Source organism: Pinus tabuliformis, chromosome 1_1, assembly GCF_031772625.1.
Source record: "Pinus tabuliformis cultivar Carrire ecotype Pingquan chromosome 1_1, CPIR1, whole genome shotgun sequence".
NCBI classification, from domain to species: Eukaryota; Viridiplantae; Streptophyta; class Pinopsida; order Pinales; family Pinaceae; genus Pinus; species Pinus tabuliformis.
In genome coordinates, this window is record NC_142297.1 from 997,575,173 (window position 1) to 997,719,351 (window position 144,179).

The following is a 144,179-nucleotide window of genomic DNA, read 5'->3' on the forward strand; positions in this document are numbered from 1 at the left end:
CATCTAGCTTGATCAAAGATGCTTTCTTATTATGCATAGGGCTATTAGGAGGTGTGAGAAAGCTTTCCTCTTTCCCTTTTCCTTTGGAGTGGTCATGGAAGTGAGACTCATCTTCTTCTTTATCTTGTTTAGAACCTGAGGAGTCCTCAACCTTATGCTTTCTAAAGTCCCTATATATTTCTTCTACCATAGACTTTATAGCTAGGAAACTTTCTATGAATTGAGGGTTTGGCCCCACAAAACCTTCCTCTGACATTGTGTTCCGAGGGTAGACTCTCCCAATTTCAGGATTAGTTTCCACCAACTCTCCTTCTCCTAATTTGATCTTTTATCTAGTGAGCATTCACAGCTAAACCAACACAAGCTTGTCTAACCTTACAGCCTAGAGCTCTGATACCACTTGATCTGATAATCACCCTATGAGTGACATCAGTTAAAAATTTATTGAATAAAGGTATTACAGACTCATGTGTTGGTATGTGTCTATGTTATTCAAGCAACGGATCGATTCGTTGCATAAATAACATAGACACACACACTAGCACATGAGTCTTTAATACCTTTAATCAATAAATCATTAACTGATGTCACTCATAGGGTGATTATCAAATCACAAGAGAATGTCCCATGCCGGCTATGTGCCCCACCCAAACACTTAAGGTTCACAAGTTGTCACCGACAAAAATGTCGAAAGAAGGAAACAAGGACTCCACTACTACTGTCATGACAAATACTCCATGGGACAGAAATGCAAGGAACTGAAATTATTTCAAATTGATGCTACTGAAAATAGCTTTGTCGATGAAAATCCATCTACTGAAGTGCTTGAGGAGGAAGAGGGTGAACCCCAACCAACCACAGACAATCATACGATAGCTTCGCTAGATGAGTCGGTTATCTCTCTCCATGCTTTGGTTGACATTTCTTCTCCCTAGACTCTCAAAATCAGAGGCTTTATTAAACATCGACCAATAGTGGTGTTGATTGATAGTGGTAGCACACATAACTTTATCAATAAGAGAGTAGTAGAAGTCTTTCATTGTTTTGTCAAAGTGGTATCTAATTTCCAAGTCATCATTGTTGATGGGGGGACCATGAAATGTGAAGGAAGTTGTGAAAATATTAAGCTTCAGATGAGGGATTATCATCTCAAAACCCACATGTTTTCCATTTAAATGTGCAGTTGTGACATTATCCCTGGTGTTGAATGGCTCCACACACTGGGCCCTATCACGATGGACTTCCAGGAGTTATATATGAGCTTTAAGAAGAACTGCCACACTGATATACTACAGGGACTCCAGAAAATTTCTCCTACTATCATCAACTCTCATTGAATGGAGAAGCTTTTAAAAAAGGGTCATCATGCGATAGTAGCACAATTTAATGTCATCCATGCCATTGAATCCACCCCTACTAGCATTCATCCTAATATGCAACATGTATTAGATCGCCACCAACGGGTCTTTGACAAACCTAAGGAGCTCCCACCCTCTAGGGGTGAACATGATCATTGCATCCCTTTTCTTCTGGGTACCCAACCTCCAAATGTCTGCCCCTATCACTATCCTTTTGCACACAAGAATGAAATTGAAAGAATCATTAAGGAACTCCTCGAAGTTGGTGTTACTCATCGCAGTACCAACCCTTATTCATCTACAGTGGCCATGGTTTTAAAGAAAGACGTTGAATGGTGCATATGTACAAACTTTAGGGCCCTTAACAAGCTCACTATCAACGAAAAATTTCCTATTCCAATAGTTGATGATCTACATGATGAACTGCATGGTGCCAATTTTTTTACTAAGCTAGACCTTCGCTCAGGTTATCACCAAATAAGGATGAAGGAATTTGACATTCCCAAGACAACCTTCCAAACTCATGAAGGCCATTATGAATTATTGGTCATCCCATTTGGTCTCTGTAATGCCCCATCCACTTTTCAGAGCCTCATGAAACACCTTCTGAAACGATATGTCAGAAAATTTGTCCTCATTTTTTTTATGACATTCTCATCTACATAATTACATGGGACACACACCTTCAACATGTTTACCATGTATTGTGATTGCTCCAAGATCACAAACTATTTGTGAAATTATCCAAGTGTTCCTTTGGCATGGAATAATAGTAATATTTGGGACAGGTCATGAAGGAGTGAGGGTTGATCTGAAAAAGATTCAGACAATGCAAGATTGGCCCCAACCAAAAAATTTGAATAGTTTGAGGGGATTCTTAGGTCTCACAGGTTACTATCGCAAATTTGTTAGCAATTATGGATGCATTGCTTGGCTCCTCACTAATATTATCAAGAAAAAATCATTTATCTAGACTAAATCATCTCAGCAAGCCTTCTTGGCTCTCAAGCAAGCCATGTGCTCCACTCTAGTATTGGCCCTACCAGAGTTAAAAAAACCTTTTATGATTGAATGTGATGCTTCAGGTACGGGCATTGGCGCAGTATTAATGCAGGAAGGTAGACCATTGGATTTCACCAGTCAACAACTCAGTGGCAACATTTGGGTCGATCTACATATGAGAAAGAAATGGTGTCCATCTTACATGCAGTAGACACTTGGCGATCGTACTTATTTGGTTTTCATTTCCAAATCTGCATTGACTATCATAACCTAAAAGACTTCCAGGAGCAGTGTCTATCATCGCCACAACAAAATAAATGGCTCACAAAAATTTTGGGATATGATTATGAGATAGTTACAAGAAGGGGCGTGACAATGTAGTGGTTGATTCCTTATCACACCAATTTGAGGAAGAGGGTGCCCTTTTATCCCTTTCTCTACCTATACCAGGTTGGATTGAAGAAGCCTGTCATGAATGGTTCTCCCACCCCTCTCTATCCATGACTCATTAATAGGCTACAAGCATATCCTAATTCCTCAAAGGGTTACTCTTGGAAGGGTGAGGTTCTTCGCTATAAGGATCGGGTAGTGTTATCCCCAACCTCCACCCTCAAAACCCGCATCTTGGATGAACTGCACTCCTCTCTTGTTGCAAGACATTCAGGATTTCAAAGACTTATGCATGAGCATACCGCTCTTTCTTTTGGACAGGCATGAAGCATGACATTCTTACTTTTTAGCTGCATGTGAATTATTCCAGTGCAAAAAAGGGGAAACAAGCAAGTTATCACGAACCTTACAACCCTTGCCACTCCAAGATTTTGTCTGGACAAACATTTCCATGGATTTCATTACAGGTCTCCCAAAGTCTGATAACAAATCAGTCATCATGGTGGTTGTTGACAGACTTTCCAAATATGCTCATCTTTGTGCTTTACCGCACCCATTTACCCCAACTTTGGTGGCTCAAGTTTTCATGGACCAAAGATTCAAATTGCATGGCATGTCGACTTCCATTGTGTTTGATCAAGACCCCAATTTTACCAACAAATTTTGACAGAACTTTTCAAGCTACAGGGCACGCAATTCCAACTAAGTACAACTTATCATCCCCAAACAAATGGTCAAACAGAAGCAGTCAACAAATGTTTGGAGACCTATCTACGGTGCTTCACTTTTGACAAGCAGCGTCAATGGGTACAGTGGATGTCATTAGTTGAATGGTGGTATAATACTAACTACCATGAAGCCACCAAGATGATGCCATATGAAGCAGTGTATGACCAACTCCCACCTTCACCGGCTTCTTATCTCCCAGGCTCTTCCAAAGTACAGGAAGTTGATCAGCTCCTATAGAACCTTGCCGCCATGATAGCTCATCTCAAAGCTAATCTACATCAAGCTCATAAAGGAATGAAGCAACAGGCCGATCAACACCATTCAAAGAGGTTATTTCAATTAAGTCACTGAGTGTTCCTACAAATTCAACCTTAGAAGCAAACCTCTCTTAAAGATAAGGCCTGCTAGAAACTAGCCCCAAAATTCTATGAGCCTTATCAAGTACTTCAGCATATAGGAGCAGTCGCTTACAAATTGGCCCTGCTTGCTACTTCAAAAATCCACCCTGTCTTCCATATATCATGCCTCAAGAAAGTTGTGGAGAATAATTCCAAGGTTTAAACAAGTTTGCCATAATTGGATGAGGAAGGTTCATTTTGGCTCCAACCCGAACATGTCATCAATACTCGTGAAAGGCATCTTTGTGGCTGCATGATCAAGGAAGTCCTAATCAAGTGGAAAGACACCTTTCCAAAAGTTGTGACCTGGGAACCAACCACTATTCTTCAGCAATTTATGCAACTTCATCCTTGAGGACAAGACTACTATTAATGGGGGAGGGCATGTTAGGGTACAACCCTAACCCCTTTATTTATGTAGTAAGCCAAAGGGGCCTCGTCAAAGTCATAGTTAGTTAGTTGAGTCAATAAATCTCGTAAGTGGTTATCCACATTAATAATAATTGAAAGTGGTTGACCCACATTATAGAAAAGGGACCACCATTAGTTGTAAATGGACCATAGTAATAAATAAAGTGGTTAACTTGTATTAAGCAATTTACCACTAGTAGTTATGGTTTTGGATGTCATAAAGCTATAAATAGTCTAAGATAGCAAGGGAAGTATCATTTATTTTTATTGTAATCAAGATCTTCTCTATTGGAGGTTGCCCCCTCGAAGAGGCAAATGAAAATTGTATTATGCTTCTGAATAATAAAATATCTTTGCGGTTTGTCTCAATTCATGTGATATTTCTATGTTTCGAGCTATATTGTTTCGTATTTCTGGCATTTTAGTTCTCTTGCTGGTCAAGTGTATAACAAAAGTCAAATATGAAAATGTAATAATGTCTAGGGATCATTTATGGGGCCTATCTCAAGTGGCAATTTCTCTTAAGGATACTAATGAGTGATTGAGCAACATGATTGATAAGGGTCATAGTGATGACCTACATAATTTAAAAGTGTAAAGATAGAAAGTTGTTAACACTCATAACTGAGGAATGACAAGTGATAAACTAGGAAAATGTTCAAAGGCTTGGATGATCAAGGATGATAGTTGCCCACCATTTTTCAAAGGAAATAGACTATGAATATTAATGAGAGAAATCCTAGCATGAAGTGTAACAAGGAAATTCGATGGAAATTCTAGAAAAAGGTTGTGAGAAGGATTACGCACAAATTGACAAAAAGAAATGTATTAACTAATAGTGGGTGAATTTGGGGGAGGCAAGAGCGAGAGGGGTACTTTATGGCCCCAGTGGAAAAATAAAGAGGAAATTTGCTTTGGGGTAGGGAAGAACATCAAATAACCAAGCAAAGGTTTTATCCCTTTGGCAAGGACTGAACATAGCAATCTGAGAGGAATTCGACAGTTATGTGTAGTATGAGACTCAATGATCACAATCCAAAACTGCCACAATCTCTCCAAAAACCCAAAAGGAAATAAGCCATAAATCTTCCATTGAATTTGCATGTTATCCAAGAAATTTGATGTCCTCGAAATTTATCATGTAAAGGGGAAGAATAATCAAGCAACATATGAGCAAGCCAACAAGCGTGTAAACCTTGGGCAAGGTATCATAATAAATGACCAAGGTGAAACCTCCATTTCTCATATCCCATGAATATGCAAGGTGCGTGGATCACGCTTCTCTCATTAAATCAACAAAGATAATTATGGGTTGGTGGGCCATTAATGATTTCCCCAAAGCCCAAGGCATTGTAAGATCTCGAAGGGCAAAACAATTATTTGTAGGACAACAAGGTTAAATGCTCTAGTTGGAAGCAACAACATGAAAACATTATGCCAAAGGACATGTTGATTCCATTTCGAGTAGTATTAAAATTTCGCTCCAGCTCAAGCATGGTAGGTACTCCTTATGCATTAGATAAGTTAATTTTGTAAGAAAGTGCGAGTAGAATGGCGATAGTAGGGACGACACTTAGAAAAAATTTGGCTTAGAAAATGAATGACAACATTCAATGCATAGAGATCAAATATGGAGGTTGTTTGGATCACAACATGTATTATAAAGGGAGCTTACAAGAAGTTAGAATGTTTTTGGTTCAAGTTAGAGCCAAAGCAGTTGGCGCCATGGCATCTTCAGTTAGCAATGGTGATGGGAATGTAACAGAGGAACAGTTGGAGGAGGTTAAGATTTAATTGTTGGCTCTTGTTGTTAAGGTCAGTGATCAAATTATAATGGAGGATCATTCTCATTATGTTTTGGTCTCTCATCAGTTGGAGGATATATGTGGGGATGTAGAGCTTCTTCAACTCTAAGTGGAAAATTTGGCCACTAAGTTTGAAAATCAGAGGAATAAGGTGGATAACATTGAGGTTTTAGTGGAAGCTACTACCATTGGTGTCCTCAAAGATGTCTTTGGAATCAATGAAGCTCCTTCTCACAATGAATGGGTTTCTCGACAGATCAATGAAGGCCCTGGAACGACACCTGCGTTCCCTCTACAAATGGAAATTGACAAGGAGGAAACAACAGAAAGAATCGGTGTTGAAAAGGCAGGAAGCAGGTAGATATTTTTGTTTGATATATAAATTTTTTGAATGTTATGTATGTAGTAATCTGTGGAGTCTTTTGGAGACTCTATAAGGTGACTATAGTTAAAACTAGGCAAGGGAGATGCATATTTTTTTGTGAACAAGATTGGAACATTGATGATGAAGAACTTTCTTTGATTGTAAAGGAGATGGCATGTTTTCCAATTAGATCAATATAAATCTACCCATTTCTTCAAAAAAAAAAACTAAAAATGAGTAAATTTGACTAATCTGCAGTCATTAATTACTTCATGAGTGGATTGATGATATATCGATACTTCATATAAACAACTTATTGATTTTGTGACATTAGTATTAAAAGAAGTTATTGCTAAGCACACCAAGCATATAAAACCTTTTAGTGCATGAAAATGGTAGTAGTGGTTCAAGTGCTTCGAATTCTAAACCAAAGATAGTGTTCACAAGCCAAAGTGAAAGGGAATAATCTCTATCCCAACTTAAAGAAGGGTGAATCTACGATAAAAGAGATCAAATGATATTGAGATGGGAACTTAATGAGATAAGCAAACAATTTTTAGGATGAACAATGATAATTACCTCTAACAGCCTTAGGTTGATTTTTCATGTAAATAAAATAAGACCAAGGTCATGGGACACAAATTCCAAGTTGAATGTTGGGAAAAATATTTTAGTGGGCATCACTTGTGATTAATTAATGGCTATGGAAATTGGAAAAGGCAAAGAGCCAATAATTGGCATTTATTTATTAAAATAAAGGAAAATGGGAGAAAAGGAAGGTGAAGAGAAACATATTTGCATGCTAAGGAAATTAGAGGAAAAATGAAGAAAATAGCGGCTTCAATGATAAAAAGGCTTTTGAGTATCAGATCACTACTTTTTGTCAAATCATTTTTGGAGCTCTCACTTCATTCTCTTGTTCTATCACACCCTTGCACACTTAGAGCATTCGTGGAGCATGCTTGGAGCACTCTAGTATTCACTGGAATTTGGAGAAAGAAGGCAAAGGACAACAGGGAGCACAAGGAAACAATTGGATCAACAACTACTACTGGATTGCTTTGCAGGTAACAGGTTGCATGTGTGAGTTCCTTGATGATTTTTGGATGCATGGTATATGCATGAGATTCTCTGGTTATGTTTTGTCATTGACATGGAGATTTGCATGGATTGACAATGGTTTTGGCCTTACCTTGCCATTTCTTAGATAGCCATGGTGTTTTGGGTTTCCCACTTGTTCTTCTTCTGATTGGTTCCCATGTTCCTTATGGTTGTGGGTTGAAACAAATGATCTAGAATCCCTCAAATAAATTGGGTTGAGTTACTAGTTCCTAGAGCCATTGGTTGGGACAAATGCTTTGGAGCCCTTGGTGGGTTAAGTTACTAGTCATTGGAGCCACAATTAGAACAAATGCTCTAGAGTCATAGAAGGATATTGGTTGAGATATTAGTTCCTGGAGCCCTAGACAACTTGGGTAGAGACTAATATGGTTAATGTTAGTGATTTATGAACCGTAGAGGTGGAATCATTATGGTTGAGGGTTGAGGTGGTTTGGCCTTTGGAAGCCCTGGTTGGTTTTGTCTTTGTTTACTCCATGAGATCCCACATTCATGATTAGAATATGGTGTAGGGGTTCAACCTAATTTATGGTCGGGTGGTATGTGGAAGTCCCTGACTTGGTTGGTATTTTCATATATTAATAAGAGTTATTTCCTACTATGGTTTATGAATACTTGTACTGGTTATCATGTTGACATTATGGATGAGTTGACATGGTTTCTATGTTGGTTATGTTATGTAATCTATTTATGGATCTTGACATGTTTTAATAACTTATTGAATGGTTGATGGATGTATGGACTAACAAGTGCTATTGCAGCTAGCTAGAGAGGGCTCAAAGCCTTCTTGGTGATTCTTGAATGGAGATTATCAGTTTATGATCAAATATGCATTCATGACCTTTAGCTTACGTGTTTGTCATATGTTTAATGAAATGTTTGTCTTGTATTAGGCATTCTAGGTCAAGTTCTTGCTTCAAGTTTGAATGTTTAGCATTGTCGTCATGTAGATTATGACTCTAGAAAGTTATAGGAAATTCTGGGTAGTGATCTGGAGGCTGGTCTAAAAAGGTGGCACTAATCGTGGGATTGCATGCTTAGATCTGAAGACTTTAGGCCATAACATCATGGATGGAGGCTTTTTAATGTGGTTGGAGGCCTATAATCACACCCTTGCCTTGTTATGCATGTGATTGGGGTGTTAGGTCAGAGAAACATGGTTCCAGCTTAGGGATTGATCACCTGGGTTGGTTATTCTACTCTTAAGTGATCGGTAGTCCCTGTAGGATGTCAGTATGTGTTCAGTTTGTAGGCCCCACTTCACTAATTGGAACTTGGAGGTCGGGTCATGTCATAGTGACACTCGTCTCATGTTTACCTTGACGATCTTGTGAAATTGGGTAAATGTGGGAGGAGGCGTTACAGGGTAGAAATAGAGAGGGTTTCGTTCTCTTTGGGTGATATTTGATACGAATGGGTGGTATCAGAGCTTCTAGGTTTAAACACTTGTACTGGATGGGCTAGATGTGATTGTTATGCATGCATGTTAGTTGTCGATATGTTTGCTATGCATATATTGTGATGGTCATTGTTGCAGTTTTGTGTCGTCCTAATGATGTTGGTATGTTATGATGTTATATTAATGGTTGATCTGTTAGTGTCATTATGTATATATTGTGCTAATATGGATTTATTTGTGCAGACGAGATAACCTCCCCTAAAACACACTAAGATATGTTTGATGTGTTTCTATATGGTTTATCTAACATGGTATGTTTGCAGTAAGTATAAGATCAGAGATGACGAGCAAAATGGTGGATTACAGTGCACGTGACTCCCCTTATAGATCAATTGAGCAACAAGGAGATGAGTACTCTCCTAATATAGTAGACATATTGAGGAGTTTAAAAGCAGAAATCAGAATTTGTAAGGTGCATAATGATAGGATCATTCAGTCATAAGAAAGACTTGCTAGAGCTTAGGAAAAGCAAGCAAAAGTTAATATTATGATGATCCTTTAGAGTTTATAAAATTTGCAGAGATAGGGACAACCAAGAATCAACCATGGATAGGAGGAAAAGACTAATGGGGCATATGATAGCTGGTCTCATGGAGGGCACAAGTCAGATAGGGATGATACAGTCAGAGGTGGCAGATGGTTGGATACACCTGACAAGAGAGGTAGTGGTTATGGGTTCTATTCTAGTTTTGGATCAGAGAGACATCATGGTCATCACCGTTATCATCCTTATAGGAGGAGTGAGAAGAATTACTTGCCATATGAGTTTAAGAAAGCCAAGCCCCCTACATTTGATTGAGAGCTGAAGAAACTGGAAGATACAGAAGCATGGATACTTAGGATGAAGAAGTTATTCGAGTTGCATGATTATACAGAGAATATGAAAGCTAGGATAGTTATTTTCAGTCTCAAAGGGAAAGAAAATATTTTGTGGGAAGATATGAAGCATGTCATAGGTATCAAGACAAAGGAGTTGAGTTGGCATGAGTTTAAGAGACTTTTCAGAAAGAAGTACTTGTCCAAGAGATATTATGTTGGAAAGGCCAAGGAGTTCTATGAGTTGAATATGGTTTCTATGATAGATGAAGAGTATACGACTACGTTTATGGAGTTGTTGAGGTATGTACCATATCTCAAGGATGAGAAGACAAAGATTTAAATATTAATCAATGGGTTGTCTTTAGCATTTAGGGATCAAATTGAGTATGATGAGACTCGGTCATTGGAGGAAGTTATTGGGAAGTTGAAGCATTGTTATGAACAGTCTAAGTGTATATTTGAGCCTAAGCGGGATTGGAAAGGTAATGATAAGACTAAAGGAAAGTGGTATAAGAAGCAAGGAAGACCTCAGGATGTAGGTAACAAGGAGAATGCAACATCATACAAGAAGTTAAATGTAGTTTACAAAGGACGTGGGTATCAACCTAAGGAGTAGAATAAGGGTGATGGCAGGAACCCTTTTCAATGTTGGAATTATGGAGGAGAGCATCACAAGAGAGATTTCCACATCATCAGGCTCAGATTTATAGTGCTTAGGAAGCATAAACAATTGAAGATGCTGGGTAGAGTATTCCTTGGATTTATGCAGTAGTGGATAATAGGAATACTGATCATCAGGCATCCATTATTGAGATTGAATGTAAGCTTTGTGATCAATTTATTTCCATTTTGATTGACCCTAGATCTAATTATAGTTATATCAATCTTGACCTAGTGGATAAGTGTTTCTTGAATAAATAAGTGCATGCAGAGTCTTGGTTGGCGCAGTTGGCAATAGGGACCAAGAAAAGAGTTCAACATTGGGTGAGATCTTGTGCATTTGAGTTGAATGTTATGCCTACTTCAACACATCTAAATGTGCTTCCTCTGGGTTCGTACAATATGCTTTTGGGAATGGATTGGTTTTACATTCACAGGACTAAGGTAGATTTCTATGATAAGGCTATTGATTGCCTGGATGATCATGGAGAGAGGAGAATTTTATAGGTCAAGAAGATGCCTACATCAGTGAGAATGGTTACAACTATGCAGGCAAAACACAGTAGTCAGAAGGGATGTGTATTGTTTGCAGTTCATATTTCTAGTGACAAAGGGAAGGATGTTGAGGGTGTTGAAGTCTTGAAGAGGTATCATGCTTTACAATAGTTTCAGGATGTGTTTCCAGCAAATATTTCAGAGTTACCATCTCATGGGGAAGTGGACTTTTCTATTGAGTTGATGTCGAGAGCAGTGCCACCATCAAAGGTACCTTACATGATGAGCACTCCAAAGTTGGTGGAATTGAAGTTGCAACTTAAGAAAATGCTTGATAAGGGATACATTAGACCAACTTTGTCACCTTGGGGTGCATCAATGTTGTTTGTAAAGAAGGATGATCCTCTCAGGTTCCATTTGGTCTTACTAATGCTCCAACTACTTTCATGTGTTTGATGAACAATGTGTTGCGTCCTTATCTGGATAAGTTTGTGATAATATTCATTGATGATATATTGATAAATTCTAAGAATGAGAAAGAGCATGCAGAGCACCTAGCAACAGTGTTAAGATTGTTGAGAGAGAAGAAGTTGTATGCCAAGCTTAGTAAGCACAGTTTCTTTCACATTGAAGTTCACTACTTGGGACATGTTGTTTCCAAGGAAGGTATAACAATAGACCCGAAAAAGATTAAAGCTGCCATGGAGTGGCCAACTCCTAGGAATGTGGATGAGGTCAGATCATTCATGGGACTAGCAAGTTATTACAGGAGGTTCATCGATAACTTCTCACATATTTTCTGTCCTATTACATCTATGCAGTGTAAAGGAAATAAGTTTGAATGGACTAAGGAGTGTGCAACTAGTTTTGAGAAATTGAAGCATTTGCCTACAAATTCTCCGATCTTGAATATTTCAGATCCTGACGAGGAGTTTGTGGCATGTACAAATGCTTACAAGAGAGGACTTGGTGGAGTCTTGATGCAGGAAGGGTAGGTGGTATGCTATGATTCAAGGAAGTTGAATGAGCACGAGCAGAATTATGTGACTCACGATCTTGAGTTGGAAACTATCATTAATGCCTTGAAGATGTGGAGACATTACCTTCTTGGCAACAGGTTTATTATGATGAGTGATCACAATGGGCTGAGGTATTTGTTTGACCAATCCAATCTAAATGCTAAGAAAGTTATATGGTTGGCTACCCTCAGTGAGTTTGACTTTGAAATCAAGTACATTAAGGGCAAAGAGAATCGGGTTACATATGCTCTCAGTAGGAGAGTGCAGGTGAATCATATTGCAACAGTGAGTTCTTATGGGACAAACTTGTAGAAGTGAATCTTGCGAGCAGGACAACATGATGATAGGTATCAACAATTGAGGCATAGGTTACAACAGCAGGGTGAAGGTGATAGGGATGAGGAGTATCATATCACAGTAGATGGCTTGGTTAGATTCAAGAACAGGGTTTATATGTTGGATAACAATGAACTCAAGAAACTTATCTTGAGGGAGTTTCATGTCAAGTCGTATTCAGGTGACCCAGAATATCAGAAGACATTGAAAACAACTAAGAAGTTCTATCATTGGCCAAACTTGAAGAAAGAGGTGGTTGATTTTTTTGTGAGATGTTTGCACTGTCAAAAGGTAAAAGCAAAGCGTAAGCATCCAGCTAGTTTGTTGTAGTTGATTCTGATTCCAGAGTGGAAGTGGGAGGTAATTTCCATGGACTTCATTACAGGTTTTCCGAGGACATCGAGAAAACATGATTCCATCATAGTTGTGATTGAAAGGTTAATTAAGGTAGCTCACTTCATTGCAATTAAGTCTATTAATTCAACTAGTGAGGTAACTCAGATCTTTATGAGGGAGATAGTGAGATTGCATGGTGTTCCTGAGAATATCATATAAGATAGAGATGCCAAGTTCACTTCTAGATTTTGGAAGGAGCTATTTGTAGGTTTGGGGACATAGTTGAATTTCAGTACAACTTATCATCTACAAACGGATGGACAGAGAGAGAAGGTTAACAAGATTCTTGAGGACATGTTGAGGATGTATGTCATGCATCACCAGAGGAAGTGGGAAGAGTATCTTCCACCAGTAGAGTTTGAATATAATAATAGGTATCAGGAGTCCTTAAAGATGAGTCCATTTGATGTTCTTTATAGGCGAACTTGTAATACTCCCATTAGCTGGAGTGATCCAGTGAACAGGGTGCTAATTAGACCGGATATGTTGGTAGAGATGGAATAGGAAATGTAGGTTATCGAGAGGAATTTGAAGGTAGCATAGGATAAGCAAAAGAGTTATGCAGATCAACACATGGAATTCAAGGAGTTTCAGGTTGGGGAGCATGTGTACTTGCGCATCAAGCCTAAGAATGGCTCATTTAGGATTGGATCATGTGCCAAACTAGAACCTCATTATTGCAGGCCTTTTGAGATTCTTGAGAGGATTGGACCAGTGGCCTACAGACTTGCACTACCTGCGATAATGAAATTCCATGATGTTTTCCATGTTTCATTACTTAAGAGATATGTGCAGGATGTTGATCATGTGATTGGTTGGTTTATATTGCAGGTGGAACCATAGGGAGAATTCCAGCTAAAACCACAATGCATATTGCAGCGAAAACAACTCATGCTCCGAAACAAAGAAATCGAGTAGGTTAAAGTGTAGTGGAAGCACTTTAGGCCCGATGATGCTACATGGGAGATGATTGATTAGATGTGGGCTTTATATCCTTCATTATTGGTTGGTTCAAGCAAATGAGTTTTTGGTATATGTATATGTATATGGATGTTGTTGTAAATATCACAATGAGTTGTGTTATAAAGCTTCAATAAGTGATATGTTCGTTTTGTTTTCAATAGGATGTCATAGTAAACACTGCATTGAGTTGTGTTATAAAGCTCAATGGTCAATATGTTTTGTTTTAGTGGTTTTATGGTCATAGGTGTCACAGACAACCAAGGATAGTGTTCCCCTAAGGTGGAGGGGTTTGTAATAGCTCGTGGTTGATTTTCCATGTAAATAAAATAAAACCAAGGTCATGGGACACGTATTCCAAGCTAAATGTTGGGAAAAATACTTTAGTGGCCATCACTTGTGATTAATTAATGGCTATGGAAATTAGCAAAGGCATTGGTAAAGGCAAAGAGGCAATAATTGGAATTTATAAATGAAACTAAAGGAAAATGGGAGAAAAGGAAGGTGAAGAGACATAGGTTTGCATGCAATGGAAATTAGAGGGAAAATGAAGAAAATAGAGGCCTTAATGATACAAAGGCTTCTGAGGATTAGATCACAACTTTTTGTCAGTTCATTTTTGGAGCTCTCATTTCATTCTCTCATTCTCTCATACTCTTGCACACTTAGAGCATTCGTGGAGCACTCTAATATTCACTAGGATTTGGAGAAAGAAGGTGAAGGAAAGCAGGGAGTGCAAGGAAACATTTGGATCAACAACTACAACTGGATTGCTTTATAGGTAATGGGTTGCATGTGTGAATTCCCTGCTAATTTTTTTATGCATGGTATATGCATGTGATTCTCTGGTTATGTGTTGTAATTAGCATGGATATTTTCCTGGATTGACAATGGTTTTAGCCTTGGCTTGCCATTTCCTGGATGGCCATGGTGTTGTGAGTTTCCCACTCTTTTTACCTCATTGGTGGTCATGTTCCTTATCATTATGGGTTGGAACAAACACTCTGGAATCCCTAGAACAACTTGGTTTGAGTTACTAGTTCCTAGAGCCGTTGGTTGGGACAAACGCTTTGGAGCCCTTCGTGGGTTGAATTACTAGTCCTTGGAGCCGCAGTTGGAACAAATTCTCTTGAGCCCTAGAAGGTTGTGGGTTGAGTTATTAGTTCTTGGACCCCTTGACACCTTGGGTAGAGACCGATCTAGTTGATTTTGGTGATTTTCAGATCGTAGAGGTGGAATCCTGTGGTTGAGGGTTGAGGTGGTTTGGCCTCTAAAACCCCTGGTTGGTTTTGTCTTGGTTTATTCCATGAGATCCCACATTCATGCTTGGAATATTGAATGAGGGTGATTGGCTGAAAGAGAGATTTGGTTCAACCCAATCTATGGTTAGGTGGTATGTGGAAGTCCTTGACCTGGTTGGTATTTTCATATATTAATAAGAGTTACTTCCTACTATGATTTATGAATACTTTTACTAGTTAGCAAGTTGACATTATGGCTAAGTTGTCATGGTTTCTACGTTGGTTATTTCTTGGTCATATGTTGGTTATGTGATGTATTCTATCTATGGCTCTTGACATGTTTTAAAAGTTATTGAATGGTTGATGGATGTATGGACTAACAAGTGTTATTGCAGCTAGCTAGAGAGGGCTTGGAGCCTTCTTGGTGATTCTCATATGGAGACTATTAGTTTATGATTAGTTATGCATTCAATACATGTAGCTTACATGTTTTTTGTGTGTTTAACTAAATGCTTTTCTTGGATTAGACAATCTAGGTCAAATTCTTGCTTCAAGTTTGAATGTTTGCCATTGTAGTCATGTATATTATAATTATGGAAAGTTATAGGAAATTTTGGGTAGTGGTTTGGAGGCTGGCATGAAAAGGTGGCACATATCTTGGTACTACATGCTCATATATGAATAATTTAGGCCATAACCACATGGATGGAGGCTTGTGGGTGTGGTTGGATGCATATAACCGCACCCTTGCCTTGTTATGCATGCAGTTGGGGTGCTAGGTCAGAGAAACAGGGTTCCATCTCAGAGATTGATCACCTGGGCTGCTTATTCAACTCCTGAGTGATATGTAGACCTGTAGGATGTTAGTATGTGTTCAGTTTGTAGGCCCCACTTCCTTAATTGGAACTTGGAGGTCAGGTCATGTCATAGTGACACTCATCTCAAGTTTAGCCTAGTGAGCTTGTAAGATTGGGTAAGTGTGGGAGGAGGCGTTACATTACCGAGTGATGGATAATTCACCATGGATCAACACAAGCCCCTTGTGCAAGTGAATTAAGCATGATATAAAACTTCAACCATGGTGACCTAGTGTTAATGTGCTATTGCATATAACGGTCTTGGAATGGGTGAGCAAAATATGTAAATTGATGTAAAAATCGATGGATTTAAATAATTTAAGGAAAGATGGTAATGCCAGTAATAGCCTAGTGATGAATTGTACTAAATTTCCCTAGGTAAGAAAGAATGCATGACTAAATATTAAGGGTCAAAATGATGAGGGTTACTTGAAAGTTTGATAATGTACTTAATTGAGGAAAATATGTGAATACTTGAGCATACTGATGAGATGACTATCCCTACCAAGTAAATTTTCAACTTACTTATTGGAAGAATAAGAAGTGATGATCTAGCCCTAATTGATGTACATAACCAAAATAGATCCTAGATGGATGTTTAATGATATTGTTTCATTAAATGAAATAGATGATATTCATTGTTTATGCATGTTAATGAATTTGTTTGATGAAACATGATAAGAACAATTACGGTTTTGTTTCTCTCCATGTGATATGGGTTGAGATGATTACCATCTTTATGATGTTAAGCTATGTCGTTATATTAACAAGTGGTTCTATTTATTATGTTAATGTAATGCTATATCTTTGATAAAGATATGTTAATGTGTCATATTATGAGTAATTTTCATGATTTTATGGCATATGGTAATTGAATGTAGTTTTAATGATAAGATATATAATGATGGCATGCATGAGCATACAATTCCTTACTATTCATGATGTTGTGATAATGGTGATGATGTATTCTCATGATGACATGCAATAATTAACACGTGGAATATTTTCTATGATAATACGATATTATAACTAATGCATTGGTTGTATGTTGAGAGGTGGTGATTGGAAAGAGAACCACCAATGGGCCAAGAGGGTCAGTTTATTTGATGATCTTGTGGGAGCCCATACCCATGAGAGAGAATATGTAACACCTCATGCGCTAGGGACAAACTCAATCAAGTATTATTATCAATGTTTCTTTTTCCTTGTATAACTCTCGATGGATTATGGGACCATCTTGAGAAGGCCGAGTGCCTGATATTGGAGTTGTGAAGTCGAAGTCCAGAAGTAGGTGTGGGACTTCGATGCCTGGGGTTGTGCTTGATAGGATTTGTCGAGGGAGTTTAGGCCAACCTTTCAAGATGCTTGGGTACGTGAGTACAAAATTGGATGCCTGCCTTGGGGAAAATGAAGTTTGAGCCTTCAGACTCTAGTATAGACTAATGGGGCTTTAAGTTTAGTTCCCAATGTTGGAAAAGAAGAGCTTGTGTAACAACATTGGGTTAAACATTCATGTAATAAAGTTAATAAAGGGAAAATAAAACCAAGGTCATGGGACATGTATTCCAAGTTGAATTTTGGGAAAAACATAGCGATGGGGATCACTGGTGATTAATTAATGGATATGGAAATTGGCAAAGGCATTAGAAAAGGAAAAGTGGCATTAATTTGCATTTTATTTATGAAATAATGAAAAATAGGAGAAAAGGAAGGTGAAAGGTCACAAAACTGCACGAGGAGGAAATTGAAGGAAAAATGAAGGAAAATGAATAAAATAGAGGTCGTAATGATAAAAAGGCTTATGAGTATCATTTCATAAACTTTTTCAGTTTTAGCTTGGAGCTTTCTCTCTATTCTCTCTCTCTCTCTCATACTCTTACACACTTAGTGTTTTCTTGCAGCATTCTTGGAGCACTTTGGCACACATTGGATTTGGAGGAAGAAGGCAAAGGAAGCGAGAAAACGTAAGGGAATAGGTGGATCAACAACTACAACTGGATTGTTTTGCAGCTAACAGGTTGAACGTGTGATTTCCTTGCTAATTTATGGATGCATGTTATATGCATGTGATTATCTAGTTATATTTTGTCATTAGAATGGATGATTTCCTAGATTGACAGTGGTTTTAGCCTTGCCTTGCCATTTCCTGGATAACCATGGTGTTGTGGGTTTTTCCACTTGTTTGTTTTCTGGTTGGTGCTCATAATTTCTTATGGTTGTGGGTTGGAACAAATGCTCTGGAAGCCCTGGAACAACTTGGGTTGAGTTACTAGTCCTGGAGCCTAGGTTGGACAAATGCTCCCCTTGGTGGGTTGAATTCCTAGTCCTAGAGCGGGATTGGACAAATTCTCTGGAGCCCTAGAAAGATGTGGGTTGAGTTGCTAGTTCTTAGAGCCCTAGACAACTTGGGTAGAGACTGGTCTAGTTGGTGTTGGTGATGTTTGACCGTGAGGTGGAATCACTAGTTGAGGGTTGAGGTGGTTTGGCCTCTGGAAGCCCTGGTTTGGTTTGTCTTAGTTTATTCCATAAGATCCCACATTCACACTTGGAATATGGTGCGGGGGTGATTAGCTAAAAGAGAGATTTGGTTCAACCCAATCTATGGTTGGGTGGTACGTGGAAGTCCCTTACTTGGTTGGATTTTGCATGTGTTAATAAGAGCTCTTTTAATATTGTATTTTATGATTACTTGTACTTGATATTATGTGGCTTTGATGGTTGTTTTGTCATGGTTTATATGTTTTTCATTTGTTGGTTATATGTTGGTCATATGATGTATATTGTCTATGACTCTTGATATGTTTTGATTACTTAATGAATGGTTAATGAATGCATGAGCTAACAGATGTTATTGAAGTTATTATGAGATTGCATTAGAGCTTCTTGGTGATTCTTATATAAGTTTTAGACCCCTATGTTCAAATATGAATTCATGACCTGTAGATTGAATGTTCACCATATGTTTGACGAAATGAATGTCGTGGTTAGGCCTGGATAGGTCAAGTATTTGATCAAGTTTTGTATGAATGGATTTTTTTTTATGTCATTGTTGATTTTGGAAAGTCTCACTGAGTTCTGTGAAGTGGTCTAGAGGCTAGCTTGAAATGGTGTCTTAGAATCTGGGACCGCACCCTTTGTGCTAGAGAAATTAGGCTACAAATGCATGGATGCAGTGTTATGCATGTAGTTGGAGGCTTCCAACCACATGAATGCCTTGTTGTGGGAGTGATTGTGGACCCAACGCTGAGAAAAAAGAGGTTTAGCTTAGGGTTTTTCCACCTGGGGTAGTTGTTCATCCCCTGAGTGACCTGTAGCCATGTGGGATGTGGTGAGTTGTCAGTTTGTCGTCAGTAGTCGACCCCACTTTCTTAATTGGATCTAGGAATTTAGGTCAAGCCATAGTAGCTCTCCCTCTCATGTTTACCCCGACAGGCCAGTGAAATTGGGTAAATGTGGGAAGGGTGGTTACAGATTGGTATCAAAGCTCTCATGTTCAACACTTGGACCAGATCAACGTAATGTGTTTGTCATGCACACATGTTCATTGTTTATGTTTTTGTTATGCATGCATCATGATGGTCATTGTTGCAGTTGTGTCATCATGTAGAGGTTGATGATGTTGATGTTAATATGATCGATATGTTGATTTCATTATATATACATATATCATGCTAATATAGATTGATCTTATAGATGAGATATCCTCCCCTGAACTTCATTGAGGTATGTTGATTATGTTTGTATTTGGTTTATCTGACATGGTGTGTTTGCAAGAAGTAGAGGATCAAAGATGACAAGCAAAATGGTGGACTACAGTTCACGTTATTCTACCGACAAATCAAATGAACAACATAGTGATGAGTACTCCCGTGACATAGCAGATACATTGAGAAGTTTGAAAGCAGAGATCATAAGTTGTAAGATAGATAATGACAGGATCATTCAGTCATGAGAAAGACTTGCTAGAGCATAGGAGAAGCAAGCAGAAGTTAATGCAATGATACTTCATAGTTTATTATATTTGCAGAGACGGGACTGCTTAGGGTCAGTCATGGATAGGAGGAAATAACAAATGGGGCATATGGAAACAAGTCTCGATCAGGACACAGGTTGGATAGAGAAGATACAATCAATGATGGCAGATTTCTAGATACACCTGATCGGAGGGGTAGTGATCATGGGTTCTATTCTAGTTCTGGTTCAGAGAGACGACATGGTCATCACTGTTACCATTCATATAGGAGGAGTGAGAAGTAGTACTTGCCAGAGGAGTTCAAGAAAGCAAAGCCTCCTACATTTGATGGAGAAATGAAGAAGTCACAAGATGCAAAAGCTTGGTTGCTTGGGATGAATATGTTTTTTAGATTAGATACTTTCAGTCTTAAGGGAAAAGCAAACATTTAGTGGGAAGATGTGAAGAATCTCAGAGGCATTCAAGAAGAGGAGCTGACTTGGAGTGATTTTGAGAGACTTTTCAGGAAGAAGTATCTATATGAAAGATACTATGATGATAGGGCAAAGGAATTCTATGAGTTGAAGATGGGATCTATGACCGATGAGGAGTATACTAGTAGATTCTTGGAGTTATTGAGATATGTGCCTTATCTTAAGGAGGTGAAAGCAAATATTCAAAGGTTCATCAATGGGTTGTCAGTGTCATTCAAAGACGTGATTGAGTTTGACGAGCCTAGATCGTTGGAGGAAGCCATCAGAAAGTTGAAGCATTGTTATGAGCTATCGAAGCGCAAGACTGAATCTAAACAGGGTTATAAGGGTAATGACAAGACTAAGGGAAAGTGGGATAAGAAGCGAGGAAGACTACAAGATACAGGTAACAAAGAGAATGCGGCGCTGCACAAGAAGTTTAATACAACTAACAGAGGACAAGGATTTTAGTCTGAGGAGAAGAACAAGGGTGAGGGCAAGAAGCCTTTGCAGTGTTGGACTTGTGGTTGAGAGCATCATAGGAGAGATTGTCCACAACATCAAGTTGGCAGACCACATATTTACAGTGCTCAAGAGGCACAAACAGTTGGGGATGTTGGACAGAGTATTCCTCGGATTTATGTAGCATTAGATAATAGGTAGATTGATCATCAAACATCTATTATCAAGATGGAAGGTAAGATTTGTGATCAATTTGTTTATATTTTGATTGATCCTAGATCTAACTATAGTTATACTAGTCTTGACTTGGTGGATAAGTGTGGTTTGAATAAAGAAGTGCATGCAGAGTCTTGGTTGGTGCAATTGGCTACAAGTACCAAGAAAAGAGTTCATTATTGGGTAAGCTCTTGTGCATTTGAGTTGAATGGCATGTCTACATCAGCACATCTAAATATACTTCCATTGGGATCGTATAGTATGTTGTTGGGTATGGATTAGTTGTACATTCACAGGACTAAGTTGGATTGCTATGATAAGGCTATCGAGTGCTTGGATGATGATGGAGAGAAGAGAATATTGCAGGGTAAGAAGAAGCCTACATCAATGAGAATGGTCACAGTTATGCAGGCAAATCGTAGTAGTAGGAAAGGGTGTGTATTATTTGCAGTTCATATTTCTAGTAACAAATGTAAGGATGTTCAGGATGTAGATGTCTTGAAGAGGTATCTGATTTTGCAGCAGTTTTAGGATGTATTTTCAGCAGAGATCTCAGATTTACTGCCTCATTGGGAAGTGGACTTTTTTATTAAGTTGATGTCGAGAGCAACACCAACATCGAAGGCACCATACAGGATGAGCACTCTAGAGTCAATGGAACTAAAGTTGCAGTTGAATGAAATGCTTTACAAGGGATACATTAGGCCAAGTGTGTCACGTTGGGGTGCACCCATGTTGTTTGTGAAGAAGAAGGATGGTACTCTTAAGTTGTGTATTGATAGGCAATTGAATAAGGTGAAGATTAAGAACAAGTACCCTTTGTCAAGGATTGATTACTTTTTTTATCAGTTGAAGGGAGTAACATTTTTCTTGAAGATTAATTTGAGATCATGATATCATCAAGTCTGCATCAAAGAAGAGGACATCTACAAGACTGCTTTTCGAACCAAGTATGGGAATTATGAGTTTGTTGTGGTTCCTTTTGGTTTGACTAATGCTCCAACTACTTTCTTGGGTTTCATGAATAATGTGTTGTGTCCTTATCTAAATGAGTTTGTGATAGTATTCATTGATGACATCTTGATATATTCTAAGAATGACGAAGAGCATGCAAAACACTTAGCTACAATGTGGAGATTGCTATATGCCAAACTTAGTAAATGCAGTTTCTTTCAGAAAGAAGTTCATTATTTGGGGCACGTGGTTTCCAAGGAAGGTATAGGAGTGGACCTGGAAAATATCAAAGCTATCATGGAGTGGGCAACTCCTAGGAATGTGGACGAGGTCAGATCATTCATGGGATTAGCAGGTTATTACAGGCGATTCATCAGAAACTTCTCACATATTGTCTACCCTATTACATCTTTGCAGAGGAAAGGAAAGAAATTTGAATGGACAGAGGAATTTGCAGCAAGTTTTGAGTAGTTGCTTACAAATGCTCCATTTCTAAATATTGCAGATCCAAACAAAGAGTTTGTGGTGTGTAAAGATGCTTACAAAAGAAGACTTGGTGGAGTCCTTACACAGGAAGGATAGGTAGTATGTTATGAGTCAAGGATATTGAATGAGCACAAACAAAATTATGTGATGCATGATCTTGAGTTAACAATGATTATTCATGTATTGAAGATGTGGATGCACTTTCTTCTTGACAGGAGGTTCATTTTGATGAGCAATCACAGTGGGTTGAGGTACTTGTTTGACCAGCCTAATCTGAATCCCAGGAAAGCTAGGTGGTTAGCTATGCTCGGTGAGTTTGACTTTGAGATTAGGTATATTAAGGGTAAAGAGAACATGATTAGAGATGCTCTTAGCTAGAGAGTACAGGTAAATCACATTGCAACAATGAGTTCATATGGGACAAACTTGCAGGAGTGGATCTTGCGAGCAGGACAACAGGTACGAACAACTTAAGTACAAGTTACAAAAGTAGGGTACAGGTGAATAGGATGTGGATTATCATCTCACGATAGATGGTTTGGTCAGATTTAGGAACATAATCTATGTGTTGGACAACAATGAGCTCAAGAAGCTTATCTTGCGGGAATTTCATGTTAAGTCATATTTAGGTAACCTAGGATATTAGAAAACTTTGACAACTATGAAGAAGTTCTACTATTGGCCGAATCTGAAGAAAGAGGTGGCATAATTTGTGTCTAGGTGTTTGGATTGTCAGCAGGTAAAAGCAGAGTGTAAGCATCTATGTGGGTTATTATAGCCGATTCTGATTCCATAGTGGAAATGCGAGGTCATTTCCATGGATTTCATTATAGGTTTGTCTAGGACATCTAGATAACATGATTCCATCATGGTTGTGGTTGACAGGTTGACAAAGGTAGCGCACTTCATTCCAGTGAAGTCTACTAATTCAGCTAGCGAGATAGCACAAGTCTTCATCATAGATATAGTGAGGTTGCATGGTATTCCGAAGAATAATGTATCTGACAGAGATTCCAAGTTCACTTTTAGGTTTTGGAAAGAATTGTTTGCATGTTTGGGGATAGAGTTGGTCTTTGGTACATCTTATTATCCACAGAAAGATGGACAGATAGAGAGGGTCAACAGGATTCTTGAGGATGTGTTGAGAATGTATGTTATGCATCAACAACGGAAGAGGGAAGAGTATCTTCCACTGGTGGAATGTACATAGAACAATGGGTATCAGGAGTCACTGAGGATGAGTCTGTTTGAGGCACTATATGGGTGAAGTTGTAATACTCCTATCAGTTGGAGTGATCTAGTGAACATGATATTGATTGAACCAGACATGTTGGCAGAGATGGACTAGGAAATGCAGGTTATTAAGAAAAATCTAAAGGTAGCATAGGACAGGCAAAAGAGTTATGCAGATCAACACAGGGTATTCAAGGAGTTTTAGGTTGGGGAGCATGTGTACTTGTGCATCAAGCCCAAGAAGAGTTCCTTGAGGATTGGGTCATGTGCCAAGCTGACACCTTGGTATTGCAGGCCTTTCGATATTCTTGAGAGGATTGGACCAGTGGCCTATCGGCTTGCACTGCCTCCGACAGTGAAAGTCTATGATATTTTCCATGTGTCATTACTTATGAAGTATATGAAAGATGTTGATCATGTGATTGACTGGTCTATATTGCAGGTGGAGCCAAAAGGAAAATTTCAGCCAAAACCTTAATGCATTTTGCAGCGAAAGATGCTCATGCTCCAGAATCGAGCAATCGAGCAAGTTAAAGTGTAGTGGAAGCACTTTGGGCCCTATGAAGCTACATGGGAGATCACTGATTAGAAGTGGGTTATGTATCCTTCATTGTTTTCCAATTGAGGCAAAGGAGTTTTGGTATATATATATATATATATATATATATATATATATATATATATATATATATATATATATATATATATATATATGGTTTTTATTGTAAATGCCACAATGAGTTGTGTTATAAAACTCCAATAAGTTTTATGGTTATCATGTTGTCATGTCTGTTATGTTGGTTTTGCTTTCAGTAAAATGTTCATTGTAAATAATGCAATGAGTTAAGTTATAAAGCTCCATGGGTAGTATGTTTTGTTTTTTAGCGGTCTTGCTGGTCATAGGTGCCATAGAACACTAAGGACGATGTTCCCCTAAGGGGGAGGGGTCTGTAACAACCCCGAGTTAAAAGTTTATGTAAAAATGTTAATAAAGGCAAAATAAGACCAAGGTCACGGGACAAGTATTCCAAGCTGAATGTTGGATAAAACATAGTGATGGGGATCATTGGTGATTAATTAATGGCCATGGAAATTGATAAAGGCATTAACAAAGGCAAAGTGGCATTAATTGGCATTTTATTTATGAAATAATGGAAAATAGGAGAAAAGGAAGGTGAAAGGCCACATAATTACATGAGGAGGAAATTGGAGGAAAAAAGAAGGAAAATGAAGAAAATAGAGGCCTCAATGATAAAAAGGATTCTAAGGATCAATTCATAACCTTTTGTCAGTTTTACCTTGGAGCTCTCTCTCTATTTTCTCTCTCTCATAATCTTGCACACTTAGAGTTTTCTTGGAGCATTTTGGCATACATTGGATTTGGAGAAAGAAGGCAAAGGAAAGCGAGAAAGCACAAGGGAACATGTCGATCAACTGTTATAGCTGGATTGTTTTGTAGTTAATAGGTTGCATGTGTGATTTCGTTGTTGATTTATGGATGTATGGTATATGCATGTGATTATTTGGTTATGTTTTGTCATTGGCATGGAGGATTGCCTGGATTGACAATGGTTTTAACCTTGCCTTGCTATTTCCTGGATAGCCATGGTGTTGTGGGTTTTTCCACTTGTTTGTTTTTTGGTTGGTGCTAATAATTCCTTATGGATGTGGGTTGGAACAAACACTCTAGAATCCCTGGAACAACTTGGGTTGAGTTACTAGTTGTTATAGACATATTTGGGCACTGCAACCCCAATCATATATGTCCATAAACCAAGGGCTTATAAACCCCTTAAAGTGTTGTTTCATACCCTAAAGGAACAAGGTCAGCTGATTACATCATCTCCCAAAAGTTCCCCATTAAAAACTACTCAGAACCGGTCAAAATTGGACCATACAGACTGCTCCATGCATAGGGTGCGATGCCTCTCACCTATTACACACGGGGGGTGCGATGCATACTGGAAATCCCTTCTGCAGGGTGCGATGAGCGAGAGCAGACAAATGACAGACGCAGTTTGCTAGGTGGAAACCCAGAGAATCTTCTAGAAACTGCTCATATGTCACTTGCCTCTCTAAATTCGCCCAGGGATGAGTAAGAGATCTGAAATCTCCAAGTGGAACCAAGAACTATCAGTGAAATGACACTAATCAAAATCCCAGAAGCTGACTCACTCTCCTGTAAACATCTATATATGGATCCCTCATCCTAGAGATCCAAGGGCTGGAATTTTGTAATTTGCAAGGAAGTGTTGTTGGTTTCTCTTTGAAGACATTGTTGGGTGATCTTGCTTTGTATGAGGTGAAGAGGGCTTTCATGCTGGGAGGATGATGCTGGATCAGACAGCCTAGTTGTAATCCTCTCTTCTACTACTTCTATCAATAAAGCTATTTGAGTTTTCCTCCATATGTTTGTATATCTCTGAATCTTGTATTTGTATATGCATTTATATGGTTAATGTACATCTGATCCTACATTATTTATGGTTATAGATCTCTATGCTTTGATGGTATTTTGTTGCTTTTATTCTATAGGTGTTCTTTGAAGCGGGACAAGTGAGAAAGGAGTGGCAAAAGCTCCATCAAGGGGGAGAGGAAACGAGCAAGGAGACTAGTGAAAGACTGAGGTTGGTACTCTCTGCTTCTCTTTCATCTATCTCTCATAAAGGAAAACACAAGTGACTTTAGTTTGTTTGTTTCTAAGATAGCTACCCGTCTTAGTGGGACTAGCAGCTCTGAATGGACACTAGTTTTCCCGATAACACTAGTCTTGGAGCCTAGGTTGGACAAACGCTCTGGAGCCCTTGGTGGGTTGAGTTATTAGTCCTGGAGTAGGGTTGGGCAAACACTTTGGAGCCTTGGAAGGCTGTGGGTTGAGTTACTAGTTTTTGGAGCCCTGGACAGCTTGCGTAGAAACTGATATGGTTGGTGTTGGTGATGTCTAACTGTGAGGTGGAATTACAGGTTGATGGTTGAGGTGGTTTGGCCTCTGGAAGCCTTGGTTTGGTTTGTCTTGGTTTATTCCATGAGAGCCCACATTCATGCTTGGAATATGGCTCGAGGGTGATTGACTGAATGAGAGGTTTTGCCCAGTCTATGGTTGGATGGTACATGGAAGTCCCTGACTTGGTTGGCTTTTGCATATGTTAATAAGATCTCTTTTACTATTGTATTTTATGAGTACTTGTACTTGATATTATGTGGCTTTGATGGTTGTTCTGTCATGGTTTATATGTTGTTCATTTGCTAGTTATATGTTGGTAATATGATGTATACTGTTTATGGCTCTTGATATGTTTTGATTAGTTGATGAATGGTTAATGAATGCATGAGCTAACAAATGTTATTGCATCTATTACAAGAGGGCATTAGACCTTTTTGGTTTTTCTTAAATAAGTTTCAGACCCCTATGTTCAGATATGCATTCATGACCTATAGATTGCATGTTCACCATATGTTTGACAAAATGACTATCATGGTTAGGCTTGGATAGGTCAAGTATTTGATCAAGTTTTGTATGAATAGCTTTGTCTTGATGTCATTACTGATTCTAGAAAGTCTCATTGAGTTTTGAGCAGTGGTCTGGAGGCTAGCCTACAATGGTGGCTTAGAATCCCGGACTGCACCCTCTGAACTGGAGAAATTGGGTTGCAACCACATGGATGTAGTGTTATGCATGCAGTTGGAGGCTTCCAACCACATGCAGGGCTTACCATGGGAGTGGTTGTGGGCCTAGGGCTGAGAAAAATAGGCCTAACTTAGGGTTTGGCCACCTAGGGTGGTTATTCAGCCCTTGAGTGACCTGTAGCCATGTGGGATGTGGTGAGTTGTCAGTTTGTCGTCAATAGTAGGCCCCACTTCCTTAATTGGATCTAGGAGGTTTGGTCAAGTCATAGTAGCTCTTCCTCTCATGTTTACCCCGATAGGGTGGTGAAATTGGGTAAATGTGGGAGGGGTGGTTACAACTTGAGAGCACTCACACTTTTCTTGGTGTTATGATATAACTTTCAATCCCTGTTGTGGTCACTTGGGCGACCCTTATACTAGTTACAATAGAGGGTGTTGGATACGAGAGAAAAAATAAATAAATAACTTATAAGTTATATGATTAAACTTAACTTCAGGATGAAGTTCTTTGAAGAGGGGGAGTATGTAATGCCCTCTTTTATTAAATCAATTAAAACAACAACAATGATAATAATATAAATAAACAATAAACAAAACGAGAATACTAATAAATAAATAATAAAGAGAAGGTAATAATAGTAAAAATAATAAAATAAATAAAATAACAAACGATAAAGGTAAAAATATAAAATATAAAATAATAAAGAAAATATAATAATAGTAAATAAATAAATAATCAATAATAAAGTGAAGTTTCAAATAAATAAATAAATGAAACTATAAAAATAGTAATAATAAAGTCAAATTAATAAAAAGTAAAGGAATAAAATAAGCAATAGTCAATTATAGAAAAAAAAAGTTGAGTTAAGAAAAACTAAAAAAATAGAAATTTGCACGATGACACATGGATTATGTGCATGAAGATTATCTTTCCATTTTTGGAACAAATAGTTCTATTTAATGGATGAGAAGAAGGATGTGAGGCATTATTCTTTTCAAAAGAGAATGTTGGGAAACGAATGATTCACCGACAAAGGTAGTTGATTGAAGACTCAGCAGTGGCCAATTGTAGAAAGACATAATGCAGTTAAGCCTACAATTGGACAGAGAGTCATCCCCAAAATGTTGGTTGTGGTGAGTTAGATCAGAATAGTGCAACAATTTTGAAATCACAAGTAAGATACTTATTCGTCCATAGGTAGGTTCTCATCTCTCGTGGCTTTTGTAGATTATATATTAATTAATTGAAATATTTCTCATGTTTGATGTTTAATGGCTTTGAATTTCGATAAGTATTTGGTATTAGATGTGGGTCATTACGTTGAAGCTAAGTGGAACTTTCTTCTTAAAGTTATAGTAGTTTGATCTGCACTTTGTAATCCAATGCCGCAACCTTCTTCAAATATGACATGCTACACACCCAAGTGGGTGACCCATAGGAGAAAAACAAATTCTTCCATTATTTCCAGCTTGTTAGCCAACAACCTTGTGAGATCTGCAATTAAATAGAGTTAAAGGCCCTCCATCTATGCTTTGGTTAGTGCTTCGTGACATCTATCTTACTTACCAGATAAAGGTGGGCATTGCTTTATAAGGTACATTAACCATTTTTATAATCGAGTGCTTTCATTTAATGTTTAAAAGTGTATTGATATGGATCACAAGTTGAGTTGGATGATTGATCACTTTTGCTTGTATTGTTGTTCCTACGATTGACCTTGGTGGTTATCCCCAACCCCTAGTCTAGTGTACGACATTCTTCGAGGCCTTTCTTTCCACTATCTAGTAAGGGTAGAAATAAGAGGCATTGGTTCATGTTGTGTGTCCATGGTTGTCCATACTTGACACTTTCCATATATCCTTTATATCCATGTCCCAATCTTTGTGTTGATTTCTATCTGTCACCAATAATGACTTCATGTTTTCCTCATTCTTAAGTAGGGGTTTGTAAATTTTTCCCTAACAGGTTGATGCAACAAAAAGAAAAGAAACAACATGAGACATTATGATAAAATGAAAAAAAATGGTTGGGATAGAATAAATCACACGAAAAAGAGCCTAGATAGAGCCTCCACCCCTCATTAGCCCCACCCAATTCCTGGCTAATGCATGAAAAAATAAAAAATGAAAAGAACTTTGATATCCCAAACCTGATGACCAATAAACTACTTCATCTTTAAGGAGTGTTTGATGCATAAATAAGCTTGTGCCCCTAGTTATGCAAAAAAAAGAAAAATCATTAAAGAAAAAGGCACACAAGAGAGATGGTGAAGATAGGCTGAGGAAAGGAGTAACTCAAGTTCCACAATTGCTCCCCCTTCACATCATAACACTCGAGAATAAGGGTATTTTATATCTAGTACATAGATGGTGGCAAATTCCATGAAGTAAAATCCCCACCATACCACTATCCATTTGCACCTATTAATTGATGTGTCAACCTCAGAATTGTTCTTTCTCCTAGGGTTGGAAGCACCTAATAGGGCCCTTGGATAACCCTCCCATATCAAAGCATGATAACTTCTTTACAAACCCTAAGCTAGAAATACAATTGAAGATGATGCTTATGTGAAATACTCTTGTACCTTTTGCATTAAATATTGTCCATTATGATACTCTTATGGTTATTTTACCATATGTTTTCCCTCGTATATAGATGTTGTACCTTGAGGGATTGACTAAGATTTATCCAATACTTCAAAGAGGACATCCAATCCCACTTGATGACACTTCAAAGAGGACATCCAATCCCACTTGATGACACTTCAAAGAGGACATCTAATCCCACTTGATGACACTTCAATGTACTATAACTGGGATGTTAACTACTTAGAAATGAGCACTGACCTTGGAATGGATCCAACATTGATGATGACCACCTCCTCTCCCTCTATAGCCTTAAAGACAGAGCATTGAGACCAAGATGTTGCCTAGAAGGAGGATGTACCTAGAGACCAAAATATGCCCCCATGTTGGCATCGCACCTTCTTGATGGATGTTGCCCTATTCCTGGACCAGTTTGATGATTATGATGTCTTGAGATCCCTTTAGAAGGGATGGTACACCTTTTTGGATGGTGACATCATTCCCTAGGATTGTGACATCACTCTCATGAGGCTTAGACTAATGATGTGAAGCTTGATTAACGATGACATGATGATGAGTAGTGTTTTGCTTGAAGATGCACATTTGTTAATGAGGAGATCTTTGCTTAATGAAGCACATTTGTTGACGAGGAGATGGATTGGAGTGAGGAGCACTCTTTTAACCCATCCTTAGCTCCCTTTTGATGAAGATATTCACCATTGGAGGACAATGTCACCCTTAGAGTGCCTTTTTGCTCACATGTGTAGGTAAAAGGATGCCTTTTGTTATATTTTATCATTGCGATAACTATCTTTTAAGTGGGCTTGTGACCAACTTAACTTGTAAAATTAAATATTATTTTTAGGGCGTTTAGTCCAATTTTGCCCTAAATTAACTTAGTTTCCCTCATGTGAATAAAGGGAGGTTGATTGTCACATTCTAATTATTACTCTCATGAGAGAGTGCACATTAGTTCTCTTGTCTCTTGGATGCAATGGATCACTAAAGGATAACAAATTATCTTGGGGAGGATAAAATTGCATGGAGGATTTTCTCTTGGATCGAAGAATTAATGATATGGTGATTCGTGATGTTTTATTGTGAGTATCTTCTTCCATTTTGCAATGTTGTATAAAAGGTTTTTATGAACTTTTCATGATATATTGAATATTTTATGGCTCTAAAATCTCGTTTGCAAGATTTGCCACCTAAAATGCATCAAGGAAACTTATAATAACATTCCTTGACCTTAAATCTCCAATTGATTGAAAATTGCTAGGGTTTTATTGTGAGACTTTATTTGTCTACTTTTTCCAATCAAGGCCTTCCACCTTTGACCTCGCCTTTTTTTTGACTCCACATATCCAAAATTGACAAGGCACTAGACCTTGTATGTAAATATTTGTATATTTTTAGCCTTTTCTTGTTTTTAATGGTAAACAAGGGTTAGGTTACATAAACATATGCATTAAATAGGAATAAACACCTTAGGTATAATGTCCTAAGATTAGGATTTGGATCTCTTAAATTGAAAAAGGAAAATATCATATTTATGGATTGTTTAGCCATAATTCTACAACAAACATCTAGATTTTGATAGTTGTTTCGTGTATTTTCAGCCATTAAAAAATGTTTATAACCTTTTCCCTTGTTTGCACATTAAATAACCTTTGATGGTTTGTTGTTTATCATTAATTGTGGGCTATTTTATATTGTTGTCATAACTTTTTCATGTTGTAAATTACCTTTATTACAAATCCTAATTTATTACAATAATAATTTAATTAAGGTACCATGTGTTTGGAATCTATTTGAGCATATTTAAAACTTATCTCAACTATCTAGACTTAGCCATGCATTCTTTGAACTCGCTACCTCATTTTAGTGGAAGGCCTATCTCATTGAATATTATTCTACAATGTCTAATTAACAGATTCCTTAGAGGGTATCTAGCTTGGGAAACCTTGGGTTACTTAATCTCTAAAACCTTGGGTTACTTGAGAAAGTTCTCTTGTATTAATGATATTAAAAAATAGTGAGCTATGTTCACTTTCCTCTTGAAGGGGGCAACCTTTTAGAGGAAAGCTCCAAATGTAATAACAAATTTAGAGCAAAGCTCCAAATACAATAACACATATTGACAAAATATTATATATCTTTCTATTTAATATACACTTATCAATAGAGAATCTTAACTATTTGTGGACCCAATTATAATGAGGGCCAACTAGCTAATTTGGACCTTGTTAATGAAGATGACTCCTTTTTCAATGAGTGACTATTAGCTAACTATTTAGTGGGCCTTATTCAAGGAAGGTGGACTCATACATCAATGAAGTATCCTAAGTAAGGGGGTTACGGTAGAACTGTAACATTTGACTAGTTTTGTTTTGTCAAGTGCCCAACTTGAAATCACTTGAGTGAGATGCATTAGTTTACACCAACAAATTTACTAGAGATGCCATAGCATGTTGCTCATTGTGATGTGGCTAGAAGGTTAGATGCTCCCTCATGGGTGGGACCCCCTTGTGGGTGTGTCGCCATACGTCTTGACCCTTGCTAAGTCATAAGTTTCTTGCTAGGTGCTTGCTTGCATGTTATTAGAACTAGCCTAGGGATTATAGTGACAATTGTCAGCTTTAATCTTTGGCCTCTCCAAAGTAAATCTGACAAGTTACTAATTCCTCTAGATCCTCCTCCTTCGAAAAAATAAAAATTAATAAAGATGTCGTGCAGTAATGCGGGTAAGCATCCCTTGTGTTTCCTAGTGAGTTTTTCTTTATGATAATAATAATAATATACTTAAAATCATAACCATACTAGACACCAAATTAATACACGAGACCCACTTGTTTGTGAAACAAAGGACCCATTTTGCATAATTATTTGACCACTTAACCTGTGGAAGTATAAATAACTTACCCCTTGACTTTTAACCCATATTTTCAAGGAGGAAACACATTTTGTTAAAACACACCATCAACAAAAAAGAAATAAGAAATACCATCATTCAACAATTAGACTTTTATGGTTTTGCATATAAATTTGGATTTTTGCAATTGAGGTTTTGGATGGTTATTTGTTTTTTTTGAAGTTTGGATAGGTAAAGAATAATGTATTATTCTTAAGGAGCAACCTCTTGCTTATCAAATTCCTCAATACTAAAATGATATAATTTAGATTTATCTAAATTCTAAATTGAATAAGTGTTAAAAGAAATTGAATATCTTTTGTGGATATTTACTCAAGTTTTTTAGCTCTATATATAAATGGATCTAATCTAGGCACAAGTTTAGGTCTATCTAAAACATGTGTAATTGGATTTACAATAATATAGGTTCAAATCTATGGATTGATTTTACTAGTGTAAATTTACTCATGATGGTTGGCATCATAGAATTTCATTATGATTTTTGAAGTGACCGAGGGAATTAGTTAGTAGGAAGAATCTCGCTCCTTAAACATGACATTGAAACTCTCAAAATAACATTGTAATTTCACAATTTTTACACACAACCCTAAAGCAAATGTTGAGTTAATAAAATAATAACACTATGAATCATTATAGTCCCCAGGGGCATTCAATTGGTGATCACTTTGATAATGAAGTGTTATGTACCAAGAGATTCGAGGTTCAAATCCCCTCGATTTATCTATGTCTGTGAAAGGGGAACATGTAGGCACCTATAGAGATTATAATGTGTCACACAACACTAAAAAATGATTATTAATATACTAACAATCATGAAAATTTGTATATTACATAGATTTACACTCATGAAATCTATTTTCTCTACCTCAAGTTAAAATGAATTTAACTTTATTTTAAATATATTTAAAATAATAAATCACTATTACAATGATTTTGTTTGTTTGTTTGTTAGGTAATGTGACTTCTAGATAACTAGAAGGCCTAACATATGGCTTAAGTAGCCACGACCCATGGGCATCTAAGCTGGCTTAAGTAGCCATGACCCATGGGCATCTAAGCCGTCAAAATCACTGGGATCAAACCCAACTTGGGCCATGCCAACCCTTAGCATGGTTGGATTTTTGTCATAAAATTTTGAACCAACCACCTTTTCACCATATAATATCTTCCCAAGATACAATATTACCATCTATTCTACCTAAAACCACTAATATTAAATTAAAAAATTGCTTTATATAAATTTAAAGCCAAGATATCGAAGTGATTTTACAACTTTACATTGAAAAAAATTACAAGTAAATTAAAATTAATATAGTAATATTTTATTTTTAATAAATATTTTAACTAAAATAAATCCTTCGTAACTTTAGATTTGGTAGGTTCACCACACCTGTAGACTTTCCAATAATAACGAAGTGTTTTTCCAAATACAATCCCCAAAATAATTTTAAATAATAATAAGGTGTGAACCCTCCAGTACACAGAAAATGACTGATCATTATTAAAATAATAAAGATCAAAGATGATTGCTTTTTCCATTACGGGCAAAAATTTACACAGGTAGTGCCTGTGCTGGAGTGCAGTCGGCTGCTCAAAATCCTCATGGCCGGATGATGTGAGGTGAGTGCAGAAGATGTTTTTTGCTCCTTTCTACTTCCTCGTATATACATTGTGTATGTTACATCTTACTGTAATGGAAAATGGCAATTTTGTTCCAAGTTTGCTGGTTCCTGAGTAGCTCTGACAGTTAGAAAATAGGTTCCTCACACCATAACAGTTTGACCATTCAATTTATATTTACTTTATAGCGATCCATATTCAATTTAGCTTTAGTATCAATGATTATCACAGAAGCTCTTGGCCTTGTAATCGGTTTAGTTTTAAATGTTGCAAGGGTTTTAATGAATTTCCAGGCTATTCACTTTTAGTAAAGTTTGTTGAGGACTCTTATAGCGCTGTTCTCCCTTTGAATTTTTAATGGTTTTTTATTCGAAATTGATCAATATTTGGATCATGAGAGTTATAGTTGTTTTGAATGGTTGGAATTTGTCTTTTCCTAGATTTTTTACCACTGTCCTGCAGAATTTGGATTGATTTATGGACTCGATTTCTGTCATTGATATATTTTTTTTCAAGAATTTGTGCAAGATGTTTCAAAATTCTTTCCTTGGAAGTCTTACATGTTGCTTCCCACAATTACAACAAACCAGCTGGCCTTGCAGGCGTTTTAATAAACTTCAATTCTGTTCGTGTGTCTGCCACTGCAAATCTAGAACCTGGCATATCAACCATCTTAATTTACATGGGCATTCCCGAGGTTATGACATACGCGTGCATACGATTATAATTAGTTGCATGCACACATATCCTCTAAAGACAGGAAGTGACAATCAGAAAATCAAGAATGAAATAATCTGAGATGAAAGTCAGGCGGTGAACGACTTTCTTAGATTTGCTTATTTTGGAAGGCAAGTGTGCTATCTAGACATGGCATTGTGCCAATCTTGAAGTGCTGCAAATTGCACAAAGCGATTATAGCAAACTATACCCAAAATAATCAAACAGTTATGAAATATTCAGAAAATAGTTGTATTATTTAGAAAATAACCCAAAATACCGTCAAGTATGCACAAGATACAAAAGATCCAGGGAAGTACGCTGCTTCCAAAATGATGGGCCACGCATCTCCTACCTTAGAAAGATAGATGGAGTACTCTGCCACTCAAATCGACATACACCACCTTGACCCTAAAATCCATGCTAGGTCATGATCCGATGTGCCTACACACATGATATAAACATCTAACAAGATGGCCAACCACATAAAACGACCTTATTGACCCATTATATGGACTTATATCTCTCAACTAACCCTTAAGAATCTATAGAACCCAATGAAAGAGTATGGACTTATATCTCTCAACTAATCCTTAAAAATCTACAGAACCCAATAAAAGAGTTATATTATTATTTATATGTTATACATGTTTTAGGTTATGCTATGGACACAACAAATTTTGCATTATACCAAATTTTGCTGCATCTACTGTCATACATATATCATATAACAAAGTGTATGGATTATACAGACAACAAACACTTGTGTCCCTTATGTTTCTGTTATCCTTTTCTCTTTCTCTATGCTGATTTTTTTCTCACATTTGAGTTGTGAGTACAAATAAAAAATAATTGAGATGCAAATCTTTTGGTGCTTAAAAGATTGCAAGTTAAGATGGATCTATGTTCATGTGTATGTATTTTATGTTTTGCTGACATTAAAATATTTATTTATTTATTATTATTAATATTCTTCAAAATGTCACATAGCTCAGCCTTAGACATGGACTTTATACATCTCATACTTGGAATGCTCCTTTTGGTGCAATCATGAAATTAGGGCTTTTGGAGTTCTAACGTTCTGGTGTCTTTGGAAAAATTTAGATCCAAAGTTCTCCTTGGAGACTTGGACACCCATCTCTGGCTGCTTTGGGACTGCTTCAAATGCCAATCTGGAGATTTTTTTTAGCAAATCTAGCAATTTTTTTCGAGTGATTTGTAGCATATTAACACTTCCCAGTCATTTTTTCTTGTTGTTTGTGTGCTGTTCAACCTCATCGCCTGAGTGTTTGTGTGCTGTTCAACCTCATTGCCTGAGTGTTTGTGTGCTTTGCGCAGTTGATGACTGCTTGGGACTGCCGCAGATCGTAGTAGCAAGATTTGAGTACGAATATGGATACGAATACAATTCAGTATGGAAAAAATATGTAACAAAAAAAATCTAGTACAGCTAAAATATGGAAGTAGACAATCTCATATACACAAAAAAAAATGCATTTTTCAAATTTTAGAAAATTAAAAGATGTATAATAAATGTTAAAAAATTTAAACCAACATTCATTCTTCATTTAAAGGAACTTGTGTCATCTCAAATTTGAAATAGCCACTTATCTTTTTAGGTTATAGCTGCTAGTGTCCATCAAAAGGATGTGCCACAGTGAGATTGTTGTCTATTTTGTATATCCCCTGGTTCTATGGTGTTATTGATTGATATGTCCTGGAAAGTTCATAGACTGGTCAAGGTTGGCGAGAACAATACTGTAAAATGGATAGTTTATTCCTTGACTCAGCTCTCTCTAAATGTCAAAAACAAACTAAATGTTTGTTAAGGCCAGGAAAAGAATTGAAAGAATTATTGGTGGATGAGTTCCAAGGCATAAATATAATTTCATTGATTAAAAACAATATATCCACAATCAATGAGCCCATCCCTTGTACAGGTCTCCGCACTCTGCTGCTATAGAATAACATCAAACTTGCATCATTATCTGAAAGTTTTTTGGATAACTTTAGATATCTCTTTGTTAGGTTTAAGTTAAACTCCCATCTGTGGGATGACACAGTGAATACTCTGGTCTATGAAGCGGAAGCCCGCTTGACAGACCTGTCTCTGCCAAGGTTCCACCACATTTAGAACAATGTGTGAATTTCTGTACAGGAAAGGTCAATATGGCCAAATTTTGCTATGATGCTTCAAATTCCTATCTGTAGTTTTTTTCTGCAAATCTATCAATCTTTGTTGAATGATTCATAGCATATTAGCACTTCCCAGCCATTTTTGCATGTTGCTGGTGTGCTGTTCAACCTCATTGTCTGAGTGGTTGTCTGTCGGTTGTGCAGTTTTACCGTCATGGTATCTGATACCAAATGTAATGAACAAAGTCTGTATACAAAGCAGAATATTTAGAATATCTGGAATATAAGAATATCCCTCATGGAACGGATAATATATTTATATAAGAATGTTTGAATACAAGTGATATGAGATTGTTACAACTGAGGGTCCCATATATATACCTAGGTGGGTACCCCTTCATGAATAGTCATGTCTTTTGAGACATACCTCTTCAGTATATTAATCACTGTTAACTATTTAATTACTAATTATTTACATTCATAACATTGCCTTCCCCTTTAGAAAAGCTTTGTCCTCAAAACTTATTAATGAGAAGGTTTGATATCTTTTTTTTGTCTTGTAATGTCTCTTCGTCTCCTCAACTTGTGGAACTATCAACTTTGATGATACAAGACGATATGAAATTTTGAGTGTGATACAAAATTGTCGCATAGTAAAATGATTTAGCCATCCCAAATTAATCTTTTGTGGAATCTTGTGGTTACTAGAAACTTGGGATGAATTGTTATCATAAGACTGGATTATGGTGTCATTGATGTTCTTGGGAACATAAGTCATTTGTTTCTTGTCTAAGTGATATGGATTTGCAGACTGGTTGAGATGTCTACTTTTATGATTTGGGTGTCGATAAGGAGTTCTTGTGATTTGATCTCCCCTTAACCTGTTTGTGGCGATTTCTTGGTTTACTGGAGGTATCTAATTTCCTAAACGTACAAAAGTCATTTGGTTAATTGCTAGATCTTCACTTGAAATTTTCGCTATTTGAATTGCAACTTCTGAGTACGTCTTGACTTCACTTGGATTGAGATTTTTCTGAATTGTGGTATTATTTGGATCAATGTCTATTCCCTTTTCTTCAACTTGAATTTGCACATCTGAAGATTTTGATGCTTCTTATTGAATAAGCTGTTCTAACTTGTCTTTTAGCGATTTCTTATCACTGTTAAGCTTCGTTATTTGCATAAGTAGGTTTTGATTATGATTCTTTAGACGAGAAAGTGTTGAAATTTCTAAGTATTACCCGTTAGAAATTTTATCTGTATTCTCTGGTTTATTTCTCCTACTTGTTAATTATGAACAAGTTATTTAACCATATAAATACTGTAATAAACACAATATAGTCTCAACCATCTACAGATCAACAACTGAAAGAAATAGCAAACACACAAGTGACACCATTATTTTTGGACAACTCGTCCCCAGAAAAACCCAACTTGGAAAAACCAGTGCAACAATTTTGAGGGTTATTTTAATATGCAGTCTTTCTGAGTACAACTGGGTGCCAAACTGGCTCACCCGACAAAAAAATAATCCGACAGTAATACCTCTCTATTCGGAAGCAAATATTTGGAAATTTTGCCCCACGAAACCCTCTCCAGCACAATTTGAAGCTTGGCGTCAACCCACCTGGCCTCTGCATCAGCCCGAAACTCACTGCGTCAACCCTTTGAGGCTCTGCGCAACCTCTACGACCCTCTGCATCACTCTTGAAGCCTCTGTGTGGATGACGCAGGCCCTTCTGGCCTTTGCGCAGTCCCTTCTGCCTCTGCGTGGCTCCCTTTGGCTCAGCGTCTGCCTCTCTCTGCTTTTGGGCTATTCTCTCGGCACTATCTTTGCCTTTCTGTCTCGTACTCACTGCCCCTCATTGCAACTGATCACTGATTCAACTTCTCTTAGCAAACCCCGCTCTAGAGAATGGAATGGCTGACCACTTTGGTGTATTCTCCAACTGACCCTCAAGCCTCCTCTTATACTTTTCCTGTTGGTCCTTCAACGACCGAGATTACATCTCTAATCAATGGTTAAGATTAGATTTGACTTGATCCATGTCATTTGGAACCTTCTAACCCAGTTTTATATTAATACCCATTAATATTTTATTTTTCCTAAGTTTAGACTTAGGAACAGTGTTTTACAACCCGCCCGTTTCGAATCCGAATCGGCCGTTTCGAACCGAGCCAGCACCAAAATCTTTGACCCGGCTAGCAACCCGGCTCGGTTGACCGAGTCACATATGACTCGGCCGAGTCATCCAATGACTCGGCCGAGTCATCCAATGACTCGGCCGAGTCATATGTAACTCGGTCAACCTGGCCGGGTCCGTTATGACTCGGCCGAGTCAATGAACCTACGGCTGGGCAGCGTAAAAGATGAAAAAAATTCACTTTTTATGTGATTTTTGAAAAAGTTAAATGCAGTTAATGGATTCTAAAGGGTAATGCAGTTTGAAGTGGTTTGATTTGAGGTATCTTTGAAGTATAAGACAGTGCCCTTGGCTTTAAGATTGGTCTTGTACATTTGTTCCCTGCATATTGGTAACTATCTTGCATAAGGGTAGACAAATTTTCTTTGACAGCAATCTAATACACAGTCCCTCGTTGCAGAATTTTCAACACATATCAGATCTGAATATCAATAAAATTGAGCCCTAGGAGCAGTGCAGAGAGTGGATCTTATGATAGTTTGCTCTTTTCTCATCATTCTTGTCACGGATTAAGCTACAGTAGTCTAATACTTGGTGACAGTGAGTTGTTTGAGGCATTTGGAGAACCTTTGAATATTGCATAAGTTCTCTCTGGCCTGGATAGCTTTGTTTTAGTTGCATCTCATTGGTCACTTGTTTCTAACTGTTAAATCATAAGTGGAAAGCTTCCCAAATAAGTGCATAACTAAAGCATTTGCTCTCTTTGTCTCAACTGTCATTATTTCATCAAACAGTTCTGAAGTGCTTCATTGGTTAATATTGATTGGTTGGGCATTTCCCACACTGAAGTACCTTGGCAGTTTGCATAATAAAGGTTCAATCTATTGTGTCATCTCATTGTACTAACATTTTCCTTACAGCATTTACCCATCTTATGACTTGGCATTTTACTTACAAGTGTTTCTAATTTATAACTTGGGCATTGTTATTGAAGGCACTGGTATCTTAACTGTTAAATGAAAATCTTTAAGTGTCTAATCTAATCAAGATCTCTAATACATTGCTCATTAATCACACTTGCGAACTAATTATAATCAAGTTCATAAGATAGCTAAGTGTATCTCCTAGAACTTGTTGGTCCCCAACAAGTCTCCTAGTTCATGAGCCTACTTTGATCATAATACATATGTTGTCTTCCATCTATATTATAATGCTGTGTGTTTGGAAACATGAATGAAAATCTTTAAAATTATGTTTAAAATATTTAAAATTATGTTTTTTTATAAAAAAAATAAATATTTAATGTATTTTTTACAACGACCGAGTCATTGAAATCGAGCCGGCCGAGTCATTACCGAGTCGGAGTCGGAGTCGGAGTCGATCCTCGGCCGAATCGGAGTCGAAGTCGGAGTTGTAAAACACTGCTTAGGAACACCATTAAAAATATTAATTATTTTAATATCTCCTTAACCAGGTAGAATTTGCCCAAACCATTTCTAGGTCTTGGAGATTTCATGTGCTTTAACCTCTCCACCAATTTTCATGGTTAGAGCACATCTGATGCTACCCCAAATCAACGCTCCCTCTTAGCGAGGACTGTGCTCTAGTAATACTCCACACTGAGTATCACTCTGATTATACGACACCGGTACCTGTGCTAATGCTAGGCCTACCCACCCAACATCCTCTGCACTGCTACATCCTATACTGCTACCCATGGCCCTACCACTGCCACTGCTGCATCTGTACGACAGCTCCCTCTGCATCCGTACGACAGCTCCCTCTGCATCTGTGCTGCTGCTGGTCCTTTCTCCCAACACTGCATCTGCACTGAAACCCCCTCTCATCATGTTGCATCGTGCTATTGCTAACTGCTACTGCACTGCAACTCAGTTACTGAGAAGTAAGTAACTGATCCACCCAATCACTGACATCCCTGTCAGGCTAGAAACACTCCTGATGCTGAAGCTTTCTCTGTTGCTATCATGTGCTCCCTCTGCTGCGTCTGCGCTGTTGCAACAACTCACTGCCTCTCACATTGTTGCAAACCTCTCTGTGCCATCCTGCACTACTGCAACCTCCTTTGTGCCTTTCGCACTACTGCAACCCTGTCTGCGTTGCCCGGGACTACTGCACTGTAGTACTCTCTGCTGCTTTATCCGCATCCGTTTCCACCAACATCTGCCATCCTGCTACTCTCACTTTGGGGCTCCCGTAGCAAGGTATGATCCAAGAGTTTGGGTACCTCAAGGATCTTGCTCGTCATCGCCTGTAGTCCTCTTGACTACAGCTCGATGTCTCCCCACCTCTTCTCTAGAGGTACATGAGCACTCATGGCATAATCGTCATCCTCCTCTACCTCCTTTTCCGCCTTCGCTGGCACTGCTTTAGAGTTAGACGCCTCTCCATTATTCTTCTAAAATTCTTCGGACACTGGTTCGCATAATGCCCCAGTTCCCCATAGTTGAAGCACTTTATCTTGGAGAGGTCCTTTTTCTTCCTCTTCTCCTGCTTCCCTGCAGATGCCAGAGCTGCATCCTCTTCCTCCTCTTTCTTGATCCAGACTCCTTTGCTGCTACTTCCCGTCTTGGACAGCCGTTTGATCTCTTCTTGGTAAAGAGCCGCCCACAATTCTTCCCAATCTGGAAGATTCACTCTACCTAGAATACTCTGGACGAATGTCTCCCACTCCTCGGAGATTGTGTTTAGAGCGGTCCTCACCATCAACTCCTGATCCGGCGTGGCCCCTATGGAAGTCAGTTGGTCCCGGATCTCCTTCAATCTACCGAGGAAGTGATCTATCTGCTCCCCCTTCTGCATCTGGTATGACCGCAGCTGATTCTCAAGTAACATCTTTCTTTGCACGGAAGTGTGCTGATACAACGTCTTCAAGGTGTCCCGCATTTCTTTTGTCGTTTTCTTCTCGGCATTATGCTGGACCACATGATCCTTGACCCCATCAAGGATTATGCATTTTGCCTTGGCCATTGCTTCCTCGTACTTTTCATTGTCAGCTGGGTCAATTGGGATAGCCACTGTTCTCAAGGCGAAGGCCTTGATGCGATGTCTATCTAGAATGGATAGGATCCTGGCCTTCTAGACGACAAAGTTGGACGCCCTGTCTAGCCTGTCCTGATCCCTCAGTCCATTCATGGCCATCTCTTTGCTCTTCCTTTCGACTCCTCCGAGTCTCTACTTCCCTCTAGAAGTTCTCTCTTCGACTCCCTCTGAGTCGCTACTTCCCTCCTGGAAGTTCTTTGCTAGACTCCCTCTGAGTCTTGATTTCCCTCCTGGAAACCCACCTGCCAACCGTCGAGTCGCACCTCTCCGATCTCCTATGCACTTGCAACATTGATTTGGATTTCTTGGCTAGAAATCCGCCTAGGTAGCGACTCCCTCTACCTTGGTTTTGCCTTGTTAAGTACTGTTCTGTCTCGGCAGCAACAACACCCCACCAGCTTCACTCCCCGCAATCTGCCCACAGCTTCCTATGCCCCAGCAACTGAAGCACTGAGCCTCTAGGCTTTGCGCAATCCCGACACTGGCTGAAATGCTCCCTTAGCCAACTGCGTCAACCCTCCTGGTCTCTGCGTGGCTCTTCGTGAGCCTTTTCTGCCCTCCTCAGCCTCTGCGCTGGCCTCTCTCTGGCCTAAACTGATGACGCAATCCCTCTGCGTCAACCCTTCTTTGCTGCTTTTTGCTAGGAACAACTTCTGTCACTCGGGACAGCTGTTTCTGCTGCAAATGCTCTGATTCAACTGGTGCCTTCAGCTCTCTTGTGACCTGCAACACGCTCCGATTATCTGTATTCTTTGGTTTATTTCTCCTACTTGTTAATTATGAACAAGTTATTTAACCATATAAATACTGAAATAAACACAATAGAGTCTCAACCATCTACAGATCAACAACTGAAAGAAATAGCAAACACACAAGTGACACTGTTATTTTTGTACAACTTGTCCTCGGAAAAACCCAACTTGGGAAAACCGGTGCAACAATTCTGAGGGTTATTTTATAAAAATGCAGTCTTTCTGAGTACAACTGGGTGCCAAACTGGCTCACCCGATAGATAAAATAATCTGGCAGTAATACCTTTCTATTTGGAAGCAGATATTCGGAAAGTTTGCCCCACGAAACCCTCTCCAGCACAATCTGAAGCTCAGCGTCAGCCCACCTGGCCTCTGTGCAATCCTTTTTGCATTTGCGTGGCTCCCTTTGGCTCAGCGTCTACCTCTCTCTGCTTCTGCGCTGGTCTTTCAGCACTATTTCCGCCTCTCTGTCTTGTATTCACTACCCCTCGCTGCAACTGATCACTGATTCGACTTCTCTTAGCAAACCCCGCTCTAGAGAATCAAATGACTGATCATTCTGGTGTATTCTCTAACTGACCCTCAAGCCTCCTCTTATACTTTTCTTGTTGGTCCTTCAACGACTGATATTACATTCTCTAAACAACGGCTAAGATTAGATTTGGCTTGATCCATGTCATTTGGAACCTTCTAACCCAATTTTATATTAATACCCATTAATATTTTATTTTCCTAAGTTTAGACTTAGGAACTCCATTAAAAATATTAATTATTTTAATATCTCTTTAATTGGGTAGAATCTGCCCAAACCATTTCTGGGTCTTGGAGATCTCATGTGCTTTAGCCTCTCCACCAGTTCTCATGGCTAGAGCACATCTGATGCTACCCCAAATCAACCGAAAGTTCTTCATTTTCTGAATTGTTGACTTTATTCTTAGTGTCCTCCTCATCTTTTAAACTTTTGATTTGTTCTAATAACCTTTGATTAAGGTTCTTTAAGCGTAATTTTTCCTCTTCTTGTTCTGATAAGTGCTTCTTGAGTTCTTTCTTTGTAATCTTACCCTTCTTGACTTGTTCGAGTAATTTTTCATTGTGATCTCTGAGGCGTGAAATTTCTTTGTCCTTTTCTATTCCTTCTTTATAATGCATATCCTCAAGATCTTTATATTTATGTTTTGATGCCTTCTTGTTTTGCTGAAGTTTGGTTATTTTGTCTTCTAAATTTTTAATATGTGAATTCTCTTGATCTTCCAACTACAATTTCTCAATACAATGGATTGCATCGTCTTGTAGGAGTGATGTTGGTTGTTCAACTTGCAAATTGGATTTTGTTTTCTTCAATTCTTGAGCCACACGTTTTTTTATCAAAATCTGCCTTTCGTTGCTCAAGTGTCAACATTAATTGTTTTATCTCTTCATGAAACTTTATATCTCCTTCTAGCGATTGTTTTTATGTCACTTTGATATTCAACTAAGGTAAAAATTTTGTAACATTTACAACATTCGACATTTTGATTTCTAAATGATTCGTGACAATTACGATATTCCTCTCCACAAAAGGTACATTTTGAAAAAAAACCAATATTCATTGAATTTATCTTTTCCTTTTCTTAGCTTTCTTATAATTCTTTATATATATATATATATATATATATAACTTTAGAATCTATATGTATTCCCTTTTATAACTTGAATTGGGACTTGCAGAACTTTTAATGACTTATACCTTTAAAAGTACCCCTAAATGTCTTTTTATAATATCACTTGTTATGATATTCCTTTAGTATATTTATATACTTTTATTTTTATTTATTTCCACCTATAAAAATATATTTCCAACTTATAAATTACTACTTAAATCTATCCTTGAGTTAACTTCGTACCGTACAGATAAGTTGTGTCTGTACGAGTTGTGGTGTTTAATTGATAATATGGTGACCTCGAGAAATTTTGGTTCCTTTCATAGCCAAGAAAGAATTGTCGCGTGATAGTTGCGTGTACTCAAAATGAGAACAAGAAAGCGAACTATTGTGACAAGTGACAATCCCTTGTAATTTTCCTGTGGAATGACAAAACAATTTTCTCAAGTATATATGCGGTGTCTGTTGCAGAGGGTGAAGATGGCATTTGTCGTAGTGGCTATGACATGGAAGGAATTTGCGGCTGCTACGAGTGGCGGCGGCTACGGACGACGTACCAATGACTATTGTGCTTGCGTTTTGTCTTCTTTCCTATATATATATATATATATATATATTAAGTTTTTTTTTTTAAATCTTTTTTGTCATTTTTTTTATTTTCTATAATATTTCCTTTTATATATTTATGTTTTTTTTGTTAATTTTTTAAAATATATATATTCTGTGTATAAAATATATATTTATTTTTCTATTTTTAATGGCCAAAGGCCTAACAGTAGAACAATAGAATGGAGAGCCTCCAAAAAACTTTGTGTGGCTAAAACCCTCGATCAATTGACAACGAACTTGATGTCCAAAGGCTTGGATTGGAGAACGAGGCTCTGTGCAACAGTTGAGTGGCCAGAAGGTTGAAAAGCTCTGATACCAAATATTATGAACAAAGTTTGTATACATTCTGATACTAAATGTAACGAACAAAGTTCGTATACATAGTAGAATATTCAGAATATCTGGAATATAAAAATGTCCATCATGGGACGAATAATATATTTATATATGAATGTATGAATACAAGTGATATGAGATTATTACAACTTAGCGTCCCATATATATACTTGGTTGGGTATCTCTTCATGAACAATCATGTCTTTTGACACATGCCTCTTTAGTATAGTAATTATTGTTAACTATTTAATTTTAATTATTTATATTCATAACACATACCCCAAAATTTCACACGAATTTGTGAACATAATGCAAGTTTATGTTTAGAATTCATAGAACCTACTGATCATCCTATGACCTTATAAATTTTTGTCCATCCCAGATTTTGTTCCTAAAATTTGCTGTACCTCTTAGACTTCAAATAATTTGTGAAGCTATCATACTGTGACTGTGACTGTGACTATACTTCCATGTTCTCCATCAGACCTGTAGAATTTTTCTTCTGAGCTGCCTCCATGAAAGAATTTGTGGACATTCTATTGGAACCTATCTCTCTTGACAATTTTCCACCAACTGACATGTTCCAACTATTGGCACAAGGGCTTGATCAACAACAACATAATATGTTTCAGAATAAGTTGAGGATAGAAGTCATGGCTATGTTTGAGTAGTTGTTGGAACAGAGTTGGTAGCAACAACACGCTGACAAACACATGATGCAGAGTTGATTTTCTGGTATGTTTGAACAAATTTTGGTTTACCTTATATTGATGTCTTAGTGTGCGATTCCAAATTTTAAAGTTACTTTTGGAAATATTTATAGAAGATGTTTGGTTTTCAATTGCAATTTTCTACTTTTCATCCACAGATTGAAGGCTAGGCTGCACTATGCAGTAGTCAATTGAATCTTAGTTCACAATCTTTGCTTTTACCCCTAGAAGAACGAATAGTTGGATAGGTATTTGCTCATCATTCAACACAACTATACTGGAGAAAATCATGGATTCTCCTTCTGAGGTTTGTTATGGATTTCAACGAATGAGATTCAAGTTGTCGTATCTTCACCTTCTATTTTTCACACTCAAATGGAGGCTGGAGCAAAACACACTAGGGATAGAATTTGGAAACAAGTGAGAATTAAAAACGTTTAACATTGGGGACATGAAGGGTTTTAAGTGCATGAGCTAATGCCAAAATTACTTCCCACTACATTTAAGCTAAAATTTGTGTAATGTCCCCATCTGCTTAGGAGACATAAGGGGAAGATTCTGGTAGCCAAATTAAATTCCCATAGGCTAGGACAAGAAAAATTAATCAAGGGAACACAATTTGCCTAGGAGAAAACTTTATGAAAACAAAGTGGGAAAAAATGGGACATAGGTCCTAGGTTAACGAAAAGTCACTTTTAAATATAAAGTTTGGAAATCCACTAAAATGATTTTATTAAAATCAAAGGTAAAAGGGTGACAAAAGGGTCAAGTGAGCTATAAAAAGAGAAATGAGGAGTATTTCCTCATTCTTGCATTTACTCGCATGAAAAATAGATTTTTGGAGAGCTCTTGAGAAGAGAGTCTAGGATTTGGAAAACCTTCATTTTGGTTGCTGGTTTCAGTGTTGAAATTATACACCCTAGCTAGTATTGGAGTGGAATCACTTACGTTCCAACATTGCACTTCATTGTTGACGAAGAAGAAGACAATGGGAGAAATAGAACAAATTTGAAGGTGTTATTAGTTGATTTTATAATTTGCCTTTTGGTATTTCCTTATTCTCTACACAGGCCGAGTTCCCTTCTATTCTGCACAGCCGTTTCCTGGAGGAGACGAGCTGAGTTTTGGTGGCAGATTTTCACTTAAATTTTCATGATCAACCATGTGTATAGTGCTGAGTTGTTTGCTGCACTTAGGGTGTGTTCTGGACAGTGACCAAGCAAGATTCGGGCTGAAATTCATGTGACATTCCATTGCCAAATCATGATAGTTATTGCAGCAGTCACCTACAGCCATATGAGCCATATCACACTGTTTATTTGGCAGCACATTACTTATTCTGTATGGGGATTCATTTGTTGAAAGAAACGTGGAATTTTGGAGCATATTATCAATTTTCTAACAGTGGCAGAATTTTCTGTGTATAAGACACCTACAGCCTAAGTGTTTGTGGAAATTTCGCTGTCCTTTATCAACACATCTCTCCCTAATATTGCTGCTGCAAACCCTTATCAGTGGTATGTACCTTTTCTGATTTTCACACAACTAAATACTGTTGTTAGAAGTACTTTCATGACGTCCATTTGGCTCTGTGTATATATATATATAATTTTTAAATAAAATACAAAGAATGCACCCACAGCTATATGTATGCAAATTGTTTGAAGGAGTATCTCAGTGACAAAACTTAAACAAACTCAAAAATTTTAGTGGGAATTTTGAGATATTCCAAGGGGGTTATCTTACAATTTGCAGTTTGTTATAGATCTAGCCATTTTGAGCTTTTCCATGTTGATACTTTCATTCATCTATCTATTCCTTCATTATGTGTACATCCTTTTCCATAAACTTTTGAAATTATGTCCTTTTTTTGGGCATTATTTATGAAATTTTCGTTGTCCATTTCAATCTTTAATGAAGCTTGTGTTGTGCCTTCATACATTCATGATTCAGTCTTGAAACCTATGGCAGGTGTGCCCGATATGAAAAACTGAAATAACCTGCCTTGGCAAAGCACTCGACAGCTGGACTCCAGCCTGAGATTTTCTGCAGGGAGTATTATGGTAATACTGAGGCATGATAAAACATCTGAATGGTCTTATCACATTACACCGGTCAAACCTGATTAATTAGTTTACATGTCCATTATTTCCGGGAAAGTAGATTTCCAACATGTCAGTCTCTATAAATAAAATGTTGTAAGATATTGAAATGAATGCTGTACGATGGTACAAAATAGTTTGTTCTTTTGTAAATGTTACCCAGTTTTATATCAAATAATCTTTCCTTCCATTATTTTGTTGGTAATGTTGTTTATTACTTTGGTTTGGGATGCAGAAGCAAACATACTGGAAACACAACCAACTTGAATGTAAGTGGAACTTGTGTTTCTTGGATATGGACTGCATTTTTGACGATGTCTAAATAAACTCTGATAAAGATCTAGGTTCCTGTTGTCCCTAGGTTTCAGCACCAGAATGGGGCTTAGGCATTGGATTTAAAAGCCTCAGCCATGACTTTTTTATTTGGAGACACAGATTTAAAGTCCATCTTAGTAGTGTAATTTGGTTGTGGCTTAGATTTATCAATCCGAGGTTTGCTGCAATTCCAAACTTCCTATCCCTTGCAGGTAGATGAGGTCAGTATTTTTTTGGGGGATGATTTCTAGACTTCCGTACAACTGATAAATGATTGAAGCTTACCATTCCAATCAGTAGCAAAGTTCTCATGGGGCCTATACTTAGCATCTTTTTCTTATACAACCATCTTATACTTGGTAATTAATGAGCAAGCGAAGGTTCTAGGAATTACTCAACTGAAACACAGGTGAAAAATTGCAAAACTGTGGGCAGAGAATGATCTGGTTAAAGGATTATGCATTTACACTCTGATTGCAGAGTTATATTTGAGCCCTAAGTCTCACTAGGTCAAAGGAAAAATCATAATCATAATTTGAAAGTGATGGGGAGCAAAGAAGAATTGTTACCTGCTGCTAAAATAGGTGCAAAAGACGAGAGAGTTCCTTCTTTTTGTGGGACTGAAAATAAGAAATTATCTACTGGTTCATATCAAGGCCAAGATGATGACACTTTGGAGGTCTGTAGAGTATGCCACTGTACAGAACCTGACAAAAAAGGGGAAGCTACTCTTGAGTTTTTGGGAATCTCCACCCCTTCAAGGGACAGGTCACAGACATTCAGTGTGAAGCCCCCGATTGCTAAAAATGATGCAAAGGGTGTACATAATGATGTACATAGCACTGAAAAAAAGAGAGAAGAAATTGACTATGTTGAGTATAAAAGTCCTGATGGAGAGGTGTTTGTTTGTGGCAGTGATTTAGAAGCAGGTTCAGGCTTCTGTCATCAGAATACTCTCATTGAGTTAGGTTGTTTATGCAAGAATGATCTTTCGTTAGGTCATTACGCCTGTGCTTTACGGTGGTTTATTAGCCATGGATCAGTTATATGTGAAATATGTGGGAGTGTAGCAGAAAATATCAAGCTTTCAGACATGAACAGAGTTATGGCAGCTCTAAATGAGTGTGAAACATTGAGGTCGAGGACAGCTGCTGGAGAGATGACTCCAGCATCTACCCAGTGGCATGCTGCTGTGGATCCAGATGCAGTAGCTGCAGTAAGGAGACAGCGACTTACTGAAATTGCATCATGGTTTAATCCACGCATTCATGCAGCAGTTTCACAAGTGGCCAGTGATGAGGCATCTATTGCTCCTAGTGATGATATGCATCCTAATATACATCCAGCTACAAAATGGGTAGTAGAGGGCACTGGAATACTGGTTGCTACTGGGCTGTTGACTATTACTCTTGCTTGGTTGATTGCCCCTCGGGTTGGAAAGGTATTTGCATTCTCTCCTTCCATTTATCTTGATTGCTGCATTAAATCTTGGCAGCTTTTTGTCAAATATGCTGATCTGTCTTGCTCTTTATATGCCCTTAACAAACAATTGAAAGAATTAGATTAAGCCACCGAACTTGTATTTGTATTTTTATTCTGTTTGCTGACTTGCAGATCATTGTGCTGACTTGTATGGTCTATAGAAAGATACTCTTTATAATGCACCAGATATTTTTGCATCATAACTTGAATGCAGTCAAAACTTTTAATTTATTTTTAATTTTAAAAGTAACTGGTAAATTTATATTAATTGAAAAGACTGCAGCAAGCTGCAGAGAGATTACATTAAAAAAAGATTCATGGTTGTCCAACTGTAGTTGATATCTATCCTATCTATATACCAGCGACCTAACCTAATGATGTCCGTAGGCAAAATGATCTGGTATCTCTGAGAAGTGTATATTCTATAAAATAAACCAGATATTCTAAGAACCTTACAAAAGATGAAAACCAACAGAAGGTATGTCTATTCACCACTTCTTCCTGTGTTGCATTTCCTTTTTCTGGAGCTGGCTGCTTAATTTCCATTACAACATCAAGCTAGTGCATTATTGCTTTTTATTCAACTTGCCACAAGTGTTATCACCAATTGGACCTGGTTTGATGCTTCTGAATGATCTCCCTTGCCCATGTTAATCACCAAAGTCTGCAGCATATTACACTCTGCTTCCAGTGCTGCTGTTTGATGCTTTTGCTGTAGAAGTGTGCCCATAATTGTTGCTACCTGACATACCGCATTCTGTTCATTCTCATGAATCTTTGTATTTGCTGTCTAGATTGATGCCTTGCCTGTGTAGCTTCTTCATGGTTCCTCAAGGTCCTAATCACCATCAACTCCTGGTAGTCCATTATGAGAAGACAGAGAGACCAAAACACCTGTTTAACCACAATAGAACAATTGATAGCCAGACCCAGCAAAGTGCGAGGTACGAGGAAATAAAGCAAGGGTAAACCAATAGACTGTAATGTCCCTTTTCGAATAATCACTTCTGGAGAATTACTCAGTAGCCTATTTGATTCCTGTAGGCTATAGTCAGTAAAAAGGGGATCAATTAATTTCATTGTTCAAATGTCATTTGGGTGAAAAAACAACATATAAAGTTGATATTGAATAATTAAATTAAAAGTGGGTCATAAAAGAGAAACCCATGGTAATCTGATGACCCATGATATAGAACTGTGGTATTCTGACCCATGGTATTCTAATGATAAAGTTATAAAAAGAGAATTGGAGCTCACTCTTGAGGAATGCATTGATTATTTTTCTAAATTAGTTTTGGAGAGCTCTTGGAGTTTTCGAGTAAAGGGTGTGAAAACTGAAACCCTTGTGATGATTAATTTCGGTGGTGAAACATGTCCACCCTAGCTGATCAAGATTGGTTTCAGTGGTGAGACACATCCACCCTAGCTAGTCAAAAAGGAGGAATCATCCAGGTTCTTCATAGGTGCTCATATTGAAGGAGAAGCTACATTTTGCCAAAGATTGTGGGAGCTTGAAGGAGAATTGATTCATCTAGTTACAGCGGCTCTTATTTTTGTGGAAGCCGAAATTCTTTGAGGAGGTCAAGTTTCATTTTGTGGAGGGCCGAGTTTCTTGTGAAGTCCTAATTTATTTGAGGAGCCCGTGGACAACTTGTGAAGACCATATTCCTCTTTGGACAGCCCTACTCATCATCATATTCTTGCAGCTAAATCTTGGCATTTGTTGAAGCAGCTTCCAGGTTCCAGAAAGTAATTTTTGCATGTAATTTCCTAATTCAGTTTCATAAAATTTTGGATAAATGATTGGTGTTTGTTTGTAAGATACCCCCTTGGAATATCTCAAATTTCCCCACTAAAATTTCTGAGTTTTACTGAGTTTGTCATTGGGGTATTTTTTAAACAATTTGTGGACATATGACTATAGGTGCACTTTTGTGTTTAATTTAAATAAAAATATACACAGTACCAAATACAGTCAACAAAATCACTTAAAACAGCAGTATACACTTGCATTTAAACTCAAATAATACTTACCATTGATATAAGTCTGCTACAACAATAAATCTGGCAGAAGGAAGCAACAGCCTTAATCTTGGTCCTTTTAACATCTCTGCACAGACTAACACAGCGGCAACTAATTGGAGGACCCCTAGACCTCTACTACCCCAGTTTCTAGATGGTCTGGGAGTAATAAACCAGGGGCCCATAGAACATAACAGAGATTTTTTGGAATATTTCCGGGAGTATGCGTCACTAGGAGAGGATGTTCGAGCAACTATGACTTTTACAGAGTTCAGTAACATTAAGTACAGAAATAGGCCTAGGGATCATAATAGGGGCAAGGAACAGAAGTATGATCTATTGCACAAGGTTGGAAAGCTGTCTACCCCCTCCTTTGATGGGTCATCCAAATACTCAGTAAGGTCTTGGGTACAAAAGTTAGACATTTACTTCTAACTTTATTGGAAGTAGAGGCCATCAAATTCACCACCTTGCATTTGGAAGGAGAAGCTCATGAATGGTGGTACCATGGATTGGTCACCTTGGGACATTCCAACATTACTTCTTACATGGACTTCACATAAAGATTGATAGACTGGTTTGATAGGAAGGATCCAGAGATACACTTCAGGGAGCTAGTGCAGCTCAAGTAGACTGGAACAACGAGTGACTACATTTCAGAATTTTAGTGAGTAGCTGTTATGGTGAGAGACATATCTGAACAAAGGCTGATCATGCTCTTCACAAAAGGTTTAGTTGAACCACTGCATGGTTGAGTCAAGGCCTTCAAACCCACCACCTTACAAAACACCATCACTAGGGCACGAGACGTGGAAGATGCAATACCTAAAACCAAATTTCCATCCAAACCACTCATCACTTAGAAGAACAGATATAAGAAAACATTTCTAAGAGAGTGGGCCGGGAAGGACAAGTTGGATGATGAGACTTGGAGCAAGCTAAGAAGGAAGAAAGTCTGCTTCAGTTGCAAGGAACCATGGAAACTAGGTCACATATGCTTGGGGAAGGGAAAGGTCCACTATGATGTCAGACAACGACGATGAAGAAGATACAATGCCAACGCCAAGTAGTGAGCCTAGCAAGTTCAGAGGGGGCGCAGTGCCATGAGGAAGCTAAAGGGGATGAGAGACCTTGTGTGGGAAATAAGGGTGTTATCACTTATCACCACTCTTTCTAGGGTCCCTAGATACTACACCTTTAGGGTCAGGGGGTCATATGGGTTGTGGTTGATGGCAAGACAACTCACAACTTCATTGATGCAACCTTGGTGGCAAAGAGAGGTATTCCCACAGAAGAGTTTGAGGGCTTTAATATTGTGGTGGCTGATGGATATAACATGACATGCATACAAAGGATTCCACGCTTGAACGTGACATTGGGCAATTACATATTTACCGATGACTTATATATTGTGGATCTTGCAAAAATCAATGTTGTATTGGGAGTACAATGGTTATACTCGTTGGGGAAGTTCTCAATGAACTACGAGGTAATGGAGATGGAATTCAGGGCCTCAAGTGGTAATAAGGTAGCGTTGAGGGGTATGTCCAATGGCGCTCCTCGAATTTTATCAATTATAAGAGAATATCGGCTATATTTAGGCATGGAGATATAGCTTGCACAACAAAATGTCTAATTATGAGTTAGAAGTCATCAGATGGTAGCCAAGAATATTAGGCAAATATTTAATTATTGCTGAATAAGCATAACCGTGTTTTTGAAGAGATTCTGTTAGGGAGACCTCCTAATAAGGGTTTTGAACACACCATAGAGCTAGAGGAGGGGGTCAAACCAGTGATCACCACACCTTAATGCATTCGAAGAAATTTAAGGATGAGATAGGAACGACCATCAAGTAATTGCTAGCCATGGGCAAGTCTATTTGCCTCATCAGTGGCTTTGGTGAAGAAAAAGGATGCCACCTGGAGGATGTGCATCGACTATCGACCCTTGAACAAGAACACCATTACATCATACCTAGTTCAAGTCTATTTGCCTGATCAGTGGCTTTGGTGAAGAAAAAGGATGCTGCCTAGAGGATGTGCATCGACTATTGACACTTGAACAAGAAAACCATAAAAAATAGGTACCCCATCTCTAGGATTGATGACCTGTTGGATGAGTTGCATGGAGCCGTGTATTTCTCAAAGATGGATCTTTGATCAGGTTATCATCAGATATGAGTTCGGGGGAAGGATGTGCATAAGAGAACCCTTTGGTGACACTATGGGCATTTTGAATTCTTGGTCATGCCATTTGGGTTGATCAATGCGTCGACCATCTTTCGGTCATGCATGAACCACATCTTCAACAAACAATTGAGGAAGTTCTTATTGGTATTCTTTTGATGACATCCTCATATATAACAAAACATGGGAAGTGTTGATAATTGGTAGCTCAGGGAGAAATTCCCTCCTTGGGGAAGCCCTTCTCACTCTAAAAAGACCCCTCTAGCCCTTGGAAGAATTTAATTTGCACATGGGAAAATATATATATTTTTTAATGTGGAACCATGTCAACACAAAAGTACAAGTTGACCTAGAAGAGGAAATTTGTTCACCTCAACCACATATAAATACACCTAAGGTCACATCACTTGGAGGCATCACATCACATCACACATTCTTCTTCATTGCTTCAACTTGGTCTGAAAATTGCAAGGTCCGAACTCACACGTGTGAAGAGGAGAGAGAATTATGTGGCAACATTGACTTTTCTCTTTAGGCATTTTGACTAGCTTTGACTTAGGATGGTTTGACTTGAGTTTTGGATCTGTTTTTGGAGGCTGAATTCAAGAGAGAGAAATTCAAAATTTTTTGGGCACTTTGACCACATTTGACCGCAGGCCTGAGGCAACGTTGACTGTAGTGTTGACTTTGACTTCGATTGATTTTTGAGACATATTTTGTGACTATTTTGACCCAGTTTGACTGAGAGGAGGCTGCATTCTTTGATTGGTTAACCGAACTCTTTGAAGCTAATTTCGCTGTTGACCAAGGACTCATTAGGGTTGCATTGATTGTTGTTGACTTTGACAAAAAAATCTAGCTTTGACTAGATTTGACTTTTATGCTAATATTGGATTGGATATTGGTTGGCTGATTTGGTTGGTCAAGGCTTTGACCTTTGACTAAGTTGTTGATGTACTTGGAATATGTATCTCTCTGTTGAACATTTGATGACAATCTAATAGAAGAAGAATTTGGAAAGGGTTTTCCCCCTTGTGGGGTTTTTCCCTGGTCTTTGACCAAATCTCTATGTCTCTATTGTTCTTGGCTGTCTTCTATTGTGCATATGGTTTTATGTTCTATCAACAATTGCTTACTGTTATTGGGTGATTGAAAATACATTGGATAATTGATTGCTATTGGAAGAAGAATTGTTATAAGTGATTGTTACAACATAGAACATTGAAAAATTAACATGGAATTAGAGCTGAGGGGAAGACAAGCCCAAGGAGACGAGCAATCAACCTTTGAAGATCTCTTATCCGTTGCTGAAGATTACTTGACTTGGTTAGGATGTCTACGTCATACTTCAAGATTGAAGAGAAGTTGAATGACTCATCTAACTATGCTATTGGAGAGCTAGGGTTGATTTGACTTTGAAGGAGAATGATGTTTTGGAATATGTTGAAAGAAAGGTACCTGAGCCTCCAGAGAACACTTCTGCTGTTGTCAAGTCCAAGTATAAGAAAGGTGAGGTCAAAGCGAAGAAAATCATTATTGATTCTTTGAGAGATCATTTGATCACTTATGTTGCGAAGTTGAAAAAGTCAAAGGAAATGTATGGTAAGTTGGTTGGGAATCGGGATGTATGAAGTCAGTCATATTGGGCAAGTGCACTCAAGAAGAGAGGAGGATTATTTCTAGAGGGAGAATTCAAAAGCATGAAGAAGGGGAACCCACTGCATTTGCAGCTCAAGCCAAGAAAAAGAAAGAAAGAGGAAGGTCATATAATTCGGGAAAGTCTGCTCCAGCATCCAAGGACTCTAATAGAAGAATCAAAAGGGATGTGTCACAAATTCAATGCTACAAGTGCCACAAGCTTGGTCACCTTGCCCGAGACTGTCCAGAAAAGATTAATGCTTCAAGGTCCTACAACAACAATCATGGCTACAACAACAACAGGTTCAACAATAGAAGAAGAAGAAAAGCTCCTGCTACTCGTGAAGAAGGTCATCGTCCTCCCAAAAGATCAAAGAATTCAAGGTATGATAATAATGCAGTTGCCACTTAATCTGAATATTTTCTTATTTCTACTCTTTCTAGTTCCTCTCCTCCGGATTCGTTTGATAGTTGGTTAGTGGATAGTGGGGCCTCTAGACACTTCACCGGTTATCGTGAAGTCCTCTCAAACCTGATTGAGAGGGAAACTAATTTGAGGATCAATCTCGGGGACAATTCTACTTATCCTGTGAAGGGGTTTGGTTTTGTTTCATTTCATTTGGATTATGGTCAAATTATACATCTACAGGATATTTTGTATGTATCGGGATTGAAAAAGAATCTTGTGTCTATATCTACCTTGGAGGACAAAGGAATGAAAGTTGCTTTTATAAATGGAAAGGTCCTTACTTGGCTAATGGAATCTCGCTTGAGGGATGCCTTCACTTTGGGATCAAGAATTGAAGGCCTCTATAAAGTCAATAGATAGACCAATGCAAGCATTGGTTCATGATAGTAATCGTCAGTGTGAGCTATGGCACTGAAGATTCGCTCACCTTCACTATGAAGCCTTGCCTAAGGGGAGGAAGATGGTTTATGGGATACCCGAAATTGGTGTAGATCATGATGGAGTTTGTCAAGGATGTGCCAGTGGAAAACATGTGAGGGGACTATTCCCTTCAAGCAGAAGTAGGACTAATGGAATTCTTCAACTAATACATTCTGATCTATGTGGACTCATGCCCATGACATCTCTTGGTGGCTACGTGTACTACATAATCTTTGTGGATGACTTCTTTCACAAGTCATGGATTTTCTTCTTGAAGCACAAGGATCAAGCATTTGACATTGTTCAAGGACTTCAAGGCCCTAATAAAGAATGAAACCGAGAAGAGGATCAAAATCTTCAGGCTTGATATTGGAGGAGAATTCATTTCAAATGAGTTCATTGACTTCTGCAAGAAAGTAGAAATCAAGAAGGAGACCATAGTACCTTATAACCCCTAGCAAAATGGAGTAGTTGAAAGAGAGAACATGGCTATCATGGAAGTTGTGTTGCATGATCAAAAGCTGCTGAAGTTTCTATGGGGAGAAGACGCAAATTCTGCTGTCTATGTTCAAAATAGACTCCTCATCAAGCCTTGGGTGACAAGACTCTTGAAGAAGTTTTCACAGGTGTGAAGCCCGATGTTGGACATTTGAGGATTTTTAGCTACCCCGTTTACTTTCATTTGCCGAAGGACAAGAGGAACAAGCTGGAAGCTTCAAGAAAGAAAGGTACATTTGCTAGTTACTGTGAAAATCTAAAGCTTATAGAATATATGTACCCGGTGGAAGGAACATAGAGTTTAGCAGAGATGTAACATTTTATGAAGATGCTACCCTTGGGAAAGCAAGGGACACTCCTCCCCTTGTCTGTGTTGAAAGAAAAGATAATGCCATGGATGAACAAGAAGACTCTCCTATGCCTGAGCCAAAGTTTGATGTTGCTAATGATCCCATGGAAGCCATGGACCCTTTAGATCCCCCTCTGTGTGATCCTCCTGCTAGGAATTGACCACTATGGCTTCGTGACACTTTACAAGATGTCGAGAGACATGTTGTTGCCAGAGGAACCTTCAGGGAAAGCAAGAAGCCATGGGGGATATGTTGTAGCAATGAGCAACATTATATAAGTTGAACCTCACACCTTTGAAGAAGCAGTGAAAAAGTATGGAACGATGCTATGGCCGAGGAATATGAATCCATTATGAAGAACAATGTGTGGGAAGTGGTGCCGAGACCCGAAGGAAAGTCTATTGTGATTTCTAAATGGTTGTACAAAATTAAGCATGGTGTGGATGGAAGTATCAAGAAATACAAGGCAAGATTTGTGGCTAGAGGTTTCTCTTAGGAGGGAGAGAACTATGATGATATTTTTGCACCGGTTGCCTGCTATATTACCATTTGATCTATCGTTGCTCTGGTTGCTAGCCAGGGATGGACACTTCATCAGATGGATGTGAAGATCGCGTTTCTACATGGCATTCTTAAAGAAGTATATGTTGAGCAACCACAAGGCTTTGATGAACATGATAGGAAGACTCTTGTGTGCATGCTGAAGAAAGCACTTTATGGATTAAAGCAATCCCCTAGGGCTTGGTATGCTCGCGTTGATAGCTACCTAATGAAGCTTGGATTTACGAGAAGCAATGCTGATCCGAGTCTCTACTTCAAAGTCGTCCAAGGTATGCCCCTGATTTTTGTATTATATGTTGATGATTTATTCTTGATAGGTGGAGAGCCTCTTATTCTTGTGTGTAAAAGGGAACTGGCCTCTGAGTTTGAAATGAAAGACCTTGGTTTGATGCACTACTTTTGGGGCTTAGAGGTGTGGCAGAGACTTGGTGAGATTTTCCTTTCTCAAGGGAAATATGTTGTCAAGCTTGTTGATTTGGGGTAGCATTGGATGTGCTTTAGCCACGAAAATTAGTGGAGAGGCTAAATCACATGACATCTCCAATACCCAGAAATGGTTTGGGCAGAATCTAACCAGTTTGGGAGATATTAAAATAATTAATATTTTTAATGGAGTCCCTAAGTCTAAACTTAGGGAAAATAAAATATTAATGTGAATTAATATAAAACTAAGTTAGAATGGTCTAAAAGTCATGGATCAAGCCAGATCTAATCTTAGCCGTTGATTAGGGACTTAATCTCGGCCGTTGAAATGTCAATGAGAAAAGTATAAGAGTAGGCTTGAGGGTCACTTGGAGAACACACCGAGTTGATCAAGAATTCGATTTTCTGGGGCGGGGCTTGCTGAGGAAATCGAAGGAGTGATCAGAGTTGCAGCTGTGGGGCAGCGAATGCAGTAACAGAGAGGCAGAGATAGTACTGGGAGCATTAGCGCAGAAGCCGGGAGAGGGTTGACGCAGAGCCAGCTAAAAGCCACTAAAGACCACGCAGAAGTAGCCAGAGGCCACGCAGAGCCTGAGGAGGGCCAGCGTGGGACACGCAGAGGCTCCAGAGGCTGACGCTGGGACAGAGAGGCTGACGCTGGGACAGAGAGGCTGATGCTGGGACAGAGAGGCTGACGCAAACCCTAGAGGTCGATGCTGGGAGATTTCGTGGGGCAGATTGGGGCTGATATCTGTCTCCGACTGAGAGGTACTACTGCCGAGGGAATTCTCTGTTGGGTGAGCCATTTCTGGCACCCAGATTGTATTCTAAAACTACTTAATAATAAAACCCTCAAATAGCTACACTAGTTTTCCAGCATTGGGTTTTTCCGGGTACGTTAGTCCAAAAATAACGGTGTCACTTGTGTGCTTGTTTTTCCTTCAGTTGATGATCTGTATGTGTTGAGACTGTACTTGTATTTATTTTCAGTATTTACATGGTAAATAACTTGTTAATTAACAGAACAAGTAGGAAGAAATAAATCAGTAAGTACAGGAAGAATTTCTAACAGTTAGACTTAGAAATTCCAACATGGTATTAGAGCGTGGCTGCAGATCACAGGATAACTAAGGGCATCATTCGAGCAGAGTAGCAACGACAGAAACAATTGTCCTGAGTGACAGAAGCTATTCCTAGTGGAAAAGCAGCAAGGAAGGGGTGACGCAGTGCCTGCGTCATCAGTTCAAGCCAGGAAGAGGATCAACGCAGTGGCAGAGAGGAGCAGACCTGACCTACGCAGTGCCCAGTCATCTTTCTCAGTGAGGAAGGATTGACGCCCATGGCCAGGAGGTGCGGATTTTGCTGGTGCCAGGATTGCGTAGAGCCTAGAGGCTCTAACCTTCAGTTTGCTGGGGCATAGGAGGCTGTGGGTAAGTTGCAGAGTGAAGCTGGCGGGGTACTGTGGTTAGAACAATACCTAATGGGGCAAGACCATGGAGGAGGGAGTTGTTGAGGATTTTTAGCCAAGAAATCCGGATCAGTGGTGCAGCTGCACTAACGATCGGAGTGGGGGCATCTTGACATTGGCAGAGGGGTTTCCAGGAGGGAAATTGAGGCTTAGAGGGAGTCACACCGAGAACTTCCAGGAAGGAAGTAGAGAGACTCGAAAGAGTCGAAAGAGGAGCAGCAAAATGGTAGTGAACGGGGTAAGAGCTCATGACAGACTAGACAGAGCCTCAAAATTCATAGTCTGGAAGGCCAGGATCTTGTCCGTTCTAGACAGGAATCCATCACATGTCCAAACAACTCACTAAAGAGATTCCTCAACCAAACAGATTCACAGTAGGCCAAACTAGTAGTAATGTATTCAGCCTCAGCAGTGATCAAGGCAACCGACTTCTACTTCTTGCTCATCCAGCAGAGCCTAGAGAGAAGCAACATCCAGATGTGCTTTTACCATCCACCTCGTTGCCAGCCCAGTCTGCATCAGAGTAACTATGGAGCCTCACATTCTCGACAATGTATCTTAGTCCATAAGTGATTGTGCCACGAAGATATCTCAAGAGATTCTTGGCAGCAATCCAATGTATATGATGAGGCTCGACCATAAACTGGCTCAATGTATTCACTGCAAAACATATGTCTGGATGGGTGTTCACCAAGAACATTAGGGCCCCCACAAGTTGATGATACTCAGAAGGATTTCCCAAATTGGGCCCAGCAACACTTCTGCATAACTTCTTGAAGTTAAGTTCCATCGGAGTAGTCACGGACTTGCAGTCCACCATCCCAAATCTTTCAAGTATCTTCACAATATATTTTCCTTGAGAAAGGAAAATCTTGCCTGGCTTTTGCCAGACCTCCAACCCTAGGAAGTAATGCATCAGTCCTAGATCGTTCATTTCAAATTTGGAAGCCAACTCCCTCTTACATTGATGAATAAGAGGGTCTGCACCTGTCAGAAAGAGATCATCCACATAGAGTACCAAGATGAGAGGTCTATCATTCTCAACCTTAAAATAAAGGTTCAGATCAGCTTCACTTCTTGTAAATCCCAGCTTCATTAGATAGCTATCGATCCTCTCATACCAAGCCTGGGGTGCCCATAGAGGGATTTCTTCAACCTGCATACATGTGTTTGACGATCTTGAACTTCGAACCCCTCAGGTTGTTCTACATAGACTTCCTCCTTAAGTGAACCATGCAAGAAGGCAGTCTTGACATCCATCTGGTGAAGATTCCATCCTTGCGAGGCAACAAGGGCTATAATCGAACGAATGGTGGTGTAGCGGGCAACCGGTGCAAATATCTCATCATAATCTACACCTTCCTTTTGAGAGAAGCCTTGAGCAACGAATCTGGCCTTGAACTTTTCAGCACTTCCATCAGCTCCATGCTTGATCTTGAAGAGCCATTTCGAGGTGACAACGGATTTGTCCTTGGGTCTAGGGACCACATCCCAGACATCATTCTTCATAATCGACTCATACTCTTCGTTCATTGCATCCTTCCAAACCTGGTGTTTGGCAGCTTCTTCGAATGTGCAAGGCTCAAATTGAACAATGGTGCTCATAGCAGTTAAGTACCCTTGGTACCTATTTAGCTTCTTGCTTTCACGAAATGTCCCCCTTGGTGCAACATGTCTCTCGACATCTTCGAGAGTCTCCCCAAGCCATGAGGGTCTCCTTTTTGAGGAGGAGGGCTCATGAGGGGGTGGATCAATGGGATCCATTGGTCCTTCAGCATCGGGCATTTGCTCATCCTGCGATTCTCCTTGCTTTCCGAAATCTGCTTTTTTTTCCTTCCTTGGAAGAGGAAGGTTACTAACCTTTCCAAGGGCAACATCCTCATCGAAAGTGACATCATGACTTATCTCCACTTCTCTTTGACCAGACACATGGATTCTATATGCTTTAGAAGTTTCACTGTGGCCCAAAAATGTTCCTTTCTTCCCAGAAGCATCCAATTTGCTTCTCTTTTCTTTCGGCACATGAAAATATACGGGGCTACCAAAAATTCTAAAGTGAGAAACATCAGGTTTCTTACCAATGAAAACTTCTTCGGGATTTTTGGAGTCCAATGCTTGATGAGGGCATCTATTTTGAACATACATGGTGGTGTTTGCGGCTTTGGCCCATAAGAACTTCATAAGGCTTTGATCATGAAGCATGGCATGAGTGGATTCTACGATAGAACGATTCTTCCTTTCAACAACACCATTTTGCTTAGGAGTATATGCGTTAGTAGTCTGCCTCTTAGTGCCAACTTCTCTACAATAATCTTTGAACTCATTTGATTTGTATTCAGTTCCATTAGCGGTCCTCAATATTTTGATCTCTTCCTGGTTTGATTTTCGACCAAAGCTTTGATAGAACTGAACCATGAGAATACTTTGTCCTTTTTCTTGAAGAAGTATATCCAAGTATTGCAAGAGAAATCATCTATAAAGGTTGCATAATATAAGTATCCTCCCAATGAGTTCACGGATATTGCACCAGATAGATCAGAATGAATCAATTGCAATATGTCAGTAGTCTTGCTATCACTTGAGGGGAATGGTCCCCTTGTATGCTTTCCTTCAGCACACCCCTGACAAAAACCTTCATGTTCTACTTTAAATCCGGGCATACTTGTCACCATATTCCTTGCATCGGGTAGAGCCTTATAATGTAGATGAGCGAACCTTCGGTGCCATTATTCAGATTGAAGTGATGTGTCGCAAGACATAGCTCCTAATGGGCTTCCTCCAACTTGATATAGGCTATCAACCCTGAAGCCAAATGTAAATGCATCTTTGGAGTTTTTATTCCACACATGTACCTTTCCATCGATGAATGTCACCTTGAATCCTTTGTCCTCCATCGCCGAGATAGATACCGGGTTCTTCTTTAGATCAGGTACATATAGTACTTCTTCTAGATGAATGGTGTTACCCTGATTTAATTGAAGAGTAACATTCCCAACTCCCTTCATGGGATAGGTGGCATTGTCTCCAAGGATAATTTCTAAATTTGTATCCCTTTCAATCATATTTGAAAGGGCTTCCTTATACCTGGTGAAGTGCCTTGAGGCACCACTATCAATCAACCAATTTCCCAAGGTGTCCGGAGGAGGTGCAATAGAAAGGGCAGATATAAGATAAAATTCTTTTTGCTTGTTATCAACAACATTAGATTCATCATACCTAGTGTTTCTTGATCTCTTGGGAGGGAGACCATTTCTTTGATGAGAAGCAGGAGCATTCCTTTTTCCTTGGTTGTTGATTCTGCCATTCCTTTGATTGTTGTTGCCCCTGAAATTGTTGTTGTGGTTGTCATCATCATGAGGTGTATCCCTTCTATTAGGACACTCCCTAGCATAGTGACCAAACTTGTTACAAATGAAGCATCTTCCCTTCCTTCCATTTTTGAAACCTGACCTTCGTTGACATTGCTTCTTTGAACCTGCACTGTTCTTCTTTTTAACATGAGCAGAGAATGTCGTAGGATCATTCCTATTTGAAGGCATATCTAGTTTCATCATCCTTGTTTCTTCTTGAGAGCATCTAGTCAACAATTCTTCAAAACCTGAAATCCTGTTGTTGTTAAGAATTGTAGTGTTGAACACGTGCCATTCACGAGGGAGTCCTCCAAGGGCAATGAGGGTAAGCTCCCTATCAACAATAGCTTCTCCAATTGAAAGAAGATCATTTTTGATCTCTGGAATCCTCGTGAAGTAGGATTGAATATCTTCATTTCTTCCTTTCTTTATATCCTTCAGCTTGTTCTTGAGGAAACAAATTTGATTTGCATTGCTAGATTTGAACATGCTAACCAACCTGTCATATATCTCCTTTGATGTGTTCAAATCGGAAATGTAAGCAATTAAATGCTTATGAATAGAATCCCTGATGGTATTCTTGGCTTTCACTTCACCCTTCTTGTATTTGGTCTTAGCAGCAACCGGTGCATTAGAAGGAGGTTCTGGAATCTTTCCCTGCACATAATCCATCACATCTTGCTCTTCTAATGTCAAATCAAGAGACATCTTCCATGCATGATAACCAGACTTATCATGAAGCTTATCTTCAGACTTGAAGTAGGACGTGGAAGCCATTGAATCTTGTCTTTGATCAGTGATTGCTACTCTTGGTGATTGCTCTTCTCACTCTTGCTTGGGCTTTGTCTTCACCTCAACTCTGATACCATGTTAATTTTAGAATAACAATGGTATGTTCTATGCTTAGAGCAATTTTACTTCAATTTCTTTATTAGCCCAATATCAATATCTAGTTTAGCAATCGCATAAACATGATAGTAAAATGCAGATAGAACATAAACAATAACAATAGAAGACTAGCCAAGACAAGAGGACACAAGATATGGCACTAGGCAGGGACAAACCCCAATGTGGGGAAACCCTTGATCAATTCTTCTTATAATTCTTCAAAATTTCAACAAAGAGAGAGAGTACAATGTATAATATTCACTTGTTTAATTATAGTGAAAATCTGATCAGTCAAACAGCAGAAACAGAAAGCAAACCAGGTAGATTTCTTCCTCAATTCAGCTCGGTCAAACCCAATCAACTTCGGCCTCCAATAGCAAGTCTAATCGGCCTAAAACAGTTCGAAAAAGTCTAGTCAAAACTGGTCAACAAAAGTCAACCTTGTTGGAATATAATCCTAACATCTACATTTATTTTTTAGCCTAAGTATCCTTGACTTAGCCACATGCACTAAAGATCATGTTCACACTTGGTCTTTGGTAAACTAGCTCGATGGACTGACTTTCCCTTGTTTTTTGCCTTTAAAGGCTTAATATTATGGAAATATTGGTCCAACCACTTTCCTAAACCATTTAGACATCTAAATGCATGTTCACACCTAACCACACCTATCCACTTGAGTTATTTGAGGATTGGCGCCCCACATGAAGATTCCCCCTTAAATCAAGGGATTTGGTCCCCCGGACCATTTTAGCATGTTTTAAAGTTGGCTTCCTTGGGAAATGCGCCCCTCCTCATGCTTTCCTTGTGGCTGATAGTTGGCATAGGTTGTCTTGAGTCATTGTTGCTATTTTAGGCCTCCCTTTAGCTTTTCTTAGCCTTTTCTAGTTTTTTACTAGTTTTTTCCTAGTTTTCTAGATTCGGCAATTTCTATATAACCACCTCCCTTTGGGATTAGAGGTTTGGTTGCTCATGTATTACTATTGTTCATTAATTTAATACATTGATTTTATGGAGCAAATTCTTTCTCTCCTCTCTTGAATATCAACAAATTACTTGTGTTTAATTTAACTAGAATTCTAGATCTATCGGAGTTTCTGCAGGAATTCTACATGGTATCAGAGCTAGTTCGAATCTAGTGGATTGTACACGGTTTTATTTGCAGGTATAGATCATCAGGAGGCGCAACAAGCAACAATGGATCATCTCTCTCAGCCCACAAAACTCGTTCTAAATCCTTTCAATTACTTCGAATGGAAGACAGAGATCACTCTGCTCCTTCGAAGCAAAGGGCTTTACAGGGTAACAATGGGAACAGAGACTGAACTGACTTCTGCAGTGGAGAAGATCAAGTATTTCAATAAATTAGATGAAGCAATTGGGCTGATATGCCTATCAATTTCCAGAGAACTCCTCTTTCATGTCAGTGGAGCCACTACTCCCGATGCGGTCTGGACCACATTGGAAGGACTATTCGGCAAGCAGGATGAAATGAGAGTGCATCAACTGGAGAATGAATTCATATCCCTCAGTCCGACTCATTTAAGCAACTTGCAAGAATACTTCACCAAGTTTAAATCCCTCCTCGTTGAACTTAATGCATGTGGAGTCAAGAAAGAGGAAGACCAACTCATCCTTTTGATTCTCTCGAAATTAGGCCCTGAATATTCCGTATTTGTATCGTCTTTTCAAGCATCTAAATTGACTCAGGAAAAATGGAAAATGCCTCCATTGAATGACTTCATTGCAGCATTGACTCAAGAGCAAGCTAAGTTAGTCCAAATGGGTGCCATCAAGCATTCAAAGAACCAAGCACTTGCGGCTACTAATGCTCCAAAGAGCAGTGGAAGAGACAAGCAAAAAGGGAAGGGTAAATTTAATGAATCAAAGAAGGAGAGACCCGTACAATCTTCAGAGAGCTCTTCTTTGCCTAAGGGTAAGAAGAAGAAGGAAAGAACACTTTGCAACTACTGTTCCAAAGGTTTTCATCCTGAAGAAAATTGCATGAGGAAAACAATCGATGAGATGGCTAAGCAATTGCAGCAACACAATCTCACTGTGCCCGAGAATGCAAAGAAGAAGGATGATAACAGAACGGGAGATGGGAGAGGGAGAGCACGAGATGGTCATGCTTTAATGGCTGTCACATCCACTCCATCAGCTTGGATCCTTGATTCAGGTGCATTGAACCATATGGCTGCATCAAAAGATGAATTTTCCTCCATCGAAGAAAGCACCAGATCCCCAATTTACTTGGGAGATGCCACACCCGCAAAGGTGTGCAGAGAAGGAATTGTAGACCTTGAAGGGGGCTACTTCACAAATGTTCTTCATGTTCCCTCGTTGTCTGCAAATCTTCTCTTGATATATTAGATCACTCATTCTGGCTCTGGAAGGAAGGTGGAGTTCACTCTGGACTCCGTAGTGATTACCGACATTTCCACGGGCTCACAGCTTGCACATGGAATTGCCGATCACGGTTCTCGTTTGTATTTCTTCGCCCACTTTGTTCCTAAATTTATTAGCACTGTATTTCTGTCACAATCTAATGATATCTTCAGGTTATGTCATGAAAGATTTGGCCATCTAAACTATAAGTACTTGCATCAACTCAGCAAGGAAAACATGGTAGAAGGATTGCCTGCTATTAAATTCACAAGCGGTGTATGTCAAGGATGCATTCTTGGCAAGCATCCAGAGCAAAAGTTTGACAAAGGGAAGGCACAAAGAGCTTCTTCACCTCTTGGGCTGATTCACAGTGACATCACGGGCCCATTCCCGCAGCCTTCAATCAGTAAGGCTCGATATGTACTCACCTTCATAGATGATTTCTCTCGCTTTACTTGGGTATTTTTTCTGAAATTAAAATCGGAAGTATTTGAATGCCTTATAGAATTTAAAGCACTTGTTGAGAATGAGTCTGGGTGTAAGATTAAGATACTCTGTATTGATAATGGGGGGAGTATGTCAACAAAGATGTGCAACAACTTTGTATTGATGTAGGTATACAACTACAACACACAGTGCCATATACACCACAGCAGAATGGTGTCATGGAGAGGAAAAACCGGTTGTTAAAAGAGATGGCCAATTGTATGCTACAGTCCAAATCATTAGCTCCTAAGCTATGGGCTGAAGCTATTAATTGTGCAGCATACATTCAGAACCGCATTCCTCACAAAGCACTCAAAGGCACCACTCCATTTGAATGTTGGATCGGTAAGAAACCGAAAGTGTCGCACTTTCGCATTTTTGGTTCACGAGCATGGGCTCACATTCCGACAGATAAGAGGAAGGCTTTGGAGCCTCAAAGTGTTGAATGTATCTTTGTTGGATATCCTGATAGTGTCAAAGGATATAGATTGCTGGACTCTCACACTGAAAAGTTCCTTGTAGCTCAAAGTGTGAAGTTTGAAGAAGAATCACTGCATGATTTTTCAGTAGACCTTGCCGAGGAACCGCTTGTTGCCACTGATGAGGAGGAGTTCGAAACTTCTTCGAGCACTTTAGAGCAGCCATCAGAGAAGCCTCTTGGGTCTGATTCAGAGGATGAGGAGCAGGTCATGGCTGCTCCAACTCAGCTACCAACTTGGGCAGAGAAAACCCTGCAAGATGCGGGTGAACTAGTTGGTGATCCTGCGGATGCGAGAAGGACTAGATTACAGCTTTTTGGGGCTTCTCAAGCCCTGGCTGCCACCGAACCATTGCTTCTCATACATTGTTATATGACACTTGGTTCAGATCCACAGTCACACTCTGAGGCTGTTGGAAACCCGCTTTGGGAGGCTGCCATGGATGAAGAGTACTTTGCTCTCATGGAAAACAACACATGGGACTTGGTTCCACTTCCGAAAGGAAGAAAGCTTGTTCGATGTCGATGGATCTATTGAACAAAGATTGCTGCAGATGTTGAGATCAACAAGTACAAAGCTCGACTTGTTGCAAAAGGATACTCACAGGTACATGGCATAGACTACACAGAGACATTTGCACCTGTTGTAAAAATGGACTCCATTCGACTAGTTTTAGCCATTGCTGCTTCTCGCAGATGGGAAGTTCATCACATGGATGTGAAGAGTGCATTTCTTCATGGAGATCTCAAGGAGGAGATATATATGGAGCAACCACAAGGATACATTCAGAACTCTTCCCTCGTTTGCAGGTTAAAGAAATCTTTGTATGGCCTAAAACATGCTTCCAGAGCCTGGTATGCAAAGATGGATTCTTTCCTGCTTTCCATTGGATTCATTCAATGCAAATCTGATCTGAATGTTTATTTGCTGTAACATGATGATTCCCTTTTGCTGATAGTACTTTATGTAGATGATTTAGTGATGACAGGGAACCTTACCTCAGTTATTGATTCGGCAAAATGCGCATTGCACGTTCGATTTTCCATGACAGATTTGGGACTGTTGCACTACTTTCTTGGTCTTGAAGTTTCTCAGTCTACTTCAGGGATCAAGATGGCACAGTCTAAGTATGCATCAGATCTACTTGTTCGCTTTCAGATGACAGAATGCAAGCCAGCAACATCTCCCTTTCTTTCGGGGATCAGATTTGAGGATGCGGGTACTACAGCTTTGGTCGACAGTACACTGTATCGACAGTTGGTTGGGAGTTTGTTGATATTAATACCAACTGTCGATACAGTGTACTGTCGACCAAAGCTGTAGTACCCAATTCCTTAATTCCTTAATTCCTTATTGCAATATTAAGTAAACAATATTTAAATGAAACTGAGATAAATAAGAAAGGGGAATTTTATCCAACTTTACATTGAAGAAGTGGGTTTCTTGCATTTTGTGCACCCATCTATTATTTAAGAAGCCTTGAATAACTAAATTATGAACTATAAATTCCATATATAATTTAATATTTTAGACTAAATGTCCTTTTTGTGCAATGGAGTTTTAGTATTTGTTGACCTTTGAAATAAAAAAAATCTTTTTTTTTTTCTTTTTTTTTTTTCGAAGTTGTGGAAGAATATTTACTGCTAAGGAATATCAAGATATTATACAAATTCAGAAATTTTTGTTTGTAAATTAAAAAATTAGAGGATGAACTAATAAGGCATCAACAAGATGAGACTGTATTACAACGAAACATTAAAGGTTTCAAGAAAAAAATTGACAAGGACTTATCAGAAAGAGGTGAAGAAATTTCTTGTTCAAAGTAACATAATTAAAGGTTGCACCAATTAGGAAGCGAAAGAATGAGAAGAAACCACGACAAGAAAAGTTTAAACACCTTAACAACAAATAAAGATTGATTGATAAAGAAACAGTGACTGACCTAGTTGAAATAATGAGGTTGTCAAATGTAAAAGTCTAGACCCTAGAGAAAGGAACCAATATTGATCCAGTGGATATCAAAATAAAAAAGAAGTTTACTTTAGAATGTTATCAAGAAACAAATCAACAAGAGTATCAAAAAAAAAATTCCCCAAAAACAAGACAGAAGATGCAAGGATACCTTATCATTAGCCTAATTGTAAGAGTCATTGTAATATTCAAGAAACTAACCAAGGATGAAAGTAATATGAAAGGCTAAGTGACGATCTTAGTACATTGAAAGGACACTTAATTGTGTAATTTTATCATCACCCAAATCACAGAAGTTGTCACCACATAATACAGTAGAAAAATTGAATCAGGGTGGTTTGATCCCTTCACAATATGACAATTTTGCTTTTTGCTTCATAACCCATATCTTGTCTTCAACTGTCATAGTTTCAAGAATGGAGAATCATTAGAAGATATTGTAGGCCATGATCAAGACATAGATTTTTGGATAAAATGCTTTGTCCTAGTTTTTTTCATAAAATGCTGAGGACAAAGCATCCTTGACGAGAGAGGCAATAATATATATCAATAATGATGATGATATTAATTTAATGAACTAAGAAACACAACCTAACTAAGGGACATAACATTTCACCTTTTTGTGATTGGTCGATGCATATAAGTATACCACCACAAGGTTCATTGTAAAATAATCATTCGTTCATTTATCAGTTATATAATTATTTATCCTATGTGTATTTCAACTTTGTCCTTCTTATGTGGATATTTAGTAAATGAACTATTGTTCATTACAAGGGGCAACCTAGTTTCCCTTTTTGTATTTAATGATGCTTTCAGTGAAGTTCTTGAGGTCATGAATGAAATCACCGATGACATACTTGTAGAGTCTCATGATGCTATCCAAGATAGTCGCAGAGATGGAAATGCGCAATAACCTTTGAAATAGTATCTCTTAGTACAAAATTGAAAGCTTGTTGAAAATGGTAGTGTGGAAGATCTCCTTTGGCTTGCACTTTAGCCAGAAAGACCACAATTTGTCTTCCTTTGACCATGGAGCGAGTCATGGAGATGGCATATTCATGCGTAGTGTTGGAGGACTAGTTATGTGGACCTTCTTTAGTTTGACTACAGATCGAGTGGCAATTATAAGTTTAGAATAGGACGAGTGGAGCTTCAGTCCTTGATTGAAGGAAACATGAGTTGTAACTCCAAGTTATGATTGGAGAGAGAAGAACCAGTTCGACTTAGTTAACTTGTTAACCACGAGTTCTAAATTTGTGACTTGCCAATTTTAGCATGGATTGAATCAATAAAAGGAGGACGAAGGCACATGTATGTATCATTATTGTATGCATGAGTTTGTGTGTGAGAGAGCCTTGTTGTGAGAGCATACCTTGGAGGAGCCAATACGCAGTACTGTAGAGAGACTTTTGTTGTGGCAATTTCTGCGCTAGGATTTAGGAGGTCCGTCCAAAAGAATAGGTGCCATATTGCGCTAGGAAATAGGTGCAGATCAACGCAAGGAAATAGGGCCAGGTAGGCCACAAGGAAGTAGGAGCTGGATCAAGTGTATGCAGGGTGTTTCAAGTGAGGTTAGCAGTGAGTACAAGTGTGTGCTCAAAGTGAAACAGATTGGCTTGTAAGAGATTCTATTGCTCAAACTCTATCAATAAATGCTACAACAAAGAAAGGGGTTTTCCCAAGAAAAGTAATTGTGTTGAATTATGTGATTGTGTTTTATCTCTATGTTTTATTCTGCTGCTTATCTGTTGTTAAGAATTTCCATGTCTTGGTGAAAGAAAGTTTGGTTTCAGATTATTCATCTAAGTAGTGGCAAAATTTCGTGGAAAATTAACAAAGCCCTTAGACATTCAAGTAGGCAAGATAAGAATTTCAAAGAAAGATGTTAAGCCTCCTCAGTGATAGCTTGAAGAGTGAATATGTGGTTAGTGGTTTGGTACTCTTGTCAAAAGCTTGTCTTCCCTCTAGCTTTGAGGTTCCTTCTCTCTTGTTGATCGAAGAACCTCATATTAAGCATTGTATCATAAAGCTTGGCAAACGTGTGCCTAGTCATGATGGTTCTATAATTATTAAGGTTCAATGCATTCCATAATTTGAGAATGGGGTGGATGATATTGTGGGAACATGAGGAAGGAAAACCTGAACAAACAATATCAATTAGAGATTACAATACCAGGTTTGATGAATTTTGCCTAAAATCCTTCCTTGTTTACAAATTGACCAATGCTTATAAGCCTGACAACTCTCTTGATGTTTCCTAGGGAAAATAAATAGCAGGAGGGGAAGGGGAGGGGTTATGGAGTGGAGGCTTGTTGCTAAGGAACTTGATAGAGGGAGGCAATATATGTGAATGAAGAATGGTGATTAATGTTAGGTGGGAGAGCAAGCGTAGGTGAAAGGGTAGGCCCGTAGGATTCATGTGAATGGTGAAGGGATTCAGGGAACTCAAGTCTCCTCACAGAAATAAAATCAGCTTCTTGTGATGGGGAAAACACTTGTAATTTCTCCAAGTGAAAGGGATGCAGGCGAGATCATGAGATAGAATGAAGCAGAGATGCCTATGTAAGAGTTTTCTCTAAGTGTCATATTACTGGTTAATGGGAAAGATGCCAAGTGTTGGAACATTAGTATGGTGTTGGATGGTGTGTTAGTAGGATTCAAGTGTTTGTCTTTGGTTCCAACTATCTTGAGTGAAGAAATATGAGTGATAGGTGGGGTCAACTATGAAAGGCAGGAGGTAGAACTAACCATGTATTCACAATCAAAGTGAAATTTGGTTTGTTGGGGTGAGGAGAAGTGGGAATGCATGAAGGAGAAGACACTGTAGGCTTGATCAACAAGAGGGGATAAGGACAAAAGAGATGTAAAATGTGGGAAAATAGAGCTTGGTTGGCCAGGACATAGTCCACCAAGCTAGCACCAACACTGTGAGGGACATAAGAGATGCTATTAGAATCTGGGTAGCGAGAGAATTCATTAATGAGTGGCAGGCTGCGAGATTCTCCATGCTAGAGAAAATGCTTCATAAGCCAAAATGGCACTTGTTCCATCAATTGAAGATCTATGTAGACTCACGGTGCCTTGGTTGATGTTTAGAAGGTAGAGAACATCCGTGTTTTGTTGTGGATAGGGCCCTAATCTAGATATTGAAATTGCCCAAAAAAATGACATCTCTCAAAGCAAAGTGTATTGGGGAACATCTAGGTAGAGGTCAAAGTAGGGATACCCATTTGAATGAAGTGAAAATCTCAAAGAAGCTACAAGAAAGTAGAACATGGAAATGAAAGTATCTTGCCACTGAGACCAATGTTGCACGAAGCAGGGATGAAACGGGGACGTTTTTTGGAAGCGGGGACGTGGAAGCGTCATTTTCCAAAAATCGAGGAAGCGAAGCGTCTACTATATATATATATATATATTTTATATTTTTTTTGCATTTGAATTAAAAAAAACATTCAAAATACCAAATTAGTTGTAGAAGAGATGAAAACATGCATATTTTTACATAAATTAAGATAGATATGGCATCCATTGTACATCAATGATTAATTATTCCAGCATCAAACATCTAGAATCTAGATTCCTCTTCTCTTGTCTAGCCTTTGCCTCTACTTCAATTCTATAGGGATTTTAGTCAACATTGCCTAATTTTGATCAAACGGCTTAATCCAAGCCTTATAATATGGTAGAGAAAGCTTAACACACCTGATCAATGATTTTGAGTGAAGGGTACATAATTGCTAAGGCCATGACAAAGGAGTTCAACAATCAATAACACCAACACTGGGGTACATATAGGGCTTGTTGCTCTTGATTAAATGCCAATCACATGCCCTCATACATGATATAATCCAATGAAACGCCACAATTCCATTGATCCTGAAAACTGTTAAGTTTGCTGAATTTTGAATGGGATATGAAATTCTATTTTCTCCATATGAAGTCTGATGAGGTTGGAACCACTCTCAAACATCCTGAGTCATTTCATGGTAATGTTAAAAATTTAAGTAAAAGTGACATTCTCCTTTATCTTTCATTTCCATCCTTTTACTTTAAGAATTTAACATTACCATTAGGGAGCATTTAGGAAGCATCTAGGGAGCATCAAGGGGCACCTTAGGAGTATTCAGAAAGTGTAGTTCCTCACAGAACAATTCGGAATTTCCAAAAACAAAAAAAGGCCCGCGGAACCGTCCACCTTCTCTCGGATCCGCTCGCGACCTGCGATGGATACATGCCCGAACCTCCACAGATCTGCACCCGATCCTTTTTGGATCCGCGGATCGGGCCCCTATGAATCCAATTTTGTAGGAACTGCTAAAAAAAGGAGGAATCGTGGATCCGATTTTCCGATCCGTGGTTCCGCCGAATGATCGGTGGCGAATCCGTACGGGACGCGGATTTGCCTTTGGATCCTTGGGGGGTGGGGGGACGGTTCCTGCAACACTGAGTGAGACAAGTTCCCTCAAACTAAAATTTGCATGTATTTGGCATGCTCGTCTAATGCAATCATTGAAACTAACTGGAGGAAGTTGCTGATAAGGAAGCGCCTTCTAAACCTCAAGGACCTCCAACATGTTGAGTCTTATGTTTGAAGGATGAGATCTAGTGATAACATGTAATGGGAGGGACTCGAGGGAGGGCTCCCTTGGGGATCTCATGAGTATTAGTGAGAAAGAGGATGTCTCAGGATGTATGTATGCCTTGAAATGTGCTTGGAGACGGCCAAAACAAGTAATCATAACTCCAACAAGTTATTGATACGGAGGAAGACCAAACCTTGCCCTATGAAGGGTGCCATTTTGTTGATCAATTCTAGGATCCACTAGGGGGGGGTATCCTGAATTACTTCTGTAAGATCATGGACAAAACTGTTTAGCGTTTTTCTTGGTTACCGTAAGGCACTCTCTGTTTTCCTTGGTTACCACAACTCACTCTCTGTTTTCCTTGGTTACCACAACTCACTCTCTGTTTTTCTTGATCTCATGCACCCATGACATTGTAAGATCAATATCCAGATATATTTTGTGTGGGAGGGAGGAAGCCTTATCTTGGCTCAGAGAGCCTGAAGGCGATCTTCAGATGAGAGGAAATTGATAACAATGATCAAGTTGGCTGCCATCCAGGCTTTCTCAAGATTGATGACCTTTCAAATCAAGTGTATCATGAATGGAGGGATTGCATGGAGTGGAACATTTATCTCTTTAGTCCATGTTGGTCATTCCTCCTCGAGCTTAGGTTGAATTACTTCCTCAATGAGTGCAGGTGTCGCCTTCTTCCCCTGACTGCCTGTACTCATAGATTCTGTTCAATTTGTTTTTGGAAAATTTGCTGTTGAGCTCCATCTCCTCTTTCCTGTTGGTTCCAGATCTTTTCTTGGATAGCTTCAGGTCTGAAAGTTCATACTTTAGAGAGCTGATTTTAAACCTCACTGCATTCTTGATTCTAGTTCTAGAAACCAAGCGGATATTTAATGACATTTAAATTAAATACTTATTGACATTACATATTAAACTTGGATGTTTTAGATCTAAGGTGCCACACCTAAAAGTATTTGAAAATAGAACTTGTCATCTCATTAAGGCTGTCTTGTGAACAATCTTATTTGCTTATTTGGAGTTATGTTTGCAATTTTATAATGTTTTCGGGTGCCATTTATTCAAATTGGTTTTTTAGATATTATGGACATGGCTAATAACTAAATTTAATTCTATAGTCTTTGTAACATTGGCATGCAGAAAACAGCAAAGAGTGGTTTAAATATTCTACTCGGAGGTCTATGTGCGCTGACAGTTGTGGTTTTCTTGCGCTTTGTAAGTATGATAAAAAGGATGAATTCCCATCTTTGTTTCATTATTTTCAAGACCCAGCATTGGGCATGTGCTTATTACTAGGGTACTTTTTAAGGTTTTGCTGCATCTGTTTGCTTTGTTGTGGATGTTGGTTGTCATTCACTCGCATTTCTAGATTTTATGCTATCCCAAGGCTCTGTTCATTAAGCATGTTCTTTGAAGCCCCAAAATGCTTAAAAGAACAATGAGACAAACTATTGGAGAGCATACATGTTCATATTCTTTTTGTTTTTTTATCTGATAGATGTTTTTTTATTAGATGAGATGTTTATATTAAAAAAAATCATTTTCATGTGCTGTGAAACCCTTTGGCCTGAGACAATTATGTTCTGAGATCAATTATGTTACTTAATTCTAGTCTGCCTTGTATTATCTAAATTTAAAATTCATTGCCCAGCAAAACATGTCTAGGTAGATTGTCTTGTAGGAAGATGCACACACATTGAAGATTCAACAATCTTAATGAATATGGGATACGTTGGCCATTAAAAATGCATACAAAGAACTATGCTAGTCCTTGATGAATTTGTAGTAGGGTAAGGCGTCTCGGATGCATATGCCTGTCTGTTTAACTTCTATGTTGGTATCGTGTTGTTAATCCAAAAGTTTCCATGTGATAACTCAGTTAAGGAGCAGACTATATGGGAAACTTTCTAGCTGCATATATTCCTTCATTTTGTTTCTAAGTTTGCATTATGTTGTTCTTCCTCAAGTGTTTGTGTGATGACGCTGTATTCAGCAGATTAACTGTAAGTCATTATACAATAGGGACATTTCCTGGACATGTTCTGTATTTCAACGATAGGTTCCTAGGGGGTGGCCTCTGCTGTCCTTCATCCATAGGGAAAAATATGGGACATCTGACAGTCCCATGGGGGATGGCCAGGTGTTTCCTAGAAGGCCTGATGGACCCTATAATGACATTTCTTTTTTTTCCTTAAATAGAGGGGCCTTGCTACAGGCCCACAACACCAAGCTCTCTTCCCCCCCCAACCCCAAAAGCCCTAAATTTTTCATTTCGCAATGAGAAGCTTCAAGCAAGGGCAGCAACCAAGTGAGGACTTTGTGAGGAGGAACAACAATTTTAAAACTTGGAGGAGAAACTTTCAAGTTAGGGCAGCAAAGCCTCAGTTTGGATCAGTGGAGGGAGTTAGTTGGGAGTTACTTTCAGCTTTATTGCTTGGACGTAGAAATGACCAAGCACATGCTATTTAATCCTAGCTAGTGGCTTGCCCCTTGTATTTTTTTTAGTTATTGTATCATGTATGACATATGCCATGTAAAACAGGGTGTGTGGGTTCGTCGGGGGTCTATATATATATATATAATATTTAATAAATTATAATATATATGAATTTGTATATTTTCCAACTTAAAATAAGAAAACTAAAATATTTATGATTTAAACTTTAAAGATTTAAACATGTACATCATTGAACATTCAACATTCACATTGAAATTTCAAAATTTCTAGTTTGATATCAAGTGCAAATTAGAGTTTACATATTAATAAGAATCATGATATATGTCCATTGTCATACAAGGGTTATGATGTCATCTTCAGCAGAGGTAAGGATTTCCGACAATACTTATCTTCTGGATGTAAGAGGCAGATAGGTGTGAGGGTGAAGATGTGAAAATTTCACTACTGAAATTCTCATTGCAGCCACTGGAATTATTTCTTCTAACTGTAAATTAATTTAACAGTTTATTGCTACAATAACAATGAAATAATCACACTGCGATCTTCACAAAAATATCGCAGAAAATAAAAGCCCTGGAAATTGAGAAATGCTAGTACACACAATAACTTTGACACAGTTATTTTTGGACAAAAGTCTCTGGAAAATACCAATTTGGGAAAACCGATGTAGCCGCTAAGGGTTTTTATTATTAAGCAGTAGTGAAATAATCTGAGTACAATCTATGAATGCCCAATTGGCTATCCAATCAACAAGTATTTGACAAAAGTAATTAGAGAGAAATTCTCTCACTCCTGACTTTGGCTCCTCTAGAAAATCTGACCATCCAAACCCTTACGTAGGCCCTCTGCATAGTCCTTGTGCTGCCTCTCGCACGTGTGGCTCTGTTCAACCTCTGATCAAGTCGACTTGCCTGTCTTTGCCGCTGGAAGTGACTATTCGAACCTCTGGAAGACTTTCTTGGCCTCTGGAAGCTAAATCGACTTCCTCTCAAGCTAAATTGAACTGCTCTATTGAAGCTTCTGCGTGGAATACTTCTGCCACTTGTTGCTGCCTCTCCGGATCTGGAAAACTTCCTCTGGATCACTATCCCTGCCCCTCTCTGTCTCTGCTTTCCTTCTCTGGCTCAAACTCTTCTGGCAACTACTGCTACTCTTTGGAAAATCAAACTGCCCAAGGACATCGATTTCAAGTGTGTTCTCCATCTACCCATCGACCTCCTCTTATAATCTCTAGTTGGGACTCCAATGGCCAAGATTAAAACATAATCGATGGTTGAGATCATTTCTAGATTGATCCGTGTGAGTTTCTAGATGATTCACACCTTTCTCAATTAATACTGATTAATTAACCCCTTTTCCTAAGTTTAGACTTGGGAAATATTTAAAAATAGGCTAATAATCTAATTGAGACACTTCTAGGTGAATTTCCAGAAACAATTTCTGGGTTATGGAGAACTCCTATGTTTCTCTCCATAAAGTTTCGAGACTAGAACACCTCCAATGCTACAAAAATTAACACTCCCTCTTAGCGAGGAAGGTGTTCTAGTGTTGCACTTACTGCTACAACACCTTATCTCTGCATCACCCTCCGTATGTTGCTGATGTCACTGTGACTGTCTGCCACTACCCACCGACTACTATGCAACTCTGGTATTGCATCTGTGCTTTTGTTGACACTGCTATACTACTGCCAACTCTGCATCTGCACTGCTACTCCCTTTTGTTTGTTGCTACTGCTATTGTACCCTTTGATGCAAGGGCCACATTACCCTCTTCCTTCTCACCCTTCTCACCCTTGCTGCTGCTTCTGTTGATGGTGCTTTTTACTAGAGCTCGCCTAATCTCCTTTTGCTACAACTCTGACCACATCCTATCCCATCTAGGCAATGTGTCTCGACCCAAGATACATTAGACAAAGACTTGCCACTCGTCTAAGACACTGTTCAATGCCAAACGTACAAGCTCTGACGGTTGAGGCGCCGCCCAACGTTTGCAAGCTGATCACGAACTTCTTGAATCTTGGTAAGGAAGGGATCTATGCCTTTACCCTTTTGCATCCTCATGTTTCCCAACTTCTCTTGCAGCAACATCTTCTGTTGCTCGGAAGTATTTTGATATAGTAGATCGAGAGTGTCCCACATCTCCTTGGCAATGTTCTTGCCAAATATATGCGAGACTATATGGTCTTGAACTCTATCCAAGATCATCTGCTTCGCCTTCACCATCTCTTTCCTGGACTCTCAAAGATGATCCGCATTAGTTGGCACTGCCACCACATTCTCTACATAGGCCTTCAGACCAAATTCATCTAGAAGGAAGGTCATCCTGGCCTTTTAGATGACAAAGTTGGAGGCTCCCTCTAACCTATCCTGATCTATGAGCCCAACTGTGACCATCTCTGAATCTGAACGAAAATCTCGCTCTTTCTGCTTGCTTGGTTGCTGAATCTGCTACTTGCACTCCCTTCTGGAGTGAGAAACTCTGCTTGCAACTATTGCCAACTGCAACTAGAAAATCAGATTTCTAAACTAGAAACCCTTGAGAGAAATTCTCTCTATGTGTGCACTTTCTCTTCCACCTGATGCTGATTTTGTTACTGCAACTCGCTGCAAAACCCTCTTGCGCCCAAGCGAGGAATATGCTCAGCGAAAATCTGAGCAACAACTGCCCCTCTGCCTGTTGGAATCACTCAAATTGGCATGCTGAATTTTATAGCCAACCAACACTGAAAAATCGAACTTGCTCAAGAAACTCCCACTGCCTGGCATAGGCTCTGTGCAACCCCCAGAAACTCATCCTGTCGCTTACTCTGAACAACGAATTTCTGCTTCTGCTTCTGAGCTTCCCCGTCTGATCAAAATCGCTTTGATACCATGTGGAATTTTCACTATTGAAATTTTTATTGTAGCAACTGGAATTATTTCTTCTAACTATAAATTAATTTAACAGTTTATTGCTACAACAATAATGAAATAATCACACTGCAATCTTCACAAAATATTGGGGAAAATAAAAATGCCGGAAAATGAGAAATGCTAGCACACACAATAAATTTGACATAGTTATTTTTGGACAAAAGTCCTTGGAAAAACCCAACTTGGGAAAACCGATGCAGCAGCTGAGGGTTTTTATTATTAAACGGTAGTGAGATAATCTGAGTACAACCTATGTATGCCTAGTTGGTTATCCACTCAATGAGTATCTGACAAAAGTAATTTGAGAGAAAATTCTCTCACTCCACAAGCAATCTCGACATTGGCTCCTCCAGAAAATCTAGCTGTCTAAACTATTGTTTTTCCACGACCTTGGTGTCTGGGATAGAATCTTAAATTTCTGATGCTACCAAACAAAGAATCACGATGATACTACTTTGCACAACGGAATATAAACAACAGTAAATCTACTAGTGCATAAAATATGCACAAATTTTTACATTTTTCAACCCAACTTTGTTATATTAATCAACATATAATACAATAGTCTAGGGCTCCCATCCTAGGGATAATGGCCCTCATACATCCACTAGTACAAGAATACAAAACTGGGGCTTGGTGTCAGTCAATCGACAACCAATCTACCCTCAACAAGATATTCTGAGCATTTGGATGATGTAGTCGACTCTCTCAGCTCCTCTCGGTCATATCTTGTACCTGCCTGTTGATTTCTGGTAGCATCGGATGTGCTCTAAGTCTCAAAATTTGCAGGGAGGCTTAGACACATGCATTCTCCAATACCCAAAAATCGTTTTGGGAAATTCCACGAAGGCAGTTTTATTAAAATAATTAATTATTTTTAATGAGACCCTAAGTCTAAACTTAGGAAATTAAAATAATTAATGGGTATTAATCTAAACTGTGGGTGAAACTTCTAGAAGAAGGCAGAGATCAAGTCAATATGATCCTAGCCATTGATTAGAATCTAATCTGGGCCGTTGATTGATCAACGAGAGGATTATAAGAGAAGGCTTGATGGGTGCTTGGAGAACACATAAAGAGAGTTCAAAAGATCGAATTTTTGAAGTAGAGCAACTGCCAGTAAGAAATTCGAATTGAGCTTTTGCAGTGAGGGATAGGGATAGTATCCGAAGGGAAATCTTTCTCGGTCGGAGAATACTCAACAGAGAAAGCAGAGGGAGACCCAGTAGTGGCAGTGTAGAGCCATGCAGAGGCAGCGCAAAAGCGGAGAGGAAGTCCGAAAATTTGTTGAAGGAATATATTGCAGAAGCTGGGACCCTGGGTGTGAGACCGGAAGGCAGAAATCGAAGTTCCTGGGCAGCAAATTGATCAGCTGGAGGAGTGACGTTGTCCCCAGAGGTTTGACGTTGGGCTGACGCAGAGATCACGTAGAGGCAACACAGAGGCAGTCAGAGGCAACCAAGGGCAATCATTTAGTGGCTGGATCAGCTAGGATTTCCAGTGATAGGGTGAGGTAATCTCGCTTATCCTTCTGTCAGCGACATTCTCTGTAACTGGATTGTCGGATGGGCATCCAATGATTGTATTCATATTTACTACTGCATAATAATAAACCCTTAGAGTTGCTGCACCGGTTTTCCCGCATTGGGTTTTCAGGGGACTTTTGTCCAAAAATAACGGTGTCATTGTGTTATATCTATTTCCTGTTCAGTGTCTTGTTTCGGCATATTATTTTAAATAGTGAACATTGCAGTTATATTTACTTCGATATTTACCGTAGAATATAGTAAATAACTTGTATGAATTAACAAGTAGGAGAAGTAACATCAATTTGTTGCAGTAGGAATTCAGGGTTTAGGAATTTTCACATGGTATCAGAGCTGTAGGTGAAGCAAGAAGAACAGAGCTGGAAGATCCAGCGCTGAAGGAAGAAGGGAATTCAAAATTCTTGCAGAGGCAATAATTCGAATCCCTAGGGGGTTTGCGTAGTTCAGGCCAAGAGGGGTAGATTTTTGTGGTAAATCTCTCTCTGACTGAATCGACAGAGAGGTAAGATTTCCAGACCAAAATTTGTCAGCGGCAAAGGGAGCAACGCAACAAAGGATTCAACGAAGGGGGGTTTTTCTGGTGGGATGCAGTTCTTTTGCAGGCAGTTGCTGGGTAGAAAGATGTCAGAGGGAAGAGAAAGACACGGTTGAGGGAATTTCTTCATTAGAGGACTTCTAGCCAAGGGGTCCATATTCTCACGAGCTGAGCGACAACAAGGGGCAGCAGATCCACTGACTCCAGTAGGGAGTGCGTAGGCTAGCCCAGTAACAATGCAGAGGAGAGGGGAGGCCATTCGACTTTCTATTTGGCAGAGATGGCAGCCAGTGGGGTGAGAGATCAGGACAGGTTGGATGGGGCATCCAACCATGTGATCTGGAAGGCAAGGATGTCGTGCCTTCTAGATGAGCATTTTCTCAAGGCCTACGTCGATAGCGTGGTGGCTGTGCCTACGGATCCAGATCCGCTCAAGAAGTACAGAGGAGAAATGGCGAAGGTAAGGAGAATGATCCTTGATGGAGTGAAGGATCATGTGGTCTAACACATCACTAGCAGAGGGACTGCTAAGGAGATGTGGGATGCGTTGTCTACGCTGTATCAGGGATATTTCGAGCAACGGAAGATGTACCTTGAGCAGAAGATGAGATCCATATAGATGCAGAAGGGGGAACACATAGATCCGTTCCTCACGAAGCTTCAGGAGACCTGTGATGAGTTAGCAGCTGTGGGGTCCACACCCCAAGGGTCCGAGATGGTAAGATTGGCCCTAAATTCTGTTTCTGAAGATTGGCAAGTCTTTGTCCAAAGTATCCTGGGCAGGGCGACTTTGCCAAATTGGGATGAGATGTGGGTAACTCTTAAGCAAGAGGAGCTAAGGAGAGACTTGGTCAAGTGTAAACTTGACGGAAGCAACAATAGTGGGTCGAAGCCCAAGGAGGAGGATGAGAATGCAGCCCTTGCATCTAAGGGGCAACAGGAGCAGCGGAAGCGGAAGAAGGACGTTTCGAAGATTAAATGCTTCAGGTGTGGTGAAATGGGTCACTACGCAACACAATGTCCTCTCAGGAAGAAGGACAAAGATGAGAAGCATGATCCGAAGGCTGCACCCGCGAAGATCGAGTAGTTTGCCATGACAGCTGAGATACCTCCAGGAGGGAGGTGGGTTGATTTGGAGCTATAGTTTGAAAGAGCTACAAATGGGTAGGATCCTTGAGGAGCCCACCTCTCAGATCAATTCCTTGCTACAGATTCCTAGATCAGTAGTAGAAGGATGGACTAGTGTCAGTTGGTGTAGAAGAGTGCCGGAGTGACAGTTGCAGTGGCTAGGAGCGCCAAAGACTGAGCAGCACAGAGCAGAGTTGGCAACAATTCAGTTGGCACAGAGCAAAGGTTAGCAGCAACGTAGAGGCTTCAAAGGGTCAGCGTAGAAACTAGCAGTAGTCAGACTCCAACAATGAGATGCATCATACTGAACACTTGTTCAATAATTTTGGATGCTTTTCCATTGTTGATGCAGTAGTAGCAACAGTTGGAGAAGGTTGCAATGTAGATGCAGTTGGCAGTGGCAGTACCAGAAGCAACACGGTGCAGAATTGAGAGGGAGTTGCAGTACAGATGCAGCGTTGACAGTGGCAGGGTTAGCAGTAGTATAGATGCAGCATTTGCGCAGTCGTTGGTGGACAGGATGTCAGACATCAACAACGCAGAAGGAGATGTTACAGAACAGAGTGATGCTTCAGTAGGGTGCATTGCTAGAGCACATTCCTCGCTAAGAGAGAGTGTTGATTTTTGGTAGCATTGAATGTGCTCTAAGTCTCAAAATTTGCAGGGAGGCTTAAACACATGCATTCTCCAATACCTAGAAATCATTTTGAGAAATTCCACCCAGAGACAGTGTTATTAAAATAATTAATTATTTTTAGTGAGACCCTAAGTATAAACTTAGGAAATTAAAATAATTAATGGGTATTAATCTAAACTGCGGGTGAAACTTCTAGAAGAAGGAAGAGATCAAGTCAATATGATCCTAGCCATTGATTAGAATCTAATCTGGGCCGTTGATTGATCAGCGAGAGGATTATAAGAGAAGGCTTGATGGGCACTTGGAGAAACCGAGAAAGAGTTCAGAATATCGAATTTCTGAAGCAGAGCAGCTGCCGGTATGAAATTCGAAGTGAGCTTTTGCAGTGAGGGGCAGTGATAGTATCCGAAGGGAAATCTTTCCTAGTCAGAGAATACTCAACAGAGAAGGTAGAGGGAGATCCAAGAGTGGCAATGCAGAGCTAGAGGGGTTGACGCAGAGCCATGCAAAGGCCGAGAAGAAGTCCGAAAATTTGCTTAAGGAATCGATTGTAGAAGTTGGGAACTGGGGTGTGAGACCGGGAGGTAGAAATCGAAGTTCCTGGGTAGAAAATCGATTAGCTGGAGGAGTGACGCTATCCCCAGAGGGTTTGACGCTAGGTTGACGTAGAGACTGTGCAGAGGCAACGCAGAGGCAGTTAGAGGCAGCTGAGGGCAGTCATTCAGTGGCTGGATCAACCAGGATTTCCAGTGATAGGGTGAGGTAATCTCACTTATCCTTTTGTCAGTGACATTCTCTGTAACTGGATTGCCGGATGGGCATCTAGTGATTGTATTCAGATTTACTACTGCATAATAATAAAACCCTCAGAGCTGCTGCACCGGTTTTCCCGCATTGGGTTTTTCCGGGGACTTTTGTCCAAAAATAACGGTGTCATTGTATTGTATGTATTTCCTCTTCAGTTTATTGTTTCAACATATTATTTTAAATAGTGAATGCTGCAGTTGCATTTACTTCGATATTTACCGTAGAACACAGAAAATAACTTGTATGAATTAACAAGTAGGAGAAGTAACATCAATTTGTTGCAGTAGGAATTCCGGTTTTAGGAATTTTCACACTGCCCAGTCCTTCGGCTCCCGATCTTCAACATTGCCTCTAGGCTCTATCAATGATCCAAGTCGATTTGGCCACTGAACCTCGACTATCCAATCTGCTCACTAGTTGTGCCTTAGTCCATCAAGGGCACAACACATCAAGACTCATGTCGAGTTGTTCACAGCTCCACTTGTGAACAACTCTCAATCTGCCCACTGCTACTCTTCAGCTACTCAGGGACTTCAACCCACTATGGTCTTCCTGCATTGCTTTAATGAAGACCAACAAAGAGGATTGAGGGCTACCACCTATCACTGCAAGATATCCATCTCCCATAATGAACATAGGCTAGGAGGACTACCCATCTTCTATTGTAGATGTCCTTCCCCACACACAAGTTTAGGGCTGCACAAACTGCTCCTGGTTGATCAGACCCATGAGCTCAACAACTACCACTCTAGCAACGACCTAAGTCCATGAAGATGGTGCACACCTGGCTCCAACTTGGGCACTATCACGCTGTCCTCTAGCAGACCATAAATGACCAATCCACTATCCACACTTGGTCCACTTTCACGCTTCCCTCCAACATTCCACGAGTGGCCAATTCTGTTGTAGCATTTTCTCTTAGTTAGGGCATCCAACACCTAGGAAACCCCTCCACACGACTGCTTATAGACTTCCAAACTGTCCTCTCCAAGGACACCATCCACTAGCATTAACTCAACCTTAACACATCAATACAATACATACTTAGCCCTGCTCAGCTTGTGCGTCACCCTGCAGCAGTCTACTACATGCTAAACCCTCACTCGTGGTGCCTGCACTCACGATGCCTGCACTCGTGTTCCTGCACTCATGCATCCCTGCACTCCTTTGTTCCTGCACTTGTGCGTCCCTACACTCACGCATCCCTACACTCGTGCGTCCCTTCACTCGCGCGTCCCTGCACTCGCACGTTCCTGCACTCGTGTTCCTTCACTCACAGTGCCTGCACTCGAGCTAGCTTTCTTGATGTGTAGACTATGAAAGATGCTTCTTGGATTTGTCTAAATGCCTTGCACTTGACCTATATTTTTAGGCATCAAGTGGCTTCAACGAATTTGTCTTTGGGCACTACTTTAACCTCAACCTGATCTACCCAACTAGACAAATTTACCCATCTTAACTTCAAAATTTCATTTCTCTTCAACCACAACTCGGAATCAGATGATTTTCAATGCATCAGATTTGTTTCGATGAGTACTATCATCCTCATCCATCACAAGTCGAAATCGCTCCATAGTTTTGTCACCAACATCGATGGGTGCAAAACCCCAAGCTTGGGTTTTAAGCCCACAAGGTCATTTGTGGAGCTCCTTCCTCCAAACCCTCGATCCTCAAGGCTTAAAGTACCTCCCAAGCTACAAAAATCAACACTCCCTCTTAGCGAGGGAGGTACTTCCAAGACTAGGAAGTAACCATCATCATCGATGACACTAGCCTATTTGGCGTCCATCATTGTAGCATACCCTGTAGAATGAACCCGACAACCTTGGTAGTGTCTTTGCCTCGTCACATGTGAACCTGAAGATCCCAAACCTCCATAGGGCTGCTCCCTCTGAGGTTAGACTCCCTCTGAGCCTACACGATCTCCACTGGTTCAATCAAACAAGCATTCATCCTGCTGGATCAAATATGACTCGTACAAATCCCTCCAATCTCGAATATGCAACATCACAATCCAATGAAGACTCTAGCCTACCAATCTGTAATCCATCACATGAAGCAATCTTGATCATCCTGATCTCGTCCATGCCAAAGAATTCCTTGAGCTATTGCAACCATCCACGATTTGCAAACCGCCACACAACATACTGAAGTGCACCAGGTTCACCACCGATCCACCAGAACTCCCAGCCCATCTCACCATGTGTGAAAATTCGGTGACCCAAATTCCTACTACAACAACTGATTAAATTTCTCCTACTTGTTAATTTCTGAATCAAGTTATTTATAGTGTTACACAACAAACATCGAAATAAAATCTACTGCAGCCTTCACAATATAAAATACTGCTGAAAAAAATATTGCACAAGAGAGAAATAAACACACAATTACACCGTTGTTTTGGACAAATGTCCCCGTAAAAACCCAACTTGGGAAAACCGGAGTAGCAACTGAGGGTTTTATTATTATGTAGTAGTAATCTGAGTACAAATCATTAGATGCCCAAACTGGCAATCTGATATAGAGAATAAACTGGCAAAGAGGTAGTGAGAAATATTCTCACACTATCACTGGCAATCTGAATTTGATCCAGGCTCTGAATGGCTAGCCCCATGCTGCCTCTGCGCAGTCTCTGCGTCAGCTTACATAGATGTATGTCATAGCTTCTAGGAACTACGTCACCCTTCCAGTTGATCTTCTGCTGACTGAACTTCGACCCTCTGGCCCTCCGGTCTCACACCCCGCCTTCCAGCTCTAGATCTTGACTGATCCAGGCAAAATATAGACTCCCTCTGAAGCTTTGCGTTGGCTCTACATGGCACTGCGCTGCCTCTCTAAACCTCTCGTTGCCTTCTCTGCCTTGCACTCTCCGGAACTGGAAAATGCTCCTCCGGTCTACTATCCTTGCCCCTCACTGCAAGAAGATCACTCGATCTCTCTCTAGCAACTCAGCACTGGTACTCTTGAGAAATTCGATCTCTAGATCTCACTATCTCGGTATGTTCTCCAAGTGCCCATCAAGCTCCTTCTTATAATCTCTCGTTAGAGCACCAACGACCAAGATTGAAAGTTAAAACATAATCAAGGGCTAAGATTAACTGGGAGTTGATTCTCGTCTTCTTCTAGAAGATTCGCATTAGATTTAATTAATACCCTTTAATTAATCACATTTCCTAAGTTTAGACTTAGGAATACATTAAAAATGATCAATTATTTAAAATAAACCATCTCTAGGCACAATTTTCCCAAACGATTTTTGGGTCTTGGAGAATGCACCTGTCTTAGCCTCTGTGCAAAATCTCGAGGCTAGAGCACATCCGATGCTACAGAAATCAACACTCCCTCTTAGCGAGGAATGTGCTCTAGTGCTGCAACCCACTGAAGCATCACTCTATCTCTGCACCATCTCCTGCTGCGCTGCTAATGTTTGGCTGCTGTTGCCCACCAACTACTGCGCAACTTTGATGGCTGCATCCGTGCTGTTGCTGGCCCTATTGAACTGGTGCCAACACTGCATCTGCACTGCAACCTTCTCCATTTGCTGCTGCTGCAACTGCAACAACTGCAATAGAAAAGCATCCAAAATACTGAACCAACTGTGGTCAGTATGATGCATCCGTCGTCCGAGTTCTGACTGCTGCTAGCCTCTGCGCTGTCACTGAAGCCACTGCACTGCTGTTGACTTTGCACTGTTGCCAACTCTGCTCTGCCCTGCTCAGTCTCAAACCGCTACTAGCTACTGCATCTGTCACTCTGGCACTTGACTGCACCAACTGCCACTGGTCCATCCTGCTACTGCTGACTATGGGCTTTGTAGCAAGGTATTGATTCAAGAGGTGGACCTCCTCAAGAATCCTGCCCATCCTGTAGCTCTCTGGGGCTATAGTTCCAGATCACCCCACCTCACCCCTAGAGGCATCTTGGTGATCATGGCAAACTCTTCCTCCAATCTGGAGGACAACCTGTCGATCTCAGCGGATGCAGCCTGCTGATCATGCTTCTCCTCCTTGTCCTTCTTTCTGAGAGGACATTGAGTGCTGTAGTGGCCAAGCTCACCACACTTGAAGCACTTGATCTTTGAAATGTCCTTCTTTCTTCTGCGCTGCTCCTACTGCCCCTTAGATGTGAGGGCCACGTCTTCCTCCTCCTTTACTTGCTTCGTCCCATTGCTATTGCTAGCACCACTGATGGTGCTCTTCACCAGATCTCGCCTCATCTCCTCCTGTTGCAGATCAACCCACACACGTTCCCAATCTGGCAGTTTTTCTCTGCCCAGGATACTCTGGACGAAAACTTGCCATTCTTCGGAAACATTGTTCAGAGCTAATCGTACAAACTTTGTAGGCTGGGGCGCTGTCCCTACTGAAGCCAATTGATCCTGGACATCCTGAAGCCTAGTAAGGAAGGGGTCTATACGCTCCCCCTTCTGCATCCTTGTGCATCTCAACTTTTCCTCAAGATACATCTTCTGCTACTCGGAAGATCCTTCGTACAACGTAGCTAGTGCCTCCCACATTTGCTGGGTAGTACCTTTGCCAGGTATGTGAGATACCATGTGTTCTTGAACCCCATCGAGAATCAATCTCTTAGCTCTCGCCATCTCCTTGTACTTCTTAAGTGGATCTGCATCTGTGGGTACAACTACAACACTATCGATATAAGTTTTGACATCATGCTCATCTAGAAGGCAGGAAATTCTAGCCTTCCAGATCACATGGTTGGAGGCTCCGTCCAATCGCTCTTGATCTCTCAACTCAACTGATGCCATCTCTCTGAAAAATTCGAATTCCTCCTCTTCTCCTCTGCGCAGCGATTTGCACTCCCTTCTGGAGTGAGAAATCCTGTACACAGCTATTGTTGCTCTGCTAGGAAAATTTGAACTTCTTGGCTAGAAGTCCCCCGAGGAAAGAATTCCCTCAATGTGTGCTCTTCCTTCCCCTTGACGCTATTTGCACTAGCAAATTGCTGCAAAATCTGCGTCCCAGCTGAAGATTTGCTTTGTAAGGAAACTGCTGCTACTCCCTTTGCCTCTAGTACTCTTCGGTCTGGATAATTTTATTGTTTGTCGACTCACTCAGAGAGTTAAAATTCCCACGAAAAACTAACCCTTCTGGCCAAGGAAATATGCTGCCCCTGAGGGTTTCGATTTTATGCCTACGTAGAAATTCGAACTGCCTCCTTCCTTCTGCGTTGAGCTCTCTGACTTACAATCTGTGCTCTCATACCATGTGAAAATTCGGTGACCCGAATTCCTAGTGCAACCACTGATTAAATTTCTCCTACTTGTTAATTTCTGAATCAAGTTATTTACAGTGTTACACAATAAAATTCGAAATAAAATCTATTGCAACCTTCACAATATAAAATACTGCGGAAAAAAAACACTCACAAGAGAGAAATAAACACACAAAATTACACTATTGTTTTTGGACCAATGTCCCCGGAAAAACCCAACTTGGGAAAACCGGTGCAACAACCAAGGCTTTTATTATTATGTAGTAGTAATCTGAGTACAAATCATTAGATGCTCAAATTGGTAATTTGATACAGAGAATAAACTGGCAAAGAGGTAGTGAGAAATATTCTCACACTGTCACTGGCAATCCGAATCTGATCCAGGCTCTGAATGGCTAGCCCCACGCTGCCTTTGCGCAGTCTCTGTGTCAGCCTACGTAGATCTACGTCACAGCTTCTAGGAACTGCGTCACCCTTCTAGCTAATCTTCTTCTGATTGGAACTTCAACCCTCTGGCCCTCTAGTCTCACACCCTGGCTTCCGGCTCTAGATCTCAACTATTCCCAGCAAAATACAGACTCCCTTTGAAGCTTTGCGTGACACTGCGCTGCCTCTCTGAACCTCTCGTTTCCTTCTATGCCTTGCACTCTCCGGGACTAGAAAATGCTCCTCCGGTCTACTATCCCTGCCCCTCACTGCAAGAAGATCACTTAGTCTCTCTCCGGCAACTCAACACTGCTACTCTTGAGAAATTCGATCCCTAGATCTCACTATCTCGGTGTGTTCCAAAGTGCGCATCAAGCTCCTTCTTATAATCTCTCGTTAGAGAACCAACGACCAAGATTAAAACATAATCAAGGTCTAAGATTAACTGGGAGTTAATCCTCGTCTTCTTTAAGAAGATTCACACCAGATTTAATTAATACCCTTTAATTAATCACATTTCCTAAGTTTAGACTTAGGAATACATTAAAAATGATTAATTATTTTAATTAAGCCATCTCTAGGTGGAATTTTTCCAAACGATTTTTGGGTCTCGGAGAATGCATGTGTCTTAGCCTCTCTGCAAAATCTCGAGGCTAGAGCACATCCGATGCTATAAAAATCAACACCATGTAGTCTATCGAGACCACATCTCCATGTCTTTAGTTGAACCCTCTGCTCCATGATCTAGACACCCACAACTCCCTCTTAGTTGCTTTGTTGTGCACACTCTGATTCACTATCCCTCAAAGTAGCTTAGATACCCTCTGATACCATGTTGTTTTTCCACGACCTTAGCGGAGCACCCAGGTGCTATGGAGAATACTGGAGGTCGGAGTTTTCAGAACCCCTTTGCAATTGCATTTTGAAAGGCCCTAATGAGAAGGGCTTTCGATGCGAACTAGCACATGGTCGTGAGAGATCGAAAGAACCCAGAGCAGAGAGAAGATTTAGCACCTAAGTGCTATGAACCATATCGGGATGTGAATATTGGAACTCCTGTGTAATTTCTTTTTGAAAAAGTTTCGATGAGAGGGGCTTCCGATGTGTTGTTGGCATTTGGTTACAAGGACTTAGAGGAGTGAGGGCGCAAACTAGGGACAAGCACCTAAGTGCTATAAAGATCATCGGGAGAGGGAGACATCGTAACTTTGTTTTAATTTCAATTCGAAGAACTTCGATGAAAAGAGCTCCGATGCGTTGATGGCTCATGGTTGTGGGAGACTTAAAGGAACCAAGGGTAGAAGAGAAAATATAAAGGGAGATAGGCCCCGACAAGAGCTCGAAGGCTTTAGCATGCAGGCGCCAAGCCGCTGATCACGACACTCGGTTCAATGGCGGAATTGTGATAAGAGGGCTAAGCAAAAAGGAGCTATGGGCATCAGAACTTTTTGATTTCGTAATGTTTATTCTCAATAGAGTTACAATGGACGAAGGCTTCGATACCACAACCCCTAAGCGCTATACCGATGGTCACAGGCTGTGGTTCTATGGTGAATAAGTAATAACGAGCTGAGCACAAAAGAGTGTCGGGATGTTGTATTTTCGTAATGTCATTTTAAATAAAATTATGATGTGCCGCGGTTCCGAAATTGCACTATGGTAATGTTACAGGATGTATTGGGCTCTGATAATGTATCACAGAGATAATAAATGATGAATGGGTCGACAACTATCAATTTCGTTCAATCACCAGTTAGTGCAGAGCATTCCCAACGCCACCTCGCAAAATCACGGCTAGTTCCAAAAGGGAATAATCCAAGCGGTTAGAGGAAGAAAGCGACAAGAGAAGTGGCAGGAAATTGTAGGAGGAATATCACAACAGAGGCGTGGCTAGATCATCAACCCACCACTAATCCATATACTAGAGCCTGAGTCCACCTAACGAAATCAGAGGAATCGATGTCGAGATATTTTGCCGTGTCGATCATGACACCTCCTGTTTCTCATATTTTATTAATTTTTGCATTTTTAAGAAAAGAATCGGATCTATTATGTACTCATTAGGACATCTAGAACATTCACATGCTTAGGCAGCTGGTAGTTTAGACATTTGTAGCACTTTGAAGATATTTTGTAATGTTTGATTGGACTCTCTCCCTATAAGGAGGGAGGAAAAAATCATTAGAAGGGTTTTGGATTTTCCGATTCCGAGGGTTCTATTTTCTTGCCCCTGTGGCTGTAATTGTTTTGCATATTTTGCAAGTTTGGTCCATGTGACATGTATTTCATTCTAAAAGATCAATGAAGAAGTTTTGGTGATTCCAAGCATTTGGGATATGCAGTATGTGTTCTTCCTCTGTATTTCACTTCATGTGTGTTTTTCTTCTTCAAAAATTATGTAATTATAGCTGCCGGATTCACTCTTAAATCCTAGATTTACTTATGTTGTAGTAGATGGTACCTGTGAAATTATAGATTTACCTATGTTATGTGATGGCAGATGGTACCTGTGAAATCACAAATTTACTAATGTTATGTGATAGCAGATGGTACCTGTGAGATTGCAGATTTACTTATGTTGTGTGATAACAAATATTACCTAGGAGAGATTGAGTTGAAAGCCTTAAAATTCACTCCATAATTTATGCACTTCATTCCTTTTACCTTTTCATGATTCTATTGGGATTTGTTCCATAGGATTCCGTGTTTATCTAGCGCTTTGCACTAGGTTCCTCCCTTACATTTCTCCTTTCCATCTTTACTGCAATGACAAATTTAAGCTGCATTCTCTGTGTGTTGGCCACCAGACCTGAAACATTTATTCTTTGGAATGATACATTGTTTATGTGCATCCTGGATCTGCCTCTGAGAAAGGAAATTGAACCAAAATCTAAATCATTTTACATTCATCTCTTGAGCTGCACCGAATTATCTTCAAGAGAGACTAAGATGTCCTAGGCATTGACCTCTCCTCAACCCGGGGGTTGTCTCTAGGAGCTACAACATCTTTTGGTGCCATTGCCAGGGAGCGAATCATAATATTTTCCTTGGGTACGACATTTTCTACATTCCTTTTGTTAGGTGAGCGAAGGAAGTGTGGGTTGAAGATCTCTCACCTTGGCGACTCCACTGTTTAAATCTTCTTTTTAACCATCCTGACTTTCAAAAGGCCTCATACTCACTTTGACACTTCTTGACAAAAAACTCCCCCTGAATTCGACCCTGAGATATCTCACCTAAAGGGGTTTTCAAAATGGCTCTTCCTGCATTCTTGGCCAACAAATTTGCCCCATTAGATTTTTCTTCCATCATTGGTTACCCCCATCATGTTCCTCCATTTCAAGAATGGTCTACCTATTTGCCTAGATTCAATGGAAGCGCAGATGGAAGCCCAAACCAACACCTTAAGGACTTTCATGAATGCATGGAGCAATAGGGTATTGTTCATGAAGATGTGAAAATGAAATTGTTCATGTATTCTTTGGATAAGGATGCTAGGGTTTGGTACAGAACACTACCTCATGGCAGCATATCTTCTTTGAAGAGCTTTCACATAACATATAATGATTTTTACAAAAGATTATATCCACCAGCTTCTTTGTTTAAAGATTGTTGTGAATATTTTAATGTTGAAAATCTTTCCAAGACTAATGATGCTATTGAAGATATTTGTGGAGCTCAACTCTAAGAAAACATATAATTGTGTCAAGAAGCACTGTCCAACGATCAAGAAAAGGAAGAAGGAGACATTGTTAAGTTGCAAATAAACCCTCAGAGATCGTATTTTGTTGAACTTGATGGTTCTCCTTTATATGATTTGTATGACTCAGATGGAGAATTGGGTGCTGCAGAACCACAACAGTACCAGTCACGGGAAGCTGCGAAAAAGAGGAAACTGACAATGGGGTTAACAAAGAGGCTCCAGTTTATGATTTACATCCTTCAGATGGAGAACGAGGCATTAGCATATGCCCAAGACAACCAGAAGAAGAAACTGATTCCTAACACATAAAGATAACCTCTTCTTTTGAGTATATATCAACAGTTGTCTGTCAATTTTATTGGCCCATGTTTATACCTACCTCTGTTTTTGAAGTTCAAGAAGCTAGTAATAAATTTGATGAAGATTCTTCGATTTATGATTCATATGATTCAGAGGAGGATGAGATTGTTGCAGATTTTCAAAGGGATTTGCTTACCAGCAAGTGGGGAGAAGATTACCAGCAACAACTTCTTCAAGAAGAGCCCAAAGTTGAAGAGCCAAGCAGTGTTTGTGGCTGCCTTTTGCAGAAAGATTCTTGCCTGGAAATTGTTCAAGAAAGAGAGGCGGTTGTAAATTTTTCTCATCAGTTCTATGATCCAGTAGCTGACTATATGGCATCTTTCTTTGGTCAACAACAAGTCTCAATTATGGGGTATGTATTAAATGTTTTACTTGAAAATTCAAATGGTGCATGCCTATTTTAATTGCTAACTTTCTAGAGAACAATGGCATAAGGTCCAATACTCAAATGTTGAGCTGGTATCATTGGAAGGTTGACTTCACTTGGGTGAATTGAGCCTTGGACATAAGTAGGAGCTGTACATAAATAAGCTCACTATGTGAGTGTTTAATTTCTAGTTTTTAGAATTTGTAGTTCTGCATTTCAAGTATTATGAGGAGAGGACTCCCAGCAAATAAAGTTCCACAAAGATTTTTTGGTTTTATAGGTTCAATATATTTTTGACTCCATGCCCAATGGTGAAGGCTACTAGTCTACAGGTTCTTAGCACCTTGCCAGCAAGGCATTGTCCCCAATTGGAGCCAATGTTGTCACCTGTCATACCATCTTATATTTGTGTCAAATGGTCCTATTTTTCATCCCTAGTGCAGAGAAGGACAGGTGCATTCTTGGTTGACTAAAGGGAAAGCCAAAAAGGAGAGCTGAAATTGGAGGTTGAAAACAAAGGGAGAACCAAAAATCAAGAGTCGAAATTCAAAAGGGAGAGCCAAAATTCGGAGGTCGATATCCAAATGGAGGGCTGAAATTCGGGCGCTGATCATATCGAAACCTGATATCAGAAGGACCGTCAGGCAACATATCGAGACTTAGGGATATCGGAGGTTAGAGCACAAGGGACCTCGGCGGTCTATTTACAAATGTGGACCCGAAATTGAATATCAGAGCAGGCAGTTGGAAGGAAGGTTCATCGGAATTTGAATTTCGGGGGGTCGATCATTTCATAACTTCGGGGATCGGAACCTTGTAACTCTTTAAAAGTTTGAATTATGTTATAAGTGCCGAGGTTGCCGAGAAGGGGAAATACTAAGGTAATCATCGCGAAACCAAGGACCTCAGGTACTCTTTCTCTCTCCTCAAGACGGGACACATGGCAGCAGGTGATTGGCTCCGAGAAGTTGACGAGGTAGATGACGTCTGCGTGACGTGGTTGTGTGGTGGAAACATGGCAGTCCGTTTCGGCATTTTTGGGGGCCCAATGGGGCAAATCTAGGTGACTCGTGTCACTACTAACGAGGCACCACATGGAGATGATGATGTCAATGTGATGTCATTTCGGAGGTTGGTTTTTCAGAGGATGGATTTTTTGTAACTCCTGTCAATTTTTTTTATAAAAAGTTTTGATCTGATGAAGGGGCTCCGATGTTAAGTGACATTTGGTCATGAGGACTCAGAGGACCAAGGGCATAGAAAGGGTGGAGCACCCAGGTGCTATGGAGAATATCGAAGGTCGGAGTTTTCAAAACCCCTTTGAAATTTCATTTTGAAAAGGTCTCGATGAGAAGGGCTTTCGATGTGGACTGGCACATGGTCGTGAGAGATCCAAAGAACCCAGGGCGGAGAGAAGATTTACCACCTAAGTGCTATGAACCATATCGGGAAGTGAATATCAGAACTCCTATGTAGTTTCTTTTTGAAAAAGTTCTAATGAGAGGGGCTTCCGATGTGTTGTTGGCATTTGGTTACGAGGACTCAGAGGACCAAGGGCGCGTACCAGGGCTAAGCACCTAAGTGATATAAAGATCATCGGGAGAGGGAGACATCGTAACTTTGTTTTAATTTCAATTCGAAGAACTTCCAATGAAAATAGCTTTGATGCGTTGATGGCTCATGGTTGTGGGAGACTTAAAGGAACCAAGGGCGGAAGAGAAAATATAAAGGGAGATAGGCCCCCGACAGGAGCCCGAAGGCTTTAGCACCCAAGCGCTGAGCTGCTGGTCATGATACCTAGTTCTATGGCAGAATCATGATAAGAGGGCTAAGCAAAAAGGAGCTAGGGCATCAGAACTTTTTGATTTCGTAACGTTTATTTTAAATAGAGTTACGATGGATGAAGGCTCCAATACCGCAGCCCCTAAGCACTATACAATAGTCACAGGCATTGGTTCTATGGTGATTAAGCAATAAGGAGTTGAGCACAGAGGGGCATTGGGACTTTGTATTTTCATAATGTCATTTTAAATAAAGTTATGATGTGCCACGACTCTGAAATTGCACTATGGTAATGTTACAAGATGTATTGGGCTCTGATAATGTACCACAGAGATAATAAAGGATGAATGGGTTGACAGTGATCAATTTTGTTCAGTCACCGGTTAGTGCAAAGCATTCCCAACGCCACCTCGCAAAATCACGACCAGTTCCAAAAGGGAATAATCCAAGTGGTTAGAGGAAGAAAGCGATAGGAGAAGTGGTAGGAAACCATGGGAGGAATATCACAATAGAGGCATGGCCAGATCATCATCCCACCACTAATCCATATACTAGAGCCTGAGTCCACCTAACGAAATTAGAGGAATCAACGTGGAGATATTTTGCTGTGTCGATCATGACACCTCCTGTTTCTCATATTTTGTTAATTTTTGCATTTTTAAGAAAAGAATAAGATTTGTTATGTAATCATTAGGATAGCTAGAACATTCGCATGCTCAAACAACTGGTAGTTCAGACAACTGTAGCACTTTGAAGATATTTTGTAATGTTTGTTTGGACTCTCTCCCTATAAAGAGGGAGGAAAAACTCATTAGAAGGGTTCTGGATTTTCCGGTTTTGAGGGTTCTATTTTCTTGTCCTTGTCGCTGTAACTGTTTTGCATATTTTGCAAGTTTGGGCCATGTGACATGTATTTCATTCTAAAAGATCAATGAAGAAGTTCTGGTGATTCCAAGCATTTGGGATATGCAGTATGTGTTCTTCCTCTGTATTTCACTTCATGTGTGTTTTTCTTCTTCAAAAATTATGTAATTGTAGTTGTTGGATTCACTCTTAAATCCCAAATTTACTTATGTTGTAGCAAACTGTACTTGTGAAATTACAGATTTACCTATGTTATGTGATAGCAGATGGTACCTGTGAAATCACAAATTTACTAATGTTATGTGATAGCAGATGGTACCTATGAGATTGCAGATTTACCTATGTTGTGTGATAGTAGATAGTACCTGGGAGACATTGAGTTGAAAGCCTTAAAATGCACTCCATAATTTATGCACTTCATTCCTTTTATCTTTTCATGATTCTATTGGGATTTGTTGCATAGGATTTTGTGTTTATCCAACCCTTTGCACTAGGTTCCTCCCTTACATTTCTCCTTTCCATCTTTACTGCAACGACAAATTTAAGCTGCATTCTTTGTGTGTCGGCCATCAAACTTGAAATGTTTATTAATGGATTTGCCTTTGAGAAAGGAAATTGAACCAAAATCTAAATCATTTTACGTTCATCTCTTGAGCTGCACCAAATTATGTTCAAGAGAGACTAAGATGTCTTAGGCACTGACCTCTCCTCAACCTGGGGGTTGTCTTTAGGAGCTACAACAACAACCACGGGCTCCATTGGAAAATTGAGCTAGAAAATTGGAATTGCTTCTTCTCTGCAAATCAATCTGACTTGGCAAAGTTTCTCTTTGCCCTGACAACTCCCTTTGCCTCAGTCAACTTGCACTACTGGAGAGACTGTGTCGTCCCAAGAGTAACTCACATTCCTATTTTGCAGTTAAAAATCAATCTCCCTTGCCACTGAGAAACTAGAAATCTTGTGAAGAAAATCCTCTGGAAATCACTGTCCAACATGCTATCACTGCGCTACTCTGATTCTCCTGCCAGATGTTGTAGCTAAACCAATTTGCAATTCCACCGTGCTACTCTGATCTCACATTGTTGATGCCTCTGGGGTGCCTTTGCGCTGCTATCACTGCAATAGTGAATCTTGATCTCACTGCTACTTTAATACTTGGGATTCCTTAACAAGGATAATGGTTCACCTGATACACAACAACTGGATCTGATCTACTGATCAAATTGTCCTTGGTTGTAAATTAGATCTCCTTGTTGCTCCATCCTCGAATCCTACCTGATCTGGTGTAATGTTCCCTTTTTTGGTGTACCTTATGGCATGGATAGGATGGACTTCCAGAGTTGGGGGCAAACAAGTCACATGTGCAAGTTGGCATCCTTGACGGGACCAGGGGCTTTTGGAGGGGGTTTGTGGAGTTTTTATGAGGTACAATGGCATTCGCTTGGTATATTCCATTATCCACATAATTTGCTTTTCGTTCCATTGTATTTCGACAACTTTCAAAAAATAGAGTTATTAATGGGCCTCACTCAATTAATTACGCTTAAGGTGGCATTTTGGGAGGAATACTTGGCAGAACACCTTAGTGTAATAGCTCATTGGAATTAGAACGAGAAGATCTACAGGACGGGATAGTTAGAGGTGGTTTTGAGTGACCTGAGGAGGCATGGTGGCCAATTTACCCTTTTCCCTCATTAAAAATAATATTTTAATTGAAACAAAAGAGGGAAAAGTGCTCCATGATTAAAATAATAATGAAATAGGAGGTTCTAGAGGGGTCCATCAGATTTATAAAAGAGGAGGAGGAGGCCATTAGAGGACATCTTGGATGTGATATTACTTGTATGAGAGGTTGAGAACTCAATTCTCTACTTCATTGGTAGCCTCAAGACGAAAACCCTCAGGTGATTCAGTGAGGTTGGACGAGTACCCACCTTCCCTTGGTGAATTCATCTAGAATTCACAGGAAAGCTTAGCAGTGCAGTTCAGTTCAATTTGGAGGGCCAACATAGCAGTGCAACAGATTAGCTTGGAGGCCAACTTTTCATGTCATCTATTTTGGTTGTATGTTCATGTAGCCCTAATGTATCTAATATAATAAAGTTGAGATTGTTCTTGTTCATCTTGTGGTTATTTTGTCGTATTATATTGGTTATATTTTTACATGGCAATGTTCTGTTAAATGAATGATAATTTTTATGGGAAATTTCTGGTTGAGTTGAATTTATGCAAAATTAGTCAAATATCCCATTTGGAGTATTACAGTGGTATCATAGCTGGTGTTCCTGTTAGCCTGAGGGTTTTAATGACAGATCAATGCCCTATTGTTGCATGCACAATAATTATTCGACAATTTAATTGTGACGCCGACCAAGATTTATTAGAGGAAGCACATTGTATCTTTTAAGTGGTCGACTCATTTCGTGGCCGTGTGGTACCGACTTACCCAAGCCTATAGTCGAAACAACAGACTCATTATTCATAAAGGGGCCATCGTATTATTTAATTAGAGGGCTGAATTTCATTTGGTTTTCAAACCCAACCAAATTTCTTAAATGTTGTGGGAGTTAAATCATTTTCTAAAGTTAAATTTGGAGCTAGGCAATCAAAACACGTGATTATCGCTATTGAATGTGACTGGTTGCAAAGACAAGTTGAAACGAAATTCTGAGCAGCCAGTGGAAAATTTACAAGAGTACAAGGTGCATATTATTCTTATACGAGGGTGAATTAAAAAGGGGCAAATATTCTTGTTGGCTGAATTATCAATTTTCAATATGCCGTATTTTATCAAAGTTAACCGGGGGTTGATTGCATTGTTTGTACGGGCCGTGATTGCATTATTGGTATCGACTGTGAGCCATTTCTAAGCACACAGTAACTCGTGGAGTAGTAAAACCGGTGGCAACAATATTGGCGGCCCTGGAGATGTTTTTGGCAGCGGGGGCTTGTTTTGGAGATCGTAGCCACTTGTGCGTTCGTGATTTGCTGTGAGAACCATGAGCAATTTTTTTGTGTTACATTATTTAAGTGGGAGTCGATTAAATAGACTACTAATGTCAATGCAAAGTTATGATTTAATGCTGTTGTGTTTGACGAAACAACTATTTGCAGAGCGAATTGAAGAACTGAATGCTTCCTTTGATCGAATCAAATTATCGGGGGTACGTGAGTTAGAGGGATGGAGCAAATTTAATCAGCATGTTGTCTACCTGCATGAGATTGTAATTGGGTGTGCGTAGACCCTGTCGAAGCTTGTGATTGACAGCATGCAGAGGTGCGAATAGATCATCATCAAATTAACTATGCGATGGTCACCAATGAACAAGTTGAAGTTTCAGATATGATCGGCGCATGAATTTTATTGTGCACAAAGGTGTTGAAAACCAATCGAGGGTTGAATCCTTGAGTAGAGTCAAGTCAGGCAGAGTTCAATCTTGTGGGTGGTCATTACCCCAGGCAAAATTTTTCTCCATCTCATGACAATGACCCGGTTGATCCACGCTCTGTCAGGCATCGACATATAAAGAACAGTTGGAGCAAATCACGTCAATCTTTGAGATCGGCAGTTCCTGAGTCGGTTGGCAATAAACACAATTATGTATAACTTTGATGAGTTGATGGCTGAATCAGAACGAAAAAACGTGTGCGTAAGACAATGATTTAAATGTCGATGTACGTTGGCCCAGGTAGCGCTACTGCATAGTCACTATTGCAAGCGTATGTTGGGCTAATAATCTCCGCGTGCAATGTCTCTCGAGCGTTTGACTCAATGGCAGTAAGCAGCGTAAACAACTACAATATATCAGTGATCCAGTGTAAAAACTGTGTTGCGTTCGATGGCAGTCTGAGGTTGGACGCCCAATAGTTTTACACCCTACCCATTGTGCACCAACATATGAGTGTTGGTGGTACAGTGTGACCTGAGCAGTGTTCGTGATCAGAGGCAGAATATATTTGGCTAACACTACTGCTATTACAGAGAAGCAAATTTAAGGAGGATCTTATAGTGCAACTGTAGCTTATGAGGCTGTAGCAGAAGAAGTATTCTACAGGGGGAACCGAGTTTGAATTGAAGGAGCCACCAAAATATTCCAAGTTCTAGATTTAGAGGATTCTCTTATTTTTTCCTGTAGCAGCTTACCCAATGATGCTGAGTTATTTTTAGAAGCATAATCTAGCCCAAGAATCCTTGGAGGCAACTTCATCACATTGCATTTAGAGAAGCGTATGGTCTAGGTTCTTATACCCATTACATTAATTCTTCATATTTTGGTTGTGGCTTATAACTGAGTGCTGTGTATTTTCTGTGTTTGTATGATCATAACTGTCATAGCAATCTCTTATTTGGAAGCACCAAATATTATATTTCACCTGCGCTGTTAGCCTCTATGTATTGATGTTAAAACCATTCATGAGTTGAGTCATAGTCTTGATTGAGTCTGAGCACTGTTAAGTTGTTTTCATGGTAGAGAGTCCATGGCTACTATCACCATTGTATGGCTTTGTAAATGTTGAGTTGAAAAGTTTGCCAGTCATAGCTTGAGGTGTTTGCCATCATTGAGCAAAGACATGGATCAAACTTTTATAAACTCCCTTAATAAACCAACAACAACAAACAACAAACCCTTCTCAAAGGGGGTCTATGCCATAATTCAGAAAGAATAGCCAAAGGATGTGCAGAAGGGGCAGGAAATATGGCACAAAATATTTGCACTTGGGACAGATTTGAAGCACATGAGAGTCACATGGAAAGTCCTTTTCAAATTAGATGAACTGAATGCACTCCTTTCCGAAGTGAACTAGTTAGAAGGGAAGAAACTCATTTGGGCTCTAAGACCAGCTATGCTTGCTTTCATACAACACAAGTTCTTGGAGGAACCTTGTGAAGGGGTTAGACTTTCAGTTGCATCTTGTCTCAGAAACATCGAGAGACTACCCGCACCTATACCTCCTTACAATGATGATGCTTTGAGGGGAGTTTTCAAGCTAATAGTAGAGACTTTTTTATGACTTAGACGATAGTGTAGGCTCTACCTTTAGGAAGAAGCTTGAGGTTCTAGAAATCATGGCCATGGTTAGAACATATGAAATCATGTTTGATTTGGGGTGTGATGACTTGATCCATTAGATGTTTCGATGCTTCTTTAACATTAAGAAACATCATCCTGACACGGTGAAAACAAACATGTTGTCCATTTGTCTTCAGTTATGGGACCATGATGCCATTTGCAAGAAGATGCAATCTGAGTTGTTGGCCATTTGGAGGAAGGAACAGTCGATTTCACCTGCTGCTTATGGACTAACCGAAAGGTTGGTTGAGTAGAACATTTTGCTGTTCAGAAGACAGATGACCAAGGAGGAGCTACTCAAGATTGGTGGACCATGTAGCAAGGATGAGTTAAGGAGGAGGGTTCTTTGCTTCATCTGCAAAGAATCTTGGGGACTTGACCACTCATGCTTGAGAGATGCAGAGGTAGAGCAGGAAGATATTCCTTTTGTCTTTCAGGATGAGGACTCTTCTTTGGATGAGTTTGTGGGGTCATTCGAGGATGCCTCTAGGGAGCATGTCCAGTCATGTGGAGTTGTTGACAACAGGCCAGATTTATATTCTAGTTTGTATGGTGAGCCGTCGGTGGACCCTATGGGAGACATTCAGGATGATGAGTCACCAGTGATGATTCAAAAATGAGCAATATATGGTGGAGCATGAGTCAGCTCAGGAGGATGATATGCACAGTATGCATGATGAGCCTTTTGGGGAGAGCCTGTTAGAGGTTCATGTTGAGCCCATGAGGGAGGAGGATGAGAAACCATCCTTGGGCCCAACCATTGATGAGGGGTGGGCAAATGTACAGACAACTAGCAGGGTGGCAGTGTTTGCAGACAGATGTCCTCAGGAGGTGCTAGGGTTTGACGAGATAGTTTTGTAGGAGCTTGGTAGACTGGAGGAGCGTGGAGTTTTTAGCCAGATGAGGGTGGATCTTTTCGAGATGGTGGTGCATCCATCTTTGGGCCGACCCACTGATGAGGTGCAGGTACTTGCATAGGAAGCTGGTAGAGCTGCAATTCTTTAAGGGAGCATCCCTCTCCAGGAGTACATAGACAGGGCTTGTAGCACATCTTGCCCATTTTTGCCTATTATAGAGCGAGGGGCGGGTTTGCTTAGACAGATCTTGTTTATTGACTAGATAGATCATCCTGAGTTGAGTAGGGACCCATATCAGCCTAGTTGACTTGTTTCTTACACAGGTGCCCGTGCATTGGATTGGCGAGAGATCATGAGTTGGTACCCTATTGATGGAGTATCATTTTTAGTCAGGAGCATTGCACTGTAGGAGCCCTTAGATGTGAGGGGTACTACATGCTCCAGTTGGCAGCAGGATGTAAGCTGGCCACTCATCAGTGTTTTAACACAACATCAACATGGTGAGATTGACCTTGGTCTATGCCAAGGGGTTGATTGGAGAGAGGTGTTGAGTTGGTATGCGGTGGATGGAGCAACACTCATGATTGGAGTTATAGCACAACATGAGCCATGGAGCGTTGATACTTGTTCTGGGTGGCATTGGGATCCAGGAGGATTGGTTGATGATAGGTTTAGTCAGAGATTGGTTTGGGATTCGGGCATTGAGGGGTCCATTCATGGTGGGTTGACATAAGGGCATACCATCACTCAATGGTTTGTATGGGATCCGAGCATTGGGTCTCAGCTACATTGGGCCACCAGACTGGTCCATAGGTTTGGATTGCTCGAGGGCAAGCAATCTTGGGGCGGGAGGATTTGTAATGTTCCTTTTTCTGGTGTACCTTATGGCATGGATAGGATGGACTTCCAGAGTTGGGGGCAGACATATCACAGGTGTAGGTTGGTGTCCTCGGTGGGGCCATGGGCTTTTGGAGGGGTTTTGAAGAGTTTTTATGAGGTCCGATGGCATTCGCTTGGTATATTCCATCATCTGCACAATTTTCCTTTCGTTTCGTTGCATTCTGACAACTTTCAAAAAACAGAGTTATTAATGGATCTTGTTACCCACCATTTTGTGGGTGATATCCCTAGGATATTTTTTTTTCTCCAAGATGGTCCTCAACCTGTAGCCAGCAGCTCCTTGCAGCCACCAATTAGCTCGTTGCACCATTTCTCAGCCACCCGAGCTAGGCATGTGGTCCTTCACCCATTTTTCATGATCGTATGTTTGAAGGTGGGCCTCCTGAACCTAAAGGTATGACTTATCATTTGGTAATTGAGTATTATAGCTTGCCTATCATGAACACATCTGGGCATGGATTAATGGGAGGATTTAGCGGAAAGAGTGGGCTAGGTCTGTGCTTTTGTCCCATAGACCTCTTTTGGATGTTAACTTTGGGTCCTAGTCCCGTGGGATCTCTTTTACTGACCTTTGGGTTTTAGGGATGGTACTACAAGGGAAACCCTGATTTTGGTTTCGTGGTCCCGCTCCCTCATCCACATATATCACTCCCCTCCCACTCATTATAACCCATTCATCATTTCTTGCACTTGGGTAGGGTTAGCTTGCCCCTTCCGCTTGCCCACACCTTGGGTTAGGACTAGAATGATGGCCCAGAGGTTGATGCAACTGAAAAGAAAAATAAAAGCATAATTGGCCACAATCAACAGGAATATGTACCACAAATTGCAAAAGATGTTTGGCACAAACACATTTAGCATGTGGGCAAAAGCCAATACATGAGATCTACCCCATCATCATGGCCATTACCCTGGTTCCTATAGGCCCTAGATGAGCCTCCTTTATCATTTAAGAACCCATGATTGTCCCAACCCGTGGTAGGCAATGAACTGCCCTACCTTAAAGGGGGTATCCACTGCTATATCTCGCACATTTGGCTCTTATCCCTTGAGTCCCAAGTAGTGAATTAAAGAAAAATCATAAAAGGAAAAGGCATATAACGAAGGGTGGAAAAATCAAGGTCAAGGCACCTCATGTACCACAATTGTTCCCTCCTATACATTATATACCCAAGTGTGGGCTTCCCTTTTATTAGCTACCCTTGTACCCCAGCATGTGGCCCAGGGCTGCCCCTTTTCATCCCCTACTCCATTCATCTCTCTATCACATGCCACCACCCTTTAAAGGATGTACCTTAGACATACTATCCGCTTTAGAAGTAGAAACCACCTAATAGGATACTTGGTTAACCCCATTTGGACCTTAGAGACATTAGCACATGCCAAAGCCCACTATGGACGGGCATGCCGTTATCAGGTCCCCACCTGTTGTCCATGGTTTGTAAGCTCTTTTACTCGATTTCCTTGATGACTTGTTGTACTAGAAGGCTAGGGGACGCATTGGATCTTATGCAGGATTGCAGGTGGTCTCCATTTTGGGTTTGGTCTCCCTATACAGGGTCCTAACCCTCTAGAGGGCTACATTGGCACATGTAGGGTGTGTGTTGAGAGCTATGGGCCTCCACAATAGTAGACAGCACTCCATGGATCCCCAAAGATGTTTAGAGATTGCTCGAGATTCACCTATTGGACGAGGAAGATGCACCTAGTTCACCTTTGCCCAGCCAGCCCCACAGTTGTACCATGCACTTGGCAGATGACCCAAGACTTGTATGTTGATGTGGCATCACTTATACCATCATCTGAGCCCTTACAGATGGTCTACAGGAATCTTCGACTTACTTGGAGACCCATGAGGTCACTTGTGTGCCCTCACACCCATTGGGAGCACCACAGGTTTATTATGTGGAGAACAAGGGGCCAACCCCTTGTCCATTACTTTTGGAAGTCCTGTTCATCATTATGGCACTTATGGACTTCATCAGGCCTCTTAGAGAGCCCAACGACATGTACTATTGATCATTCGACCTCTTGAGAGGCTTGTTATTTTGTTTATGAGCTAGTTTGGTGGGCTTGTCACCAAAAGTTAGTTATTTGCACATTATTTTTATTTTAGGGGCTAATGTAGGCTCAAGTAGCTAAATCGAACTCATTAGGAGTGTATAAATACAAATGATGAGAGTTCATTTCTCATCATCACTTGGTTTGGACTTGTATCTCTCTTGAGATTTTCGCTATTCCTTCTTGGTGGACGAAATTTTGGAGCATGGATGAATTTTGATGTATGGATTGTCTTTTCTTATCTTGGAGCTTCTTGATTGGCAAGTTTATTGGTGGTTGGATATATTCTCTTACATGTAAGTACAAATTTAATGCTATTTATTCTTTTACTTTGTCACATACATTGATGATGAGATTTTCGCTATACTAGGGCTAGTTGCTGCATGCATTTATTGCGAAATTGTGGAATTATGTTTCTATATAACATATCTCTATGTATGGGCCATGTATGTTAAACGAATTCTCCTAGGGATAATTCTATTGTTGAATTTATCTTGACAAGCCATCTTACCTCAGAAAACGAAGTGTAAAAGCTTTAAGGTCACTCTCCTTTGCCGTAATGACAAGCGAAGTTGTCCTTGAAACCTCCTAGACCTAGAAACGAGGTCCATCTTCATATTCTTCTTGAATCCAATCTCCCCAAAGGATTAGGCAATGGTCTACCATAAGGTGATCACTTAAAGAATCATTTTTCTTCACCTCTCCTTTATTCTAGGTCTAGCCACATTAGGGCTCCTAGGGCATCATTTTTCGACAAACCACCCATAGAAAAACTTGATCTCTTGGCCTCTATTGTGCTGATGTGTCTCCTAGGCCTCCTCCAAATTTGAGGGAATTTTGACGGTGGGGTTGTGAGATATCAGATACCCTAAGCCCTAGCCTTGAGATTAGTTTTTGCCCTAAGTTTCTCTAGGCTATTTCCTCATAGGGATCATTTTGCACCTTTAAGTGAAAATCACTTCTTTGATCCCCTTCTCCTCCTAGTTTAGGTCAATTCTATCATTGGTTGCTAAACTCCCTCCTCTTGGCCTAAACTGGGTCCACTTGGTCCTGTGTTGTCCCATACCTTATCAAAGTTAATTATACAATAAACATTTGGGGAACCAAGGTCTATAAGGATTTTAGGGATTGTGAAACTCCTTTACAATTCACATTCCTTAAACCTAACCCTTAAATCATCATCCCCTTTACCTAGAAGACTTTGTATCTTGCTTAAAAGGCAAACAAGTCCCACTCTTCACTCTCCTAGGAAAGGGTCCTTGAGATCACTTAACATCCCATCTTAGTTGATATATCTTCTAGAAGTGAGACTCTATATATATTGGGTCTCTTCCCATCGGTGAAAGTCCATAAAGAGTAGGAAGCTTTAACTGTGGTAACAATGGGTTTTAGCTTTGTTGTTGCTCTAGACCTGGCAAGTGCCCCTCTATGACCCCTTGCTAGTTTGAGCGGTAACATGCCTAACTCAATTAATTACACTCAAGGTGGCATTTTGGGAGGAATACTTGGTAGAACACCTTAGTGTAATAGCTCATTGGAACCAGAACGAGAAGATCTATAGGACATGATGGTTAGAAGCAAGGTTGCACGAAACGTGGAAACGGGTATGAGTTTCCCAAACGGGAACCGATACGAAACGCGACCTCCCCAAATTTTGGAAACGGGGGGGAAACATAATATATATATATATATATATATATATATTAGGACATTTAAGAAATATGTGCAATCATAAAGCATATATGATACATTCTAATTTATTACATTATGATAAAATTGTCAATTGTCAATGCATAAACTATAAGTCTCTGAATTTACATCACATTTACTCATTAATGATCACATAATGAAAATAGAAATATCCAAAATAAGCCACGAGAAATTTCTAATTTCCTGTCTCGTGCTTAATTGGGAGTCTCCTCCTACATAGTCGAACGACCTTAGTGCTCTTGATTAAATACAAGTTTCATACCCTAGTACCCTACATGCTCTTGATTATTGGGAGTCTCCCCTGCATAGAGGGCTTGGTTCTCTTGATTAAATACAAGTTCCATACCCTAGTAAATGATAAAATCCAATGGAAACATTGCAATCCCCCCAATCCTGAAATCCTGAAAAACAGATAAGTCTACTGGATTTTGAGTGAGATCTAAAATTCTACTTTCTCCATATGAAATCCAATGAGGGCGAAACCACTTTAAAACATCCTGAGTCATTTCATGGTAATGTTAAAAATTTAAGTAAAAGGATGAAAATGAAAAATAAAGGAGAATATCACTTTTACTTTAAGAATTTAACATTACCATGAACTGCATATGCCTCAAACTTTCTGATGAATTGCATATCAACACTAGGGTAAAAGTTCACTTTTATAACTTTAGACAGGCATCTAGAAGCAACTAGAAGTCATTAGGAAAACCTAATAATAAATTAGAAAACAAATTAAAAAAAAAAAAAAAAAAACATAAGTTACAAGTGGAAACATGCATCGCACGGCCGTGAAACGCATTTCAGGCCGCACTGGCCACGTTTCCGCATTGAGAAACGTGCCAATACGGCCGAAAACGCGTTTCACGACCATACCACACGCGTTTCAGGGTTTCGTTTCCGTTTCCGTACGAAAACGGCCTCCTACCTTGCGTTTCCTGCAACTTAGGTTACAAGTGGTTTTCAGTGACATGAGGAGGCATGGTGGCCAATTTACCCTGTTCCCACATTAAAAATAATATGTTAATTGAAATAAAAGGAGGGAAAATGCTCCATGATTAAAATAATAATAAAATAGGAGGTTCTAGAGTGGTCCATCAGATTTATAAAAGAGGAGGAAGAGGCCATTAGAGGACATCTTGGATTTGATATTACTTGTATGAGAGGTTGAGAACCCGGTTCTCTACTTCATTGGTATCCCTAGGGCGAAACCCTCAGGTGATTCAGTGAGGTTGGGCGAGTACCCACCTTCCACTGATGAATTCATCTAGAATTCACAGGAGAGCTTAGTAGTGCAGTTCAGTTCAGTTTGGAGGGCCAGCATAGTAGTGCAACAGATTATCTTGGAGGCCAAGTTTTCATCTCAGCTATTTTGGTTGTATCTGCATGTAACCCCAGTTTATTTAATATAATGAAGCTAAGATTGTTTCTGTTCATCTTGTGGTTATTTTGCTGTATTTTATTGGTTATATTTTTAGATGGCAATGTTCTGTTATATGAATGATAATTATCATGGAAAATTTACGGTCGAGTTGAATTTCTGCAAAATTAGTCAAATATCCCGTTTGGGATATTACATTTGGCATACTGGAGTATCATACTCCTCTTGAGGATACTATTGCTATAAGTGCGAATTCATCCTCCAGCCTAGAAGACATCCTCAATCTCTGCTGAAGCAACTGTTTGCTTCTCCTTGTCCTTCTTCCTCTTAGGACATTGGCTGACATAGTGACCAAATTCACCACAGCCAAAAAACTTGACCTTCGACATGTCCTTCTTCTTTTCTCCTTTCGAGTTTTGTCCCTAGCTAGGACCCTTCTTTGCTTTGACTTTTCCTGCAAGAGTGACATTCTCTTGTTCTTCCTTCACCTAGGTCCTTTGTGACTATTGCTGGTAGCGCCCTCGACTAAGTTGAGCCTCAACTCCTCCTGAGTGAAATCACTCCATAGGCGATCCCAATCTTGAAGCTTGTCACGCCCATAAACTACCTGGACAAACGTACACCATTCCTTGGTAGCCTCGTTTAGTGCTATACACACTAGCTCGTCATCAGTTGGCTTCTCTCCTACTACAAAAAGTTCATCTCTGATAGACAGAATCCTGGTGAGATAAGTGGTTACATCTTTGCCCTTGTTCATCTTGATGGTTCTCAACTTTTCTTTGAGGGTCATTTTCCTTTTCTTTGACGAATCCTGGTACAACTTGACTATGGCATCCCACTTCTCCTTTGTTGTTCCCTTCTCTGCGATATGTGGAATTATGTCATACTTGACTCCATCCAGAATCATCCTCTTGGCTTTGGTGTTATCCCTCCTGTACTCATGAAATTCGATGGGATCTGTTGGTACAACAATAAATATTGTAGTAAACTCTTTTAGATCATGCTCGTCCAATAAAAACATCTTGGCCTTCCAGATACCAAAGTTGGAGGCTCCATTTAACCTGTCCCGATTTCTGAATCCTGTTGCGACCATCTCTGGAAAATTTGCGAACTCAAATACACTGGAGAAATTAATAAACTGGATTATGAAACCCTTGTGCTTTCTCTTCCAGGCCCTGCGCTGATTTACTCTTGTAAAACCCTTTGCGACAAACCCTCTGCGCTAAATCAACTCTGATACCATGTGAAATTTCCACGATTGCAACTACTGGGTATTCTTCTCCTAACTTATGAGTTTATTTGTCTTCTGTAAATTAATTTACAACAAATAACGAATAATCTACTACTACAATCATCACAAATAAAAATGTTGCAGAAAATAAAATACTGGAACTAAGAAAATAATGCACACAATAAATCTGACACCAATATTTTTGGACAATCGTCTTTGGAAAAACCCTATAGAGAGAACCAATGCAATAGATGAGGGTTTTAATATTATTATTATTATTGTTAATCTTCAACAATTTGAAAGTACAATGATCTGCTTGCCTGATATTGGCAAAGCTCCAACAAATAATAATCTCCACTGGCAAAATAATCAGGAGACTTAAAGTCTCATCTGTAAACCAACTCGGCCTCTCCCAAGCCACTCGCACTTTTCCCTGGCACTCGCACATCTTGCTAGAAATGTGCCCTGCAACTTCGGGATAATTCACACAGCCTTCAGGAATACCTCCTTGCAAGTCGTTCTACCTCCAACAACTCCTCTGACCCACTAACTCATCTCTAGGTGATAGATCTAGCACTAACAAACTGAAACAAGCTCCTCTGGGCAACTCACACTGGTTACATGCACTAGCTGAATCAACCTCCTTTGTAGATAAAATTCGGTCTCCTCTTCTTGTCACTAGGACACTAGAAAATATGAGGAAATCTTCTTCAGAATCCTGCTCTCAAATCTCTGCTGAAACCTCTTTGTCGGTGTCTCCCTTTGCTTCAACTGTGCCCTTGTTGAATCACTGCAATTGGGTGAGTGCTGCTTGAATCTCTTGTGTGTCTTCTCCAAATCCCATCAACCTGCTCTTATAATATCTTGTTGGACTCTCAACTGCCGTGATCTAATCGCAATCGATGACTAAGATCATCTTGACTCCATCAAGTGACTTTTCCGGAGATCTTTAGAGCAAAATCGATTTCTCTCAACTAATATGATTTAATTAACCAATTTTCGTAAGTTAGACTTAGGAAATATTCAATTATTGGCTAATTAATCTAATTGAGGTGTTTCTAAGGTTTTTCTTGAGAAAACTTTTTTGAGTTTTGGCTATCTCGTGTTCCTTATCCTCTTAGACACCATAGAGACTAGAACAACTGTCTATTGCTACCAAAAACTAACATCCATAAGTGCACTAGAGAATAAGAGATTAGCGCAAGGATTAAGGAGGCTCAAGTACACAAGGAAGGAGGAGTAAGTTCGAGAAAGAGATCAGCAAGTTTGCAGATCAAGTCATGGAATCAACAAAGGATCAACTGTGTGCAAGAATCAAGATCATGTTGTGATCAAGGAAGACCAAGATCAATCATATTAGCTGACATTTGTGTGAGAAGTAGAATGCTTGCTCAAGAGATATAGAATGCTTTGTAATAGATTCAATTGCTCCAAGGAAATCAATAAAATAATCACATCAAGCAAGTAGGTTTTCCTGAGAAAAATAAGTGTGTCAATTTGTGCGATGTGTTTTTATTCCGCTACATATGAATTGTTAAGAGATTGTGTATCTTGGTGAAAGTAAACTAGTTTCAGTTTTCAGTTATTCATCTAAGTAGTTGCAGAGTTTTCATGGAAATTTAATAGGAGGGTCGAAATTCTGGGTGGGACATTCTTGGTAGTAGGGCTGAGTTTCTGGGCATATTTTGGGAGGCCGAAATTCGGCCTAGGCAGATCAAGAGGGTTGAAGTTGAAGGGCAGAAGATTGACTTGACAAGAGGGTTGTTTGACCAGGTTTGACCATAGCATTGTTGGTTAGTTTGACCTCATAGTTGACTAGCAGTATTAGGTGTATCTCTTGTTGAACTGAAGAATTTCTCTAAGGAAAAGGTTGCTGGGTTTTCCCCCAAGTGGGTTTTCCTAGGGTAAATATTGTGTTCTCTTTGTGCATTGTGATCTCTACTATCCTTGTGCATTTATGGTTGAATTTCTGAAGTGTAATTGCTTAATCATAAATTGGATTTGCTAAAAGAAGAACTACCTCATTAGAAGTAATTATGAGTATTTTTGAAATTAGTGTTTGTATCTATTGCACTTGAAAAATCAACAATGGTAACCAGTTGATGCTATTGATTTACCATGTGTCACAGTTGGTGACCGGATTGTGGTGATTGGATTTGTTATAACCTTTTCTTAGAGAAATTTGTCAACATGAGTACATCTAGTTAGTCATTATGAATACTTCCCTAGCTAAAAGGGAGTGTTGAATTTTGTAGCTATGGTCCTTGAAATATATAATGAAAATGTAAGACATGTTCTTCGTGTTATTATAGTTGATTAATCCCTGAAAAGATTAATGTACGACATGTTCTTCATGTTGGTTTCAAAGAGAAAATTTTGAAATTTGAAATTTGAATTTTTGGCTCCAAACTTGTCAAGTCGGCCCTCCTTCAAGTCAAATCAACTCTAGTGAAGAGACACCCATTCAAGCAGGCAGAATACTATACACAGAGCATTCAACCTCCTCTATAAGACACCATTCAACCTCTCGCAAGACAAAAAATATTATGGGCATCTTAGCAAAGAAGAAGGATGAAGTAGGGCGAATTCATCTCGAGCAGTTCTCTCCATCTCCTTGAATTTGCATGTGTGACTCTTTGGGCATATTTTGGGCAGCAGGGCCGAAATTCTGGGCAGATTATTATGGGCAGCAGGGCCGAGTTTCTGGGCATATTCTGGGAGGGCGAAATTCGACCTAGGCAGATCAGAGAGGGTTGAGTTTGTTGGGCAGGAGATTGACTTGACAAAAGGACTGTTTTGATCAGGTTTGACCATAGCATTATTGGTCTGTTTGGCCATCATAGTTCACTAGCAGTATTAGGTGTATCTCTTGTTGAGCTGAAGAATTTCTCTAAGGAAAAACTTGTTAGGTTTTTCTTCCAAGTGGGTTTTCCTAGGGTAAATCTTGTGTTCTCTTTGTTCATTCAACATTTTGATCCCTACTGTCCTTGTCCATTTATGGTTGAATTTCTGAAGTGCAATTGCGTAAGGATAAGCTGAAATTGCTAAAAGAATATCTACTCCATTAGAACTAATTATCAGTATTTCAGAAATTTGTGCTTGTATCTATTGCACTTGAAAAATCAACATTTGGTTGTATTTGTTCTCATTTCAGACACATACATGTATTTCCATATATTTGCATTTTTGTGTGTGGTGGTGTGTGTATATATGTAAATATTTCCTATCTGAAACCCTAAGTGTTAGCTCAATCTGTTGAACCATCTTCATAAGGCATGTTCCTCATGGAAAACCTTAGATCGGAGGTTCAAATCAGGTTGAGTCTCTTGGGGTTACCAGCTGCTGTTTTGGCTGGCAGTTAGGCACAATCCATCCTGCAAGGGTTTCTTTGGAAGAAAACATATTGCCTACCTGCAGCTGTACAAACACTCGCTTAGAGTCATTTCTGTAGTGTTGTATACACATTGTACATGCAATTACACAAACACATTTAATATTTGAGAATGTTGTGGCTGTAGTTTTCCACAAAAAAGTAGTGTGTGTGTGTATCTTGAAAGGGGGAGATGGTACATGCATAAATGCATAAAGAATACTGTGCTTACACCCCATGATTTGCTTTATCACTAAATTGTAATAAAAATTTATAAAGAAGGGAGATATCAATAGACGAATTATACTGTTTTAACTACAAAAAGTTATTAGATAATCTTAAAACGTATTAAAAGAAATTATAGTATATACTGAAGTTGCACAATATAGGGAAATGGGTAGGCACTGGGAAGGTGATCCCCCAGAATTTGGAAATGGTGAAACATGTTATCAAAGAATACCAAAAACATGTAAGTATTTTGAAAAGTAGATTTAAATTTTTTTCTTTAATTTTTTATTTTATAAATAGCAGATTATCTTGAAATAAAGATTAATTTTTTAGAAGTTTTCTTTCTTTTTTACTGTTGCCATTGGTGTCAAATTAATATCCAAGCATCATTATCAAAGGTTTAATAGCAAGTTTGGTTGTTTGGACCAGTCCCAGTATTCATTTCCTTAGCTGATGCTTACTTTTTGAGGCCGAAGCATGGGCTTTAGGAGGCAAATTACACTTGAAAATTTGAAATGCCACCTGCCATTTCCTCTTGCATTTCCAAATTGTCAAACTCTAGGCGAAACGTTTCACCACGTTTCCAGTTCATTTGGTATATATTTTTGCATTTTCTGCTATTTCAGGGGGGTTGAAATGCTGAGGTGTCAGGGTTTCCTGCTACCTATACATAGGTATATACATATGTAGCATATACATATGCATGTTTGTGTTCACGCACCCATAATTATAGTAGTTTTGTCCTAGGTTTATAAGTTCAAGGAAGACATTTTTATTTGTATAATTTAAATTTTTATAGCTTTTAGTAGTTATTTAAAAGTTGATGTTTTGAAATTACTCAACTATACATTAGTTTTAGGTACTAATAGTTGATACTCTCTATCTCTCATGATGTCTATCTGCCTTCCTGTGTACTTACACGAGTATAAAGTGTCATCGGTGTGTAAACACGGTTATTTATGCCAGGAAATGATTAACCGATACATGTATGCAGTGTGCACTATGCACTGAACAGGGAAAGCTTTTCTATATTTCATATATGTAATCTCATATTTGGAAATTTGAATGATTACCGTTTTATGCTGTGGCATATACAATGGTTCAGATCAATGCATATGAATTGTTTTATGATTCATTAAGCACTATAAACAGTCAAGGAAGCAATGCCGCTTATGAATCAAGGTTAGTTGATCTTGCATCATAGCATTTACGCATAACACCTTCCAATTCAATCTTTGCACATTCACCCAAATCTCTTATTGATACAGCATTTTAAAGCTGGAAGGTCATGCGAGTTTTTTTTATTTGCCTTCATGCATTTGAGACATTCATGGAATTTCTTTTGAAGATGTTTATATTTAGACTGAGGATCTCACCCATGCTTTCTCTCATTGATTGTACATACTTTCAAGCCGAGAATTATTGTTTAACGAGATATTTAATACCTGACAGGCCGTGCTGCCCAGGATCAAGTGTGGACGAGCTCGGTATTGGGCGATCACATTTGTTTTTATGTTCCTAGTTTTTGGTATTTGGGCTTCAAGGACAAGAAGTACACGATCGTCTTGATTATATTGTTATTTAATTTCATGTACATAAAAAGATCAGCTTGCATAAAACAATCTATAGTATTAGACTCATTCTTCTTAACCACTGAAGATGACGTGAGGGATTATGGGTAGTGTTGGTTACGTAAAACAATCTATAGTATTAGACTTAATTATTCTTAACCACTGAAGGTGTCGTCCGGGATTATGGGTGGTGTTATTCTATGATAGAACAATAGTCACATATCGATCATTAAGTCTTCGGAGCTCTGCATGAATTACGTTTGTTGGTATTCTATTGTAAATATTGCTGATCTAATTTCAAGATATTTTGAAATGATTCATGAATGATTCTTGATGAATCAGCTTTTAGTGCAACTGTCAACTCTTAGTTTTTGAAAAAAATAAGATTAGACTTCCTGGACCAGCTGTAGTATATTAAAATTTCTTGGTGATCTCCAATGTATCTGTTCCGGGTATACCAATTAAATTGAAAGAGATCCTTGCATGAGAGTAATTCATTCGTGCTTAAATTAGTTCTATATTGGAAAATTTTCCTCACTTTCCCATTGGATATTAGACATTAATAATAACATGTTCCAAGTACTACAGATTTTTGAACATTTAGATGTAACTAGAGCTTCCTTGTTAGGCATACCGTATTTGTTGCCCAGCTAAAAGACAACGAACCATTATATTCCTTTCTATTGACTTGTTCAGTGGTTTCATTTATGTCTTTATGATTTTCTTTTTATTATTTCACGTACACCTTCTGAGATTATTGTCTTACCTAGGAAAGGCTATAAATGATATTTAGGTAATTAAGGGTGATGATGGGTAGATCATACGTAAGGCTTGATTCCAGTGATAGGACTGTATTCGCCAGTGACATTTTTCCTTTTGATGTCAGAAGTTCGTGGTAGTTTTCATGTTTCACATCATAAGATATTGGTTTCAGTTTTAACGATTTGACATTCCTGAGGATATTTTCATGTAAGTTCATCTTGAATGTGGGCTAATCAGTGAGACACTAAATAATTAGGTATATAATTTGATTTTATTTTATTTTTTCCACAAATTTTGGCATTAGATGGTAGAGCCATCAACCTGTTCTTGCATGTGTTTGTTTGCAATTATTGTTCTGGCAGACACCATTTGACAACGAGGACTTTGATTTTATCACCGTTACTGATTTTCTATTAATCCACAGAAACAATGAACAACCTATGGTGTAGGATCTTACATTTGCAAGTTTGTGTAAGCGCTAGTATTCATTGTGAAAATCCAACAGAAATATCCGGTGTTCTGCTTTTTTTCAGTGAAATACTCCGGCATCATAAATCGTTTGTAACTTTGTAGTCTGCTAAGCCACTAATGCAGCTAACAGCAACCATTGCTGATTCTGTTATAGGTAGTTTCTGAATCGACGAATAGCATATGCACTTGCATGTGAATATATACTCGCATTATTAAGTTTCTTGCATTTTCTTCTGATAAGTGCATGTATAATATATTGAGACAATATTAACAATGTTGGTATTAGTTTGAATGGCATCCTAAAATTTCAGTCTTTCACCTGGATTACCTGAAAGCTATCGTTAAGTGCATGTTTCCTTGTGTTGAGGACATGGCTAGCATGCTTACTGACATTATAGAGCTAGTAGACTATTCCTTTTATGCCATTTTCTTCGTAACAATGATTCTAATTGTGGCTATTAATTTGTGAGTGAGAGGATATAAAGGGAAATTGATGGACAACTTTGGAGACACATTGAGTGGGTCAATTTTTAGAGACACTAGGAGGGTTTTAGCAGCAGTGATTAAGAGAAAATTATTTGGAGCTTTTTGCTATCAATATTTTTTTGTAGGAGGCCGAGTTTTTCCCAGTGAGGCTGTGAGCTTCAGGAGGAGGTCAAATTGATCAATAAATTCGCAGGAGGATGCCGACATGATTTTCCAGAAGGCAGTGTGAGTCTTCCAGAGGCTAGATCGAATTTCCTAGAGGGGGTGCGAGTTCACCAGAGACCAATGCGAGTTTGCTGAAGGCCGTTTTAATTTTCTAGGAGGCATATCAAGTTTCCAGAGTGTAGTGCGAATTTCCAGGAAGAGCCAGTGCAAATTGCTAGAAGTTAGTGTTTTGTTGGAGGCAGTGTGAATTGCAAAAAGGGAAACCGTGGGGTTTTCCAGATTAGCAGAAGTGAAGAAAATATTTTGCCTAAGCTTAGCTAGTGTCAGACAAGCAATTGTAATTTCTCAATAGCAGTTTATTTGTTGAAGATTAATAATAAAGCTCTCATATTTGAAAATTGGTTTTCCCCACATAGGGGTTTTTCCAGGGGCTTTTGTCCAAAAATATCGGTGTATATTCTGTGATTGGTTTCTCGTGTATTTTCTGTTGCAGTTTATTTTATAATTGGTGTTGTTTATGCTATTATTCGTAACTTCCAGCAAAAGAATTAATTTGCTGTAAATAAGTAGCAGGAAATAATTAACTAGTTAATAACACCATCTGGGTAGCCAGAATTTTACATGGTATCCTAGCAGTGAAGTGCTGAGGTTATTTGTGATCTAAGCACAAGGGCTTCATAATCTATTCAGATTTATTGGGTTTTTTTGTTCGAGGGTTTCAGAAATGGCTTCCGCTGGATTGAGAGATCAGGACAAACTTGATGGTGCATCAAACTTTGGTGTCTAGAAATCCATAATCTTATTATTATTGGAGGAGCATGGACTGAAGGAATATGCTACGACAATTGTAGCCGTACCAACATATCTGATGCAATTAATGGTTTACCAGAAGGAGGATGCCAAAGCTAGGCGCATAATCCAAGATCGGGTTAAAGATCAATTGTTCCCCATATTGTAGAATTAGATGCAACCAAGAAGATGTGGGATGCCATCTTGAAGTTGTTCCAAAATGTTACTATAAACACGAAGTTGATCCTCAAAGATAAGCTAAGAAACACTAAGATGAACAAAGAAGAAGACATAGTCAGTGACCTCACTAGGATCAGACTTGTAAATGATGAGTTAGCAGATGTCAGAGAGAAGATAGATGATGACGAGCTTGTGAGAATTGCCTTAAATGGGTTCTTAAAGTAGTGGAATGTGTTTATTCAAGTGATTAATGGATGACAAGACCTTCATGATTGAGATCAGTTGTGGAGTGATTTCACTTAGGAGCTTAGGTTGAACCTTGTTAGTGGCAACAACAGTAGGAACCAGAAACATGAGGATGGCAAGAATGTTGTTCTAGCAAGAAAGGGCATATCCAAGAAGGGATCAAGCAAAGGGCCTAACCCCAAGGGAGAGAAGAAGCAAAAGGACTTAAGTAAAATCAAGTGTTGTGGCTGTGGTCAACATGGACACTATGTCAGTGAATGCACGAACATCATGTTGAATAAAGTGTAACTAGGTTTGAAATTTACAAATGTAATTTTGATCTTTGTACTTGTCAAGTAAAAGTTTTGTTTTTTTTTTTTTTGAATTACAAGAATGAGTTTTTTGCTCATTCCATAGGTCTAGTCAAATGGTCAAAATCATGAGCTCTTCTTGAGCATATTTGTAATGTACATGAAGCTGCCTAGTGTCTAAGAACAACCCTCCAAGATCAACATAATCCTCCTGAAGACAGGCAAGCAAATCGATGGAAAACTCTGTCACATTGGCCAGCAAAAATAACTTAAAATGAAGTCACGTCGGCTAGCGAAAAGGACACAACGGATCACTTGGTTATGTCGACTCATTATGGAGGCATGACCACTATGTATACCCACCTAGGGTCACCGCATATAGGAGGAATAAGATCTCACATTCTTTTGAAGAAACTCTGATAAGAACCAGGTCTGCAACTCCGCATACAAAGAAGTATATTCTCGGATGGGATAATTTGGAACATGATTTCGGTAATAAGGTACAATAATACCTTCGCATTCCACTCTGAGATCTCAGTTAAGTTCAAAGCACTGGAACTTGGATGGGTACAAAACTATGTCTCTTTGCATAAAGATGAGACTTCGGAAAATATCTTTGTGATCTTAGATAAGAACTATTATAATGATTACCTTCTTGACATAAGTCTAAAGAAAAGGATCTCGGTGCTACTCTCTGCGGTCACAACCTTGAGCTCAGTGATGATCTCAATGGTGACTCCATCTCAAAGATAGAATCTCAATAAAGGGGCAACTATGGTGAAAACAATGAAGATCTCGATGGTGCATACACAATGATGATATCGGAAAGGCACAGTAATGATGATGATTTCAATAGTATGAAGAAGAGGATTGATGTCTTGGTCTTGGAGTGGCTCAGTCAGTCAAGGGTTATGGTCTTGGTGTTAGTCAATGAGAATCTCTATAAGAACAACTATGTGCGGGTTTTCCTCTCCAAGAGGGAGAGGTTTTGGCCCTGGAAGAATGCCACTTCTTGTGTTCTTGTCTTTTTGTTTTGGTAGCAGTTTGATGAAGCAAACACACACATTAATAATAAGAAGAAGATCAAGCTAAGATAAATTTTAAAAGCACTTCACAAATTGTTATCATGCTAAGAAGAATCACTCTAACTCTAAGTGCCCTAGATTCTTCAACATGGTATCAGAGCTAAGGTTCAGAAGTCAAAGAAAGGGCAACAAAGAGACACTTAAAGGATCAGATTCAAGGAGGGCATCAAAACAAGTTGAAGGAATTGAAAGATCAGTCTTCAACAAGAAGTATACAACAACAAGACAATTCAAGATCAAGTAATCTAAGATAAATTGAAGTCCCAATACCATTGCTCAGAATTCAGATCACAGTCAAAAGAAGTACCTCTCACAGTTTCAGTGCTAACCCCAAATTGGGTGTCATTACAATCTATGTCATACCACAGAAAATACAGAACTCGAATTGCCTGTAATTTTCGGATGGTACAGGAAGTTCAGATTTTCGGAGGGCAGTCACAGGAGGTATTTCAGAGGTCACAGTGAAGAAGTTTCAGAAGTCTGTCTTGGTGATCACAGTCTCGGTGATCACAATCTTGGCCTACAGAAGCAACCTCAGATGCCACAGAAAAGGGCTCAGATCTGTGTCCTCACAGTCTCGACATACTTGTGATAAGGAGGATCTCAGTGATCACATAATGACACTCTGTCTTGGCATATATTCTAGGAGCGGTCATAGATGTAATTATGGTCTTAATATAATAGACACAGTCATGACCTTGATGGAGAAGATCATTATCTCGGTGAATCTAAGTGCAACTCTCATATATCTCAGATCTCGTTGTTATCTCGTTGAGGATACATGAGTGATGATCTCAGTGTTGTAGCGGGGATGATGGATCTCAATACCATAAAATGATCATCATGGCAAGCAACATCAAGACTCTATGGTTCTACACAATGCTGCATACTACAAGGTTCCATAATCCACTTATGTGATAGCAAGACAATGCTATCTCAAGTTGATAAAGAGGTTGCGAATCATAAGAATCAGATGTATAATTCGAAGAAACTTGAAGACATGAAGGCAAGATTCATACCATTGCATCAAGGATCTCATTCGGAGGAAGCATCAATGCATCCCGCCTCAACCTTCATCAAAGCAATCAAGGTGAAGATTTCATCTTCACATAACAAGTAAGTATCTTTTCAATTTATGGAAAGGGAAGCTTATAGGTCTCCTCTGAATTTATGGAAAGGGAAGCTTATGAAAGATCCCCTCACATAGCAATATTGGAGACATCAAAGTGATGTAGGTGATAAACTCATTCTCTAAAGATGCAATGAAGAAGGTCACATATTCTTCATGAGAGTAAAAGAGTATCAAGGATATCTTCATAAGATCCCATCTACAAGATCTAGGAAGGAAGATAATCATCATCATTCTAACTGATAGGCAAGGTAACAAATGTCCATGAATAGGAAGGTTACCTCATTCAACAACTTGTGGTCTCTATGCTAGATAGAGAAAGACAAGTTGATGGCAGAAATATTGAAAGTTAAAGGAACTTAACCATGTGTAGAAAGGAAAAGCAAGGCTGGTCCTCAAACAAGACAAAATAACTATAGTTAAGATTCAATGCTATAGAAAGATTTTTGGAAGCTCATATCACTGAAAGATGAAGGAAGCTAAAGAAAAGGGCCAAGGAAAGAGGAGTAACAAATCTCTCCTATGAGTAAGATAATATCCCTCACAAAAGGGTCCTATCATAAGCTTCTAACTCTTGTGTTAAAAGATATGACAATGATAATAAGATGCATCATGGCATCATGAAAGCATTAGAAACAAGAGCTTGTAACATCTTCATAAGGATCATGAAGGACAAAAATCCATGGCATACAACATGTAGGACATATAGCTCTTGGGAACCTCAATGGTTATTGAAGGAAAGAAAGGAGTCATCTAAGGCTCATCATACATCAAGTCAAAAAGGAAACATTTGCTAGTTGGGGATACACAAGATCCTCAAAATTCTCTGCTGGAATCCTCATTGTAGGGTTCACTAATCTAGAGATGAAGCAAGTGTTTCAACAAGAAATCAAACATATGGAATCCATGAGATGATGATATGACATGGAGGAGATCAAGGGATTGAAGATCTTTTCAATCAAGGAAGCTGCTGGAAGAAGCCTCGATGACCTGAAGGTAAAATAAGGTATGTATGATTGTGTTTAATATTATAATGTCATGTCATATGGTTGGAAGTAACATGGATCATTGCTTTTATCTTAAGAAGTATGATCAAGAGAAAAAGGATCTCCTCCTTTGAAAAGATGCAGGAAGGCATAAAGTCACACTAAGATGAAATCAACATAATATGTCCTCATATGAAGTATGCGGTGGTTGACTATAGTTAAGAAACTTTGATTGAAAGCTCGTGGAATGGAATGAGTAAGGAAGGAAGAGATCGTGAGATATGCAACCACGATGAAGGCAATCAACATCCAATAGACCAAGAAGATTTGACCATGAAATCTCCTAGAAGGATATGAAGACTGATGAAAGTCTGAAAAAGGTGGAGACCTTTGACAATAGATATCTTTGGGAGATGTGTCAACATGAATGCAAGATGCTGATACCTACAGGAAGATGTCATGATGAAGAGCCATCTACTAAGGTACGATTTGATTTAATGTTACGTTTTGATTTATTGAATAATATCTGGATGAGTGCATGCAGGGCGATTGGAACAAGAGTTGTAAATACAAGTACAATTGACATTCATGTGGTGGATGGAAATTCTTGAAAGAGGCATGATGGGAAAGAAGTAACTATATGACGAAGGTTACAGATATGTATCAAGAAGGCCACTTTCCATAAAGAAAGGAAGGACATGATGAACCTAGAAGGAAAGTGATCAATGGATGATGCCCTACAAGAAAGAAGTTCAACTGAATTTTATGACATCAAGGAGAGAAGTTGATCAAGCAGCTAAAGGACCCATAAAGGAAAAGTTGCTGATATATATAAGAGTCCCTAGCTAAGAGGGAGCTCTGAGAGGTCCCTGATCAAGAGGGAGTTTGAATTAAGATCACCCTTGATTACAAAGGAGTGACAATTGTGTTTTTCCATGTCACGGGTCATCCACTAGACTAGGACTAACAACGATAAGTCTAGATGAAGGCCATGAATGGAAATGTAGACACATGGTAGACACAACATTGTTATCTTCACTTGGGAAGAAAGAATGGGAGGATTGGGTAATCATCTGGCATCCGATACTCTTTGAGGATGTGTAGGGCATCCAAGACAAGAGTAGGTAAGATGATCGATATTCTTTGAGGGCTGGGAACCTAAGATAAGAATAGTCCTAGAAGGTCATACTCAGTGAACACTCGGGTGGGTATGTACCTTGAGAGACAATGATGAAGGTGTCTATAAATCATTGGTCTCGCCAACATTGTAGCTCATGGTCTCGTGGAGAGATGGAGCTCTTAGTCAAGGCCTTGCACTATGACAATGCTGATTGATATGATGCTATATAGATGGGATTACCAATCCGATTTTTCTTATGAGAAATTATTCAGATTGAGAATAACCAAGTATCATTGTAAATATCTCCCTAGTTAAGAGGGAGCGTTGAAGAAAGTGTAACTAGGTTCGGAATTTACAAATGTAATTTTGATCTTTGTACTTGTCAAGAAAAAGAAATATTATTTTTTATGAATTATAAGAATGAGTTTTTGCTCATTCCATAGGTCTAGTCAAAGAGTCAAAATCATGAGCTCTTCTTGAGCATATTTGTAATGTATATGAAGCTACCTAGTGTCTAAGAACAACCCTCCAAGACCAACATAATCCTCCTGAAGACAAGCAAGCAAATCGATGGAAAACTCTGTCATGTTGGCCAACAAAAATAACTTAAAATGAAGTCATGTCGGCTAGCTAAAAGGACACAATGGATCACTTGGTTATGTCGGCTCATTATGGAGGCATGACCACTATATATACCCACCTAGGGTCACCGCATATAGGAGGAACAGGATCTCGCATTCTTCTGAAGCAACTCGGATAAGAACCAGGTCTGCAACTCCGCATACAAAGAAGAAGTATATTCTCGGATGGGATAATCTGGAACATGATTTTGGTGATAAGGTACAGTAATACCTTCGCATTCCACTCTGAGATCTCAGTTAAGTTCAAAGTGTTGGAACTTGGATGGGTACAGAACTATGTCTCTTCGCATAAGGATAAGTCTTCAGACAATATCTCTGTGATCTCAGATAAGAACTATTATAATGATTACCTTCTCGACATAAGTCTAAAGACAAGGATCTCGGTGCTACTCTCTGCGGTCACAACCTTAAGCACAATGATGATCTCAATGGTGACTCTGTCTCAAAGATATAATCTCAATAAAGGGGCAGCTATGGTGAAAACAATGAAGATCTCGATGGTGCAGACACAGTGATGATCTCGGAAAAGGCAAATAATGATGATGATTTCAACAGTATGAAGAAGAGGATTGATGTCTTGGTCTTGGAGTGGCTCAGTCAGTCAAGGGTTATGGTCTTGGTGTTAGTCAATGAGAATCTCTATAAGAAGAATTATGTGTGGGTTTTCCTCTCCAAGAGGGAGAGGTTTTGGCCCTGGTAGAATGCCACTTCTTGTGTTCTTGTCTCTTTGTTTTGGTAGCAGTTTGATGAAGCAAACACACACACTAATAATAAGAAGAAGATCAAGCTAAGATAAATTATAAAAGCACTTCCCAAATTGTTATCATGCTAAGAAGAATCACTCTAACTCTAAGTTCCCTAGATTCTTCAACACATCAAGGGTGATAAGAAGAACAACCAGGAAACAACAACTTCAACGAATGTTGGCGAGCTATCTTTAAGAGATGAAGATGCGTTCGATATCATAGCTCGCTTCTCTAACTCAACCACCACAGGAGTCTGGTGTATAGACAGTGGAGTGTCATGTCATATGATAGGGGTTAGAGAATATTTCTCCAGCTACCAAAGTAGAGGAGATAGGCTTCTAGATTCATATGGTTAATAAGTCCAAGTGTACTCCAGGGACAGTTACATATCAGAGAGAGTCAAGCAAGAGTACTCATGTTATAAATGTGTTGCATGTGCCAGATTTAGGGGTGACCCTGATTTCAGTTTTTGCTCTTTAAGAAAAGGGATATGTTTTCTACTTTTGAGGGAAAAAGGTGTACATAAAACACCGGGATTGGATGTCAGCCAAGCAAATTGTAGTAAGAAGCAACAAGGTGTACATGTTGCGGTTGGATGCTCTAAAAGCACTAGTGAGAAGCAACTGTGAAAAAGATATGGGTGAATTATGGCCATAGGAGGATGGGACATATCTTGGAAATACTGAGGGGAGTTTGGGGGGGGGAATGAATCAATATTTCATAAATTTTAACAATTTAAGTATGAAAACGATTAACCAATAACATCACATCAAATGAACACATATATATATATATATATATATATTACAAAGGAAGCTACAACTTCTGGTTTTCTAGCTACAACTGGAAGGGCTACAACCTCAATATTTACCAACTCGCACTGGGAAGAGGCTTCAACCTCCTGAAGGAAGCTACAACTTCTTTCCCTAGCTCCACCTTGCTACCCTATAGAATAAAAGATAAAATAAGATTTTCTTGGGCTCTCGTACTAGTGACAATGGACCAATTATAACAACACTCAAACAACTTTATTTTTTCCCCTTATCATATCAACAGTTCAACATAAGGAGTGCATACCTTAGATCATTAAACCAACAAGTGATCTTACCCCAACTTGCTTCAAGATCAATATCAAGGTCTGCTTCTAAGAAGGCTTCTAGGACAACAATCTCCAAAATATGTTCTACATTGTCTTCAAAGTTCTTCAAGTTTGCTCAAAAAAGGGCATCAAAAGCATCTCAATAAGTTCTTCAATATCTACTCCAAAAGTTTACTCAAAAAGGCTTTCCAATATCACACTTCAAGGATCAACTCATACTTCATAAGTATCTTCAAAGCTAATTGAAAACAGAGCTAATATATGTCCCAGGTTTGCTCTCAAATTAAGGCCGAGTTTGCTCTTAGTCATAGGTCAAAAGTTTTCCATAGGGAAACGAGTTTTGTACATGCTACAACCCCAAATTTCCACAGGTTTGAGTCTCCTTTACATGTCTGAAGTCTGCTCCTTGATAGGGTCAAAGTCTGTACCACATGGCTGAGTTTGTCCCTTTCATGGGACCAAAATTTTGTCACATGATGGCCGAGTTGCAGGGCTGAATTTGCACTTTAGCCAAATATGAGGCTAGAATATGGTTGCTCCATAGTTTGAAATTTGCTTCACAGATGAAGGTCGAAATCAATCCTAAAGGAGTCGAGTTATGTCCTTCAAAAGTAGGTTGGGATCAAGCTACAAGAAGGGTCAAAATTTGCTTCAAAGATAGACACCTTTTTCCCAAACTTTTGATGAAACATTACGCAAAGATAGAATCATACACCAATATCCTTGCTTCTTCAAATCATCTTGTTCATTAGCTATGAACCTATCTTCCTTACATCGGATTGCTTCAACTACTTCTCTTGCTTGTGCTTGGACGAGTGGAGATAAAATGAGGTTGAATCATTCCTTATTTATACTTGTTGGGCTACTCCAAATAAGGACGACTTAAACCTTGAGAAGTCACATTTATTCACTAGAGCCGTCCTTAACCAATTAGGGCCACCTTGAAGCCAAAGGATTAAGATCTATAAAAATACTAATTTTGATTCTCATAATGGCTCCTTTCTTGGATACATGGACATGAGAAAATTGATTACAAATTAGGCCTTCTTTTAAGGGAAATAATGAACCTATGACACAATGGATTCTTGGGGCATGAACCCATTCATTTGGGGCATGCAACTTTAACCTTCAATATTTCTTCGACTAAGATGACCCTTAAAGCATGCAACCTATCACATGAAGTGGTTTGATGAGGGCTATCAATCTAGGTGGACATACATCCAAATTAACTGCCTTTTTGCAACCATATCATCATCATATCAAAAGCCCATTCTCCTTTTGACATCAATGACGAATTCTTCCAACAATCTCTCGCTTTGTCATTGATGTCAACACTCATGCTTGCCCTCTCCATGTTTCACTTCATCTCCATTACACACTTCCTTTTCTCTCGCCCTTTGACATAAATGGTAAAAGGTGACTCATGTCTCTGGGGCTGCTCCCCCTGAACATATGGCACTCCACATGACTTATGTCTTCTTATGATTTTCTTCTTTGTTGTTCTTACGACACTTTTCCTTGGTTGTAAGGTTCATCTGCTTTGCTTGGTCTAGAACGTATATGTTGTTTGGTCTTATTGTGGCTATTGCAACCAATCTTCCCGAGTTGTCTTCTTTGATTTCACATTTCCAAGAGTCAAACAGGGGATTGTACCCTTGATCACACATCTTTCCAACACTGAGAAGTTTGTGCTTCAAATCCTTTAGCAAAACGTTTTGTGCCTTCATATGTTCTCTTTCAAGACTTGCCACACCTTTTCCAAGTATCTTGACATAAGAATTATCTCCAAATGCAACACTGCCACTCTTTTCTTTTAAGTTGACAAATTTGTTTCGATCTCCAGTCATATGTGTCGAGCATCCACTGTCTATGCACCATTCAAATTCTTTATATTTAACGATTACTATGGAGTTGCAAACTTCCTTCTTTTTCCTTTCCCATTTCATTGCTGGTTTTTTGTCTTTATGATTGGAGCATTTTCAAGCCTGCAGTAATGTGCATTGTGACCAAGATTATTGCATTTGTAACACACAATATTCTAATTCGTTAGTGGTTCAAATGGATTCTAGTTTCCATTGGTAGATCCGGTGAACATTTCCTAATCTGTTCCTTCCATAATCATTTATGCTTCTTGCATAATTGTATGTTGTATTGATTTTACAATGGATTGCTTTATGCCCAAAATTTCCACAAGAATAAAAATTACCAAGAAAAATATTTTCACACTGGGGAGAATAGGGTGATCTTCTGAAGTTGTTCTATCTTGAAGGTGGTTCAATCCATTGTTGATCTTGGATGTTCTTGGGAACATGAGCAAAACTTCTTGAAGTAGCAACATTTCTAAATTCCCCTTTAATTTCCTCCTTCAAAGGCTTGGAGCTTGTGCCTTCCTTGCTTGAAGATGTGCCTTCATAACCAAGACCTGTTTTATCATCTAGAGATCTTTGATAACTCAAAATGTTAGCCAACACTAGTGAGGTATTCAAGTTCTTGTTAAGCTTATCAAATTCAACCTTCAATGTTACAACTTCCTCTTCAAGCTTCTTACACTCTTATTCATTCTTCTTCATTTGGATCTTCATCACTTCCTCAATTCTTTTTGCTTCTTCAAGATGAACTTTTAAAGAGACAATTTCCTCATCACGCTTTTCAAGAAAGTTTCTCAATTCTCTATTTTTATTTCTAAGCAAGGCATTTTCATTTTCACTATTCTTCAACTTTTCTTGAAAGTCTTCATCTTATTGTTCGGTCTGAATCTTTTCTAAGTCCCTAGGGAGAATCTATTCTCATATTTGGTTCTTCATCATCTGAATCATTGACCTCTTTGTCAACATGGTCATTATCTTGATTTTCTTAAGTTATGAAGAGAGCTCTTGCATCAGGTTCTTCTGTATCACTTCCTTTTGAAGCGCTGTTGTCCTCTTTAGAATAAATATTTTTGTTGTGAATGCTTTTCTTTTCCTTAAAAGGACATTTCTTATCATAATGACCTATTCTACCACATTTGAAGCATTTAAAAGGTAACTTACCTTTGTTTTCTTCGGTTCCCCTTTTTAGCTTCTTGATAAATTTGCTGCTTCTACATCTGAATCATCATCTAAAGTTTCTTCCACCTTGAGCTGTTTGTTTTTTGTCTTCCTTGTGGCTTTAAAAGCTGCTTCTCTGGATGATGGTCCCTCTTCTATATCTATTCTCATTTTGTACTCTGTAAGAGTGCTATGTAATTCTTCCATTGTCATCTTGGTCAAGTCCTTAGTTTCTTCTATGGTAGATACCTTGGCATCGTATTTCAAGGGAAGCGATCTCAAGACCTTTTGTACGACCAAAGGATCTTCAAGTTTTTCTCCTAATCCTCTAATGGAGTTGACAACTTCATCTACTCTAAGTAAGTAAGTCACAACATCTTCTTTTTCATCCATTTTCATATTTTCAAATTGAGTTCTATACTTTTGAAGTTTGATCTGCTTGACTTTATCATCACTTTCATGCAAAGTTTTAAGTTTATCCCAAACTACTTTGGCTGTGGTATAAGACATCACCTTGGAATTAATGGTTCTTGACAAACCACCCATGATGGTATGAAAAACATTTGAATTGCAGCTAAACAACTTCTCATCATGATTAATTGGAGGGATTTTAGGAACTTTGTAACCATTTATGATGGAGAGCCAAACATCCACTCCTAAAGCCTTCAAGTAGGTTTGCATGCAACTACTCCCTAGTGGGTAATCATTTCCATCAAACACCAGAATTGTTTTTGAACATATGCCTTACATTTCCATATCTTCTTGTGATCTTCCCTCAAGTGATTAGATTGTTAGAGGGTCACTGACTCTGATACCAATTGTTGGAAATACCAAGAAGTGGGACAATGAATCAACATTTCGTAAATTTCAACAATTTGAGTATCAAAATGATTAACCAATAACATCACATTAAATGAACACAAGATATATACATGTACAATGATTTTATATTACAAAGGAAGCTACAACTTCTGGTTTTCCAGCTATAACTGGAAGGGTTACAACCCCAAGATTTACAAACTCCCATTGGAAGGAGGTGACAACTTTATGAAGGAAACTACAACTTCCTTCCCTAGATCCAACCTGCCACCCTTTAGAATAAAAGATAAAATAATATTTTCTTAGACTCCCGTCCCAGGGACAATGGCCCAATTACAACAACACCCAAATGACTTTAGTTCTGCCCCTTATCATATCAATAATTCAACTTAAGAAGTGCATACCTTAGATCATTAAACCAACAAGTGATCTTACCCTAGCTTGCTTCAAGATCAATATCATGGTCTGCTTCTAACAAGGCTTCTAGGACCACTTCTAGATAGTCTTCAAAATCTATTCTACATTGTCTTCAAAGTTCTTCAAGTTTGCTAAAAAAAGGGCATCAAAGGCAACTCAATAAGGTCTTCAATATCTACTCCAAAGGATTACTCAAAAAGACTTTCCTATAACACAAGTCAAGGATAAACCATCAACTTGTACTTTAGAAGTATCTTCAAAGTTGACTGAAAACAAAACTAATATATGCTCAAGGTCTGCTCTCAAATTAAGGTTGAACCTGCTCCTAGTCATAGGTCAAAAGTCTGCCATAAGGAGATGAGTTCTGTACATGCTACAACCCTGAATTTCCATAGGTCTGAGTCTCCTCCACAGGGCCGAGTCTGTCCCTTTCACAGGATGGAAAATTTGTCACAGGATGGCCAAGTTGCAGGGCTGAATCTGCGCCTTACCTCTGGCTTAATCTAGTGCTAGAATTTGGTTCCTCCATAGGCCGAAATTTGCTTCATAGATGAAGGTGAAAATCAATCTTAAGGAGTCGAGTTTTGTCCTTCAAAAGTAGGTTGACATCAAGCTACAAGAGAGGACAAAGTTTGCTTCAAGGATAACACATTTTTCCCAAAAACATGATCAAACATTACCCAGAGATTGAACCATACACCATTATCCTTGCTTCTTTAACTTGTCTTAGAGTTCATGAGCTATGAACCAATCTTCCTTAGACCAAATTGTATCAACTACTTCTCTTTCTTGTGCTTGGACGAGTGGAGATAAAATAAGGTCGAATCATTCCTTATTTATACTTGTTGAATCACTCCAAACAGAGCCAACTTGAACCTTGACAAACCACGTCTATTCACTAGAGCCAACCTGAACCAATTAGGGCCACCTTGAAGAAAGAGGATTAGATTTTATAAAAATATTAATTTTGATTTTCATAATGGCTCCTTTCTTGGATACATGGACATGGGAAGATTGATTACAAATTAGGCCGCCTTCTAAGGGCAATAATGAACCTTTGACACTATGGATTCTTGGCTCATGAAACATTAACCTTAAACATTTCTTCAACTAAGATGAACCTTAAAGCATACAACCCATCACATGAAATGGTTTGATGAGGGCTATCAATCTAGGTGGACATACATCCAAATTCACTAATTTTTTGCAACCATAGCATTATCATATCAAAAATTCCATTCTCCCTTTGACATCAATGACAAATTCTTCCAACAACATATCCATCATGGAGTACTTAAGTTGCTCTGAGAGACCGTGATAGGATTTCTAGAAGTAAGCACAAAACATGATGATGTGTGTAGAGGGTGCATACATGGGAAGCTTGCAAAGGCGACACTTCAAAGGAGTGACAGTATAGCCAAGGGTGTACTAGACTTGATACATTTTGAGGGGTTATGAATATTTTGTTACATTTATTGTTGAATTCTCCAAGAAGACCTAGATTTACTTCTTGAAGACAAGAGACAAAGTCTTCAATTGCTTCTAAAAGTTCGGGGCTCTTGTGGTGAATTCGATAGGCAGGAAGATAAAGGTTCTTCGAACATATAATGGAGGTGAGTACATTGAGAAAGCCTTTAAGGAGTTCTGTGTGAAGGTGGGCATCAAGAGAGAATAGTTGGATTTGTAGAAAGAAAGAACATGACCATAGTTGGGGCAGTGATGACAATGCTATATGACTAGAACATGCCTAGGCATCTCTGGGAAGAAGCATGTAGTACGATAGTATACATTCAGAACAAGGTCTCGCACAAGGTATTGGGAAAGATGACACCCGAGAGGGAATTTACAAGGAAGAAGCTAGAAGTCAGACATTTTAGGATTTTTGGCAATATCACCTATTGTCACATTCTAGATGAGAGACACACCAAGCTAGATTCAATTGCAGAAAAGGGATATTTTGTTGGTTACAACAAAACCTCTAAGTCATATAGGATATACATTCTTAGTAGTAGGAATATTATTATGAGACGAGACGTCAAGTTCTAGGAGGAGAAAGCCTTCAAAAGATCTCACGAGTTGCCAACAGTTGATCATAGTCAACCAACATAAGTTCCAAGGAATGGACATGGATCTTGTTAATTTTTCTTAGGGATGTATTTTTCTTTACTTTAGATAATTGCATTTACAAACTTTTCAACATTTACATATGGCATTCACCCATTATATTATAACGTCATCAACAATTATGTAGAAAGAACAATAACATCAATAATGCAACAAAACATAAAGGAACAACAAAAGAAAAACATGCACACATAGAGACACCATAATTTGGTCGGAGATCAGGGAAAATCCCCATAAGGGGGAAAACCCGATATTCAATTATGCTTCTTCTATTATATTTTCATTAATTCTTCCGCTGAGATACACAATACATCCAGAGAGACATCATTTCATTAGGCTTCCTTAGGGCCAATCAAGTCAATTGACAACTACATTTGTAAATTGAACAAGACAAGATCAGGAGAACTGAGATGATAGATACACTGTAACATCAACCACAAAAGCTTTGTCATCACTGTCAAAGGAGCACTGTTCAAACTTTCAAAGGGGCACTGTCCAAATTGGCAAAGGAGCACTGTTCAAGTTGTAAAAGAGAAGATCCATATCTTTGTCATCACTGTATCATACGTGAGGTCATTGTCATCATGTGTCACAAAAAAGGACACTGTCATATCATAGAGCACTGCCGTCATATAACAAGGAGCAAAGATACTATATATCACTATCATCAAGGGTATTAAATTGTCATGCATAACTGTCCATGGCACTATCAGGCGACATTGACATACATGTATTATGAACAATAGGTTACTGTTGGAAACACTGAGAGGGGAGTGAATTAATATTTCTTTTACAATTGTTATTTTTTTATGCCAGTTAAGATCACTTATAAAACATAACACAAAATGAACAATAAAAATAAATAATTTTATTAATAAGATTGACGAGGACTCCAATCCTCTTTACAACGAATCAAGTACAATAATGGTTCAGGGCTCCAACCCTAGATGAAGGGTCCAATCTTCAATCTACCAAACTCCAACCTGTACTTTTCCATGCACCAACTTAGTCTTCTTAAGCACTCCAATCCTCTAGGGCACCAACCCTCTCAACTAGTTTAGGCTCCATCCTGGTATTCTCAAGGACCCCAATCCTCTAGGGATGCAACCCACTGCTTCAGATCTTCATTATGGATTTAACGGTTCTTCAAGGCTTCCAATGTCTTCTGTAGCAAGCCCTGGCAGTATCTTCAAGTTTTCCTTCAATAATTCCCTCACTTAGCTCATTAATGATGACTTCATTGACAACAAAATGTGTCTTCACAACTCTTCATGATACCCAAGCAATTTCCTTCAAGGATTCTCCATGAGGGCTTCAATCATGCATCAAGGTCTCCAAGAATGCCTCCAAGATCAACTTCTACAAGAGTCTTCAATAGGTCGTCAACAATGCTTTCCCTAGGTTACTTTCCAAGATAATATGGACTTCTAGATAACTCTCCAAGGTATGCTCAAGGACATCCCAAGACAACTCCAAATCTGCTTCAAGATGTATATTGAAATTTCCACCAAGAACTCTACTCCAAGATGCTTATAGAAGGCTCAAAAGGCTATCTTAAAAACTTCTCCAAACTATGTCTAGTATACTGCTTCAAGATGCTCATAGATATTTCTTCACAAGATGCCTTTAGAACAACTCCAAAAGATAACTTCAATACTATTGTAACAAATGCTTCTAGACAGTTCCAAAAGATGCTTTTAGCCTGCTCCTAAAGATGTCATTAACGGATCAAAAAATCCTTTTCAAACAAGTATTCAAAACTACAGATATTTTAAGAGGATGATCTCAAAATACTTCTTCATGTAATCCTTCAAAGCAACTAGCCTTAATTCTTTTTAAGAATCTGCACCAAATCTATGCAAGGTTCCAAAGCTCCAAAATAGTCTTCAAAAACTTCAAGAGAAGTCAAAAAGACGGGTCCAAAAAGAGCTATAAAAAATCACTATAGGTCCAAAAGACTTGCACAATTCTATTCAACAGAAGGAGCTTAAAAATAAATTCTTGCTCAAAGATCAACTTCCTGAGATGGTCAAAGTCTGCAACCAAATTTTCAACCTCTTCTGAACTGAACCAAAATTTGCTACAAAAGAGTAGGCCTGAACAACAATTTTATATGCACAAGTCCGAAGTCTACTTCTGTGAGGTGGTCGAGTTCTTCAAGAAGTTTGAAATCTGTGTCTCATAGGGTTGATATCCGTTGAACAATGGGACAAATTTCAGAGTTCTTCAAGGCCAAAATTCAGAGCTAAAGACGCCAAGTTGAGGTCTGTAAAAAGGCTCAGATTTAGCCCATAGGAAAGCTGAAAACAATGAATGAAACCATCTTCAAGGATGACCCAGAAAATTTCTTACTTCACCAAATAGCTACCAAAACAAAGAGACAAGAACACAAGATGTTGGCATTTTGCGAGGGCCAAAACCTTTCCCTCTTGGAGAGGAAAACCCACACAAAATTCTTCTTATAGAGATTCCAATTGATGAATACCAAGACCATGACCCTTGACCTATAATGCCGCTCCAAGATCAAGACACCAATCCTCTTCTTCGTCATTGTTGAGTTCATCATCACTGCACCACTGAGATCTTCCTTGCTACTGTCATCACTAAGAACATTATTGTGCCTCTACTGAGATACTCATTATGACAATGAGATCATTGCTTCTACACCATTACTCCATCTTCACATAGATCATTGTTGCATCGTCTCAACTGCACCATCATTACTGTGTCATCTTGCTGCACTACTACAAAGATCTTCCTGAGACCATGGTTGTGACTATACTTAGATCATGACTGTGTCTTGATGATATGCCGAGACTGTATGATCCTCTCCATTGTAGATACACCAAGACTGCGAGATCAAGACTGTGACTATGTATATATATAAGCCGAGATAGAGTATCATTGAAGTTCTTCATATGCATGCCGAGACTGTAACTTCCGAGACAATAGTCACTGAAACTGAGAAGAGACCGTGGTCATGAGATTGCTATATTTCACTATGATCATCACTGAATATAGCAAAGGTATCCAAAATCCTTTTTCCCATAAAAAATCACAGAGAAGCCCGAGATTTCAAAGATCTTATACGAAGATGTCATTGTGATTATCACCGAGATCCTATACCTTACTGTGCCATCGAAGTTTCAGAGTGATCCGAAGTTCTGTCCTCTTGTGATTACTCCAACTGCGTATTTATAGGTGTTAGTCCATGTATGCAAGCCGACGTGAACTTAGTGAACTGTTGTGTCCTTTTATTGAGCTGGCCTGTCATCTATATATACTTTGAAGCCGACTTGACTGTATTTTACATCGTTTTGCTGGCAGTCTTCTTCTTTGGAGGATGTTGCTTGTCTTGGAGGTCTTCATGACACTAGGTTGACGCATATTCATTCTTAAGAAGATCTCTTTAACATGACTTTGATTTTTTGAATTTCCTAGACCTATGGAATGAGAAAGAAACTCGTTCTTATAATTTACAAAGATTTTCTTTTTCTTGACAAGTACAAAGATCACAATTACATTTGTAAACATTGAACCTAGTTACACTTTCTTCAACACTCCCTCTTAACTAGGGAGGTATTTATAATGGTACTTGGTCATTCTCAATATGAAAAATTTCTCATAAGAAGAATCGAACTGGTAACCCATATGTATAGCATCATAGTAACCAACATTGTTTATAGCAAGGCCTTGACTAACAACTTTATCTCTCATAATATCAGAGAACAATGCTGGTGAGACCCATGATTTATAGACACCTTTATCATTGTCTCTCAAGGTACATACCCACTCGAGTGTTCACTAAGTGTGACCTTCTAGGACTATTCTTATCTTGGGTTCCCAACCCTCAAAGAATATCGGTCCTCTTGCCTACTCTTATCTTGGATGCGCTACACATCCTCAAAGAGAATCAAATGCCATATGATTACCCAACCCTCCATTCTTTCTTCCAAAGTGAAGACAAGAATGTTGTGTCTATCATGTGTCTACATTTCCATTCATGGCCTTCACCTAGACTTACGACTATTAGTCCTGGTCTAGTGCATGACACATGAAATAGAAAAATACAACTGTCACTCCTTTTTAACTAGGGGTGATCTAATCCAAGCTCCCTCTTGATCAAGGACTTGTCAGAGCTCCCTCTTAGCTAGGGACTCTTCTATACATCAACAAATTCTTCTTCATGGGTCCTTCAACTGCTTGATCAACTTCTCTCCTTGATGTCATGAAAGTTAGTTGAGCTTCTTTCTTGTAGGGCAACAATCATCGATCACTTTCCTCCTTAGTTCGTCATGTCATTCCTTTCTTCATAGAAAGTGGCCTTCTTCATATCTGGAACCTTCGTCATATGACTACTTATTTCTCATCATGCCTCTTCCATTTATCACATGAATGCTAGTTGTACTTGTAAGTATCCTTGCATGAACTTGTTCAGATATTATTCAAGAAATCAAATATATCATTAAATCAAATCGTACCTTACTAGATGGCCCTTCATCATGACATCTTTTTGTAGGTATCAAGATCCTGCATTCATGTTGGCACATCTTCCAAAGATATCCATTATCAAGGGTCTTCATCTTTTCCATCAGAGTCTTCATATCTTTCCGAGAGATTTTCTAGTCAAGTCTTCTTGATCTTTTGGATGTTGATTACCTTCATTAGGGTTGCATATCTCACGATCTCTTCCTTCTCCACACATTCCATTCCCAGGTGCTTTTAATTAGATTTTCTTAGTTGTGATCAACCACCTCATACTTCATATGAGGACATATTATGTTGATTTCATCTAGTGTGTCTTATGCATTCTTGCATCCTTTCAAAGGTGGAGATCCTTTTTCTCTTGATCATGCTTCTCAAGATAGAAGTAATGATCCATGTTACCTACAACCATGTGGCATGTCATTATAATATTAAATACAAGCATACATACCTTATTTTACCTTTAGGTCATCTAGGCTACTTTCAGCAACTTCCTTGATTGAAGTGTCGTCAACCTATTGATATGCTTTTCATCTTATGTCATCATAACATCATCCATGAATTCCACAAGTTGGGGTTCTTGATGAAACACTTGCTTCCTCTCTAGATTAGTGAACCCTCCGATGAGGATTCTCCAAAGAATCTTGAGGATCTTGTATATCCTCATCTAGCAGATGTTTCCTTTTTGTCTTGATGTATGATGAGCCTTGTCCTGGATGACTTCTTCCCTTCCTTCAATGTCCAATGATGTTCCCAAGAGCTATATCCTTCAAGTTTGTCTGTCATGGATTTTGTCCTTCATGATTTGCATGGTGATGTCACGATCTCTGGTTTCTAGTGTTTCCATGATGCCATGGCGCATCATATGATCATTGTCACATCTTATAGAAAAATCTTATTATAGGACCCTTTTGTGAGGGATACTATCCCAATCATAATAGAGATATATTACTCCCTCTTTCCTTGGCCCTTTTATTCAACTTCCTCCATCTATCTGGTCATATGAGCTTCAATAATTTTAGCTATACCTATTCTGCGTTGTTTGAGGACCAAACTTCCCTTTCCTTTCTGCACATGATTTAATCCTTTACCCTTCAATACTTTTGTCATCAACTTGTCTTTCTCTATTTAGCATAGAGACCATAAGTTGTTGAATGAGGTAACCTTCTTAGCCCATGGATATTTGTTACCTTGATTATTTGTTAGTGCGTTATGGTTATCTTCCTTTCTAGGTCTTGTAGATGGAAGATATCCTACATCCTTTGATACCATTTACTTTCATGTAGATCAGATTTCATGTGACCTTCTTCATTGCATCTTCAGAGAATGAGTTTATCATCTACATCACTTTGATGTCTCCAATATTGCTATGTCAGGGGATCTTTCATAAGTATCCCTTTCCATAAATTAAGAGGAGACCTTTCGATATGTTTAATGACTCCAGCTTCTTAGAGGACTATGCTTATCCTCCTTCTTTATGCAAGGGATCTTGATGACCCATCAACTTATAGATGTCCTTGCAATTCATGAAGTCATTTAACAAAATTTATAAATTGAAAAGATTCTTACTTGTCATGTGAAGATGAAATATTCACCTTGATCATGTTGGTGAAGGTTGAAGAAGATGTATGAGGGATTCTTCTTGGATGATCTTCTTTCAAGTGATAAATCCTTTCGTTAAATAGAAAAGGTTTCTCCCTTTTAATGAGGATGATTTTTTGCTTCCTCAAATGGTCTTCTTCTAGGGAAAGGAGATGATCCTTGATTTCATAACCTTGGAGATGACAGTGCCTTCAATATGATTTTCCTTCTTTTGTAGATCAGGATTGTTGCTAGGGTTTCAACTTTCTCCAAGTTGATGTGATCTTCATTTTGAAATCCTTCGAGTTGTCTTGTTTTGTAGACATCTTGATGAGGGTCTTGGTGGCCTTTTGATGAGGACTATGGAGACACAAGTTCTTGCTGTTGTAGACTGTCTCCTTGATTGTATAGACAAACTTGCTGATGTAGATTATTGTTGTAGATTGCTAGGGTTTGATCAAGATCAAGGTTTGTTTCTTTAATGCAGATCTTGATGTCCTTCAACTTGCTTTGATGCCCTGCTAGAAGCTTGATCCTTGAAATGTCACTTTTCTGCCCTTCCTTTGACTGTAACCAAAACTCTGATACCACGTTGAAGAATCTAGGGCATAATAATTAATGAGATTCTTCTTGGCATGATAACTATTTGTGAGGTATTTTATCTTTAGCTTATTAGCACAATCTTTTACTTGATATCATTAGTGTGTGTATTTCTTACTTCATCAAATAGCTACCAAAACAAAGAGACAAGAACACAAGATGTTGGCATTCTGCCAGGGCCAAAACCTCTCCCTCTTGGAGAGGAAAACCCACACAAAATTCTTCTTATAGAGATTCCAATTGATGACCACCAAGACTATGACCCTTGACCTATAATACCACTCCAAGATCAAGACACCAATCCTCTCCTTCGTCATTGCTGAGTTCATCATCACTACACCACTGAGATCTTCCTTGCTACTGTCATCAATGAGAACATTATTGTGGCTCTACTAAGATACTCATTATGACAATGAGATCATTGCTTCTACACCATTACTCCATCTTCACATAGATCATTGTTGCATCGTCTCAACTGCACCATCATTACTATGTCATCTTGTTGCACTACTACAAAGATCTTCCTGAGACCATGGTTGTGACTATACTTAGATCATGACTGTGTCTTGATGATATGCCGAGACTGTATGATCCTCTCCATCGTAGATACACCAAGACTGTGAGATCAAGACTGTGACTGTGTATATATATAAGCCGAGACAGAGTATGACTGAGGTTCTTCGTATGCATGCCGAGACTGTAACTTCCGAGACAGTAGTCACTGAAATCGAGAAGAGACCATGGTCATGAGACTGTTATATTTCACTGTGATCATCACCGAAGATAGCAGAGGTATCCAAAGTCCTTTTTCCCACAAAAAATCACAGAGAAACCCAAGATTATGTGTCACTGTGCTTGCCCGAGATTTCAGAGATCTTATGCGAAGATGTCACTGTGCTTATCACTGAGATCCTGTACCTTACTGTGCCATCGAAGTTTCAGAGTGATCCGAAGTTATGTCCTCCTGTGATTACTCCAGCTGCGTATTTATAGGTGTTAGTCCATGTATGCAAGCTGACATGAACTTAGTGAACCATTGCGTCCTTTTATTGAGCCGACGTGTCATCTATATATACTTTGAAGCCAACTTGACTGTCTTTCACATCGTTTTGCTAGCAGTCTTCTTCTTTGGAGGATGGTGCTTGTCTTGGAGGGCTACTTGACACTAGGTTGACCCATATTCATGCTCAAGAAGAGCTCTTTAACATGACTTTGATTCTTTGACTTTCCTAGACCTATGGAATGAGCAAGAAACTCATTCTTATAATTTACAAAAATAATATTTTTTTTTCTTGACAAGTAAAAAGATCAAAATTACATTTGTAAATACCGAACCTAGTTACACTTTCTTCAACAACATTAAGCTAAGGTATCATGAGAAATTTATGTGCATGGGACTAGGTGCATGAGATATGGCTAGGGTGTCATGGACATTTTAGCATCATCATATTTACATATTAGGGCTTCATCATTCTTCTAGGGTTTTGCTTGGCAGGACATAATTGCACTTAGGGTTTATGGTTTTGTTTTATTCAACAATGCACCCAAGTTTCCATCTAATTGACATCAATGACAACTTTATCCAACAATTATTGCTATCTGGAATCACTTGTAAAGGAATGTTATCAGTGGTATGAATATTATCATATATTGAGACCGCAATAACTGCAATGACAATGTTATGTGAAAGAATGTTTGTCCATACTAGGTATCATCCACAACATATATTAATATCATAATAAGAGGTATCACAACCCTAACTGTAATGGTTTCCAAAAATAAAATACAACCCATCATAACCAACCACTGAATGCAAGACAAAGAAGGCTAGTCAAATATTATGATACCATTTACAAAGACATAAATGATCAACATACTAATGCGAGCCCTCAAGTTTCTCTTGTACAAAGCTTCTGCAAATATATATACTAACACTCTGTGATCTTCTCTCCACATGTATATTAATCTTTCTACAAACATCTACGATGAACAAACGTCTCTATGATCCTCTGCGATGAACCATTACAAAGAACTCGAGCCATCCATTGAGGTGCGAGCACACTGTGTATAAGAGAACAAGTGAACACTCCAAGTGCAAGCCCATGAGCAAAGATATTGTCTTGTAGAAAACGAACCATTGGAATTGCGAATCCTAGGAGATTGGATACCAGTCATATGTTGAGCAATAGAGAGGAACGATGATACTGATGTGACCCTCACAAGATATATATGCGAGCCAAAAATCCATACAACCTTCAACAGAATGAGCGAGATTTACCAGAAAGATGTAACGAGCCACATATAAGAAAAAACGAACCACAGATTTTTCAAATAAGAACGATCCACCTTAGAGATGTGCGAGATAAGAAGACGGTCGATCCAACAATGCGATATATGTGAATCATAGAGAAAATGTATCTCAGAGGTTCGAAAAGCTGATCTCACACATCTGAGAGATGACACACACACACATATATTTTGATGTAAGGTTACTTTTGAAGACCAATTGACTTGAATTCGAGTTTGATTTGAATATACATTTAAATAATTGTTATCCCAATATTGTGGCAAAATAAATCATGAGGAGTGCCCACCTTTTTAAAACAATATTTTCCTTTGACCCATATAACTTTTTATTATTTATTTATTTATTTAATATTATATATATATATATATATATATATATATTATTTTTATTTTTGACCAATATAAATTCTTCTTAGGGGCAGTGGGCTTCCTTTAGGGCTTAGAGTTTCCCATTGGGGAAATTCATTCTGACGCTGCCCAATTTTCAACAGATCTCAGACTTAGGGCACTAGTGCAAGTATAGTGACTAGCACAGACACAAGTACAGGTGCATAGGAGAGTTCGAAACAGGTGGAGCAACAACAACAGGATGAGGAGCTTGATGCTCCATGCACTACGAGTGGGAGGAGTCGTGAGGTGCTTCAGACGCTAAGAGATACACATGAGTTTGTGGGAGCTCCTAGATTGAGCACCAACGGCAAGATACTGTCGAATATGAGGCATTGATGAGTGAGCTCATTGGTAGTGAGCCTTCCAACTATCAGGAGGCTGCAAAAAACCAGGTGTGGCAAGATGCAAGTATAGTGACTAGTATAGACACAGATATAGGTGCATAGGAGAGTTCGCAACAGGTGGAGCAACAACAACAGGATGAGGAGCTTGATGCTCCATGCACTACGAGTGGGAGGAGTCGTGAGGTGCTTCAGACGTTGAGATATGCACATGAGTTTGTGGGAGCTCCTAGATTGAGCACCAATGACAAGAGACTATTGAATATAAGGCATTGATGAGTGAGTTAATTGGGAGTGAGCCTTCCAACTATCAGGAGGTTGCAAAAAACTAGGTGTGGCAGGATGCAATGGTGGGGAGTACAATTCCATCATGCAGAACAATGTTTAGGAGGTGGTGCCTAGACCATTGGACAACGCAGTGGTTGGTTCTCATTGGATCTACAAGATCAAGTGTTGAATTTTGTAGCTATGGTTGGTCTTCATAATTCATATTAAGCCCTTAAAACATGAGAAATGATAAACATAAATCTGGATTCCAAATTGGCTTCAAAGGGAGGGAAAATGAATTTTTAAAATTAAAATTTTGTCACCAAGAAAATCAAGCTGGTTAGCCGCAATGGTTCAAGTTTGCCTGACCCATCGAAGCACCTATTCGAGCTCATTAAAGAAATTATATAAATACACTTGTCTTCCTCCTCTCGGGCAACCAATTCATATCACTCATATACTCTTTTGTTCATGCGAATAAAGGGGAAAGGCAACAAGCCGAGATTCATCTAAGGCAATCAAAAGTCATTTAAAGAAGATCAAATTTTATGGACAAACTGAAATATTATGGATAGGCTGAATTCTTTTGAATTAGATCAAGATCTCTTAGGTAGGCTGAAATTCTCTGTGTATCAGTCAATCAAAATTTTGAGGCTACTTATCTCTGTTTGACCATGTTTGACCTAGGTTTGCTTATGGTCAATTTTACCTTGTTTCTAATAGGATATTGGACTGTATCTCTTGTTGAATTGGATTAATTTCTTTAATAAAAGGTTGTTGGGTTTTTCCCTAGAAGAGGGGTTTCCCAAGAAAAATATTTGTATCTGTTGTTTGGCTGTGTCTGTGTGATCATACTAACATTAATGTTTCTACTGTCACTAGTACAAATGGGGCCAAAATCCGACTACTATTAGTTGGATATGTGACTTTTTAGCGTGGGCTATCTGACACATCAGTGCTCATCATATTGTCCCTAGAATTCTGTCGAATAGTCGACAATTTAGTAACTGTTAGATATTTGTGATCTAGATCTCTTCAACTACTAGAATTAACCAAGATCTTTTAATTTTGTAATGTTAGCAAAATTGCATGTGAAAGATTATGAAAGACCACATGTGCATACTTTAAAGAATAAGAAACATAATGACGACTATCAAATCAAATAAACACAAAACACATTGATAATGGATTTCACCCAGTGTAGGTTATGTCTTCGGGCCCGGTGTCAAGAGTGAGGAGGTCGCTTCCTTAAATGTTGCGAAATGATGATGATGTACATGGTATATTCTGTCATTACAAGATAAATTCCCTCAATTAGAGTGGCATGTCTCTCCATGAGACCTTCTCCTATAGGAACTCTCACTCAAATGGGCCCTCCTTCAACATGATAAGATAATAAATTCTCACATGACGTGGCATACAATATCCTTAAACATAATGGTAACAAGGATCTCATCAACAAAAACATCATCTTAGCAAATCAAAAGAAAGACATGGCATCACTACATCATATACCTCCACTTTTGGGGATGGCTTGAATTTGCAAAGCTCTGCTGCATAAATGGACTGCACCGTTGAATTTGTGGCGCAACATCGTGTGAAACGACTATAAACTTGACCCCTTTTTGAAACCATCAAAATTTGGACCCTCAAGAATCTCAAAGATTACCCCAAAGATTCTTCCTTGGAGATGGGCGAAAAATCCACTACTCAGATGAAAATTTTGAGCACACCACTTTTCTCCTTGCAAAATTCTATGAAAAATGACTATAAAGTCGACATCATTCCGGCTCTGTCAAAAATCAGCCTCCAAGTAAATCTCTTAGATTCCACAAGATTCTGCAAAGATTCCTTGCTGCTGGTTTCTTGAAATTATGCTGCTCATATGAAGAAACATACCACATCATCACAATCCCTGTGAA

The 144,179-nt window shown here is 39.2% G+C and overlaps 1 protein-coding gene across 8 annotated transcripts; it reads left to right on the forward strand.

The window, feature by feature from the left end:
• The first annotated feature begins 34,203 nt into the window (after positions 1 to 34,203).
• Positions 34,204 to 116,025, forward strand: LOC149217953 (uncharacterized). Of its 8 annotated transcripts, none has more exons than XM_089393092.1 (7): positions 34,204 to 34,359; positions 48,435 to 48,526; positions 48,801 to 48,834; positions 48,927 to 50,321; positions 75,704 to 75,778; positions 115,240 to 115,316; positions 115,587 to 116,025. In XM_089393092.1, exons 4-7 carry the CDS (start codon positions 49,425 to 49,427, stop codon positions 115,654 to 115,656), a joined length of 1,119 nt encoding a protein of 372 aa, XP_089249218.1. In that variant the 5' UTR covers positions 34,204 to 34,359; positions 48,435 to 48,526; positions 48,801 to 48,834; positions 48,927 to 49,424; the 3' UTR covers positions 115,657 to 116,025. The 8 variants fall into 8 exon arrangements, 7 of the variants coding, with proteins under 7 accessions (XP_089249218.1, XP_089249219.1, XP_089249221.1 ...); XM_089393093.1 differs by having other exon boundaries at positions 49,093 to 50,321; XR_016251294.1 differs by lacking the exon at positions 115,240 to 115,316 and adding an exon at positions 114,296 to 114,375 and having other exon boundaries at positions 48,801 to 50,321.
• Positions 116,026 to 144,179: the final 28,154 nt, after the last annotated feature.

Excerpts from the sequence above, each read along its gene's own strand:
- LOC149217953 (XM_089393092.1), top strand. The coding sequence starts at position 49,425 with ATGGGGAGCAAAGAAGAATTGTTACCTGCTGCTAAAATAGGTGCAAAA. Across the intron at positions 50,322-75,703 it reads TTGCCCCTCGGGTTGGAAAG|AAAACAGCAAAGAGTGGTTT; the intron begins GTATTTGCATTC and ends ATTGGCATGCAG. Across the intron at positions 75,779-115,239 it reads TTGTGGTTTTCTTGCGCTTT|ATCAATGCATATGAATTGTT; the intron begins GTAAGTATGATA and ends ACAATGGTTCAG.